Genomic DNA, 134,787 nt, shown 5'->3' with positions numbered 1-134,787 from the left:
AAAATCACCGAAAATTAAAAGTTAGAATACCAAAACCAAATTTTGAAAATTTAATGGACCAAAACAAAAAAAAAGAACAAGTTATTGGATAAAAAATGATTTTCCCTTCTTTTTAATAGAGCTAGCAACTTCTTGGATTCAACTAAAAAATCAATATTGCCAAATGGTAATTATGTCAAGACAGTTGTGAAAAGTAAAAATTTATTGTAAAAACTAAAAACTCTAAAACTCAAAATATATATCAAACCAAACACTTATAAAATATTCTCTCTAAACTTGTGTTATTTCTTCACAAATGTTGAGGTCTATTTATAGATCCTCAATTGAGAAATGTCCAAAAATAAATATGTCATCCATTACATAATCAAAAATTAAAATATCATCACATCACCATCACAATAATTTTCAATCTAATTTTAATATATAATTTCCAATACTTCTACTTGTGATGATGATCGTGATATTACGTGTTTGTATACTGCCTCGTTAAAAACCTTACTAGGAAAAAAACCCAGGGGGATAAAAACCATAGCAAGAAAAAAAGAGTGCAGCCACGTAAACTCCTCCTCATGTTAATACGATCGATTCTTCACATACGCTGTAGATTTCGCATCCCAATATTATATATATGTTTTCTGAATATTGCCGTAGGAAGCGCCTTTGTGAAGAGATCTGATGAGTTCTCACTTGATTGAATGTAACAAATATCAATATCTTTATTCTTCTCAAGCTCTTGAGTGTAGGCAAAGAACTTTGGGGGGATATGTTTGGTTCTGTCACTTTTGATGTATCCTTCTTTCATTTGAGCAATACATGCAGCATTATCTTCATACAACGTCACATGATTCTTGTTTAATGATAATCCATAAGAAGTTTGGATATGTTGTGTCATTGATTTTAGCCAAACACATTCACGACTTGCTTCATGTAGTGCAATAATCTCGGCGTGATTTGATGAAGTTGTTACTAGTGTTTGTTTCTGTGAACGCCAAGAAATTGATGTGCCTCCACGAGTAAATACATATCCGGTTTGGGAACGTGCCTTATGTGGATCAGATAAATATCCAGCATCAACATAACCAATGATACTTTGATTGGTGTCTTTTGAGTACAAAAGTCCCAAATCTGTCGTTCCTCGTAGATAACGAAATATATGTTTAATTCCATTTCAGTGCCTCTTTGTTGGATATGAACTGAATCTTGCTAATAAATTTACAGCAAAAGATATATCAGGTCTAGTGCAATTTGCAAGATACATAAGGGCACCAATGACACTTAGATATGGTACTTCTGGACCAAGAATAACTTCATCATCTTCACATGGACGAAATGGATCCTTTTCTATGTTTAATGATCTTACAACCATTGGAGTACTTAATGGATTTGATTTATCCATATTAAAATGTTTAAGGATATTTTCTGTATAATTTGCCTGGTGAACAAAAATTTCACATTCTTTTTGTTCAATTTGCAAACCCAAGCAATACTTGGTTTTTCCAAGATCCTTCATTTCGAATTCTTCTTTCAAGTACATCATAACTTCTTGAATTTCTTTATTCGTTCCAATGATATTTAAATAATCAACATATACAACAATAATTACACATCCGGATGTTATTTTCTTGATGAAAACACAAGGTCATATTAGATCATTTACTTATCCCTTTTTCATCAAGTGCTCACTTAGCCGATTATACCACATTCGGTCGGATTGCTTCAACCCATATAATGATCTTTGCAATTTTACAGAATAAAATTCTCTGGATTTTGAACTTTATGCTTCAGACATCTTAAATCCTTCAGAGATTTTCATGTATATATCACTATCAAGTGATCCGTATAAGTAAGCTGTAACAACATCCATAAGACACATTTCCAAATTTTCAGACACAACCAAACTAATCAAATATCGAAACGTAATTGCATCCATAACAGGAGAATACATTTCTTCATAATCAATTTCAGGCATTTGAGAAAAACCTTGTGCAACAAGTCTAGCTTTATATCTTGCTATTTCATTTTTCTCATTTCGCTTTCGAATAAAAACTCATCTGTATCCAACAGGTTTTACACCTTTAGGTGTGAGGACTATAGGTCCAAAAATATTACGTTTATTTAGTGAATCCAATTCAATCTGGATGACATCTTTTCATTTGGCCCAATCATGACGAGTTTTACATTCACCAAAAGATTTTGGTTCATGATCCTCATTTTTATTTATGATGTCACATGCCACATTATAAGAAAATATCTCATCAATATCTTCTATATCTTTTCGGTTCCATATTTTTCCGGTATTAATATAATTGATAGAGATTTCAAGATTTTCGTCAGTTTGTGGTTCTGACAGAATATTTTCATCATCAGGTGTTTCTTCTGGAACACCATTTTCTATTTTATGATCACCGTGTTTCTCTATGCCTTTTTTTTCGAGGATTTTTATCCTTGGAACCGACTGGTCTTCCACGCTTCAAGTGTTTTATGACACCATGAGTGTCTTCAATTTGTTTCTTTGGAATTTCAATTCGAGCAGGGGCATTTACAGCATGTATATATGATTTTGTTACCCCTTTTGTGTCTGCAAATGCATCTGACATTTGCTTTGCAATTCTTTGCAAGTGCACAATTTGTTGTACATCTTTCTCACATTGTTTGGTCCTTGGATCCAAATGTAACAATGATGGTACATACCATGTGATTTCCTTTTCGATGTGTTTCTTTTCTCCCCCTAACATTGGGAAGATTTCTTCATTAAAATGACAATCAGCAAAACGTGCTGCAAACACATCGCCTGTCTGAGGCTCAAGATATCGAATGATTGATGGGCTATCATAACCGATATAAATATCGATTTTTCTTTGAGGACCCATTTTTTATCATTGAGGTGATGCAATAAGCACATACACCATACATCCAAAAATTCTCAGATGAGAAATATTTGGTTCTTTACCAAATGCAAGTTGCAATGGGGAGAATTTATGATATGCACTTGGTCTGATGCGAATTAATGCCGCAACATGTAAAATTGCATGTCCTCATATAGAAATTGGGAGTTTTGTTCTCATAATCATTGATCTAGCAATCAGTTGTAGACGTTTAATCAATGATTCAGCTAATCCATTTTGTGTATGAACATGAGAAACATGATGTTCAACAGTAATTCCCATTGACATACAATAGTCATTGAAAGTTTGGGAAGTAAATTCTCCAGCATTATCAAGTCTTATTTTCTTGATTGTATAATCGGAAAATTGATTCCGCAATTTTATTATTTGAGCCATTAATCTTGCAAATTCCACATTTCGAGTTGACAATAAGCATATATGTGACCATCTGCTGGTTATGAAAATAAAACTAGCAAGGTTTCTGCTGTTTTCAAGTCAAATCTTAACCCTAGAACGTATGTTTCAAACATGACACCACCATGGAAAAGAATACAAATTATACATAAATTTTTTAACCTCTATAGGAGTTCTTTTCACTAATCTTGTCGTATTTCTGCTTTTTGGTGCTAGCTTTGAGTCCCTGCCAGGGAAGACTAGAAAACATTTCCTAGTGAGTACAGGATAAAAAGATTTGTGATCATGTCAGAGATATATAAAATTATACATGGCCAAAATCCCACGTGTTCAACCGACCTTCCTCTAAGAAAATACATTAGGACATAACCAAGGGATTCCAAATCATCTATTCGGCTTTGTTCTGCAATAATAATTAAATCAGAAACAGATAAAGGAAAATAAATCGTATCAGCTGCTAAGAAAACCTACTTTCTGGATAGGGAACACTCATATGATGCATCACTTACCAACACCAAGATGTGTATTGACACTAGCATAGCGAGCAATGCCAGTTAGGTTCTTGTTTTCCCTGAAATAAGAGGTAAAGAAATTCATCAATTATTATATCCAAGTTAGCTAAATTGCAAGAAACTCTCAGATGAACATGACCATATTATAAGAGCAAACCATCACCGACTGACATAGTTAACACTCATGAAACTCCATGGGATCTGCAAAATTCATAGACCCACCAAGGAAATAGTCTAATGGCTACAAAGAAGAGTGTTCAACTCATGCTTTTGTCACATCTCGAGTATGATGGAACCATGACATGAAAGTGAATGATGTTAAACTATCCTTGTAAGCCTTAAAACCAAAAACCAAGTGAAATTACCAGACTAGGCACCAATGCACCATTTAGGGCTTAAAAAGTTCAGAATCTACTCTCGGTCAGAGTCGTCGAATAAACAAAAGGTTAATTGACAATCAACAACAATTGATAGCTTGACAAAAAACGACGTAAGATATCACAAATTATGAAAAAGAAAATCGATGAACATTTTCCATATTAAAAATACATTGGAAAAGCACCTGTATGGTATGTGCTTATGGGTCTGTAGATCCCTATATTTTTTGGCAAGACCAAAATCAATGATGTAGATCTGTAACAATTACCTCAAACATCAATAAAAATGATATCAACACCATGCCAAAAGCAATGAGGTGAACACATTAATTGTACTGCATCATTAGTATTTAACATCCACAAAAGCAAAAATCAAGATAACCACTAGTTTGGAATGACAGGAAAGACATTTTCTTGTCAATTATTCAAAGAATAAACTAAACACAAAAATCCTAGCAACGAAACCAAATGCAATAGCTCTTATAGCTTCACACGGAATGTATTGTAGAAATTACACCTCAAATTAAAACTGAAATTGATCCATTGCAGCATTTAAGAGTATATTCAATGTTCTTTATCCATCATTCATTGTTGTGTGTGGAAAATGGTCAATTATATCCATTTTTTAACAATTCTGATGTTTCATATCCAAAGGAAAACAGATGGAGCAGCAGAACTACCTCAAACAACAAAATGAGTGTATGAGAGGACACGGGTTTGTATATTCAAAAAATCACAAAATTCAAAAAAACCAAAAACAAATCACTAAAAGCGTTCACTAATATATGAATCTCACTCTGTATTTGCCGCAACTATCGAAGCAATAACACCTGAAGAACGAATAACAACAACTCGCACAAGTATGGTCTAACAGGGGCGACGACTTCAAAGCTTCAGGTCACGATTTCTTGCTAGATTGGCATCAAAACGAAGCTTAGTGTAAGGCCCGAAAATATTAAGTTCTTAATTACAGGATTTAAGATTTAAATTCTGAATAAAAGAGAAAAGATGAATTTACGAATTTATGGAAATTAGAGATTTCAATTTCAGGTCAGAAATATTTAATTTAAGGATTTTTCGGATTTTAAGATTTTAATATCCGGAATTCTTAAATTAAAAGATTAAAAATATTTGCAATTGATATTTATGGAATTGAAGATGTGAATTCCAAGATTATAAATATCAAGGATTGAATTTGAGGATGAAATCCGAGCAAGGGCCAATTTGTAAATATTGAATAGTTCAAGGACTAAAATGCGATAAGGTCCGAAATGATTTAATTTTAATCCAAGAATATTTAATTTGAGAATATTTAGAGTTTAGAATTAAATTCTATTATTCTTAAATTATTTAGGATTGAAATTGAATTAAAAGATTGGCCGAGGACCAAATTGCAATTATTGAAGAATTCAGGGACTAAATTACAAATAGGCCAATATATATCTAATTTTCACTCTTTTCAGCAGAATTCACGTGGAATTGGCAGTAGCTAAGGCCGAGAGGTCTGAAACAAAATTCCAAGCCATTTTTGTCCCTTTCAGCTCCAATATCTTTTGATCCGTCCGGTAGAATTTCCAATTGAACATATATTTGCGATCACAGCTCCGAGTGCTACATTTTGACGTAAGTTTTATGAAGTTCTACCATGTTTGAATTTTAAGTTGTTGTTAGAATTAAGATTTGATTGTATAAACATGTTCTAGCATATACGACGATAGCATATCCAAGACGGATCGAGAAAAGATCGTCGTTTGGACATGTTTTGGAATATTGAAATATTTCTTGAAAATCTGATTTTTATGGATGATATTCACGTGTATAAGCTGCTGAAATTGTTGATGTTATTATGTTAAGGTGGTAATCATATTGATGTTTAAGCTTTTGGAAAGATCGAAATCGTACCGTTACGCCGCCGGTTCAAGATTTTGAATTGTTATGCATTCTAAATGTCTAGAGCTCATCTTCAAGTTTATTGTGGATGAATTGAATATGAGATTATGTTTAGAATGAAGATATCATGATATTTGAATCGAAAGATTTATCGAACTCGAATAGTTGCGACGTCGATAGAATTCCGATTGTCTTAGCAAGATTTGAACTGAATAAGTTTTAATGAAACATCGATTCAGATTTGAACTTGATGTTTAGATATGTTATAAATCATTTCAGATTTGAATGGAAGATTATCGAAGTTGAATCTTTGAGTTCGAATGACTTAAAGTGTTTGAAGTTGAATCAAAAATACCTTCAAGTAGCATTGATTGAAATGAGCAGAATTGTATGGCTGATTTGCCTAGCTTTGAGATGATCAGCATTGGCAACAGATTCAATATGTTTGAATCGCGATGAAAGGTATGAGTTGACATTATTTCTGCCAGGTAGAACAACTCGAGAACGTGGTGGTTTTCGAGTTATCCTGAAATCACATACTTAGTTGTTTCAGTGCTCTTATGTGATTTACTTGCTTTTGTTGGTATCCTTGATTACTTACATGCATATAAATATATTCTTGATGTGTTCAAGATGTTGCTTTAGCTTATGTATGATTTAATGCATCTAGATTGTGTTGCATTCATCTTGAGCCCTACCTTGAATAGCACAGAGGGCAGAATGGCCTAGAGTGCATATGACGTTTGGAGAACTGTAGTTGAGTGGCATGGAATATAGATTTAATTCCAGATTCAGATGACTCATGGCACGGAATATAGATTTATATCCAGAGCTAGATGACTCACTATAGTTGTACCAAAGTCAGGGGAATTGAGATATTTAACACCACCTCGATTGGGAGAGTCGGTGGTTAGTTAAAGATTTTATTCCCCGGGATCCCAAGAACTAAGCTTATTGGTATCAGATTTTATAGCCTATTCCTTGGCACATGCATTGCATTTATGCATTAACCTAGAGATTGCTATGGTTTAGATTATGCAGTTATAAATGCTAGCATGTTGTGATACACTATTCTAGATATGAATGTGTGTTATTGCTTTAGATGAATCATTATGTGTTAAGAGTTTAAGCGGCGATGATGATTCTATGAATTACATGTTATTACATGTTTTATGATTTTAGAGTTTTATAGCATATAGATTCCATATGCTTTCATGATGTATATGCATGTCTTTCATACTGAGATTTATTCTCACCGGAGTTATCCGGCTGTTGCTTTGTTTGTATGTGTGCATTGCATCAGTTTGGGGCATGATCAAGCTAGAGTTGGCTTGGATAGCTTGAGAAGAGAGATAGCATGTGGTGATTCGGGTTTTAAGCAGATGACATGTATTTATGATTTGGTAAACGTGTTAGAAAGCAAGAACTTTTGTATATATTATTTTGCCAAGTATTGATTTATACTTGAGAGTTCATGTATTCTAGATCACTTAGTATGAGTTTGAATGCATGTAAATTATGTAGAATAATGTTGAGAAATTTATATGAAGTTTGTATGAGATTTGGAATCAATTATACAGCAAAGAAGCATTTTTATTCTCTGGACAGTGTGCCCGCTCGATCGGGTGAACTTCACCGATCGAGCGAGGCCTGTATTTTGCCAAAACAGAGGAGTGAGTTTTTGGGCTCGCTCGATCGGGAGATTTTCACTGATCGGGCGAGGCCAAAATGGATTCAGACCCGAGAGCTGCAATTTTATGCTCGTTCGATCGGTAACATTTACCCGATCGAGCGAGGGGCCTTCTTTAAAAAAAAAATAAAAATTTAGCTCTAGGTTTATTATTCATGTATTGTTTGATTAATTGTTAATTAATCATTTATTGCCCTAAGATGAGATTAGCAACCCGGGTCCCCACAACAGGTGGTATCAGAGCGTAAAGTCTTGGAGCGTAAAGTCTTGGACTAAGATAGAAGTTGAGCGGGGTAGATTGAGTCGCATGCATTTATAGTATTGCATGAGTATGCTTTACTTGCTTTACAGCATTGTATGCGATGATGAGTATTGATTACCACTGCTTGCTTTACTAATAAAATTACATGCTTATATGTTGATATGTATGTCTGAGTTAGTGAATTCATTAGAATAAGTGAATTCGTTTTAAGCATGTTTTATATGAAAAGCATGTATTCTATTCAGAAGCATGAGATTATATGTATGTTATACTGACATTGTATGTTATAATCTCTGCCATATATATTGCTTCTGTTATTGAATAAGACAGATTATGCAGAGAGCATGAGAACTTCAGACAGAACAGAACCGCAGATAGAACAGAACAGTGTTAAGGTATGTTTTTGAGCCGATTCACTGAGGAGTATGTGAGTTGAACAACTCCAAAGCTATGAATCATCAACTCAGAAAGATACAGAATATGCTATGTCTAGAAAGGAGTTGATTTGAAGAGCTGGATCAGTTGTTCAAGAGAAGCATATTCAGATAAACATAGAACCAGCCTGATTTTATATCAACTCCAGGACTTAGCAAGAAGTTGGTGAAGTTTCCAGAAGAAGTACTGAAATTGTTTGGCAGGTAAGTAAACAGAATGTTTCTACCCGTATATGCTAAAGAAGATAGAACAGTAGACTTTGCAGAATAGAAGCATAAGTTGACTTCAAGACAGGAATAGAATAACGAAATCACGAATCGGTAGTACGAGGCAGAGTTGAATTTTTATTCACGCCTCTATAATTGTGAAAACCTATGATCATCACCTCCACTACAACTTTCATAGCAGTATAGCTATGAAGCAAGAGATAGTGACAACAATAACAAAGATTGATTCAGCCTAAACGCCAGCAGATGAAGACATATAAGAATAATTCCCCCAGCTGAAACTTTAGGCAATAAGTAAGTACAGAAAAGAAGGCTCAAGTTGTATCAGATAAGAATATTACAGGTAAGTGAGTTAATTCTAGTTAACTGCTTATATATTGAGTGCATAGCATCCATTGATAGATCAGTGATTTGTTATGCTATAATCTGTATCTGATGAGCCTGTATTCATCGTATTTGCTGAAATTTTGCCTTTGAGTAGATGAAATATATTTGTAAGATTCTATGAAATACAGAATTGAGGAAATAAGATTGAATGTGCTGATATCAGGTTTGAGATATTAGGCTAGAATGCATTATAGATATTAATGCAATAACTGAGTACCAGTTACCAGTTGATTGAATCTGTGCACTGATAAAGAAATAGACATAACTAGCAATTTATGATATGAGTTTCAGAAAGTATATTTTGTTATTTCGGTACTGGTTATATTGCGTTTGACCGTGGAAGAATGTCAGTAGAAGTTTAGTCGATATATTGAACTAGTACAGAATTAACCTAGAATTGACAGCTATGTCAGTGGTTAGAATGTACAGACATAGTTCAATGACATATTTCGACCTTTCTACGACATGAATGTAGTTCTATATAGAGTGGTGTCTAGTACGAAAGTATTATGGCAACTCGTATAGAAGAGCATTACGTGAACTGAAGAACTTCAGAAATAGCTAGCAGATTGAGTAGAAAAGAGTTATGTAGTACCGAAATGATGATTAATTCTATGACAATAAGTTAAGTCGAAAAGATTATATTCGACTATTGTCAGCTAAGAATTAATAAATGAACTCATATCAATAGATAATAAGAAAAATCAGTTACAGTTGAGCTTTTTCTTCAATTTTGCTGAAGCTATTCCATCATAGAAATCTTGATTCTTGAATTTCTTGCTATCGATTCTGAGGTTTTTGTATTCGACCTCGATCGATTTTGATTGACTCTTATTCCTTTTCTAGAGTCTGATTTGATTTACTCGCTTTAAGTTTTGATATGCAAGTGAGTTGTTTTCACTGTGCAGATTTTGTCATTCAGAATGTTTGATTTTGGGTGACCTTGACTTGAGCGAGTTCCTTTGATTTGAAATTTGAGAATTCTGGATTATTTGATGTGAATATTCAGTTTATCTTGAAGAATTTGGCTTGTAACTGATAAAAATTCAGATTCAGACTATTAGCAAGATTTTTGGGTTTTAGCTAATTGCTGGATTTATTGGGTACAGATCTGTACTTGTTGTATGTTTATGCTTGACAAATACTTAAACGATCAGAATTGTTGCGATCCAAGCTAAACTTGAATTAGTTTGGAAAGATAAAAGCAATATTGATCTTAGATCAAGCAATAGAATATTGATTGAGAATGATAGATTAAGATAAGAGATAAGACATCAGAGCAGAATAGATGAATTTTTGCGGTGAATAATCATTTGATTATGCCAGATATTCTAGACATGGAATATCAGATTCTGAAAGAGGCATATGACAATAGATTGAATATTCATTCAATTGTTTAAACATGTATGACTGACATGTATTCATTATGTGGAATCAGGATTGGTGAAAGAAATGAAAGCAGATACGACATAATTAACATTAACAATACTAAAATTTCAGTAAAAGAAGCAGAAAAGAAGAACGCAAGTGGTTTCTATAACAGATTAGTTACATAAGAGTTGAAATCAGATCAACTTTGTGAACGACTTTAGTTCGAATCTGCTCGAATTGTCATGATTTTGCAATTTAGATTGTAGTAGATTTCGATAGATTCATGAATATGTTGTATTAGACATGATACAAACATAAAGAGATACTGGTTATGAATTTAGCAAGATGATCAGATTACAGGAATTATTGAAATCTATTGTCGAGATAGAGACTTTAGATTTGTTTTCTAGATTGTGGCATTGATTGTCAGATGTTCTGAGTGTTTGGTTGTATGAGATTTCATTATACCATCCTCTGATTAGTGGATTATCAGATGTGATTATCCAGATTTCCGAGGATATTCTCAGAACGATAGTACTAGATTCGGTACTAATTGATTGATTATTTGCCACTTTATTACTATGATTCCTATGACAGCTATTTGATAGATATAAAGACAGTATTTTGATTATTGATTGATCAAAAACACAGAATTGTCTTTATATTGAAATAAAATTTCAGATATATCAGCTATCAAACCAGCTATGAGTCACGAAATGATAGCGAATGTGAAGATGGCTTTGAACAAAATAAGAACAGAACAGCATAGACAGAATGAGCAAATGAGTAACAGATAGAAATGTGAAGCCTGAACAGAATGATCAGTTAAGAATTTCTTTTCCGAGCATCATTAGGTTCAGAAAGAGGTTTCAGAATTGATTCCTATGAGTATTTGATCTAGCTTATGGATTAATACTCGAATTGTCAGATAGATGAATTGTTATCCATATGCATTGGCTGAAGCATATCAGCTAGAATATGTATGTGCATTCAATTCAGATAAAACAGAAGCAGATAAGAGTTTAAGAGAAGCTGATTAGATTACGAGAAAGAGCAACTTAGATCTAAGTTGACTCAGTGATTATATGTTTTGCAGAAGCAATCAGAAAGAAGATTAAAATACAATAGAAGAGAAGATATCAGAATAGATATCGAAAGCTCAGATAATTGAAGTCCGTATTACTTCAGTCAGCTATACAGCTTACGAGAATCAGCAGTAAGATCGAATACGATTTCGAGGACGAAATCATTCCTTAGAGGGGAGGAATTGTAAGGCCCGAAAATATTAAGTTCTTAATTACAGGATTTAAGATTTAAATTCTGAATAAAAGAGAAAAGATGAATTTACGAATTTATGGAAATTAGAGATTTCAATTTCAGGTCAGAAATATTTAATTTAAGGATTTTTTGGATTTTAAGATTTTAATATCCGGAATTCTTAAATTAAAAGATTAAAAATATTTGCAATTGATATTTATGGAATTGAAGATGTGAATTCCAAGATTATAAATATCAAGGATTGAATTTGAGGATGAAATCCGAGCAAGGGCCAATTTGTAAATATTGAATAGTTCAAGGACTAAAATGCGATAAGGTCCGAAATGATTTAATTTTAATCCAAGAATATTTAATTTGAGAATATTTAGAGTTTAGAATTAAATTCTATTATTCTTAAATTATTTAGGATTGAAATTGAATTAAAAGATTGGCCGAGGACCAAATTGCAATTATTGAAGAATTCAGGGACTAAATTACAAATAGGCCAATATATATCTAATTTTCACTCTTTTCAGCAGAATTCACGTGGAATTGGCAGTAGCTAAGGCCGAGAGGTCTGAAACAAAATTCCAAGCCATTTTTGTCCCTTTCAGCTCCAATATCTTTTGATCCGTCCGGTAGAATTTCCAATTGAACATATATTTGCGATCACAGCTCCGAGTGCTACGTTTTGACGTAAGTTTTATGAAGTTCTACCATGTTTGAATTTTAAGTTGTTGTTAGAATTAAGATTTGATTGTATAAACATGTTCTAGCATATACGACGATAGCATATCCAAGACGGATCGAGAAAAGATCGTCGTTTGGACATGTTTTGGAATATTGAAATATTTCTTGAAAATCTGATTTTTATGGATGATATTCACGTGTATAAGCTGCTGAAATTGTTGATGTTATTATGTTAAGGTGGTAATCATATTGATGTTTAAGCTTTTGGAAAGATCGAAATCGTACCGTTACGCCGCCGGTTCAAGATTTTGAATTGTTATGCATTCTAAATGTGTAGAGCTCATCTTCAAGTTTATTGTGGATGAATTGAATATGAGATTATGTTTAGAATGAAGATATCATGATATTTGAATCGAAAGATTTATCGAACTCGAATAGTTGCGACGTCGATAGAATTCCGATTGTCTTAGCAAGATTTGAACTGAATAAGTTTTAATGAAACATCGATTCAGATTTGAACTTGATGTTTAGCTATGTTATAAATCATTTCAGATTTGAATGGAAGATTATCGAAGTTGAATCTTTGAGTTCGAATGACTTGAAGTGTTTGAAGTTGAATCAAAAATACCTTCAAGTAGCATTGATTGAAATGAGCAGAATTGTATGGCTGATTTGCCTAGCTTTGAGATGATCAGCATTGGCAACAGATTCAAGATGTTTGAATCGCGATGAAAGGTATGAGTTGACATTATTTCTGCCAGGTAGAACAACTCGAGAACGTGGTGGTTTTCGAGTTATCCTGAAATCACATACTTAGTTGTTTCAGTGCTCTTATGTGATTTACTTGCTTTTGTTGGTATCCTTGATTACTTACATGCATATAAATATATTCTTGATGTGTTCAAGATGTTGCTTTAGCTTATGTATGATTTAATGCATCCAGATTGTGTTGCATTCATCTTGAGCCCTACCTTGAATAGCACAGAGGGCAGAATGGCCTAGAGTGCATATGACGTTTGGAGAACTGTAGTTGAGTGGCATGGAATGTAGATTTAATTCCAGAGTCAGATGACTCATGGCACGGAATATAGATTTATATCCAGAGCTAGATGACTCACTATAGTTGCACCAAAGTCAGGGGAATTGAGATATTTAACACCACCTCGATTGGGAGAGTCGGTGGTTAGTTAAAGATTTTATTCCCCGGGATCCCAAGAACTAAGCTTATTGGTATCAGATTTGATAGCCTATTCCTTGGCACATGCATTGCATTTATGCATTAACCTAGAGATTGCTATGGTTTAGATTATGCAGTTATAAATGCTAGCATGTTGTGATACACTATTCTAGATATGAATGTGTGTTATTGCTTTAGATGAATCATTATGTGTTAAGAGTTTAAGCGGCGATGATGATTCTATGAATTACATGTTATTACATGTTTTATGATTTTAGAGTTTTATAGCATATAGATTCCATATGCTTTCATGATGTATATGCATGTCTTTCATACTGAGATTTATTCTCACCGAAGTTATCCGGCTGTTGCTTTGTTTGTATGTGTGCATTGCATCAGTTTGGGGCATGATCAAGCTAGAGTTGGCTTGGATAGCTTGAGAAGAGAGATAGCATGTGGTGATTCGGGTTTTAAGCAGATGACATGTATTTATGATTTGGTAAACATGTTAGAAAGCAAGAACTTTTGTATATATTATTTTGCCAAGTATTGATTTATACTTGAGAGTTCATGTATTCTAGATCACTTAGTATGAGTTTGAATGCATGTAAATTATGTAGAATAATGTTGAGAAATTTATATGAAGTTTGTATGAGATTTGGAATCAATTATACAGCAAAGAAGCATTTTTATTCTCTGGACAGGGTGCCCGCTCGATCGGGTGACCTTCACCGATCGAGCGAGGCCTGTATTTTGCCAAAACAGAGGAGTGAGTTTTTGGGCTCGCTCGATCGGGAGATTTTCACTGATCGAGCGAGGCCAAAATGGATTCAGACCCGAGAGCTGCAATTTTATGCTCGTTCGATCGGTAACATTTACCCGATCGAGCGAGGGGCCTTCTTTAAAAAAAAAAAAAAAATTTAGCTCTTGGTTTATTATTCATGTATTGTTTGATTAATTGTTAATTAATCATTTATTGCCCTAAGATGAGATTAGCAACCCGGGTCCCCACAACAGGTGGTATCAGAGCGTAAAGTCTTGGAGCGTAAAGTCTTGGACTAAGATAGAAGTTGAGCGGGGTAGATTGAGTCGCATGCATTTATAGTATTGCATGAGTATGCTTTACTTACTTTACAACATTGTATGCGATGATGAGTATTGATTACCACTGCTTGATTTACTAATAAAATTACATGCTTATATGCTGATATGTATGTCTGAGTTAGTGAATTCATTAGAATAAGTGAATTCGTTTTAAGCATGTTTTATATGAAAAGCATGTATTCTATTCAGAAGCATGAGATTATATGTATGTTATACTGACATTGTATGTTATAATCTCTGCCATATATATTGCTTCTGTTATTGAATAAGACAGATTATGCAGAGAGCATGAGAACTTCAGACAGAACAGAACCGCAGATAGAACAGAACAGTGTTAAGGTATGTTTTTGAGCCGATTCACTGAGGAGTATGTGAGTTGAACAACTCCAAAGCTATGAATCATCAACTCAGAAAGATACAGAATATGCTATGTCTAGAAAGGAGTTGATTTGAAGAGCTGGATCAGTTGTTCAAGAGAAGCATATTCAGATAAACATAGAACCAGCCTGATTTTATATCAACTCCAGGACTTAGCAAGAAGTTGGTGAAGTTTCCAGAAGAAGTACTGAAATTGTTTGGCAGGTAAGTAAACAGAATGTTTCTACCCGTATATGCTAAAGAAGATAGAACAGTAGACTTTGCAGAATAGAAGCATAAGTTGACTTCAAGACAGGAATAGAATAACGAAATCACGAATCGGTAGTACGAGGCAGAGTTGAATTTTTATTCACGCCTCTATAATTGTGAAAACCTATGATCATCACCTCCACTACAACTTTCATAGCAGTATAGCTATGAAGCAAGAGATAGTGACAACAATAACAAAGATTGATTCAGCCTAAACGCCAGCAGATGAAGACATATAAGCATAATTCCCCCAGCTGAAACTTTAGGCAATAAGTAAGTACAGAAAAGAAGGCTCAAGTTGTATCAGATAAGAATATTACAGGTAAGTGAGTTAATTCTAGTTAACTGCTTATATATTGAGTGCATAGCATCCATTGATAGATCAGTGATTTGTTATGCTATAATCTGTATCTGATGAGCCTGTATTCATCGTATTTGCTGAAATTTTGCCTTTGAGTAGATGGAATATATTTGTAAGATTCTATGAAATACAGAATTGAGGAAATAAGATTGAATGTGCTGATATCAGGTTTGAGATATTAGGCTAGAATACATTATAGATATTAATGCAATAACTGAGTACCAGTTACCAGTTGATTGAATCTGTGCACTGATAAAGAAATAGACATAACTAGCAATTTATGATATGAGTTTCAGAAAGTATATTTTGTTATTTCGGTACTGGTTATATTGCGTTTGACCGTGGAAGAATGTCAGTAGAAGTTTAGTCGATATATTGAACTAGTACAGAATTAACCTAGAATTGACAGCTATGTCAGTGGTTAGAATGTACAGACATAGTTCAATGACATATTTTGACCTTTCTACGACATGAATGTAGTTCTATATAGAGTGGTATCTAGTACGAAAGTATTATGGCAACTCGTATAGAAGAGCATTACGTGAACTGAAGACCTTCAGAAATAGCTAGCAGATTGAGTAGAAAAGAGTTATGTAGTACCGAAATGATGATTAATTCTATGACAATAAGTTAAGTCGAAAAGATTATATTCGACTATTGTCAGCTAAGAATTAATAAATGAACTCATATCAATAGATAATAAGAAAAATCAGTTACAGTTGAGCTTTTTCTTCAATTTTGCTGAAGCTATTCCATCATAGAAATCTTGATTCTTGAATTTCTTGCTATCGATTTTGAGGTTTTTGTATTCGACCTCGATCGATTTTGATTGACTCTTATTCCTTTTCTAGAGTCTGATTTGATTTACTCGCTTTAAGTTTTGATATGCAAGTGAGTTGTTTTCACTGTGCAGATTTTGTCATTCAGAATGTTTGATTTTGGGTGACCTTGACTTGAGCGAGTTCCTTTGATTTGAAATTTGAGAATTCTGGATTATTTGATGTGAATATTCAGTTTATCTTGAAGAATTTGGCTTGTAACTGATAGAAATTCAGATTCAGACTATTAGCAAGATTTTTGGGTTTTAGCTAATTGCTGGATTTATTGGGTACAGATCTGTACTTGTTGTATGTTTATGCTTGACAAATACTTAAACGATCAGAATTGTTGCGATCCAAGCTAAACTTGAATTAGTTTGGAAAGATAAAAGCAATATTGATCTTAGATCAAGCAATAGAATATTGATTGAGAATGATAGATTAAGATAAGAGATAAGACATCAGAGCAGAACAGATGAATTTTTGCGGTGAATAATCATTTGATTATGCCAGATATTCTAGACATGGAATATCAGATTCTGAAAGAGGCATATGACAATAGATTGAATATTCATTCAATTGTTTAAACATGTATGACTGACATGTATTCATTATGTGGAATCAGGATTGGTGAAAGAAATGAAAGCAGATACGACATAATTAACATTAACAATACTAAAATTTCAGTAAAAGAAGCAGAAAAAAAGAACGCGAGTGGTTTCTATAACAGATTAGTTACATAAGAGTTGAAATCAGATCAACTTTGTGAACGACTTTAGTTCGAATCTGCTCGAATTGTCATGATTTTGCAATTTAGATTGTAGTAGATTTCGATAGATTCATGAATATGTTGTATTAGACATGATACAAACATAAAGAGATACTGGTTATGCATTTAGCAAGATGATCAGATTACAGGAATTATTGAAATCTATTGTCGAGATAGAGACTTTAGATTTGTTTTCTAGATTGTGGCATTGATTGTCAGATGTTCTGAGTGTTTGGTTGTATGAGATTTCATTATACCATCCTCTGATTAGTGGATTATCAGATGTGATTATCCAGATTTCCGAGGATATTCTCAGAACGATAGTACTAGATTCGGTACTAATTGATTGATTATTTGCCACTTTATTACTATGATTCCTATGACAGCTATTTGATAGATATAAAGACAGTATTTTGATTATTGATTGATCAAAAACACAGAATTGTCTTTATATTGAAATAAAATTTCAGATATATCAGCTATCAAACCAGCTATGAGTCACGAAATGATAGCGAATGTGAAGATGGCTTTGAACAAAATAAGAACAGAACAGCATAGACAGAATGAGCAAATGAGTAACAGATAGAAATGTGAAGCCTGAACAGAATGATCAGTTAAGAATTTCTTTTCCGAGCATCATTAGGTTCAGAAAGAGGTTTCAGAATTGATTCCTATGAGTATTTGATCTAGCTTATGGATTAATACTCGAATTGTCAGATAGATGAATTGTTATCCATATGCATTGGCTGAAGCATATCAGCTAGAATATGTATGTGCATTCAATTCAGATAAAACAGAAGCAGATAAGAGTTTAAGAGAAGCTGATTAGATTACGAGAAAGAGCAACTTAGATCTAAGTTGACTCAGTGATTATATGTTTTGCAGAAGCAATCAGAAAGAAGATTAAAATACAATAGAAGAGAAGATATCAGAATAGATATCGAAAGCTCAGATAATTGAAGTCCGTATTACTTCAGTCAGCTATACAGCTTACGAGAATCAGCAGTAAGATCGAATGCGATTTCAAGGACGAAATCATTCCTTAGAGGGGAGGAATTGTAAGGCCCGAAAATATTAAGTTCTTAATTACAGGATTTAAGATTTAAATTCTGAATAAAAGAGAAAAGATGAATTTACGAATTTATGGAAATTAGAGATTTCAATTTCAGGTCAGAAATATTTAATTTAAGGATTTTTCGGATTTTAAGATTTTAATATCCGGAATTCTTAAATTAAAAGATTAAAAATATTTGCAATTGATATTTATGGAATTGAAGATGTGAATTCCAAGATTATAAATATCAAGGATTGAATTTGAGGATGAAATCCGAGCAAGGGCCAATTTGTAAATATTGAATAGTTCAAGGACTAAAATGCGATAAGGTCCGAAATGATTTAATTTTAATCCAAGAATATTTAATTTGAGAATATTTAGAGTTTAGAATTAAATTCTATTATTCTTAAATTATTTAGGATTGAAATTGAATTAAAAGATTGGCCGAGGACCAAATTGCAATTATTGAAGAATTCAGGGACTAAATTACAAATAGGCCAATATATATCTAATTTTCACTCTTTTCAGCAGAATTCACGTGGAATTGGAAGTAGCTAAGGCCGAGAGGTCTGAAACAAAATTCCAAGCCATTTTTGTCCCTTTCAGCTCCAATATCTTTTGATCCGTCCGGTAGAATTTCCAATTGAACATATATTTGCGATCACAGCTCCGAGTGCTACGTTTTGACGTAAGTTTTATGAAGTTCTACCATGTTTGAATTTTAAATTGTTGTTAGAATTAAGATTTGATTGTATAAACATGTTCTAGCATATACGACGATAGCATATCCAAGACGGATCGAGAAAAGATCGTCGTTTGGACATGTTTTGGAATATTGAAATATTTCTTGAAAATCTGATTTTTATGGATGATATTCACGTGTATAAGCTGCTGAAATTGTTGATGTTATTATGTTAAGGTGGTAATCATATTGATGTTTAAGCTTTTGGAAAGATCGAAATCGTACCGTTACGCCGCCGGTTCAAGATTTTGAATTGTTATGCATTCTAAATGTCTAGAGCTCATCTTCAAGTTTATTGTGGATGAATTGAATATGAGATTATGTTTAGAATGAAGATATCATGATATTTGAATCGAAAGATTTATCGAACTCGAATAGTTGCGACGTCGATAGAATTCCGATTGTCTTAGCAAGATTTGAACTGAATAAGTTTTAATGAAACATCGATTCAGATTTGAACTTGATGTTTAGCTATGTTATAAATCATTTCAGATTTGAATGGAAGATTATCGAAGTTGAATCTTTGAGTTCGAATGACTTGAAGTGTTTGAAGTTGAATCAAAAATACCTTCAAGTAGCATTGATTGAAATGAGCAGAATTGTATGGCTGATTTGCCTAGCTTTGAGATGATCAGCATTGGCAACAGATTCAAGATGTTTGAATCGCGATGAAAGGTATGAGTTGACATTATTTCTGCCAGGTAGAACAACTCGAGAACGTGGTGGTTTTCGAGTTATCCTGAAATCACATACTTAGTTGTTTCAGTGCTCTTATGTGATTTACTTGCTTTTGTTGGTATCCTTGATTACTTACATGCATATAAATATATTCTTGATGTGTTCAAGATGTTGCTTTAGCTTATGTATGATTTAATGCATCCAGATTGTGTTGCATTCATCTTGAGCCCTACCTTGAATAGCACAGAGGGCAGAATGGCCTAGAGTGCATATGACGTTTGGAGAACTGTAGTTGAGTGGCATGGAATGTAGATTTAATTCCAGAGTCAGATGACTCATGGCACGGAATATAGATTTATATCCAGAGCTAGATGACTCACTATAGTTGCACCAAAGTCAGGGGAATTGAGATATTTAACACCACCTCGATTGGGAGAGTCGGTGGTTAGTTAAAGATTTTATTCCCCGGGATCCCAAGAACTAAGCTTATTGGTATCAGATTTGATAGCCTATTCCTTGGCACATGCATTGCATTTATGCATTAACCTAGAGATTGCTATGGTTTAGATTATGCAGTTATAAATGCTAGCATGTTGTGATACACTATTCTAGATATGAATGTGTGTTATTGCTTTAGATGAATCATTATGTGTTAAGAGTTTAAGCGGCGATGATGATTCTATGAATTACATGTTATTACATGTTTTATGATTTTAGAGTTTTATAGCATATAGATTCCATATGCTTTCATGATGTATATGCATGTCTTTCATACTGAGATTTATTCTCACCGGAGTTATCCGGCTGTTGCTTTGTTTGTATGTGTGCATTGCATCAGTTTGGGGCATGATCAAGCTAGAGTTGGCTTGGATAGCTTGAGAAGAGAGATAGCATGTGGTGATTCGGGTTTTAAGCAGATGACATGTATTTATGATTTGGTAAACGTGTTAGAAAGCAAGAACTTTTGTATATATTATTTTGCCAAGTATTGATTTATACTTGAGAGTTCATGTATTCTAGATCACTTAGTATGAGTTTGAATGCATGTAAATTATGTAGAATAATGTTGAGAAATTTATATGAAGTTTGTATGAGATTTGGAATCAATTATACAGCAAAGAAGCATTTTTATTCTCTGGACAGGGTGCCCGCTCGATCGGGTGAACTTCACCGATCGAGCGAGGCCTGTATTTTGCCAAAACAGAGGAGTGAGTTTTTGGGCTCGCTCGATCGGGAGATTTTCACTGATCGAGCGAGGCCAAAATGGATTCAGACCCGAGAGCTGCAATTTTATGCTCGTTCGATCGGTAACATTTACCCGATCGAGCGAGGGGCCTTCTTTAAAAAAAAAAAAAATTTAGCTCTTGGTTTATTATTCATGTATTGTTTGATTAATTGTTAATTAATCATTTATTGCCCTAAGATGAGATTAGCAACCCGGGTCCCCACAACAGGTGGTATCAGAGCGTAAAGTCTTGGAGCGTAAAGTCTTGGACTAAGATAGAAGTTGAGCGGGGTAGATTGAGTCGCATGCATTTATAGTATTGCATGAGTATGCTTTACTTGCTTTACAGCATTGTATGCGATGATGAGTATTGATTACCACTGCTTGATTTACTAATAAAATTACATGCTTATATGCTGATATGTATGTCTGAGTTAGTGAATTCATTAGAATAAGTGAATTCGTTTTAAGCATGTTTTATATGAAAAGCATGTATTCTATTCAGAAGCATGAGATTATATGTATGTTATACTGACATTGTATGTTATAATCTCTGCCATATATATTGCTTCTGTTATTGAATAAGACAGATTATGCAGAGAGCATGAGAACTTCAGACAGAACAGAACCGGAGATAGAACAGAACAGTGTTAAGGTATGTTTTTGAGCCGATTCACTGAGGAGTATGTGAGTTGAACAACTCCAAAGCTATGAATCATCAACTCAGAAAGATACAGAATATGCTATGTCTAGAAAGGAGTTGATTTGAAGAGCTGGATCAGTTGTTCAAGAGAAGCATATTCAGATAAACATAGAACCAGCCTGATTTTATATCAACTCCAGGACTTAGCAAGAAGTTGGTGAAGTTTCCAGAAGAAGTACTGAAATTGTTTGGCAGGTAAGTAAACAGAATGTTTCTACCCGTATATGCTAAAGAAGATAGAACAGTAGACTTTGCAGAATAGAAGCATAAGTTGACTTCAAGACAGGAATAGAATAACGAAATCACGAATCGGTAGTACGAGGCAGAGTTGAATTTTTATTCACGCCTCTATAATTGTGAAAACCTATGATCATCACCTCCACTACAACTTTCATAGCAGTATAGCTATGAAGCAAGAGATAGTGACAACAATAACAAAGATTGATTCAGCCTAAACGCCAGCAGATGAAGACATATAAGCATAATTCCCCCAGCTGAAACTTTAGGCAATAAGTAAGTACAGAAAAGAAGGCTCAAGTTGTATCAGATAAGAATATTACAGGTAAGTGAGTTAATTCTAGTTAACTGCTTATATATTGAGTGCATAGCATCCATTGATAGATCAGTGATTTGTTATGCTATAATCTGTATCTGATGAGCCTGTATTCATCGTATTTGCTGAAATTTTGCCTTTGAGTAGATGGAATATATTTGTAAGATTCTATGAAATACAGAATTGAGGAAATAAGATTGAATGTGCTGATATCAGGTTTGAGATATTAGGCTAGAATGCATTATAGATATTAATGCAATAACTGAGTACCAGTTACCAGTTGATTGAATCTGTGCACTGATAAAGAAATAGACATAACTAGCGATTTATGATATGAGTTTCAGAAAGTATATTTTGTTATTTCGGTACTGGTTATATTGCGTTTGACCGTGGAAGAATGTCAGTAGAAGTTTAGTCGATATATTGAACTAGTACAGAATTAACCTAGAATTGACAGCTATGTCAGTGGTTAGAATGTACAGACATAGTTCAATGACATATTTCGACCTTTCTACGACATGAATGTAGTTCTATATAGAGTGGTGTCTAGTACGAAAGTATTATGGCAACTCGTATAGAAGAGCATTACGTGAACTGAAGAACTTCAGAAATAGCTAGCAGATTGAGTAGAAAAGAGTTATGTAGTACCGAAATGATGATTAATTCTATGACAATAAGTTAAGTCGAAAAGATTATATTCGACTTTTGTCAGCTAAGAATTAATAAATGAACTCATATCAATAGATAATAAGAAAAATCAGTTACAGTTGAGTTTTTTCTTCAATTTTGCTGAAGCTATTCCATCATAGAAATCTTGATTCTTGAATTTCTTGCTATCGATTCTGAGGTTTTTGTATTCGACCTCGATCGATTTTGATTGACTCTTATTCCTTTGCTAGAGTCTGATTTGATTTACTCGCTTTAAGTTTTGATATGCAAGTGAGTTGTTTTCACTGTGCAGATTTTGTCATTCAGAATGTTTGATTTTGGGTGACCTTGACTTGAGCGAGTTCCTTTGATTTGAAATTTGAGAATTCTGGATTATTTGATGTGAATATTCAGTTTATCTTGAAGAATTTGGCTTGTAACTGATAGAAATTCAGATTCAGACTATTAGCAAAATTTTTGGGTTTTAGCTAATTGCTGGATTTATTGGGTACAGATCTGTACTTGTTGTATGTTTATGCTTGACAAATACTTAAACGATCAGAATTGTTGCGATCCAAGCTAAACTTGAATTAGTTTGGAAAGATAAAAGCAATATTGATCTTAGATCAAGCAATAGAATATTGATTGAGAATGATAGATTAAGATAAGAGATAAGACATCAGAGCAGAACAGATAAATTTTTGCGGTGAATAATCATTTGATTATGCCAGATATTCTAGACATGGAATATCAGATTCTGAAAGAGGCATATGACAATAGATTGAATATTCATTCAATTGTTTAAACATGTATGACTGACATGTATTCATTATGTGGAATCAGGATTGGTGAAAGAAATGAAAGCAGATACGACATAATTAACATTAACAATACTAAAATTTCAGTAAAAGAAGCAGAAAAGAAGAACGCAAGTGGTTTCTATAACAGATTAGTTACATAAGAGTTGAAATCAGATCAACTTTGTGAACGACAAAGTTAAATGATATATGTCGTCATCTTTGATAATCACATTAAATAAACAATTTAAAACTTTGATACTTACGCGTATTATAATGACAGTGGATATAATAAATTGATATTCTAGGCACATATTGTAGGTATATATCTAATGGACACCAAAAAATATTCAGATCGAACGGTAAAAAAAATGACTAACCATAGAAAGTGAAGTTACTACGAGGAAGTAGCATATCTTCAGCGTTGCATGACATGATCAAGAGTCTGTTTCTTTTAGTATCGATCTTGTAATGTGACAACAATCTCTTCGGACTCATCTTGAACACTCCTGCAACCAAATTTTGGTTTTTTTTTAAAAAAAAAAATTCTTTCTTATTTCGAATATTCAAATAAAAATTTATTAAGATGATATGCACGTAATTATTATTAATTTTTTTTAGAAAGTAATTATTATTAAGATGATTAGCAAATCGATTTTTGTCAACTCATCTATGATTAGGGCTGGGTACGGTACGGTATACCGTACCGAACTATGATACCGTATACCGTATCGTACCATATCGGTATGAAAAAATTCATACCGGTACCATCGAATTTTCGGTATGAAGAATTTTTATACCGGATAACGTGCCGAAAATTAAAAAAATTCGGTATACATACAAATTTCGGCATACCGAAAAAAAAACTCGGTATCCCGAAATTTTTTTCGATATACCGAGTTTTTTTTCGGTATACCATGAAAAATTTAAACAAAAAACATTCGGTATATTCGGTATACCGAAATAAAAAATTAGATACCGATACCGAATATTTCGGTACGGTACCGATTTTTCGGTATATTCGGTAAATTTTTCGGTACGATATGACGATATTTTTGGTATTTGATATTTTTTCCCATCCCTATCTATGATATAGTGACAGAGAAGTGAGAACTCTCCACCTTCAAAAAAAAAAAAAAAAAGAACTCTCCAATAAAATATTTTAATATCTCAACACCGTGGTAATTAATTCAAAAAATAAACACATTACTCTTTATGAAAATAACTATAATAATCCAATAAATGTTGAAATTATTGTTGTAAAATAATATAATAAAATAAAAAATGTTTCTATATGTATATATGACTTATAAAAAAAATAACATAGTTAAAATTATAATATTTATATTAAAATTAATAGAACTTGCCAACTTTTTTTTTTTGACAAACTTACCAACTTGTTATTGTTATTATATAGGTAATTCATTAATAATTAGTAGGGTGATGTTATTTACACGAAAAATTATGCATTGGATTTGAAATTATATGATTATCAGCGAAGTAATCTTTATATAAAATCTCTCAGCACCGATAATACATTCTTGATATTTTTGTTTCTTTTTTGTAGCCACGTTTGTGGCATGACTCTCCCATTTCATGCAAAAAACGGCGTGCTCAAAAAATCGATAGCTCGATTGTCTTTTTCTTGTGAATAAAAATCGATCAATAATGAGATTGAAAATTTCATCATCCAATGATGGTGAAGATATTTGAAAAAGAAGAACTCTTATATGTCATTAGAAACAAATTGCACTTGAAATTTGTTACTTGTTTGAAATAAATTGGTTTGTTTTTAGAATGAAAGTGGTAGAGATTTGATTTTTTGAAGTTATAATGATGTGAATTTATAGGATATTGAATAATATAGTATTTACTATCCGTTGGAGATTTTTATGCAATTTTTTTATTTTTTCCTATTTTTAAATGTTTATAATGATTTTTTTATTTTTTAAAAAAATTAAAAACTAAAATGATCTTGACTATTGATCTACAATGACCAATTCATATCATTCATTCATTTATTTTTTTTAATTAAACAAATGTTTTATTTTTTTATTTTTAAAATTTTTGAAATTATTTTTAATAATTTAAAACGAGCAAATTAATATGGCCGTTGGATTTGATTCTATTTAAAGAAAATATTTTTTTAAAAAAAGAAGAAATGTTGCAGGCAAGGCTTTGCCCCTTGAATTGGCAAGAATTGAAATGGGCGAGGAGGCCCACTGCATCGCATGGGCTTCCTCGCGCACTCATTTTACCTGCTCTGACACATTTACCCTCATTTATTGTTTGGGCATTTGATCGCTCATTGTTTATAAAGACTAATGGCGTAATCAATGTTCCTGATCGTTTGGTTTCAGAGAAGTTGGTTTATGGGGAAAATTTCATGTCATTTTTATGTGAATTTAAGCGTAGAGATTTATCAATATTTGTGTGGTGAACTGAAAAAATAATAGACCCCACATTTATTGATGTTAATTTTTCACATTTTGATGTACTTTGGGGTGGTATCTGTAAAGACATTATTCAGTACTCACTGTTTTTAAGCGATAATTACGTCAAATATTAATACCGTATTTATGTATCAAGGCTCAAAATTCGGACCAAACACAACTTATGACTATCAGTATTTCAGGAACCTCTTTTCTGTGATTTAAACAAATGATAGGAATAATTACAATGTATTCACACATATTCACTTGCTAGCATGTACATCACATGTAGGTACCCTATCTTGATACATGTATTTTTTTCTAGTATCGGTTGCTTCATTTGTCTTATCACTACTGCTGCCATCAATTGGGAGCCCAAAACCCATGAAATCCCAAAGGGAAATTCAGATGCTTAGGAACTTCAAATCTTGCCACAAGTGCGTTGTGTTTTCCGATCAACGTCGAATCCAGGACGACGAGATAACACCTCTGCGTCGACACCGCATACTGCAAAATTTTACAAGGAAATTAACACCATGTTAACATTGATTGTATAGAATTTTCTCAACTTGTCTAGTATAGATTGATGAACTTAAAATTCCTTAAAGAAAATTTGACTTTGTGATTACTTACTTCCACAACTAGGACATATCCACCATCTTCATTTTGATCATCTCCCTTTGCGATAAAAATCGGTTCCCCGATGAATCTCCGCCTTCCGGTGGACCAAGTGCATGAAGATCGATCGACATTGTCTAATTTGACGACGGTATCGAATGGAAAATGTGGCAATGCTCGGCGGCGACCGGAGGAAGTTGCTGCATAGACATACCTATTTTTCTTGCCCGAAAATTCTTGGTTTATCACAGGGAAATCTGAAGGCTTGTCCCAGTCGCTCAGCTCACTTGTGTCACATTTTTGACAATTTCCATTTTTATCCATGCTTATATTCACCTGCAATTATTTTTGCCCAAAAAAAACTAAAATTATATAAAAAAAATTGAAAAATGCAAGACTAAAATTAAAATTTGATAAGTGAGTAAACACGACCAAAAATATAATTTTTTTCACTATAAAATATACGGAAAGAGATGGAAAAAAGGCCAAACCTGGACGAGATGAGGCAGTAACTTTTGTTGACCTTCCGTTGGATTCATCATGGATGGATCTAATTTACCACTCTGCCAATCATATCCTATAAAATAAAATTAAAAAAATATAATCGAAGTGGATGAATTTAGAATCATGGATTTCAACTTTATGGTTTCAAACTTATTTATTTTGTTTTGTATGATTTCAATTCAGCAAGCAGAATTTCATTTTCGCACCGTTAATTTAAATATTTTAATCAGCAAATAGATTTTTCTTACACAAGTAGTTATATTAACTTGATGCGAATATTGCTAACATATATCCGACTGAAATCAAAAATCAATTTATTAGATCACGAGTGTATTTTAGAGAATAGAGGAAAATTACCAAACATTTTCTGGAAATTGAACCATCGGTAAGAGCAACCACTGGCCTGAATTTGAATGTGGAGATTTCCATCTTTGCCCCTCTCCTCAAAGGCATTCCCCACATGGAGCACCCACATTTGTGAAGGGGCCTGGATGGGAATTCTCCAGTCCCTAAGCTTGTTTGGCTGAGCATTTGGAAATCTGGGAAGTAAATAAATTGGAGAAGTGGGCTTGCTTGGGTTGAGTGTGAGTGCGGATATCATAGGAGACAACCCACACACTGCTGCCATTGATCCTGCAATCATGTTCGCGAAAAGTTTTGAATCAGTCATTTTCAATCGCGCCATCCAAACAAGTCCTTGATATGCTGATTTAGAACAAGTGGAAGAAAATATCTAGGCACCAAAAATCGGAAAATTTTATGTTGCATTGGGAGAAATACTCTCATTTCAGTGTATTTTTCAGATGTTTGCGAAAACATCCCAGTGTAAAAAAAAAATGTCGACCCAATCAGTACTTTTGTTTGTTTTTTAACGTGATATCAATTCGCGCGAACAACTGAAAAAATTGGGTGAAAAACACCCGGTGTAGCATAGCATGTGCCCCAAAAGCATTTAAAATATATTGCTACAAAATAAAGTTCATTGATTTCAATTGAGGTAAAATTTAAAAAAATGAAAAAGAAAAAGAAAAACCACTATATGTAATTTAGTGCATGAGAGTAAAAAAAAAAATTTAGGAAAAAAAAACTAAATACACCAAATTTTCATGTAAATAGAAGCTTTATTCAGCAAAAATCTAATTTTTGTAAAGTGGATTTATTTAATAAATATATATATATATAAATTGTACCTGCAACGTCTAGCTTGATGCGATTGCCAAACAAAATGTAATGAGAATCTGTGAAAGCCCAATCATGGATCATCAAGTGGTCGGGGATGCTAAACTCTTGGCTTTGCACCAGTTTGAAGTTCCCATCAAATTCTGCATGCAAATATTATTTATGGACAATTATTTTTTGATATATTTATTATAAGATATGCATGGAATATATATTGTTTTGAAAATACTACCTTAATATATATTTTTTTTAAAAAAAATTTACATATATAATTAAGCCACTGATTGCATGCACCTGCACGCTAATATATATATATATATATATATATATATATATATATATATATATATATATATAATTTACGCAATGAATTAAATGTCTCCTTAATTATTTACTATAGATATGAATATTGATAATCGGCCAAGTAATTAGTTAATACTTAATTATTTTTCAACCATATATAACTAGCTAGAAGATTGATTGTCCTATTTGTTTGTAGTTATAGAGTTCCTTGGGCAAAACGTATATTCAACAAAGTTAAATGATATATGTCGTCATCTTTGATAATCACATTAAATAAACAATTTAAAACTTTGATACTTACGCGTATAATAATGACAGTGGATATAATAAATTGATATTCTAGGCACATATTGTAGTTATATATCTAATGGACACCAAAAAATATTCAGATCGAACGGTAAAAAAAATGACTAACCATAGAAAGTGAAGTTACTACGAGGAAGTAGCATATCTTCAGCGTTGCATGACATGATCAAGAGTCTGTTTCTTTTAGTATCGATCTTGTAATGTGACAACAATCTCTTCGGACTCATCTTGAACACTCCTGCAACCAAAATTTTGGTTTTTTTTGTTAAAATTCTTTCTTATTTCAAATATTCAAAAAAAAATATATATATATGTTTAAAACAATAATAATAATTCTAGTTTCTAAAAATATATTAATTTCTAGAAACAACCAATATATCGTACAATGATATTTATAACAATTATCTCACAGTATTTTGTTATTAGATCGTGAAATTTAATATTATATTTTATATTTAATGTATCATGAGATTTGATGAATTAAATTTTTATATTTAATTTTATACGATGTAAAAATTATCATACAAGTTTTGTTGTAACTGTAGCATTACTCTAATTTCTATGATAAACTTCAACTTTTAAATGATTGCTTACGTAGTAGCGTGAATAGCATAATAAGTATATATATGAAAATAATATATAAGTGGGATCACGTTTATATCAGTTGCAGATGTTATTCAAATAAGATTAAAAAAAATAACTTGGGAGTCAGGGATATGTATACTATGCAATATCAAATAAGATAAAGAAATAACTTGGTAGTCGAGAAGATGTGTACCATGGAATATTTATTAGATAAATAAATAAATAAATAAAATAATTTATTATTGTAAATTAAGTACTTTATTATTGTAAATTTTCGTAGAAGAAAGTTCACTATTTTTTTTGGACTATATGCATGATATGATATGGACGTAATTATTGATGTTATGTACACGAGAAATTATATATTGGATTTAAAATTACATTATTATTTTTAATATATTTTGAAATAGTCTTTTTAATTAAAATAAAAAAATAATTTTATAATTTCAAATGTAACGTGTAACTCCGTGCACACATAACATATTGATTTTCATAACCATTTACTCACCATGTAATACAGGCTTCAAGATTTGAGCTGCGACGTCCAAGAAATCAGCCGTGAATATTCTTTTCCCTCGGTTGTTTTCCGGCGGTGTATTCGGACCGCCAACGACGTTAAATCTCCCGAGAGTATCCAACGTGGGAGCTTGGATCTCGTAGGGGTCGCCTCCTTCCCACAAGCAAAACAGTCTCCCGCCCCACCTCAGCACGCTGGTGTTGGCCACATTCTTCATCACCTTCGTGTTCCCCATCATCCTCCCTCCTTTCAGAACCGAAAACGGCCCACGGTGCGTGAACCGCCACTCCCCCGTCAAGGGGTCCCGCTCCTCCGCCTGCGCCTCCGTCTCGATATACCTCGCCATGAACTCCACCCGTCTCCGTCGCGCGTCGAACGAGAAAGCTCGAAGGTATCCGTGGCCGTCGAGCGGGTGCACGGTGGAGCCATGGTCGTCGGTGAAGAGCCCCGGCCCAGTTAGGTAGTATGTGCCGGAGGGGAAGTCGTGGGGAAAAGCGCCGTCGACCAGGCGGAGGGTGACCGGTTCGGCTGTTTCGGCCCGTTGGGAGACGAAGAGGAACTGGTAGTCCCAGAAGGCGGCGACGGTGTCGTCCTCCGTCTTGTTTTCTTTTACTGTTGTGGTGAGTTCCGGTGGCGGTGCGGTGATCGACAGGGCCCGGGGAAGCTTGTTAGGCGGCTGAGGGTTGTACGTCGGAGGCGCCAGTTTCGGCGGTGATGCGTTGGTTTGGAGCTTTGTAGGGAGGATTTGGCAAGCTCGGGACGCCTGCATTTTGCTTTTGGTGTCGAGGGAAATATTTATGTGCACAAGTGATATATATAATTGACATGTATACATATATATAGTATTGTTTTTTGGGTGATGCAGATGCTACATGTACACGAAAGGTTATATGTTGGGTTACACGTTGCACTTGAAATTAATATATTTCGAAAAGAATTTTTTCAAATAAAGTGAAGGCTAGGGATATGTTTGTAATTTCATGTGTAGTGTGTAACAATGTAACCCAATATATAACTTAACGTGTACATGTAGAATTTCCCCTTGTTTTTAATAGTGCAGTTTCTTGGATTCAACTAAAAAATGAATCTTGCCACATTGTAACTATGTCAAGCCAATAGTTTCAATTTTTTTATTCAAAAAATAGTTTTTATCTCTCATGAATATCATGTAAATAAACATTATGTAAATATTTAATAATACGCAGGATGATCCTAGCTCTAAGCATCATATAATATCTTCTCATAATAGGCTCTTTCATTATATGGATCTTTAGTATTGTATGAATCATTCATCTTAGGTAATATAATGGATATCTAAAAATTCACCCGATATTTCATAACTATACAAAGTTGCAAAAAACAAAGTGGTAAGATCTAGTTATGTGATCAAATGCTAATTATGTAAGCGGTTTTATTATATGTTTGACCAACATTTGGTTATATATATATATATATATATATATATATATATATATATAATATATAATATATAAAGTGTACACCAACATATATAATGCTAATCTCGACTATATGTTTGACCAAAATGCTAAGTTACATGCATGAACTTTTTGAATATTTTAAGAATCCATTGTGGAAGCTTTCATCATAATTGTGAGCCACTTTGTGTAGGCATGGTGGATCTCTGTCACCAATTCATGTCAATTAGATTTTATATTAATCAAAGTGAAGAAATGGGTGGGCCTATAATGCTTCATACTTTACTCCTTGTGGGAGGACAAGCTCAAATTTCATTCCTTGTTGCCTTATTGGAGATTAAATTTGTATATGTCGCTTACAATTAGTCTTTCACCATCGCTGCCCTAACAAAACTGTTTTTGGTCTCGCATGTCAATTCAATTTCAATATATATTTCTTTCATTTCTAGAAAAACTACAACTTATCTAACGAATATTATAGGTTTGTGTACAAATAAATAACTTGGTTTCTTATGCACCTCTTTTTGTCATAGCGCTGAGTCCGCTGACACGATGTTTCTAGTTTGTGAAACGAGTGTGTTTTACAAATATTAGTAGCTATTTTTATGCAAGTATACCAAGGATATACTATATGATTAATTACAATTTCATACATCCCGTGCCAATAATCCCTAGTATGAATTGATTTTTGAGTCGGATCAAAATTTTGCAATGTTAAATAAATCAGTACTATTATTTTCACATAGTCGAGATTGATTAAGGGAAAATTGAGACTCGACATCACGTTGAATGTCATGATCAGGTGTGTACAGTACTTGGTCCCCAAATCATTTATTCCTTTGGCAAATATATGCAATAATGGCTTAGTAGACTTATGGTTTCCGATTGAAATCGAAATGATCTCATTTAATTAACAAAATAAACAAAAACCAATTTTCCAAATAATAATAATAATAATAATAATAATAATAAACATGGAAAAACTTCCCTTTGCATGTCATATAGCGAGGTTTACTAAGTCTCCGTGAAATAAATTTATTTATATAATATATAATGTATGTATTTCTAAAATGAGTTATGTATCTTGCGTAACAGTATGTCAGTATCACGAATGATCTACATCCATCAGAAGGGCCGACTCAACATATATCTACAAAAAATAATTAATAATTTTGGCATAAAAAATATTTTTCATAGGTCGAGAATAAAAATATGTCTCAAATAATTGACCGGTGAGATTGTCTCATATGAGTTTTTTTATCAAAAAATTTAAGCTTTCTGTTTTCCTCTAAAAAATTGTGTAGTTTGTGTTGGAGAACGTTAAATTTTATTTTATTTTTTGGCCTTAAGTAATATCTTATTTTTATATATGTTAATTTTAAAAAAATTAAGTTATTTTAACAAGTAAAAACAAAATCAAGTCAAGAATTAAATTAAAAAATATATAAATTTCCGAATTTCCATTTATTCGAAAATTGAAACGCCTATAACTAACTAGTAGCCAGTTTTGTGTGGAGTGGTCACTTTAATTTGATACCTAAAAGGTCCGATGGAATCCTATCATGAGCAATGGGACAAAACAAATTACAAGGGCTCACGTAATATTATATATTCCTTCACATCGGGCCGTCTAATGAGGAATCTGACGATTTCATTCCCAACTACGAGCATCATATCGAAATTATTAGATTAATTAATTATTAAATATAATACATAGGTCGAGTCGATCGATCTTATATGAAATGAAATTATTCTTGCGCAAATGCATAGTATTATGAACATCGGATATATATTTTTCACGGGTTTCATGTAAATTATTTATATGTGACTTGTGTATATCATTGATATTGTAATCAAATTATACGAAACATATAAATTTATATACTTCGCTCGACGTAGCATAGGTATAAGGATGAGTTTTTGGTATACCGTATCAAAAATATTGGTATTAAAAAAATTCATACCGATACCGATATCAAAATTCTGAAATTTTGGTATAGAAAAAATCCATACTAATGCCGTATAGATAGCGAAAAAAATGCGATATACCAAAAAAATGTATATATATCGAAAAAAATTCGGTACGGTATCCCGAAAAATTGGTATTTTGGTTCGGTATCCCAGCATAGTAAAAGTAGAAGAATCAATGGGGTTTCCAATTAAGGGGTTGGTGTCCGATCACAACATTGCTTTTGTCCAAATGTGAGTATCTTTGAGGTGGGTGGTGGGACTCAAGGTTCATAAACCATGGCCTCAATGGAGACAAAAAGCATTGCTTAGTGACAAGAATTTTGCATATTTGGCTTCTTCCATTTAATCATAATGGGATAAATAGAAGAACAAAATAAATAATAAACAAGAAAAATGATTGTTTGAGTAAGATAATTTTGTTTTAGAAATTCGAATTTTATTCAAATTTTCTTAAAATTTTAGGTGTTGTGGAACTAGCAAGGAGGCATATATTTGGATTTGAGAGAATAGTTCGAAGGATAGATTTCAAATAACTTTATTTTATGAGAACTTAAATCATTTATATTGATAAACAAGTTCACATAAACATAAAAATAAATAAACAAGCAATCCCGAGTTCATTGGATTCAAAAATATAACTAAATGTATTTAATAAAAGTTTAGAAAAAAATTGCATTTTTTGTGTTTTATGTTTGCCTCTTTGCAATTTTGTTTATCTATTTGCAAAATTTTATAGTCTGCTATTTTTCTGACAGTTTTAATCATTTTTTCGACGTTTTACTGATATGACATCAATAAAGGGCTGACATATGTAGTAACCATATCAGTATTCCCGATGAAAAATAACAAAAATTACCCAAAAAATTAAAAAATACAAGACTAAACTTAAACTTATTACATCCATATACAGATAATAACCAAAATCACAAAGAAGATTACGTACATAACAAAACTGCTACTTCTTTTGAAATACTATTACAAAAGTTTGAAAAACAGCTTTTTCAAAAAAAAAAATATACATAACACAAGCGTATGCCTATCACTCGTTAATTTAATAAATACAACGAATAAGTTAAATTCGACTACATTGGAATCGAAGGATACATAGATTCACTAGTGCATATATAGGTAGTGTTTGGAAGAGCTTCTAAGAAACACTTTTCAGTTTTTCGTTAACAAAATTTCAAAAAAATTCAAAATTTTGTTAATGAAAAGCTGAGAAGTGCTTCTTAGAAGCTCTCTTAAACACTGTCATAACATCATTCTCTACCAAGTTGTGACTTGTTCGTTTTATTTTTTGATAAGTGGTTTAATATCTATACCGTTGATTTTTATTAATGGTGTAAACATCATGTAATCACTTAATATTCTGACGTTATAATAATCAAACTTCTACATGCCGAGAAGGGAAGATAACAATCTTCATCTTTTAAATCGACATAAATTGGATTTTGGTACTCTAATTGGTCACATATAGATCTTAATATAATAAATTGGTTTTATTTTGAAGTTTTAGTCATTTTTGTATGTCGTCGTATTAATTAACATGATGTCGAACTATCAGCAATAACTAACTTATGTAATGTTATCTTGACGTCAAGTTAGCATTCAAAGAGGAAAAAAAAATTATGCTTAGATCTATTTTTGCCTAACCCAAAAATCAAAATCCAAATGAAATCAACTTACGTGATCAATTTCTTTGTGAGACTATCTAGCCAATATTGGAAAAAAAATTTGTTCATATATATATATATATATATATATGTTTTATAAATTCAATTCATAAAATATATAAATTTAAAATAAATAGCTAGAGCCAGGTTAAGGTTACTAGCTAGATGCTTCGTGGGCATATTGCCAACGTTTGACGATATTCCCTTTTGTTGTGGAGAGACAACAAAAGCAATATTGAAGCCTACTATGTATGTTGTCATTTTCACGATTTCTCCACTAAAAATTTTCCTACTTTCATAGTAATTCTTTATATTATTTGAAAGATATATGCTCGTATTTCGGTATTTCATTATAAATTATTATTCTAGATTACTCAATTTGCGTCAACTGTGAGTTAGAAAAATAGACGAAGAGCAAAAAAAAAAAAAAAAAAAAGGCGTAAATCATTTCTTTTATATTTTAATTTACACTTGAGCACCGATTTATACATAAATCTTCAAGATACAAGATTAGGGGTGAGTTTTCGGCATATCGTATAAAAAATATTGGTATGAAAAAAATTCATACCGATATCGATATCGAAATTTTGAAATTTTGGTATGGAAAAAATCCATATTGGTACCGTATAGATACTGAAAAAAATTCAATATACCAAAAAATGTTTCTATTTCGAAAAAAGTCCGGTACGGTATCCCGAAAAATCGGTATTTTAGCTCGGTATCCCAACCCTATACAAGATGTCGACACCTACCTGGAATCTATTTTGTTTTTATGGGGAAAAATTCACCTGTGACGATTCATGTAACATTTTCTGTTACATTGGCAGTTAATTCCACTTGTTACGTTTTAATTGGTGTGACAGTTTTTTAAACATGTAAATTCTCACACGTGCCAATCAATGATTGGTGTAACATAGAATGTTACACCAATTTGTCACAGAAGATTCTATGTTACACCAGTTTATCACAGAAGATTTTTTTCTTGTTTAACTAATTCAACAATAAATACATCTAGATTCTTTCTAATGTTTACTGGACCAAAAACATGGGCTTCTCATTTATCATATTGGCTGAGCTTCTTCAAGTTTATGAGCTTTAACTCTTTGGGCCTTCCCTTGGAACATTTCCAATCATGTATCTCCATTCTAGCCACTATATCTATATGGTTCCGTTTGGTACCACAAGTTATTAAAATCTATGTATAATTTATCTTATTCAATGTCGCGTTTTTTTTGTCGTATTATCTATTCATCTATTAATTATTAATTTTATATCAATCAAATCATTAATTATTTATCTTACATATATCAATCAAATCATTCAATTTAAATTACTATATTATCCCTTATAAATAATATTATTCATATTTTATTTATTGTGAAAATGACAAAATGATAATTTATCATTTTTCTATAAAATTTAATCAGTCAAATCAAATAAACTATAATCTATCAATCAAATCAAATAAACTATAATAAACTATAATCTATCAATCAAATCAAATACTAATTTAATCATGTGTCGAGTCCATTAGAATCTGATACAATGCCCACAAATTCGTCTCGATCCGTGAAAACTTAAGCTTATGCATAGGACGTGTCTTCATGAAGGGCTAGTGTGGGTTTTAGTTTAGGCTAGTCTAGGCCCGAGTTTAATGTGTATATAATATATATAGTTATGAATTTTAAGAATACTAGTCATTGAGCTTAATTTATATATATTGATATCTGTGAGCTTAATTTAGTTTATTAAAGATATATATATATATATATATATATATATATATATATTGAATAAATTAAAAATTTACAAATGTTAAATAATCAACAAATTAAGCAAGAGGTTATTGAACTTACTCTTCCGTGTATTTATTGCACAAATTTATTAGTCTGAATACATTAAATTCTTACAAATAATTTTCTCAAATAAAAGTGTATTGATTTTAAAATTTATCTTGTTCATATTATAAAAATTATAACATAAATTTTATTTTTTTTAAAAAAAAACATTTGAATAACATTTAAATTTTTAATGTCTAATCCTCATTGTTTAGAAATTCTGACTACGTCCTTGCTTATGTCCGACCCAATCAATATACACCGTTTGGTTTGAGTGATGAGATAAGTAATACATAGATAAGAAATATAACGTAATTAAAAATAAATAAAAAATAATATTTAATATATTATTTGATTTGATGGATAGATTATAGTTTATTTGATTTGATTGATGTAAAATTAATAATTATTATATGGATAAATAATATGAAGAAAATAACACGAAATTAGATGAGATAAGTTATACATAGATTAATAATACATCAAACCAAACAATTTCATGATATGTTGAACCCATCAAACCCATCAAATAATTATATTTATATTATATTATATTTTGATACCACTAGTTTTTAATTAATATAATCATGACAAAAATAATCAAATTAGGCACCGTTTGGTTTGATGTATGGAATAAGTAATATATAGATAAGTAGTATAATGTAATAAAAAATAAATAAGAAATGATAATTAAAATAGTGTTGGATTTGATTGATAGATTATAGTTTATTTGATTTGATTGATTAAATTTTATATAAAAATGTTAAACGATTATTTTGTCCTTTTAATAATAAATAAAATTATATTATATTATTTATAAGGGGTAATATAGTAATTTAAATTCAATGATTTGATTGATGTGAGATAAATAATTAATGATTTGATTGATGTAAAATAAATAGTTAATATATGGATAAATAATATGATGAAAAGAATGTGAGATATGATGAGATAAATTATACATATATTAGTAATAATGAGAACAGAACGGTGTCGTAAAAGTACATTGTCTAAATATATTCTACGGCAGGTTTTGGACTTCAATATCAAAGATGGAATAAACTGCTTCATTCTAGCCATCCATACCATATTTTTTCAAACATTTCTACCCCACAACAAATGAAATAAATTAACATAAAAATTCAAATGCAAGAGCTAGCTGTGTTCAAATTTTCAATTTTATTATTTTATGTTCCGATGTCATACTTTGATTTTTGCCCAATGAATTGTACTTAGGCTTTCTTTATATTTGGATTACATGTACGGACATCAGCATGATAAGAAAACAAATTTCAGAATACTGAATTTAAAATTTAACTATGTATTTGGTTTGTTGAATATTTGGAAGAAAATGCACTGGATTTCATAATTTTCCAAGTTTAAATTTTGTGTTATGTAGATTTATCAGGGTTCATGGTGATCCCATAATCAATGCTCTCAATAGGCTCATGCAAGCAAAATTGAATGAAAAACAATGTACTTTTGAGCATAATAGGAATGAACATTTACGTGCTAAAATGAGAAGCAATTATACGTGCTCCTTATTTTGTGTTTACATAATTGAATTGAGAATTTGTACTTTAAGTTTTAAACAACCGTTATTTACTTGATATTAAAGTTGTATTGGAGTAAATTAGTTATAATTTAACCGGATTTATTCCAAACTCATTCAAAATCAACCAGACCCACCAACCCTCCTAATTTATATGTTGATCTTGTGGTTATTATTTTATACACGTAACGCATGTGCATCGTCTACTAAAACAAAAGTTCTATATAAATAAGAATGAAGTTGAATCAATACAATTTGGTTTTACAATTTGATTTGAAATTAATCTGAACACTCCTAATGAAGTAATGAGAACAAAAAATTAAAAAAAAGGGGAAATATTTTAATAATTTAAACGATTTCAAAAAATATAATAATTATAGATAAACTATAACTTTAACAAAATAGCTTTTTGTGTTTTTTTTTTTTTTTGGTTGAATGAAAATGTGAGTTAAAAAGAGGTGTCGTCGAGAAATCCAAATTGGTGACGATCTTGGAAAAATAAAAATAAATGGACGATGGGCGGAAGCCTATTGGTCAATTCAATTAGTCACCAAAACGACACCGTTCTCTCTCTCTGAAGAATCCCACGTGAGACCATGGAAGGCAGCACAAAACCACCTCTGCTGTTTCAAAATGTGGTGGTTATGCGCCATGGCAACAGGCTCGACAACTCCGACCCGGCCTGGATCACCACGGCGGAGCGGCCTTGGGACCCGCCGCTGAATGACTCCGGCAGGGATCGGGCCTTTGCCACGGGTCGCAGTATCCCAAGTCAACTTGGGTTCCCGGTTCATAGAGTATTCGTCTCCCCATTTCTCCGATGCCTGGAAACCGCGAGCGGAGTCGTCGCTGGACTGTTGGCCGTCACCGATAAGCGCAGCGACTCCGTTGACGATGTAAATGTTCCCTCCAAAATCAAGGTTAGAAGCTGATCGAATTGATTTCCTTTTGTTGTGAAACCGTCGGAGCTTGGTCTCTGCTTGAATTTTTGTCTATTGCCGTGGAGGTTTAGTTGCAAGTTCTATAGAATTTCACGGAAAATCTATGTTATATTACCATAGGATCGATTCTCCCATTGATCATCAGCCTTGATTTTTTCCCAAAAAAAAAAAAAAGATCAGAGTAACCAATCGAGTCGCCGCATTTGATCAAATTTTTTGGGTCCTCGGTGATGTAGTAAATTTATGATCAATAGACTAGTTTCCATTTGTTCATGTAGTGTAATTCTTAGGTGGATTGTTTTTCCTTCAGAAGAGTCTTGATTCTGAATGAGAGAATCTTCTTGTTGGATTCTTGAAAAGCGAACAAAATAATATTTTGATGGGGAGGGCATTTCCAGTTTAGGATTGTTCATCAAAATTGTGAAAAAGGGAATTGCAATTTGTTTTAGCATATGTAGTTTCTTGTAAACAAATGTTGAGTTGAGTGTTTTGCAAATCTATTCGGACTACTCGAAAACACTTGGCATGATTTCCTTCACCAGCCCTCTATGGCTCGTAGCATTCTGTTCTCGATCATGGCCTGATTCTTTTCTGAATATATTTTCCAGGTCTCTATAGAATACGGGCTGTGCGAGATGTTGAATCACATAGCCATCCGACGAAATGTCGCTCCCACTGATGGAATGTTTAGTTTCGACATCTCAAAGTGTGAATCAACTCTACCCACTGGCACGGTTGATCATAGCGTCGAACGAGTCTATGAGGAGGTAGTGATTTTAAGCGCGTTTTTGGAATGCCTTGTGCTCAAAATGATTTCATTTTTTAAGTGCAGCTACCAAAATGGGAAGAGCCTGTAGGAGGTGCGAGGACGCGATATCTTCATGTCATCAGGTCTCTTGCTGATAAATATCCTTCACAGAACTTATTGCTTGTGACTCATGGTAAACATTGCAAATTGTTATGTACCCTTGTTTGCTCTCTCCCAACTCTGCAAATTTTATCTTTCACCGCATTTGCTCTCAGGGGAAGCGGTAGGATGTGCGGTCGGCAAATTCGTGGAAGACGTGGATATGGTATGCGAAGTTGATTATTGCGCGTATTCGCACTTGCGTAGACCCATCTTTTTAGATGAAAACGAGTCAATCAAAGCTGGAGACTTTGTTGGTTTACCTGAAGGTCAAGTTGGCTTGAAGTACATCATTTTGAACAAAGAATATGATGATGATGAGGATAACTATGGATAAGCATTCACATTTTGGATACAAGGTTTTGAATTTGAAAATGTTTCTTGTAATTTATACTTCGGTTGATTTTGTTTTAGGAGAATCTGTTATTCATTTTGTTGACAAGAACATAGGTGTGAAATGTGAAGCGATGAATTCTTGGTCAGGGACTGCAAGTTAATATGCATTTAATGATGAGTGATGAGTGGTCGTTATTTTTTGATGTGCATTAAAAAAATATCCGTAATTACTAGCAGTGGTAGGCGTAGCACCATAACAGTATCCAGTGACCCAATTATGCCTATTGATGCAACCGAAGCCCATCAGAGAAGGATCAAACAATTTGATCAAACAGTATCCAGTGACCCAATAACGCCTAAAAATGCATATTCTAATATTTAGATGGAATATTATATTACCGTAAACTTTTCAGTTGAAAATTTCGGAAAAATCTCAACATTATGGGTTAAATTTCAATTGCAATAAATTATTCCGAAAAAAAAAAGAAAAAAAAACAGATAACTACTAGTACAAAATAATTACCATTAATGAGAGAATGTCAACAAGCTTTATATAAAGTTTCTTCAATAGCTTTGGAGTTGTTAATTTTCTTATTTGATCAATTTCATTAACAAACTCCAAATTCAGATCTATATTGTTAGTATTCTTCTGCATTGTCGAGGAAAACAAAAGGAGATCAAAGAAATTAAAAAACCTTGAAACTGTCTAAATAAAATCACTCAAATGAATCAATGGAATGGAAATTACGGAATGACAAGTTGGATTGGGTAATACCCTATCCGGTCAGGTCGGATCGGTACCAATTAGCCGAACCCGAATGCCCACCTCTAATCACAATTTTCCAAGAAGTATCCAAACATGTAAAAAGCAGGAAGTTTAAAAGGAAACAACAATATGTTAACTGTGGCATTTACAAACAATGGTCGATACAATGGGTAGAAATCTACTGAACAGGCAAAAGATCCAACTTTTTGTGTGGGGAGAGGTGGCAAGAGGAGTAAAATATACTGTACCCGTTTATCGTTTTTAACATAATCAACACATATCACAAGCTCGGAAGTGCGGAGCTATCATAAATTTCTAGGAAGCGAAATCTAACAGACGTACCCTAACCTATTTACATTTCAACCTCTATAGTTGAGAGTGCACCAAACCTCCAGCATCATGGCTGCAGGTGCCTGCTGCCAAAGAAAATGCAGACAAATGGTTCAGGCATATTACATAACTCAAACATCGTATCCAGGAACGTATCTCGGGACGTTCGGGAAACTCCAGATCTACGAACCAAATCGACGAAAACGTTTTTCTACTAACTTGACATCACTTTGATGTCAGTGGTTAGCCATACTCCAAGCAATATGAACAAAATCGTGTCTCTGGCAGCAATATGTTAATAAGACGGTGGCTTTATGGGACTGAATTCCCGAGGCAGATTGCTTGCAATCTCTGATTAATGAGCTCTTGAGAAACTTTCGCTGCAGATACGAGAAATTCGAGCATTAAATGTTTTCTCACTCGTGGCTACTATTGTTGAGATGGAGTATTCCTTTTCGCAAAAGCCCTCTTCCACAAGCCACTTATGGAATTCATATCTCGGTCTGATTCTTTTCTCTAAGTGGTAACACAGATATCTCGAGAAAACATCGAGATACTGAAAAGAGGATCCCATATTTCTGCACAGGAAATCAAGCTTTTGTTTAAGAGCTGTTTCCTGCTGGTTAAGAATATTCGCACGTTTCACCATTGCACAAAGGTTAGAATATTCGATTCCACAGTTAAGAAGATAATCAAACCGTTGTTGAAGTTGGCTGCCGCTGCTGTTTAGTTGAACTAAGGCTTTTACCGCAAACTTATTCTCTCCAAATCCTATGCTATGAAGAAAATTCAGCTTACCCATTGAGTGGGAGTGTGTTCTTTTAGCTTGTATTTCTATCAAGTTGTTTTCATAGATCTCGTCCAAGCCCTCCTCCGAATGGCAAAAAGCGTAGGTACTAAACAAAGAGTGATCCCCATTTTTCATTTTCTCAAAGAACCACTCCCCGAGATCTAATGATCTCATGACGTTGGGCAGATTCTCAATTTTATTCCTACCAAAAACGTGAGGGTACTTCGGCTCAAGAGATATCAAGTCCTTACCTCTGAATCCAAAGTGCTCCAAAAATCCCTTCACCGAAATCACCCGCTTCTCCATATCAAAACCGAAAATTTCACTTCTAGAGAGAAGGAACAACCCAATTTCATCCTTCCTAACATTCAGTTTACAAAAATATTCTATCTTTCTTACCAAAGCCTCTTCTGAGTAATCAACAAGAACCCTTTTACTCTTCCCTATCAACTCACCAACTTTTCCAAACTCACAACCCAAGTCATAAATGACCCGAAGTTTATTGCAAACCTCGAGCATAGCATCCACGGTATCCTCCACAGAACCAGCTAGACCGTAATTGACAATTTTCATATCCTTCAACAAATCATCCATCTCACCACACAAAACTCGAGGCCACACCAAGCAAATACCAATCACATTAACACTACTAAGCCCATAACCATCTTTAATCTCATAAAACCTCCTTTTCAAAATACATTGATCGAAATCCAAAATCAAGCATTCCTCTCTACACAACAAACCAAGTTTACACCAAGGAAAACCAATCCCCGCTAGAGCACAGGCAGAATCAAATTGCAGACCAAAACTTAATTATGTGTCCATAGTTGTAGTCAAACGAAGGACACTTTCATAATCCCTCCCTAATCAAGTCTACCACACAGGGCCTTAATATATGGTTGAAATTGTTACAAGTAACAAATATACAAAGCTTGAGCATTTGTAGAATGAGTTGAGACTTGAGATGCATTCTAACCTAATCGGTGGTCTGCAAAAACCTCAAAATAACTTTGTCAGTATGATGCCACAACAGAGTTAACATGAGTCACAAACATAAAGCGAAGATTATAACATGAGTGAAAATGATGAACCTTAAACTCCAACACAAACTCGTGACAAAAGAAGATTTGAATTCAAACTTTATTTCAAAAATAACAGTGCTTTGTGCATTTAACAAAAAACTTACAACCAGCATCAGAGTATTTGGCATCTAAACAATATTTACATTGTCAGCAAGAGATCGCAAAATACATCCCAAACCAGCTCTCTCCGTCAGTTTTCGTGAATTCTTAAGCATTGATAGCAGGTGGGTCAATCTCCAGTAGACAAACCTCGATATAAGTATCTATCAAAAATATTGCAGGCTTCTGTCATATCCGGACCAAAAAATAATGGCATATAGCAACTAAAAACAACGGCAACAATTGCACATTATGGAGATGTAATATCAAGAATTTATCAATATCATCTGCAACGAAGTCAAGACCGCCGATCACGCGTATATTGATTGGAAGAAGGGGAAAACTAGCACAACCATGATTTGATATTACAACATACACCTGCCCTTCGATGGCGTTCTGGACCTCTACTTACATCCTGTAAATGTACTGGCAATAAAATCGTAGTTCCTCAGTAGTAAAAATCAAATGTACGTATCAGTTCCACGACTTCAATGAGTAACAGTGAATTTCAGCCTTTCAATTATCAACTCTCAAAGGAGTATTGACTTTTCCAAGAATATTTTTCATTCTGATCTATCTATATATTAGCAGTGGTTTTCAGGCACGTAACAAACGAATAAGTGTTGTTTATACCAATCAAATACAAAAGATTTGGAGAGAGAAAACCTCGAAAGTCTTTACACGATAAATCATGTTAGCGCTTTAGCATGGATATAATTAAAACTTTATTCATCAGTTTCATTAATTTATCAGACCAAACAAAGGTAGAAGACAATATAAAATCATCAAGATATAAGGAGTTAACAATATAAAGTCATCCAGCATTTTGACGTGGCGTTTTAGTTTTACAAAAAATTTATAGATTTTTAGGCGTTTTGATTTTTGTGATGCAATTCCGACCCTAGGTGATGCCAAAGTTCAACATATCTGTAGACTGTAATCGACGTAGACCAGATTACAGTCATTAAAATTTTCCATTGAGAAAATTTCAGATGTAAAGAACATATCCACTTCACCCTAAAAATTTGCCTGACTGTCCCTAGATATTTAAAATGATTACATACATACACATTTGTGATTTAATTTGGGTCATCTACTTTCTTACACAATTACTAAAAAGGCAAATGACACATGGCCACAAAACTTGTTACAGCAACTGCTAGCATGAATTCGTCGTCTGTTCACCACAAAAGTTAGGAGTCCTGGCTCACTGTCGCATTGTCTCTCTGGTACAAATTAAATGTTTTTTAATTGTCATGGCAACTACCACAAATTTATTCAAGTATCCTCCCAGTTAAGTTTGCTATAGAGATCAAGAAATTCTAATTCAAAAAAGTACCATGATTTTTAGCTAAGAGAGTTACTTTTTTCCAATAAGACAATTGCTAAGTGATACCAATGCTGCAGTATCAAATTTTTACAATTCCAAAGTACAACAAAATCATACATCATTGCATACTCTCCAATTAGGACTTCTGTTTCAGTATGAACCAAACAGCCCACAAATCCTTAAGATAAACTATTCCCAGGCACATCTACGCAGTAAATCAGAACATTTTCAGAAACCGTCCATTTCAAAGAGAAATGGAATAGTTCCTACCATAGCAACCCAGAAATTTAAAACGAAAATGTTACCAATTCATCATATCATCCGTCATCAATAAAATCACCAGAGAAAAAAAAATTTATACGGTCACAAAGCAAAAGTGTCTGTTAAAAACAATGTACAGAAAAGGGAGGGTGACTTACTTCATTAGAATGTCATAGCACTCGAGATCAAGAGAAGAGAACAAGCTATCCACATCTTTTATTGCCATTATCGCCCTATGCACGACTATCCAATTTGCGGACTAGAAAAATTAACACGAAAAAAAAAATCAATATCACTTGCCCCCCAAACTACACAAGATCAAGTGATCAACAACTAATATCCAATAAATCAAATGTGATAATTTCAGCTAATCTATAGCTATCTTCGATTATTAAATGAAACCATATATGCACTAATTGAAATCTGAGTCGAATATATTCGATCAAGGCCCAAACTTGGATTCGCAAAACCATCAAAATCAGCAGTATTCAAATAAATTTACATCTACATAAGAATATCAAATCAAATCATATAAAATCACTTATGCCAAAAAAAATCACATACTCTATAAATTCACATCTACTGCATAAGAATCTTAAATCACATAAGATGAACAACAGCAAAACCAATTTGTAACAAAATCAAATCTACACGAGAATATAAAAGGAATTCATTGAAGTATATAACCTTACAACGCTCGTCCTTAGTCTTGGGAGGAGACCCTTCAAGAGCTGTCTTTAGAGCTTCCACTGGTTTGTACCTATAATCCCAGCAAAAATAAAATGAAACTGAAAAATCGAAGAATCTGTAAGAAAGTAGGTAATACCTTGAAACTATTTAAATACATTCACTCAAATGAATCAATGGAATGGAAATTTTGGAATAACAAGTTGGATTGGGTAATACGCTATCCGGTCAGGTCGGATCGGTACCAATTAGCCGAACCCAAATGCTCACCCCTGATCACAATTTTCCAAGAATTATCCAAACATGTACGTAAAAAGCAGGAAGTTTAAAAAGAATCAACAATACTTTAACTGTGGCATTTACAAACAATGGTCGATACGTTGGGTAGAAATCTACTGAACAGGCAAAAGATCCAACTTTTGTGTGGGGAGAGGTGGCAAGAGGAGTTGAATATACTGTACATGTATATCATTTTTAACATAATCAACACATATCACAAGCTCGGAAGTACGGAGATATCATACATTTCTAGGAAGCGAAATCTAACAGACGTACCCGTTACTATTTACAGTTCAAACTCTAAAGTTGAGAGTGCACCAAACCTCCAGCATCATGGCTGCAAGTGTCTGCCCTGCTGCCAAAGAAAATACAGACAGATGGTTCACGCATATTACATAGCTCAAACATCTTATCCAGGAACGTAGCTCGAGACAATAGGGAAAACCACATCGACGAACCAAATTGACCAAAACATTTACTAACTTGACGTCACTTGGACGTCAGTGGTTAGCCATACTCCAAGCAATATGAACAAAATTGTCTCTGGCTGCAATATGTCATCACGACGGTGGCTTTATGGGACTGAATTCCCGAGGCAGATTGCTTGCAATCTCTGATTAATGAGCTCTTGAGAAACTTTGTCGCTGCAGATACGAGAAATTCGAGCATTAAATGTTTTCTCACTCGTGGCTACTATTGTTGAGATGGAGTATTCCTTTTCGCAAAAGCCCTCTTCCACAAGCCACTTATGTAATTCATACCTCGGTCTGATTCTTTTCTCTAAGTCGTAACACAGATATCCCGGGAAAACATCGAGATACTGAAAAGAGGATCCCATATCTCTGCACAGGAAATCAAGCTTTTGTTTAAGAACTGTTTCCTGCTGGTTAAGAATATTAGCATGTTTCACCATTGCACAAAGGCTAGAATATTCGATTCCACAGTTAAGAAGATAATCAAACCGTTGTTGAAGTTGGCTGCCGCTGCTGTTTAATTGAACTAAGGCTTTTACCGCAAACTTATTCTCTCCAAATCCTATGCTATGAAGGAAATTCAGCTTACCCATTGAGTGGGAGTGTGTTCTTCTAGCTTGTATTTCTATCAAGTTGTTTTCATAGATCTCGTCCAAGCCCTCCTCCGAATGGCAAAGAGCGTAGGTACTAAACAAAGAGTGATCCCCATTTTTCATTTTCTCAAAGAACCACTCCCCGAGATCTAATGACCTCATGACGTTGGGAAGATTCTCAATTTTATTCCTACCAAAAACGTGAGGGTACTTCTGCTCAAGAGATATCAAGTCCTTACCTCTGAATCCAAAGTGCTCCAAAAATCCCTTCACCGAAATCACCCGCTTCTCCGTATCAAAATCAAAAATTTCACTTCTAGAGAGAAGAAACAACCCAATTTCATCCTTCCTAACATTCAGTTTACAAAAATATTCTATCTTTCTTACCAAAGCCTCTTCCGAGTAATCAACAAGAACCCTTTTACTCTTCCCTATCAACTCACCAACTTTTCCAAATTCACAACCCAAGTCATAAATCACCCGAAGTTTATTGCAAACCTCGAGCATAGCATCCACTGTATCCTCCACAGAACCAGCTAGACCGTAATTGACAAACACAATTTTCATATCCTTCAACAGATTATCCATCTCACCACACAAAACTCGAGGCCACACCAAGCAAATACCGATCACATTAACACTACTAAGCCCATAACCATCTTTAATCTCATAAAATCTCTTTTTCAAAACACATTGATCGAAATCCAAAATCGAGCATTCCTCTCTACACAACAAACCAAGTTTACACCAAGGAAAACCAATCCCCGCTAGAGCACAGGCAGAATCAAATTGCTTACAATCAGAAAGAAAGAAGTTCTTAGCAAGCATACAACACAGTGGATTTCCATTTTCATCAACATTTAAGCCAATACTTTCCAAGAAAAGATCAAGCTCATTAACGGGATGGTACCTGAGGAAACGCTGAAATGTCTTGGAGAAAGTAGAAGTTGAAAAGGGAATTTTGGAGACTATTTTCCAGAGAGAAGTAGGGGAACTGGTGGCGATATTCTCCGCGTAAACGAAGGGCATGGAGCGAGTAGTGTGTAGGTAGTCGATGAGGGCTGTTTGTGCTTCTTGAATGGCTTTAGACCTGTGCCTCCATGGTATATTTGAGAAGGGTTTCGGCAGTGCCGAGGCGGCAGAGAAGTGGCGAGACACTGTGGTGGTGAAGGCGGAGAATCCGGTGGTTGTGGCAGCGATGGTGGCGGTGGTGAGCCGGAGAAAGAGTTCGCTCATAGCTGCCAACAAAATTTGTTTAGAGGCAAAATACTTTTGTTCCACACCAAAAATGTTTAAATGTTAACTAAAATAAAATAAATAAAATTGTTTAAATGTTCCAAAAAAACAAAAATGTTTCACATTTGTTCTCATAAAAAAACAGTAAACATTTTATTATTAATTTATTTAATTGATATAGACTTTATAGTTACTCTTTTATTAATTCTTTTTTTATTCATTAATTAATTTAAAAAATTTACAGTACATTATTTTGCATATTAACTACAAATTAAAAATTAATTTGATTATAGAAAACTTAACATATTAAAAAAAATTAAAATAACATGATTCTAAAAAACAGATTATTAATACTATGTGAGCTTGCATTGCAATATTCCATCTAGGGCTGTTCATTTTGGCCATACCGCCCGAACTGAACCCGAAATCACCGAATTTTCGGTTCCCGAACTCCCGAACCGAAAACCAAACCGTTTTAACTGAAATTATTTTGGTTTTTTGGTTAACCAGTTTTTTTAAAATATATATATTTTTTGGTTCGATTTTTCAGAAATTTTGAAAGATGGTAACTGGTAACTTGAATTTAAAAAAAGAAGAAGAAGAAGGTGGTCACGTAGATAAAGATGCCAAATTGCAAATGAGAATGTAATGATTAGTTGAACATTAGGGAGAAATTATTCAAAATTCCCATGTTGTCTGGTGCTTCTAAATTCTAATTGCTAAATTCGGAAATTCCCATCTCACAGTGACAATTCACAAAAACCCCAAAATATACAAGTTGAGTACTTGAGAGTTGAGTCAATCAAATTAATCAATAATTAAGAGATGAGAAATCGCACAATATCTTCGAAAATTTCTCTTCATTCCGTTCCAACTTCCGACAGCGGCAGCAGCGGCGGCGGCGTTTCGACGTATAAGAGAGGCCAAGAACGGAAGAAGGAGGCGAGCGACGGGGCCAAGAATAGATAGGGATTTGGAGTCTGAAGATCTGCCCTTCTACAGTTCTACGCCAAAATGCGATTGAGTGAAATGAATCGTGATTCAGAATTTGAGATACGTGAGAATCGAGAAAAAATATAAACTGAGGGAGATCGTGTTTAATTTTAAGTGCAACTGTCCAAATTCACGTTTGGTCTTTTGGCCTTTGGAATTACAAAGGGAATAATTCTAATAATGACCAAAAAAAGGTAAAAATTGATTAATGGTTTTTCAGTTCGGTTAATAGCACAAAAAAACCAAACCAAAAACCGAAAATTTTAAAAATAAAAATAAAAAAACTGAACCAAAATTATTGTTCGGTTTTCTATTCAAACCAAAATTTCGTTTAGGATCGGACGGTTAACCAAATCGTTAACACCTTGTTTCCATCCATCTTGAAAAAAAATTTCTAACAGGATATCAATCTCTAAAGAATAGTTCTTTTGTGAAAAAAGCTTACGGATCTATCCATGGAATAGATCTGGTCACTTTATAACTACAATGAAAATAATCCTTTTATATATAAATTAATATTGTTCCTCACTTAATATATGGTCGAAATTGTTTTAAGTAACAAATATACAAAGCTTGACACAACAGTGTTAACTTTGTCAGTAAGATGCCACAACAGAGTTAACAAGATTATAACATGAGCGAAAATGATGAAACCTTGAACTCCAACACAAACTCGTGACAAAAGAAGATTTGAATTCAAACTTTATTTCAAAAATAACTGTGCTTTGTGCATTTAAATACATGTCAACCAGCATCAGAGTATTTGGCATCTAAACAGTGTTTACTTTGTCAGCAAGAGATCGCAAAATGCAACCCAAACCAGCTCTCTTCGCCAGTTTTTCGTGAATTCTTAAGCAGTGATCGCAGGTGGATCGATCTCCAGTAGACAAACCTCGATATAAGTATCTGTCAAAAATATTGCAGGCTTCTGTCATATCCCAACCAAAAAATAATGGTATATAGCAACTAAAAACAACGGCAACAATTGCACATTATGGAGATGTAATATCAAAAGAATTTATCAACATCATCGGCAACAATTGCACATTATGGAGATGTAATATCAAGAATTTATCAACATCATCTGCCACGAAGTCAAGACCACCGATCACGTGTATATTACAACATACACCTGCCCTTCGATGGCGTTCTGGACCTCTACTTACATCCTGTATATGTACTGGCAATAAAATCGTAGTTCCTCAGTTGTAAAAAGCAATTGTACGTATCAGTTCCACGGTTTCAATGAGTAACAGTGAATTTCAGCCTTTCAATTATCAACTCTTAAAGGAGTATTGACTCTTTCCAAAAATATTTTTCATTCTGATCTACTTATAAATTAGCAGTGGTTTTCAGGCACGTAACAAACGAGCAAGTATTGTTTATGCTAATCAAATACAAAAGATTTAAAGAGAGAAAACCTCGAAACTCTTTACAGTTTACACGATGAATCCTGATAGCGCTTCAGCATGGATATAATTAAAACTTTATTCATCAGTTTCATTAATTTATCAGACCTAAGAAAGGTAGAAGACAATATAAAATCATCAAGATATAAGGAGTTAACAATATAAAGTCATCCAGCATTTTTTAGTTTTTGTGATGCAATTCCGACCCTAGGTGATGCCAAAACTCAGCCAAAGTTCAACATATCTGTAATCGACACAGACCAGATTACAGTCATTAAAATTTTCCATTGGGAAAATTTCAGATGTAAAGAGCATATCCCCTTCACCCTAAAAATTTGTCTGACTGTCTAGCCTAGATATTTAAAATGATCACATGCATACACATTTGTGATTTAATTTGGGTCATCTACTTTCTTACACAATTACTAAAAGGGCAAATGACATATGGCCACAAAACTTTTTGCAGCAGCAGCTAGCATGAATTCATCATCTGTTCACCACAAAAGTTAGGAGTCCTGGCTCACTGTCGCATTGTCTCTCTGCTACAAATTAAATGTTTTGTAATTGTCATGGCAACTACCACAAATTTATTCAAGTATACTTCCAGTTAAGTTTGCTATCGAGATCAAGAAATTCTAATTCAAAAAAGTACCATGATTTTTAGCTAAAGAGAGTTACTTTTTTCCAATAAGACAATTGCAGATTGATACCAATGCTGCAGTATCAAATTTTAACAATTCCAAAGAACAACAAAATACATCATTGCATACTCTCCAATTAGGTCTTCTTCTGTTTCAGTATGAACCAAACATCCCACAAATCCTTAAGATAAAGTATTCCCAGGCACATCTACGCTTGCAATAAATCAGAACATTTTCAGAAACTGTCCTTTTCAAAGAGAAATGGAATAGTTCCTATCACAGCAACCCAGAAAATTTAAAGCGAAAATGTTACCAATTCATCATATCATCCGTCATCAATAAAATCACCAGAGAAAAAGAATTTATACGGTCACAAAGCAAAAAAGCCTGTCAAAAACAATGTACAGAAAAGGGAGGGTGACTTACTTCATTAGAATGTCGTAGTACTCAGGATCAAGAGAAGAGAACAAGCTATCCACATCTTTTATTGCCATTATCGCCCTATGCACGACTATCCAATTCGTGGACTAGAAAAATTAAAGCGGAAAAAAAAATAAAGAATCAATATCACTTACCCCCGAACTACACAAGAACAACTACAATCCAATAAATCAAATGTGATAATTTCAGCTAATCTATAGCTATCTTCGATTATTAAATGAAACCATATATGAACTAATTGAAATCGGAGTCGAATATATTCGACCAAGACCCAAACTTGCATTCGCAAAATCATCAAAATCAGCAGTATTCAAATAAATTTACATAAGAATATCAAATCAAATCATATAAAATCACTTATGCCACAAAAAAATCATAGACTCTATAAATTCACATCTACTGCATAAGAATCTTATATCACATAAGATGAACAACAGCAAAACCAATTTGTAACAAAATCACATCTACACGAGAATATAAAAGGAATTCATTGAAGTATATAACCTTACAACGCTCGTCCTTAGTTTTGGGAGGAGACCCTTCGAGAGATGTCTTTAGAGCTTCCACTGGTTTGTACCTATAATCCCAGCAAAAACAAAATAAAATGGAACTGAAAAATCGAATAAAAATCCAAGAATCTGTAAGACAGTAGGTAGAATCAGAAACTACTGTTTGAGTAAGCTCTCGATTTTGCGAGACTTGTGCTCGATTCTGGTGATGATGGCTTCCGCATTATCTGCTTCCACAAATTCCACCATTTCTCTTTTCGTGATCAACAAAACAGAGCGAATGAAGAGCAAAACATATTTCTCAACTGTTAATTAATTAAAATTAAACAAGAGAGTAATCAATTTCCTATTTCAATGAAATCTTTATTGGCAAAATAAAATATGTAACAAATTTAATTTAAATTACACCATTTTTTTAATATAGTTTTCTAGTCAAAGTAAATTACCACGCCTCTTTGTAATTTCTGATCCAAATAAAAATATAGATTGACTCTGGTATGTAATTCGTATTTGTCAATTTTTTTATGGCAATCACATTAGATAAACCTCGTAATTAAGTTTGTAAATCATGATTGTAAAGTAAAATACAGTATATAAAGTTTGTATAACTGGTTCGTAAAAAAAATATCGGTAAGGTTGTGTGTTTTAAGAGACAAGCAAGAAATGTTGACATGAGAATCAATTTAAAGCTCGATATTAGAATCCGAGTTCTAATTTGAGCTCGACTCCAAATATTTGAGCATATTTGTAAACTATTACGGTATTACCGTAAAACAAATTGCTTGAAAGATTTTAAACATATTCATTTAATATATAATATATTGAATTATTGATTAATAATATAATAAGGCATAATTTGGTACACATGATAAGGGAGTGATTAATAAATTATCCTCCTCCATCCCATGCTTGGCACATTTTTAAAAAGCCTATGATAAGTCAATGAACCCTTGATAAATGCTTTGACAAAGGGACTATGTATCCCTTTGATTTGGTGTGATAAATTTAATACAACTAAAAAAATACTACAAAAAAACATGATTACCCTCCACATATAAAAACATCTAAACTCTAAACACGCATCATTGTCCTCCACATTGTGGTAGGGTTAATTTTGTCATTAAAATCGAATATATAAATTTAATCACTCTTATTAAAATCATACCAAACATTCACTATAGTATACTATCATTTTATTTATCCTTAATTTATCCTTATATTATATATCATATACTTATCATATCCTATGTACCAAACTATGCCTAAATATTGTGAGGAGCTCACAAACTCCCAAATAAAATACCTTGTGTTTGAATTTGACTTGAAAAGAAAAGTTAGAAAATATTCGAATCGCATCCAATTCGATAATTTCAAATACAAATACAATGTTCCACAAACTAACTCAATTCATTTTGCAGCTGAAGGAAATGCATTGACAATAAAGTAATTTTTTTTATCCAGAGTTAAAATTTGAATTTTTTAAAATTATTTTTTTGTTTTTGAAAAAACTAATATTAACAAGGGGAAACAATATATGGGCAACAAAATTGATAAGCAAAAGAAATTCATAATAATAAAGCCATAAAAAAATGGACTAGGCTGACATCTCACTTCCAGCAAAATAGATGAGTTGGATTGATAATTTCTCTTACCCTACTTATTCAAACACACGCTCAGATTAATGTCTGATTTGGTCCCTGTGTTTTAATATTTGTCTTTGAATATGAAGTTTTCTCCTCTCCTCTCCTCTCCGTATTCGAAGAAACCCACCCCCTCATTTTTGTAATTTGCCGCAATAAAATTCTGGATTTTTTGTATTTTATCTATATCTTCTGAGGATTCTGGGCAAGGTCTAGCTTCTAAACCTGACGATAATTTGAGTTTGTGATGCTTGAGTTAGGGCATAATATATCGTGTTCTTTTTTTTTATAGTGGCCAAATCTTAAAGAGTCCCTAGATTCAATTTTGAATTACCAATTTTAGATTTGAAATATAAACATTTATCAGTTGATAAAACATTTCAAGGTTTAGGGTCTTCAAATTACTTTCATATTTTTGAATTACTACATGCTTAGGGCCCGTTTGGTAGGTGTGATAGGATAAGTAAAGGACATGATATGTGGTGGATTATGAAGCCAAGTTGTATAGATAATTATATATGATGATAAAAATTAAATATGTTTGATAGGTTTTTTATTTGATGGATAAAAAAGTGTGTATGTTATGAAATGACAAAAATACCCCTGCCTTCAATTAAAAAATATAACGTGAAATACCTTCTTCCTACTTTCAGATCTCTATCCTCATTCGTATGCTGTAGCTTCTTCCTTGTGCTGGTCTAGGTGAAATCGTTGATCCGAGAGAGGTAATACGTTTCTTGTAAGTAATTATTTTCTTTGCCAGATCTGATATGGGTTCCCTCCTTCACTTTTTGTTAATTTGCTGGAACCAATTACAGTATTTTGGTAATGTAATCTTCAAATTCTTGAATTGATTTTTCGTTTACTCTTCAGCCCTTCAACTTCAGAATACAAGTGCCGTTCAAATTTCGTTGTCCGACGCGAAGTGAAATTTCCATTTCGAAGGCGCACGATAGGTTTCACACTCCGTTATGGTGAAGTATTCCCATTTTTTTTATGCCTTGAAAATATGATATTTGGTTTTTCGGAATTTGACTATGCATTTGGTATAATTTGATATAATTTAGATCAAAAAACATGTGAATTAAAATAATTGCTCGTATGAAAATATTCATTTAGGCAGTCAATTATAAATGGAAAAAGGGTTCTCTTCAATCATGTTATTCATTATTCTGTTGATCACAAAGTAATATATTTGGAAATGTAGCCTAAAGCATATGTTGTTTTCGCGGGACTGAAACCGGGAGTGTACGAAAAATGGTCCGATGAAAGTGCACAAGTTACTGGCGTCCCGTGCTCTTGTCACAAAGGACACGACAGTAATAGAGAGACGGAGGCTGCGTTTGCCTCTTTTCGCAAGCTTCAGGTTGATGATCCTCCTCCTCAACAACATCAAAGTTTCACGTCGACTACATCTGCAGTTTCTACTCATGAAGTGCTCAGAAGTAGGAAATTAGCTCAATTACTTCCGGAGCAATCTGATCTAGCTCGAGTAATTGCAAGTAACTCATTCAAAATGGAGAAGTTATGCGCCGAGATAAGAGCAATATTGCAAGAAATGCAGGAAACTTATACGAATTATATTCCTGCAGTGCTTGGCTCTTGTTATATTGTATTTTTCACTTTCTAAGTATTAGTTTCGTATGTCATGTATCATGTCAAGCACAATGTAAGACTATCATCTTTTATATATTTATTCCGCGTGTTATTACCAAATTAAGTATCAACTCTTTTATAATGGTCATTTTAGTGAGCTTAAGTTTGCAGGTTGCGATTCGTGCTTCCGTCTTAGTATACTGAAAATTGTTTCCTCGAGCAAGTTCATGTCCGATGTTATGACGAGGGGTATTACTGGAGAAGGTGAAGTTTACAGGTTAAGGTAATTCAAAATTATATCCCATTTTTTATGTTCACAATATTTTCACGGTGACAATGAATGTTTATTTGTTTGTTATTATTATAATTTAGATTCATTCAATTCCTTACAACCACCACCTTTAGTACGTGTCTGAGTCAAAGTAGATTTACATATCTTATTTACCTGCTCATCCTGCTCAATTTATTTTTGGACACTGTTTGAAAGACTTGTATTAAATGTTAGTAGTTGGGCTGTAAAAAATTATTATTTAATCGTCTATAAAAACTCTGTGCTTCTAGCCAACCGTGTGCTTCTAATTATTCTTCAGGTTTCAATAACATGTCTGTGAGTTTGAAGATGGGTTCGGAAGAAACTGTCACAAGCCAATATCATGTACCAGTAGTTGATCTTTGCTCCGATGATGAAGTCGAGGTGCTTGAAGTTGCTGGGAACTCCAGCAAACAAGTCTTCTCTGTAAGCATGTTGAAATCTCCATCAAGCGAACAAAAATGTGTTAAGAAACTTAAACTTGCTCATCCTAACAAGCCTGCGTCTGACGAAGTGAAGAAAGGGATTATCAGTTGCAAACGCAGACTTGAATGTGATGGAATGGAGAAACCAGTGAAGCAGGAGAGTGGTGAAGATTCATCATTGACTGTGATTTTGCTTGACAGTAGCAAAGAAAATAGTGGCTAACTGTTATTATTGTTATGCATGAAATACTCTTGCCCCACCCTTTTGCACTTGTTAGTATACTAGTCATGACACAAACTATTTGGATATATTAGGTGGGGAGGAGTTGTGTGTTCGTACTTACGTCCTGAAAATGTGTACGAATCTGTTATGTGTCTGTATGTACAAGTTATGTGTGAGTGTGTAAAAAATGATGTGTTATGAAAATGGTGATGTTATAAAAAGTTATGAGTTTGTTTTACTAAATGTGCAAGGCAAAGTATGTGTTATTAATATATCATCTAGTATTTTCAAATATGTGTGCATGTAGAAGCTGTTATAGCATTTACTACCAAAGAAATTTGTGGCAAAAGAAAAATATATCAATCCACATAGCTCTTTGATCAGAAGAAGTATCAGATTTTGTATATAATTGAATACCACTCAAACCACTGATGATGTATGAGAAGTAAAAACACGTTAATGAAAGAGGAATAAAACTCCATGATTGGTATTTCAAGTATGAAATACAGTGCTTGAGGTCGCAAAATGTTCGACTCACTTGCAACTCTAGCATCAATATTATGGTGTGCCACATGTTTCTCATCAACATGAAGGTACGCACACTTGCGTCACTGTCCATCATTATTATTGTGTGGTTCTCATCACATTGAAAAAAACTCGATTGTACATGACCTTCACTCACACCTTCGTGAGTACCCATACATCTCAACTTAAAACACAAACATACAAGGCTTGAAGTGTACTAACATGAATAAGACAACAATAATAGTGCTACAGCTAGCTTCATTATATTAACAAGCATTCATTTAACATTGCATTGTCATGCAATTACAGACCATTTGTAAATACAAGTCGCAAAAGTACTTACAAGATATTTGCACCAATATCATTGCAAAATAGGACAAAATACAATGGGTGCAACTCCTATATGCATCAAGTAACCTGGAGCCAACAAAGTAGAGTTGACATATGCCTTTCAAAAAACACCTCCTGACACTTGCTTGTACACGAGCAGGCAGTACAAAAAAACATCACGTGTAACCATTATTCCAAACGCCTACTCGCCCCCTAGCAAGCGTTTCAGTAAACATATCCTACCTTTCTCTCCTAGACGCTTGAATAGCGCCAAGTCGTCGTGACTGTGGAACAAAAGTTGTGCAGCCCGCACTTGCTCGTCATCCGACAATTCTGAAATTTGTTGAATACTTTCCAATACCACGTCTTGTGCATCCGATATCTTGTCCTCGGCTGCCATTTGCTTCACCAAGTCTGCCATTGTGATCTTCGTAACATGAGCCAAGTTGTTGATTGCTCCAACAATAGAGTCGTCAAGTTCTTCTACTTTCTTTCTTTTTTTGGTCTTAGTGGATGCACCTGGAAATGTTTTAGATGATGGAGTATGAGTATCAGAGATCGATTCCGATGCAGCTTCTACTCCTGGAAATGTGGGAGTGTGGACTTCGTAATTGAACGAATCCAAAGGTGAGCTGTTGTCAAGGTTGAGGACATCTTGCAGCACGTCTCTGAAATTATTTGTCTTCACCCCGGCTGCCCGATCGTTGCCAAATATCTCACACCAGTCGTTGTAATGCGTCCATTGTTTGTGTCTCATGGACCGTACACTTGCATCACCCTACAATTATAAGTACATGTCCCCATTTAGTTTCTGGTTCAAGATCTCTAAAGCTGTTATTCACAAAAAAAACGGCTGCCTAAAACAATTAAACAAGAAACAGTAGCCATCTTTTATCATTTTATTTGAATCAAAATCACGACCATGGTAATACCTTAATGAGTGCATCCCATGTCTCATCTGTTGCCTCGATCGTCTTAGTAATATCATTCCAACCAGTACCACTTTTGCTCAAAATAGTGACCAAACAGCTATAAGTTTTCTTCCACACATGTACTTTCGAGTTAATATGGGGATTCCCGCGTAAATCACAACCTGGAAGTGCTTCCTTCATTGAAGATTCCAACAAATTCAAATACCCAGATTTGAATCCATTTTCACTTCTCCATCCCTTAGTAATCACGTCTTTAAGCGAGTGGATTAGAACTTCCTCCTCACGTGCGGTCCAACTTCTTCTACTTTTATCTGCCTTTTTTGACTTACCAATAAAACTCCCAGAAGTTGCGCCACTTTCCATGTTATGCAACACCTGCACTCATTATCAAGAAAACAGGTGAATAATGACAGAATAATGTACTATCATTAATAGGATATGAAATTATAATATGATTTACGTGGAATGAAGTACTTAAAAAGAACATTCGCATAAACATGCACATAAATAATATTAAAGGTTCAAAATACAGACAGTAAACGACAAATACGAATCAAAGTGTCAAACAAAGAAAGCCCTAAAACAAGTGCCACCGTACAAGATTGAAAACTGAAATACAAAGAAATAATATTCATCCATTTGTGTTCCACATGTTCAAGGCAAACTCGTCTCTCCAAGCATCCCACACGTCGGACGACTCAAAACTACTTATGAAATCAATTTCCTGGTTCTCCCCTGGGCTGACCACATCTTGTTCTATGTCTTCAACTGGATCGTCTGGCATTTGCGAGCGAATAAAATTATGAAGTAGTATACAACCTAGTATGATCCTGTTCTGGACTTCTATCGGGTAAAACGAGGAACTTCGAAGGATTGCCCATCTCTTTTTTAGCAATCCAAAGGCTCGTTCGATGACGTTTCGAGCTTGAGAGTGCCTCCAATTGAATAGCTCCTTGTAATTTTCAGGACGTGTAGCACGGTTTCCCCAGGCATCCCTGTGGTACCTTACTCTGCGATAAGGAGTCAAGAAACCTTCTATATTTGCATATCCATTGTCGCATATGTAATAACATCCTGAAAAATATCTAGAAATTGTTATTATCAAACAATCTGGTGATGCAATTGTGAGATAAATACATTGAAAATAAACGACTGAGCGAAAAGCTAACCTCTAGGAACCCTGAAAGAGTCATCTCGGGTCAATGCATCTCTTAACACGCGTGCATCTGCTGCTGATCCCTCCCACCCAGTTAGAGCATATATGAAGTTCATTTCTCGGTCACATACAGCCAGTACGTTAACTGCAATAGTTCCCTTTCTAGTTCGGTATCTCGCCCTGTCTCGAGCAGGGACGTGTACTGATATATGTGTTCCATCTAACGCCCCCAGACAACCCTGATATGCTCATACAAAATATGTCAGTTATGATGAAGAAATAGTAAAATTTGAACATACTACGCAAAGAAAAAATTCAATTATGCTAATGTCCAAATAAAATTACAGTACCTTGAACGATTTCCAATTCTCATTTGTGCAACTCTCATCAACAGGGGAAGGTTTAACTAGTAGTAACGGATGTAACTTCAAAAGTGCTCGCATAACTTCATGGAAATGTGCGCTAATGGTCTGCCCACTACGAATGTAGTCATGTCCAGCGACACGGTTCTTTTTATGATGAGCCAAAATTGACAAGAACATTGCCACTTTCTCTTCTACCCGTACATATCTCGAATCAACTAGCCCTCCTACGTTAACTAGAAGATAACACAATCGTCCAAATGCATTGCGGTTCATTCGTAAGTTAACCACACATTGAATATCTCCTGCGTCAATTATCCTATGCAGGTGGTTGAGTTGGGCATTTAATCTCCCGGTCATAGTGTACGCTGAAGCTGCTCGACGAGGGAAACGTCGCGGCTTCTCGAGTAATCTCATACGTTGTCGTATTAAAAGACTTACCATAACGAAATTTCGCAACAACATTTGGTACACCATGAGAACGAGAATAATTTTTTTATGTTTTTTGTCCATCTTTCTAAAAAAAAATATATGAAATGAATTAAAGTATGCTCTTAGACTAAGAATTAGGCCAGATTGCAAAATAAACTTTGCCTAGTTACTACTGTGATTGCATTTCATTAAACACATTCTAAAAGATTCAAAATTTTCAGAACACCATTCCATAAAAATCCAATCTTTGAGTAACTTTCATTAAAGTAAGAAAAACCCACGCCATAGCAACAATGAATTAAAAGATTTGACATACAAATACGAAAACAAACATGCTTAAAATGCAAACAAAGATCCATAAACATATAAATTGAAAGAGGACTTGGCATAAATTACCCAGAAAACTACAACAAAATCAAATAATTCATCTTGGTATTGAATTGCACCTTTTTTAAATTAGTGTAGACAAGAAAACCACGCCGCTGTAAGGTACTAGACTCCATTAGAATGACACTATTTTCAACCTTCATAAAGGTGTCTAATATATTGAAAACTCAATGAAATACATAGATGGGTGTAGAACACTACATTGTATCATATCCATCTTCATTATTACTTTGGAAAGTAGTCATAAATGTTACCCACGAGAAGACAATAAAATGTGAAATAATGAAGAATCGAGTGCTCGATCATGAATCGTGTACATACTCAAGGAAAGAACGAACGACAGTAAATCCAGAAAGCTTTTCATGTTTCATTCCAGAAAAAATCGATTGCTCGAGATCATTGATTGTATAGAAATTAGGGATGAAGCAAAAATCACCGAATCTGTAAATAATTTGTGAAGTTGCAACAGTGTTGTCGAACTTAGAACAATCGTCGTAAATCAGCCTGTTTAACACTCGATTTACCTTACAAGAGATGAAAATATCAGGCCAGATTTGAAGTAGGAGATCACGTACTACGTTCTTCGTTCGTCGCCGCACATATTCTTCTTGTATTTTGGCGGTGAGAATCGAGAACCTCATGCATTAGGGCAAGGGACAAATCGGTAAAAACTCTTTCTTTTCCCATCTACTGTAGCATTTGGGCTTCACAATACCTGCTCTCACTTGGGTTACTTTATCCAACTTTTTCCAGCGATTTCTCCAAAATATTCCCGGGCCCGTTGTTATCCTCCCATTTGCTAAAAACCAGACAAACAAAAGATTGAATGCCTAATGCTTAGGATATCCGGCACACCAAACACAGCCTTATGGTATACAATGCTACTACTGTCACTCTTTAACTTACCCAATGGCGCTACTATGGATCTAAAAATAAGAGCAAGGAATGAAAGTCAAGATAGTTAGAAAAGACTTCGAACAAGGATGATTCAACTCAACTGCGTGCTCTGGAAAATATTGAGGGAGGAGTTGAAGGTGAGAAATATATGTTAAAGGTCATCAATACTTAATTTCATGATAATTTTGTAAAGACTGTAGAAACATTTTAATCTCTATTTTATAACCTTGAATTTGATAGCTTCTAGAGCTTGTTATTTTTCCCCAAATTCTTTAGATTGTATCTATATAATGTCTTCCTTGTTTTGATGGCAGGAATCGAGAGGCTAAAATTAAAGAAAAAATTTGGAGGGTCACCAAGTTCATGGTGTCAACACTGGTATGATGGAGGGTTGAATTTATAGTTCGATTACGGAAGATATATAACCTGGTTTCAGATGGCCATGGAAGCTTATCCGTGTACTGCATTCCCAAAAGACCAGCATTGAAGGGATCCCATTCACAATCAATTTATTAGATCATTTACAGGATGTTCCTTGAACTTATCAGTTGAAATTTTCATTAGCATGCTTCTGCCTATTTGTATGAATGTGTATGTGGTTTAAAATACCCGACAGATTTTCACACAATGCCTATTAATTAAAATTGGTGCCCTTATGAATCATTGGACGAGATTTAAATATATATGTTTTCAATCACTGTATGTTTCAAAAAAATGGTAGCCTAAATAAAAAGTAGCCTAAAAAATTATGCATTAGGGCATCCACAATGCATGTTAAATGGGTGTTATTAACACCCATTTAACATGCTCTCTCCATTATTCCCCATTGTTCGAGGGGAATTAATAATGGAGAGAGAGGGTGGACGTTCAATGTTATGAACGTCCCCCTTTCGATTTTTTTTTAATTTTTTATGTTAGTGGGTGGGTCCCACGTGTTGTTCCATTTATTTTTCCTTTTTTTTAATTGTCTTATTTTTTGAAATATATTGATGGGTTTTTTATGTATTCATTTTGTATTTTTATTATATATTTAATTGCAATTTAATTTATTACTAAAAACATTGAAATTTAATTTTTATATTTGAATTAAATAATATATTAAAATAATAATATTATTATTTAAATAAAATATTAAAAACGGTAAATAAATAATTAATAAAATTTTAATAATTTTTAATTATTATTTATTTAAATTCATAAAATAAAACTAAAAAAAATAAGATTATTATTTCGAAAATAATTATTATTTTAAACATATTTAAAATGTAGTTATTTAATATAAAATATTTTTATATTATTGAGTGGAATGCGGGACCCATAAATAATGAGTGTTAATGTTAATAGGATTGTGGGTGGAAAGAATGATGTGTTATTAACAATGGGGCCCATAACTTTTGATGATGTGGATGATGTTATTTGTGTTATTAATGAGATGGGTTGTGAATGCTCTTATAATTCAAAGACACACACACAATATATATCAAGTTGATATAAAGTAAACAACAATTTAGCAAACACCAACAAATTCAGGAACCAAACAACCTTCTCCATCTCACTCTTTTCTTTTTTATTTTTCAAACAATTTATTGTTAAAGTTTGTACACATCTCTAGTGTGTACAAAGGTAAGGTCAAACAAATTGCTCAAAAATCCGAATTCCAAACAAATGGATACTAGTGTTGAAAAATATTATTATTATTAATATTATGTTGAATATTGAATGTTGAATATTGAGTTGTAAAATGTGGAAAATTAGTGTGTGATGATGTAGATGATGATGTATTTAATTTTTGGACTAATCTCAAATGTGGATCTATAAATAGGTCTTCATTTGTGATGAAAAATACAATTGAGTTGAGAGAAAAATATTATAAAGTGTAGAGTTTGATAAATTTTGAGTTTTGGAGTATTTATTTTTTACCGTAAATTTTTACTTTTTCACAACACGTTATCAGCACGATCGCTCGAAGGTTCTCTATATTTTCCGACGCTCCAAAATACAAGAAGAAGTCAAAAATATTCAACAAGTAAGAATATTTATTTTACTGTTTATATATTTTTATTGTGTATATATTAATATATAATATCATGTTATGAAAAAAAATAAGTTTTTTTTCAAAACTTGTTATAAATCCTGGGAGGATGTTAAGACGACATCCCACACTCCCGGTAAGGGATACGACAAGTATAAAACCTCTAAGGTTTTTAAACAATAACGTGATATATATTTATTATGTATATATATTAACTATATTAATATATAATTTCATGTTATTATATAAAAGGTTGTCTATGACACTGACCTTATAATAACGTGATATGATATATATTATTGTGTATTTATATACTAACCATATATGTATAATCTCATGTTATTATATAAAAGGTTGTCTACGGCACCGATCTTATAATAATGTGATATGATATACTATACCTGACTTTATACTAACTATATTAGTATAATTTCACAATATTATATAAAAGGTTGTCTACGACACCGACCTTATAATAATGTGATATGATATACATAATTATTTAATTATGATTATCATTATATGCATTGCATCATTATCACGAATTTTTATTCAACACATACTCTATTTTTTCTTACCCCCAACGGTCACAAACGGTCACAAACGGCTAATTTTTGGCCTATAAATATGTTCACTCAAACTCATTTTCAATCACACCAAAATTCACTCTTTCTCTCAAAATATTTTCTCCTCGGTTTTTTTCGAAGATGAAGATGATGACATTTCTAAGGCTATTTTTCATAACGATTATGATCATCATGCTCACGAGTCTTGTACTCACCAGCGATTTTCCACCACATACTTTTTTTCTATTTGTACACGTATTTGTACTCATCGTTTATCCATTATTTTGAATTGTCATATTAATGGAAATTAACTTATAAAATGCATTGTTATTTTTCTAGTACCACCATGTCAAATTTGGCAAAGTTTAAATTCGTTGCTCTCGATATCACTAGAAAAGAGTAAAGAAATGTTAATGAGAAATCATCAATCCCGACTCAATGTATCTACGGCATTTCCAGAAGCAAATGTCGTAAGTAAAAAAAATGAAAACCAAAATCAAAGGCATAAACTAGATTTTGGTTGAGGTCGAGGATGTGGTCATGAACGTGGACGTAGAAATGATCGTGGTCATGGTTATGGCCGTGAATATGAAAATAATCGAGATAGTTACTTCAATAACTAATCTCAAAAGAACGTCACGAACCACCCAAAAAGGCAGCATGAAAATATGAGTGAAAATAAAAATAACTCAAAAAGATATGAGAGTGTTTGTTATAAATGTGGCACTCCAAGACATTGGTCATGTACCCCTGAGCACTTATGTAAGCTCTTTAAAATATCGATAAAGGGGAAAGAAAAAGAGACCAATTTTGTTGAAAACAGTAACCATTTAAGTGGTTCAACTTATTTCAATGCTGCCGATTTTTTCAAATGATTTCGAGAACATTGATTAATATATTGGTAGGACTGAAATGTAACATGCTATATTTTTCATGCATTCTTATGAAACATGCTATATTTTGCATATATATATTATCCTTGATTTTCTTTATTGCATTTTTTTGAGATATGAAAATGCTATGAGCAAACATGGAAATAATATAATGGAAATTTGAATGCCAGATAGTGGTACAACGCACACTATTCTGCGAGATAAAAGATATTTCTTGAAAATAAAACCAACAAAAGCAATGGTGAATACCATATCAGGTCCTGTAGATTTGATTGAAGGTTGTGGTAAAGCACAATTTTTGTTACCAAATGGTACAAAATTTCTGATAAATGATGCTTTATATTCACCACAATCGAAAAGAAATTTGTTGAGTTTTAATGACATATATTCTCATGGATATGATACTGAGACGATAACTGATGGAAATCAGAAATATATGTGTCTTACCACATATAAATCAGGAAAAGAATATGTGATTGAAAAATTATCAATGCTCCCTGCTGGATTGCATTATACACATATAAGGCCAATCGAATCAAATATGATGGTTAATAGTTCTTCAATATTAACAAATTGGCATGATCGATTGGGACATCCTGGTTCAATAATGATGCGAATAATTATTGAAAATACGCATGGTCATCCATTGAAAGACCAGAAGATCTTTCAGAATAATAAGTTTCAATGTAAAACATGTTCTCTTGGAAAACTTATTATAAGACCATCGCTAGCTAAAATCCAAACTGAATCACCCATATTTCTTGAACGTATTCAGGGTGATATTTGTGGGCCAATTCATCCACCATGTGGACCATTTCGATATTTTATGGTATTGATCGATGCCTCCAGCAGATGGTCACATGTATGCTTATTGTCAACTCGGAATATGACATTTGCAAAATTGATGGCTCAAATAATAAAATTGCGGAATCAATTTCCCGAATATACGATCAAGAAAATAAGACTTGATAATGCTGGAGAATTTACTTCCCAGACTTTTAACGACTATTGTATGTCGATGGGAATTACTGTTGAACATCCTGTAGCTCATGTTCATACACAAAATGGATTAGCTGAATCATTGATTAAACGTCTGCAGTTGATTGCTAGACCAATGATTATGAGAACGAAACTCCCTATTTCTATATGGGGACATGCAATTTTACATGCTGCTGCATTGATTCGCATCAGGCCAAGTGCATATCATAAACACTCCCCATTGCAGCTTGTATTTGGCAAAGAACCAGATATTTCTCATTTGAGAATTTTTGGATGTATGGTGTATGTGCCTATTGCACCACCTCAAAGAACAAAAATGGGACCTCAAAGAAAGAATGGTATTTATATCGGCTATGATAGTCCATCAATCATTAGATATCTTGAGGCTCAGACAGGCGATGTGTTTACAGCACGGTTTGCTGATTGTCATTTTGATGAAAATAACTTCCCAATGTTAGGGGGAGAAAAGAAACACATCGAAAAAGAAATCACATGGTATGTACCATCATTGTTACATTTGGATCCAAGGACCAAACAATGTGAGAAAGATGTACAGCAAATTGTGCACATGCAAAGAATTGCAAATCAAATGCCAGATGCATTTGCAGACACAAAAGGGGTAACAAAATCATATACATGCTGTAAATGCCCCTGCTCGAATTGAAATTCCAAAGAAACAAATTGAAGACACTCATGATGTCATAAAACGCTTGAAGCGTGGAAGACCAGTCGGTTCCAAGGATAAAAATCCTCGGAAAAGAAAAGGTATAGAGAAACACGACGATCATAAAATAGAAAATGGTGTTCCAGAAGAATCACCTGATGATGAAAATATTCTGTCAGAACCACAAACTGACGAGAATCGTGAAATCTCTATCAATTATATTAATACTGGAAAAATATGGAACCGAAAAGACATAGAAGATATTGATGAGATATTTTCTTATAATGTGGCTTGTGACATCGTAAATGAAAATGAGGATCATGAACCAAAATCTTTTGGTGAATGTAAAACTCGTCATGATTGGATCAAATGGAAAGATGTCATCCAGGTTGAATTGGATTCTCTGAATAAACGCAATGTTTTTGGACTATAGTCCTCACACCTGAAGGTGTAAAACCTGTTGGATACAAATGGGTTTTTATTCGAAAGCGAAATGAGAAAAATGAAATAGTCAGATATAAAGCTAGACTTGTTGCACAAGATTTTTCTCAAAGGTCTGGAATTGATTATGAAAAAACGTATTCTCCTGTTATGGATGCAATTACGTTTCGATATTTGATTAGTTTGGCAGTGTCTGAAAATTTGGAAATGTGTCTTATGGATGTTGTTACAGCTTACTTATATGGATCACTTGATAGTGATATATACATGAAAATCCCTGAAGGATTTAAGATGCCTGAAGCACAAAGTTCAAAACCCAGAGAATTTTATTCTGTAAAATTGCAAAGATCATTATATGGGTTAAAGCAATCCGGCCGAATGTGGTATAATCGGCTAAGTGAGCACTTGATGAAAAAGGGATATGTAAATGATCCAATATGCCCTTGTATTTTCATCAAGAAAACAACATCCGGATGTGTAATTATTGCTGTATATGTTGATGATTTAAACATCATTGGAACGAATAAAGAAATTCAAGAAGTTATGATGTACTTGAAGGAAGAATTCGAAATGAAGGATCTTGGAAAAACCAAGTATTGTCTGGGTTTGCAAATCGAACAAAAAGAATGTGGAATTTTTGTTCACCAGAAAAATTATACAGAAAAGATCCTTAAACATTTTAATATGGATAAATCAAATCCATTAAGTACTTCAATGGTTGTAAGATCATTAAACATAGAAAAGGATCCATTCCGTCCATGTGGAGATGATGAAGTTATTCTTGGTCCAGAAGTATCATATCTAAGTGCCATTGGTGCCCTTATGTATCTTGCAAATTGCACTAGACCTGATATATCTTTTGCTGTAAATTTATTGGCAAGATTCAGTTCATATCCAACAAAGAGGCACTGGAACGGAATTAAACATATATTTCGTTATCTACGAGAAACAACAGATTTGAGACTTTTGTACTCAAAAGACACCAATCAAAGTATCATTAGTTATGCTGATGCTGGATATTTATCTGATCCACATAAGGCACGTTCTCAAAACCGGATATGTATTTACTCGTGGAGGCACCGCAATTTCTTGGCGTTCACAGAAACAAACACTCGTAAAAACTTCATCAAATCACGCTGAGATTATTGCGCTACATGAAGCAAGTCGTGAATGTGTTTGGCTAAAATCAATGACACAACATATCCAAACTTCTTGTGGATTATCAGTAGACAAGAAGCCTGTGACGTTGTATGAAGACAATGCTGCATGTATTGCTCAAATGAAAGAAGGATACATCAAAAGTGACAGAACAAAACATATACCCCCAAAGTTCTTTGTCTACACTCAAGAGCTTGAGAAGAATAAAGATATTGATATCTGTTATATTCAATCAAGTGAGAACTCATCAGATCTCTTCACAAAGGCACTTCCCACGACGATATTCAGAAAGCATATATACAACATTGGGATGCGCAATCTGCGGAATATGTGAAGAATCACTCATGTTAACATGAGGGGGAGTTTACGTGGCTGCACTCTTTTTCCCTTACTATGGTTTTTATCCCACTGGGTTTTTCCTAGTAAGGTTTTTAACGAGGCAGTATAAAACACGTAATGAAGACAATCATCATATCACGATCATCATCACAAGGGGGAGTGTTGAAAAATATTATTATTATTAATATTATGTTGAATATTGAATGTTGAATGTTGAATATTGAGTTGTAAAATGTGGAAAATTAGTGTGTGATGATGTAGATGATGATGTATTTAATTTTTGGACTAATCTCAAATGTGGATCTATAAATAGGTCTTCATTTGTGATGAAAAATACAATTGAGTTGAGAGAAAAATATTATAAAGTGTAGAGTTTGATAAATTTTGAGTTTTGGAATATTTATTTTTTACCGTAAATTTTTACTTTTTCACAACAACTAGAACACATATTCATAGGCCTCTTGGGATTCAATTCCACACAAGTGGGTAGTTTACCACAATTGTTGCAAAATAATCCAACGGGCACACACAGATCAATTCGTATAAGTACAAAGTATACTACACCTTTTACAGCATAGTCACAAAACAAAAATCCAGAAACAAACGCCCAGAAACCTTGGAATATATAGAGAAACGAAAAAAAATCCAGAAATGCGTGGTGGCGCAAACTTCATTACAAAAAGGAGTTCTTTGAACAGCGAGATGAGGTAAGAAAAATCAACATTCAAGCACAAATAATAAAACAACACGGACCAAATCAGGCATTAATCCGAATCATCATGAAAGAAAAATCAACATTGAACACAAATAAATAAAAATATGGGATGGTGGTTCTCTATTATAGCTCCAAAGCATTCAATAAATTTTATTTTTTTTTATAATTTCTTTTTTTTTTTTTGCATTTTCACCAACAAAATACACAGGAAAAGTTTTCGCTAGGTTAAGATGAGTACCAAAATGTAGGATTTTTTAAATGGAAGCTCCGGCAGTAGTGACAAGAGTGATGCAGGCAGCAACGGTGACAACAACGATAGGTGGTGAGAATGGAGCAACGAAAATGATAAGTTTTCAAAATAGAGCGATGAAAATGAATAAGGTTTGAAAATTTGGGTGCTGAAAAATGAAAATTAACCAGGGTTGAGGGTGGGTGAAAATTGAGGATGATTCGAAGGGGGAAAAGGAAATAAAAAAATGGGGAAATAAATTAAATATATAAACACGTGCCAGTGCCCTTTGGCTAGCGTCGAACAAACCCGAACATAGAGTGTAAAGCCCCTACAACTTCATTGCTACGTTGCCAATAAAGTGTAATCTTCGTGCGATCGAAGGGAAATGGATGCACTTCTTCCAATTGTTGGATTCTCGGCGGTCATCGGAGCACTGATCGCATTTTTAATCTTTGGTAATTATTTTCGGAAGAGAACATCCGAAATTCAGTCAATCGCGAGACCCGAAACGTTGAATCCGGATTCGAAGACGAAGCCGACGGTGCCCAGAAAGTTGCATCATAAATCCCACGCGCATTCCCATGTCGCAGATAAGGTAAAGATCAATTTTTTTCCCCCTCTGTTCTGGTTAAGTCTTGTGATTTTGTGCAAAGGGTTTATGTAATTTGATTGGTGTGAACTGGGAACTACAGGATGCAAATAAGAAGCATCATCCGCTGGATTTGAATACATTGAAAGGGCATGGGGATGCAGTCACGGGGCTTTGCTTTTCACCCGATGCACGAAGTTTAGCGACTGGTGAATGGCTGTTTATACTTGATTTTGCTTTTTACTGCTCTTTGTTATAGTCGTTTGCTGCGCCTGCCTTTTTGTTCAAAGATTATGTTTTTTTATGGTTTGGTTATTTGGGCAATGTTGTTAGATTTCCTCCGTGGGTTGCAATTTTTCTGGGAGGCTTCTTTGGTTTCAGCTAAGTAAAGAAAAGGATTAGCAGTGGAGTTTTTCCTTTTTCCTTGGTCTCTGCTACCAAATTGATAAATTGGTTGAATGAGGTTCATAACTTCATATATCTGAAGGCGGTATATTACACAAAGTATCCATAACCTATTCTAGGAAAGTCAACAAGAAGATCAATCTGAATTAATCGGTTAACTATTTTCTTGATTCTAATACATTAGTCTAAAAAGGAGATGAATAATGCAGTATATTATTTACATGCTAATAATTTAATAAAAAATTATTTTACATGATATTGTTTCAAAACCCCCTGATCTTTTTGTGTATCCGATGGAGATTTGGTCAATTTCCGTTTTTTTGTTTTAATTTTTTTTAATGTATTTTACAAGTTTATGTGTGTGTGTTTTGTATGGCATCCACTTGTTTGGGCTGTTGTTCAAGCATCAATTCGAGAAAGGAAAAAGCTCCGGTGATGTGATTAATATCCCAGGAGCACCTTACTTAAACCGGATAGTTAATTCGTGTATCTGTCTTTCACTTCACCATGCTATTGGATCTTGCCAAGTGGTTTTAATTATAGGAAAAGTTTTCATCGGTGTTGTTTGGAATTGAGGACTATTGTTTTCCAGTCTTTTAACTCGTCTAGAGTTCTGTCATTTCTGACTTAGAATCTAGGGTCTGATTGAAGTCATCAAGTTACTGAATAGTACCTTATAAATTGTTTGCCAGCTTGTGGAGATGGTGTCGTCAGGGTGTTCAGATTGGATGATGCCTCAAGCAAAAGTTTCAAGTATGAATTTTGCTACCATTCTCATCCACTGTTCCATAGTAGAAGCCTCGTGATTCAGTATGATCTAAGCATTCATATTATATAATGTTAGGTTTCTGAGAATAAACTTACCTGCTGGTGGTCATCCAACCTCAGTTGCATTTGCTGGTGATGCATCCTCTGTGGTAGTGGCTTCCCAAGCACTTTCCGGATCATCTTTGTATGTGTATGGAGAAGAAAAGGCAAAAACAACTGGTGAGCAGAAGCAACAAGCAAAGCTCCCGCTCCCAGAAATCAAATGGGAACACCATAAAGCTCATGAAAATAGGGCCATTCTCACTCTAATTGGAACTAAATCGACTTATGGAAGTGCTGATGGAAGTGCACTTATTGCATCGTGTTCTGAAGGTGTCTTTTTGTTTATGTATTTTTAATAAATTGCCGCTCAAATTTTTATTATTACTCTGATAAACTTTCGCTGCCATGGCATGCATCCAATGTTAATAACTTGTTTTTTTTTTTCATTTGCAATATATCTATGTTGCTTCATAAAATGGTCATTGACCTGCTGTGACATAGATAGAACTAGCGCATTTGCACACACCCATCGTGTGTGACAAATTTTTTATTTTTATTTTAATAAAATAAATTCGAAAAAAAAAATCTAATAAATTTATGGGAACAAAAAATGAATGTTTGCTAGCTTTCTCTATTACCATATATTTTTTCCACAGGCAACTTTGAATTTGTGGTTGGCTAGTGCAGGATCACGTAACTGTTTTTCTAGATATACGTCCACTCTGATGTTAATTAAGAAACTCCTGCTCTCAAAATGATGTTTCTGTGCATATATAATTTACTTTATTCCCCCTTCAGGCACTGACATAAAACTCTGGCATGGAAAAACCGGGAAACTATTGGGAACTGTTGATACAAATCAGCTCAAAAATACAATGGCCACTATATCTCCAAATGGGCGGTTTATCGCGGCAGCTGCTTTTACAGCAGATGTGAAGGTAAAAGTTATTTTCGGAAACTTGGGGCCCGTTTGGACACGTATTTTTAAAATGTTTTCAGTGTTTTATAAGTGAAAAAAAATTTGGACAAGATTTTTGTAGAACGCATTTGAAAGATATTTTAAAAATGTGTTCTCCGAGTATAGCTTTAAAAATAATTGAGATGTGTTATTTGGTGTTTTTAGCTCTATACATATTACTTTTTAACTCTAAAAACGTTTCTTATAGAATAGTTCTATAAACACATTTTTTAGAAAAAACTTTTAAAAAATTTATAAATTGTTTTTAAAAAAAACGTTTTATAAGTATTTGTCCAAACGGAGCCTTGAGGATTAGTGTTGTGAGCAGTGATTTTTGTTTGTATTAAGTCAGCTTCTTAACCATTCAAGTTTTTATTATAAAACGTCTCCAGAGGAATGTTTGTAATTTGTATTCATGTTTTCACCGCGCTTTACATTTATTTCCATCCCACAGTAAATAATTGTATATATCATTATTTTAGAGTGCCACTGTTTCTTTTATTATCAGTGAAAGTGTCACGTAATGGTAGGACATCTGAATTTTTGTGGTTTACATTAGCTTTATCTTACAGGTTTGGGAAATAGTGTACTCAAAAGATGGTTCAGTCAAAGAGGTTGTAAAAGTTATGCAGCTCAAAGGGCACAAGGTTGTATACCGATCTTCATGTGTACTTTATGTTATGCTTTTGTGCTTATTGTTTTTTGCATGTTGGCTCATAGTATATTAAAGTGTCCTTTCAACTGTATTAAATGCATGCATTCATTCTCCATTTATATTTTTTTATGTTAAATTCATTTTTGTTTCAGTTCAGCTTGTAAGCTGGTTTCCATAATAAACTTTATTGACCAAATTTACTTGGCTTTGATGGATTTAACTATTTCTGGTGATTTTTCAGAGTGCAGTTACTTGGCTTTGCTTCGATCCAAATTCAGAAAAAATCCTAACAGCGTCCAAGGATGGCACAATAAGAATATGGAATATCAATGGTAATATTAGTTTCGCAGTCTACGCCTGTTTTGATACATCTTTGTTAATTAACCAACAAACTGTAGAATTTAGGTATTTAAGATTAAGAATATTCTGTACTTCTCTAGGTCTGTATTTTTGCCTTTTATTTGTTGAGATTTATAGATTCGTTTCTTTCACTGCAAAAAAGATAGATAGCTGCACCCGTGCCAGTTGTAAAAATAAACAAAATTTTGTATATTTTACAATGAGTTGTTTTGAAGCCAAGCCTACTTGTTCTTTGACCATATATTGTGACCTTAAGTTCTTTGACCATATATGTTGACTTATGTTACATCATTTTTACTTCTGGAAATTTGGAAAATGATGTGCGCTGACTAATGGCTGTTACTTGAAGTTCGGTACCATCTAGATGAGGATCCAAAAACTCTAAAGGTGCTTCCAATTCCTCTTCATGATGCAAATGGCGCGTCTATGCACTATGATCGCCTCAGTCTTTCCCCTGACGGAAAAATATTGGCAGCAACTCATGGTTCAACATTGCAATGGCTATGCGCCGAGACTGGGCAGATTTTAGACACAGCTGAAAAAGCCCATGATGGTAAACCTTTTTTCTACGGTTCTAACTCATATTTTTAGTTTTATTATGCATTGCTTTGTTGTATCTTAGGTTTTCCTATTTGCAACTTCTTGAAATAGCAGTACCATCGTATATTTCCCAAGTTCTATTTCACGCACACTTTTTAAACAGTGAAAAGGTGATCGGTATGCCGCGTTATGCTATTTATGAATATGCACGACGGAAGTTAGTTTTCTGTTGCGTATCAGTCTGACTTCCAAAATAGAATCATGCAAATGCCTTGCTAATGTTTTTTTTCCATCAAATATTTGATTCGCATCATGTTTTAACGCAGGTGATATTTCAGACATGTCGTGGGCGCCCACATCTATTCCAACAGGTTGGTGCTTTAGGGATGTTCTTTTTTGTTGTTACTATCATTCGCTTTTCTCAAAAATAAAAGGTGGATTTCCTAGAATCTTAAACGAAAAGCCTCCCTTTAAGTGGGCTTTTGGGAGAAACCACAATGAGTGTTGTTTAGAATCTGTATTATAGTTCCCACGCACAAAGGAAGCTTTACTTCTTCTTTTTTTGGCACTTGCAATGTATACATCTGTAAATAGAATTTTTACCTTGTTTTTCTTGTGCTATGCTTGTAGAAAATAACAAGCAACAGCTGGTTCTAGCTACGGCTGGAATCGACAAGAAAGTGAAGCTGTGGGCAGCCCCTCCTCCCTCTTGAGAGAAACGTACCGGTTGTACTGATATCATGGAAACGCAGGCAGAAGCCGAGCATATTTATACATACTCGTGTCAAAAGTTTTATTTTTCACGGAATATCATCACGGGCTTTAAATCTTCAGCCATCGCCTTCAGAAGAAGGCCGAAGTGTTCGAGAGCAGATACAGACTTCTAGAAAACTTTGAGCTACTAGTTTGACACAATCCACTTGTTTACACACAGAAAGATAGCGAGCTTATGACTTCTTATCTCAGGAGATCGTTTTTGGTGCCTTGGCGTAGCCTATGTTTGAATGGACTAAATCATCAAAAATGTTGCTGTGGAAGCAATTCTAAAACTTTGAATTTCTCTTTTAGAAATGCTGGTATTTTGAAGTAAATTATATATCTCATAATTAAATCTTGTACAATTGTGTAGCAGGAAATAGAACTCTACGAAGGTAATACATGAAACGCTGAAACAAAGGATTTCATTCCCATCACCTTCTCCCTCCTTTTTGCCCGTAGCCGCGGCCACGCCACAAAAAATTACCATTTACCACGAATTTCATCGATTCTGCATGTATCATCGACCCTCGTAACGCCAATTTAAATCATCCAAAAGATGAGGGTTAAATAAACATTCAGGATAAAGGTCCATTTTTCGTTTAATATTTCGTGATAAATTTAGTAAAATTAAATATCTTACTCTAATATATGGTTTGGCACTAGGGATGTAAATGAACTGAATAGAGCCGGCTCGGCTCAACTCGTTTGATATATATATAAGGGCTCTGGTTCGGCTCGAGCTCGGTCCGAGCTTTTATCATAAGGCTCGGGTTTGGCTCGTTTAGTATATTAAGGCTCGGGCTCGGCTCGAGCACGGCTTGTTTATCATATTAAATGAGGCTCGTTATCAGGCTCATTAAGCGAGCTCGTTAAGTAGGCTCATTAGCGAGCTTGTTTTCAGGCTCAGTAAGCAAGCTCGTTAGCGAGTTTGTTTCTATGCTAGTTAAGCGAGCTCGTTTTCAGGCTCATAAAGGAGCTCGTTAGCGAGCTCGTTTTCAAGCTCATAAGCAAGCTCGTTAAGCAGGCTCGTTAGTGAGCTTGTTTTCGGGCTCGTTAAACAATCTTGTTTTCTTGCTCGTCAGGCATACATCGGAGCTCAAGTTTGTTTTTTTCGATTATAATTTCTCGATAAAATTGACTATAACTTGATTTACAATCTTACCAATCTAAAACTTCACCCTCCAACCCAACCCAATTTCGAAAAAATCCATCAATTTCATTCATCAAAGTTTTCAATCTTTATGAATTTACAACATCATTACTAACTGCTTAAGTCATAATATGTCTCGAAATTTCCGAATTTATTACAGATCAAATTGTAGATGAAAATTTCAGCCACAAACCTTCGACTGCTTCCGAGTTGTACAAGTTCAATGTGCAATCTTCTCTGCTGTATAGTACACAGTAGTATTCATCATTCCAAATATTTCATCACACGATCAAATAATTAATAACTCAAAATGCAAGCTTCGGTTTTTTTATACCTTTCAAATAAAATTTGAAGCTCCCAACTAAAAATGTTAAACCCAAGTTTCGAACACTTACCCTTGAAAAAAATCAGCAATGTCTATTCTTAGATCATAAGTATATAAAAATTTATTGTGTGACTTAATTATTATAATATATTTCTTTTAAATTTAAAAAAATTACATTTATATTAAAATATTTTTAAAAACCACTACACTCTTATTTTTTTAACGAGATATAAGCACTACTTATGACACGATCCCCAGTATATGAAATATTTTATTTAATGATGTTCTATAATTTAATTAAAATGATGTGCACATACATTTATTGAGTTAACAAGTTTTAACTCAACAAATTTAATTTAAATAATTTCATAACTCCTTTTAACTAAAATTTTAAATATCATTCATCTATTATCATATATAGTTCTAATTCTTGTAAGACATTTTAAATAAAATTTTTATTTCAGTTCGTTAGAAATTTATTGATTGAATAGTCATTCATTAGTAATATTGCACATATAAATATTTTATTTATTGTGTTTTTAAGAGCACTTTAATACAATGATTTTCAAGTTAAAATAAAAAATGCAAATTGTTGTTACATCCTATGTTTGTAATTTCATCTTTCTTTCAACAAATTATTGTGTTCCAATCATATCATTTTCATTAGTATTGATATTTTTTATTTGTCCACTCAATATATGAGCCGAGCATGAGCTTTCTCACAAGCCATATAGCATATTCAGAATATATATAAGAATCAAACTCAAACTAAATAAAGAAACCGAATTCGGACTTGCGAGCCAAGTATGAACATATTTGAGAGCCTCTTAAACGAGCTGAGCCCGAACCCGAGCTCGCGAGCCTCCTAAATGAGCCGAGCCCGAGCCCGAGCCCCCTAAACGAGCCGAGCTAGAGCTCGAGCTTGCGAGCCTCCTAAACGAGCCAAGCTCGAGCTCGGAAACCCGAGCCTATTAACAAACATGTTCGCGAGTTCACGAGCTGAATATCCTTAAGCTCAAGCTCGGCTCGTGAAAATTGTCGAGTTCGAAATCAAGCTCGGGCTCGGCTCGATAAGCTTAACGAATAAGCTCGAACGAGCTTTTTACCGAGCCGAACTCCGAATAGCTCGCAAACCGTTCGGTTCGTTTACATCCCTATTTGGCACCTTATATAAATCATCCGTAACCTATACTTTCTATCACTAGAACAAAATATCCATAGCATGCTTTGAAATGATAGATATAGTTTAGAAAAGTGATTTAAAAAGTGGACACTAAATTATTTTAAAAAGAGAAACAAATGCTAGCCAAAACTCCCGTTGAAATATGAAATGAATCGCTACGTGTACTCAAGATTATGATTCAATAAGCAAGATACAAATAAATCTATTGCAGATATTTGGAAAGAAACCAATGGAACATAAAAGATCCGCAAAATGATGCATACTGCAAAGATACAGAACGAGACATGCCTTTTGCCCATACAAATTCAACTGGCCTCCTGAAGCAGTAACGTAAGGGTTTAATCTTTTCTAAGCTCCATGTACTCAAGACGTAGTCCGCTAGAATTCAAAATGGTAATCTCCAGTTTGTCTCCCTGGAAACCGACAAAGACCAAGAATGGGGAACCATGTGAATATTAAGCCCATAAATTTCAACCATCTAAATGTTGAAACTACTTATAATCCCAATCGCGGCAATAATTTTCCTTGATTATGAGATTATATTCTCTTGAAATTGACTATTAAATGATCCTCCAGCCCCATGAAGGTTTTCATCTCTACCCTCAAGGACCTCCACAGCAATTAACTTGTAAGAGCAGATATATTCCTCACAAGACCAAGGTGAAAGCGAACAAATGCATAATCTCCTACTAATATTATTCAAAGGGAAAACAAACAACGTGCATAATGTTCTCACACGACTAGAATCGATTGACAAGAGTTTGGATTAGTAAAACAATCTAATTTGGCCTCCATTTTACATCTTATAACGAACACATCAAATAACTGTTGAGAGAGAGCTCCCAGTCAAACAACAAATAAAGCAACAAGAGATTGCATGGGATAAATACATGCAGGGAACAAAGAAGATAACAGACATACCGTGTATATGTCCCTTTCTGCTGCTGATGCAAAACAAGTTTTCACCAAATCAATGGCCTCTGACTCTGAGAGTGGAGTAACTGCATCCTGCAGTATTCCCCGCATACTTTTAGATACTAAAAGTAAATCGTATTGTCAAAAAGAACAATGGTAAGGATCAAACCTTTGCAGGTAACAAGAGAGGGCTTGGAGACTTCAGTTGGTTGTCCAAAAAGGGAGTGATCAGAGTAGCACCAGAACCTTGGGAGCTGTATCCGACTCTTTCATAAGATCCAACAGCATCATACGTGAAGACACAGCCCTTTCCTTCAGAATTTGGGTAAATCAAAGAGAATAAAAAATTAATCAGTGGAAGATTTTGGCCGAAGACCTAACTGAGAGTAGTCAAGAATCAAGATCTTACCTTCACTATCAAGGCCGCCCAAAACATTGAAAGAGTAGTATGGGAAAAAACGTTTGTAGTACAGGGTATTAGATAGCAGCTGAGCCATTGCAGGACAGCTCATTTGCTTGTTGTGTTGGTGTTGATAGATCTACAAGTTAAAAGGTATAAACTCTACACAGCATGAGTTCAGACATTGCATACCACCTAAGACCACATTAATTGTGTCTGCTTCTACCTTGACGCACACAAATACTTGAAAGGAGCATATAAAAAAACTCAAACCGCAGCCTCAAATTAAAATGATTCAACCACTCACCAGGTGCCTAGCAGCCAAAACTTTTTGCAGAGCTCTTACATCGGCCTGGAAACCTGAAGAGGCCATCACTGATTTGTCCGCTCTATGTTATTAGATAAACGCAGGTACAAGTTACTAAAAACAATACTGAATGAATACAAGTTGGATGGCAATACTGGAAAAGTTGAAAAAAAGGAATGCATTATGTGAAAGCCCTGTATCGATGAAATATACTAATGCTTGAAAAGAGGTTTTATGAATTCCCAGAATGGATAACACAACAGGTCCTCGAAGGAAATTATTGAATTCTCCCAATGGCAATTCCATGATTCAATACCTTCAATAAAAAAGAGAAATTCTAATTGAGGTAGAGATCAGGCATACCATCTTAAACAATTTTAAGCAAATGACCTGAAGACGGAACCATGAAACTCATTTAGTTTTTACAAGAGAAGCTAAAAACCAATACATTTGGATTTGGATTTGGATTTGGATTTGGATTTGGAACCAGGTAACTTCTAAGATCTCCCAATTCTGTTTCATAAATCCCATGTTTATATGAACTCCGATAACAAAACTAGAACTGACACCAAGAGCCAAATAAGGACGAAATTGTACTCAACTGAAGTTCAAACAAGATAGAATTAACGTTCTTGTATACGCATTTAAGCAATGGTGCTATATGGAATCTCTATAGTATGTGGGTTGTACAGAAGCTTTAGTGGGGGTGTATCCATAGATTTATAATTTATAGATTTAAAAGTGTAGAGATATTCAATTTAAACTTTTATATACTCTGTACAGGTCTAGTTTGATACAAACTATACTTTTTCTAGAATTTTAAAAGGTGGTGATATTCAAACTTGACTTTTTAAAAATCTATGAAGATATAAGGTTGTATTTGGTTTGAATCATTTAAAATTGATTATTGAGCAATAATATAACATGACAAAAAGTACTACAAAAGTTTCTTCCAACTGGTTACATTATAATATTCTAATTTTTTTTTAATTGCAATAATTTATTGAAGGTAAGTTGTGAGAAAAATGAAACTTCGAAAACAAATATAATGTTGGATATATATGGGTTAACTGAGTATTCCAATTAAAAGTCTATCCAAATCTTTAGGGTGAATGGAAGATCATTTTTTATTGTTTGTAGTTGTGCTCTAGACTTCAGGGTTTGTACTAAAATAATACCACTAAGAGTTATTGAAAATCTATTGAAATTTTAGTTACTAGTAGATTTTTCAGATGGTTTTAAGAAGTTGAATTTAAATACCACCCAACTTTTTAAATCTCAAGAAAAGTCTGTTTTGGAGATAGGTAGGCGACTTTTATTGAGTATATAAAAGGCTGGGTTGAATATCTCTAGTCTCTAGACTTTTAAACTCTGCAAATCATCTATCTAGAATGAATGGTAATTCTCTGGGTGAATGAATACACTCTCCTGAGTAAACTTCTAAAATTCAAGAAACATTATATCAAGAATCAAGTGACTTTCTGCAGCTGAAAAAGACAAAAGCATGAAATATTAGGATTTAGGGCTTATTCCTCTCCCACTTCCTTATCTACATTTCCATCCAAGCATGTTATTACTAGGGGCGAATCCAGCAACGCGACGCGCAGATGGGTAATACTTGTATTTCAGAAATTTTACAAATAAACATTTGAAACTCGTGAAATCTACAAAAAAAAACAAAAACAAAAATAACAAAACAAAAAATCTCGACTAAATGGAAACGAGTGCAAAATGAGAAAGGCTTTACAGCTGAATAATTTTGGAGTAATCGCGAGTAAGAATGTTGTAACCAGTGGACATCCGAGTGTCGGCCGCAACCACACAGTAATCAGCTCCGGCTATGGCAACGCATGTCCTGCGCATTAAAACAAACAGTTAGCGTTCAGAACCAAGCCGCGGATATGGAGTAGGGCTCCGGCGTCCGTACCCGCCATTGTTGTCGTAAGGAGACCAATTTGCTTGATGTTTGGTCATTTTACTTCTGACTGATAATCGCAGAACAGGTAGATTTTCTATCGATGAATTTCACTTTCAGTTTTGAGCCCAAGCTGTCTTTCCTCTCAAGAAAAATCACCAACGCAAAATATTTTATTTGAGGTAAAAAATAATTATAAATTCATGATTTCATTTTCGATATACTATAACTATTTCAATGAGCATCAAGTATTCACATTGGTTGAACCTCCGTGTTGATGAAACCATCTATAAATTAAATTAAACCAATCAAGTAAATCACCGAAAAATACGTGGGTAGAATTCGTCCAAATAAGTGTTGATAATAGATTGAATTATTTGTCAATCGTTACATACTCGTCAACTTGAACAGCTTATCAAGAGCATACTCATATTTTTCTTATACTTCAATGTAAATTATAATATTCACGTTATCTCTCAACAAACATTTTATCATGTGGAATTTTTTTAAAAATAGTTGAATATGTGAAATATTTGAGGTTCAATTATGATGATTTTAAAAGATGCCTAATTTTTAATGTCATGTAGGCAAAGTAGCAAACTCATATACCAAATAATCAATTTCTTGTGACCTAAATACTTAGAAGTTTCTTTGTAATTTATTATTTGAGATAAGCAAATCTCAAGTTTAGTCTTAAGTCTCGTCGACAGTTACTTTATATCTTTATAATCTGAATCAAGATTGTATTTGCACTCTAAAAAAATCAAACTGAAATTATAAAATTTTGAAAAATCGTAGACGAAAAGACAAACGTAGTAACTCAACGGGCTAAAATCCCATTACCCGAAACCCGCCTTCCAAAAATTAGTACATATGACTATTACCCTTAGGCAATGTTTTGTTCATCATATTACTAATATATGTATAGCTCATCTCATCACATCATACGTTCTTCGCATCATATTATTTATCCATATATTAACTATTTATTTTATATCAATCAAATCATTAATTGTTTATCTTACATCAATCAAATCATTGAATTTAAATTACTATATTACCCCTTATAAATAATATAATTTTCATTTTATTTATTGTTAAAAGGACAAAATAATCATTTAACATTTTTATATAAAATTTAATCAATCAAATCAAATAAACTATAATCTATCAATCAAATCCAATACTATTTTAACTATAATTTCTTATTTATTTTTTATTACATTATATTACTTACATATATATTACTTATATCATACCTCAAACCAAACGGTGTCTTAAAAAATAAGATGTCTTTATATTACTTTTCACTAAAATATTGGATCGGATCATCCATTTTGCAATTATAAGTCATAAAATCGTCTCACAAATACTTATACATAATCGCAAAATCACTGTTCACTTGGGACAGGATCATGGAATACACGAACATCTCTCTACTACTTCATGATTTAGTCAAAACTCTTTATCAATTAATCCTCATTAAACTGTATAACACTTTTGCAAGGAATCCTGAGTGAAAACTGGTCAATGGTTACAAAGCATCAAACACTTCACAAAACATAATGAATGCATGAATGCAATATGCCAAATATCCTAAAAATGCACATGCATAAAAAGGTGTTGTCACAGGGTGTTGGCAACACTCCTGACAACATCCAGTTCTGTCTATAATGCACACATAATGGGATACTTCCTTAGACTGGAGAATCTCTCGAAATCCAAAGCTTTTGTGAATATATCATCTAATTGGTTATTTGTTCCAACAAACTCAATTAAGATCATGTTTTTCTCGACCAAATCTCTAATGAAGTGATGTCGAATGTCTATGTGTTTGGTTCGAGAGTGTTGTACTGGATTTTTGCTTATATCAATAGCGCTTGAATTATCACAGTACACAAACATACATCTAAGCATGATATCAGGCCCAATAGCACAAGAACAAAACAAGAGACTTTCAAGCATGATTCTGTAGAGGGTGTTGTCAACACCTTCGGCAACATCTTCCCTCGACAGTTTCTCACTAGACCCCATAGGTGTACGCATGTGTTTACAATTTTCATTCAAATACTTTTTCACAAGATTTCTAACATACTTGTTTTGACACAAACAGATGTCATCATGCATTTGTTTCATTTGCAATCCCAAGAAATAACTCAACTCACCAACCATACTCATCTCAAAAATAGAAAACACACGCTTCACAAATTCATCAACAAGTTTTCACAAGAAGCACAAAAAATAATGTCATCTACATAAACTTGACAAATAATAATATTACCTTGAGACTTTTACACAAACAATGTCTTATCAACCTCACCTCTTTTGATTTCAATATTGAGCAAGTGTTCGGTTAATCTTCTATATCATGCACGGGGTGCTTTTTTCAATCCATACAATGTCTTTTTCAACCTTTTGGGGTCACTGTTTGACACAAAGCACGAAAATAATACTGAGAATACGTAGAGCTCTTGCAAATTAGTCCAACCATCTTCCGATGATCCACATTTTCTTTTTTTCGGATTTGTATATCTCCATGTATATCTCCAATGACCTGTGAGGTTGGATGGTTCTTCTGAATTTTGCTAGGAATATTCTTACCAACTTCATGTACCTCACTGTACTCATCCTCATTCTCATCAGTAGACTGTTCAATTTTTGTTTTTGGAGATTCTGTAGGAGGTGTTTTCACAGGTGTTGTAACACCTTGGACAACATCTAAATTTCCATAATTTTCAAGCAGATCATAAACTTCATCCTCAGTAGATTTCTTCTTTAGATCTGCAACATCATCAAAAACAACATTAATATACTCAAAAAAATTTCAAGTTCTTAAGTTAAACATCATATAATCTTGAATATCCAAAGAATAACCTAAGAACAAACACTTGTCACTTTTATCATCAAACTTTGCAAAATGATCAATATCATTCAAAACGTAACATACACAGCCAAAAACATGAAAGTACTTAAGGTTCGGCCTCTTTCCCATGAGAATTTCATAGGAAGTCATAATATAACCATTCCTCAAGTATACTCAATTTGAAGTGTGACATGTTGTGTTTAAGGCTTCTGCCAAAAAAAAAAACATTTTGAAATGTTTTTAGAATCCAACATCACCCTAGCCATTTCTTGAAAAGTTCTATTCTCTCTTTCAGCAATTTCATTCTGTAGCGGATTTTTAGGAGCAGAGAATTTATGATAAATACCTTTATTACCACATAAATTCTCAAAAAAATAGTTTTAGAACTCCTTTCCATAATCAGTGCGAATTCTGGTCTCCTTCAAGTTGTGAAGATTCACAATCCTTATGAGCAAATTCTTAAAAACATCAAATATATATGATTTTTCTCTCACAAATCTTACCCAAGTATATAGTGAAAAATCATATACACAAACAAAAGAATAGTTCTTACCTCCACAGTTTTTCACATCCATTGGACCCATCGAGTCCATATGTGCAAGCTGAAGACAGAGTGTTGTCTCAGATATTGGCAACATCTGGTGTGACACTCTGGTCTGCTTTTTTTTGACATGCCTCACAAACAAATGGAATTTCAGATTTTAAATTAGACACAGCTCTAACAACATCAAGCTTACTTCAGTTCTTCAAAGTCTTGAAGTTTGCATGTCCCAATTTTTGATGCCAAATGTTGAATTCATTCGCCTTTGTATGCCTACAAGTCATCTCTTCTCAAAGTTGGTAGCAATTATCAGATGACCTCGTACCTATCATCACACATATGTTAGAACTATCAAAAACTTTGCATGATTTCTTATCAAACTGCACAAGCAAATTTTCATCACAAAGTTGGTTAATGCTTATTAAATTTGCAGTTAATCCTTCAACATATAGCACATTGCGAAGTTTAGGCAAACCAGAAACATCCAGTGTGCCTTTTCCTACTATATTTCCCTTTGAACTTCCTTCATAAGTCACTTTCACACTCTTATGTTCAACATAATCAGAGAGAAATCGCTTGGAACCTGTCATATGGCGTGAGCTACCGCTATCAAAGTACCATGCACCTGAAACATTAGTTTGCAAAGCAGTATAAATCATATAACAGTGAATATCAGCTTTTGGTACCCAAACCTTTCTTACAGTAGATCTGTTATTAGAGATGTTGTGTGGGGTGTTGGGCAACACCTTAGATTCGGATCTTTGTCTGTAATCTTCCTGCAACTTAAAACAATATGGTTTGGAGGATCGGTTGTTGTGACCTTTTCTGTTAAGCTTCCTAGACAGCTACTTTCTTTAACAAACACAGGATCTTTTGAACATTCACCAACTTCAAATTTACTATTCTCAAAACTCAAACCTGCCTTACCATCTCTTCCAATCAAGAGCAAAGATTCAAACTTGGATGTGCTTGGATTGAACTTGGAAAACGCCCCCTTAACTTTCACAAGTTCTTCCTTTACCTGACACAATTTCAGGTCCTTCTTACTCAACACAACTTCAAGTCTTGACACAGCAGTTTTCAAGTCAGTATTTTCTTTTGAAAGAATAATATTCGTCTTATTTCTATCAGTTTAGTCAGCATATAACTCTTCATATTGCATTCGCACATCTTCTAGAGACATTCTTTCATCACCTGCATCAGAATTACTCACATTATCAGCAGCAAAGAGAATTTAAACATACTGACCTTTGGGAGATGTTGCGGCTAGGTGTGGCAACACCTGCGGCAACACCTAAAGGATTGACTTGAAACAACTTTTTTCTTTCCATCAATATTGTCAGGGATGTGTGACTTTCTTCTTCATTATGTTCTTCATCACTCAAAGATGCATTCATCCCTTTCCGAAGCGTATTTTCACATTCATCGGCATAATGACCATAGACTTGACATTCATAACATTGCACAGTGTCAATCTTCTTTGCAATAGGAATTTTCTTTACTTCCAGCATAAGTAGAGGCTTTTAAGGATCAGAAAACTTCCTTGATGATTGATCAGGCCCGTCAATTTTTAGAGGTTTATTAGAAACCGAAAAAATTGGAGCTTTGAGTTTCTGATCGGTCTTCTTTGTCTCCCTCATCTTCTTCAGATAATCACCAAATTTCTTTGTGATGAGTGAGATCGAGTCATCTCCCAAATCCGATTCAAAGTGTAACGACCCACGCGTCCTTCCACCGCATCCCTCCCCAGCCTATAGCATGGGCTCGGACCGCATGGTTCGACGAGCATCGCACTCATGACCTCCCTACTAGCTCAATGGTACCAGGAATCATAAAACTTTGTACTTAAGCCTGGAGGTACAAGGTTCGATTCCTGGGGAGGGCAAAAACCCACTGCCAGGAGTGGGGAGGTCATGAGTGCGATGCCCGTCGAATCATACGGTCCGAGCCCATGCTATAGGCTGGGGAGGGATGCGGTGGAAGGACGTGGGTCGTTACACAAAGACTTCTTGAGGTTTGAAGAATGAGTTTGATGTTGTTGAATCCATAATATTCCTGAAAAAATAATCCAGAATTAGCTCTTAGTGTATCACGAGTAGACTCTGATACCACTTGTAAGGAATATCAGGATACATAAAAATTATCAGAATCAGATGTTGTCACTAGATGTTGACAACATCCTACACAACATGCAGCGGAAATATTAAAACGTGAATAGTAACAGCAAACCAACGGTAAAACTACTCAAGAGTAAATATGCACAAGTACTAAAGTAATAAAAGATTGCACATACAAACAGATTCAAATGTTGTCACTAGGTGTTGACAACATCTTCAATAACACTTTGAGTAACATGCATCAGAATTTATGAAAGCATGAATAAAATAGATAAGCAACCAAATAAATAAGACTCAAATATTTAAGCAAGAGTATACAATACTCTTGCAACGCCTCATGGCAAAAATTTCACTAGAAAATAAATCAAAGAGTTTTACAAATCCTAAAACTAGTGAATCATTGTAAAAATCAATTTTCTCAAAACATGTGAGAAAATAAACAATAAATCAAATAAACCAACTCCTAAAAATCTACTGAAGGTAGACAAGAAAATCAAAAGAATAGAGTTGGCCCTTAAATGCCAAAATATGAGAGCAACATCCTTCAATCTTCAATGCTCTCAAACTCTTCACAGAAAGTTGAGTTCCTTGTCTTCAACACTTAAGCTCTCTCTCGTCTCTCTTTTATTTTGTACGCTCAAATCATCATCTACGGCTTGATCTCTCTTTTCTGCGCTCTCTCTCGTTTTTCTCCAAGACTCTTGAATCTCTACACTCTTCTTCTATTTAAGCGTGTCAACTTATCTCCAAAAAGAGGCTTGATCTTGTTTTCTTAATTCAAATTTGAATCTATAATGATAAGGAAACAATGATAAGTTAGAAGATAGAGATATATTATGATAAGTTCATAATATCTCCTATAAAATAATCAGTAAATATAGAAATATTTAAGTTCTTTAAAATATAGGAATATATCATTCTATAATTCAATATAAAACAATTCCTATTTAAAATATTTAAACCAATTAAATAAGATATTTAAAAAGATCTAAACTTCAAGTTTAAGAAATTACAAGTCTAAAAAAGTCAAAAGACTTAAATAAATCTTTTAAAACATGAAAAGATATCAAGAATTAATTAATTCATTTGATAGTTTATCGACTAATTATTTAGTCCTATGATAAATTTTACTGATTTATTATTTTATTAAAAAAAATAAATACATTATGATTAGTCTTTGCTTAAAATCGTGTTACTTGCGGTCCCTTTAAATCGTTGTTCGTTACTCAGCAAAGAACAATATAGTTTGTATCGAACAAACGAGAAAGGAGCTAACAGGAGTTGGGAGTGTATGCAATGGCGGATCTGTTTGCATGGCTATTTGCCTTTTTCTTGCTCATAATTATTCTAGCCCTTGTTCTCTACCAGGTATTTTTCATCACATAACCTAATATTCGTCTCTAATTCCAGCAATATGCCTGTTTTCATGTAATTTTTACTCCACCGTCTGATTTCGTTCCCGATTAATTGATGTTTCGTTTATTTGTTATTAATTTTGATTAATAAAAAATTGATGGGTTTTCTTAGTTAGTGCTCGTACATCACGAGTTCAATGAAATAGAGTGATTTTCTGTTGATGGGAATAAGGATTATATATCCGTTCTTTTTTTTTTGTTCTGGGTGTTGGAAGATGACTTGCTGAGATGGTTGGCTGAGGACTTTGAAGCTTGTAACTTTTTTTTTGATACATGGTGAAATTGGGAGATGACTTAATTTGAAGCTTGCAATTTTTTCAAGATTTTATTTGGATGTCTTGTTTGTTTTGTGGAGTAAATGCTGAAGAATGTTCTTGTAGCATGACATCCCTAATCTGTCTTTCTTTCTTTTGCATTCTCGCCAATGGCGATGCCTCCCCCTCTTCTTTTATGCTACACGAAATCTGAAACTGAATTATTTTTTATATTGCAGCTAATGTGTTTGACTGATTTAGAGTTTGATTACATCAACCCATATGACTCAACATCAAGAATCAATTGGGTTGTATGGCCCGAGTTCGTCGCTGAAGGAGTTCTATGCTTAGTCCATCTCACCGCCGGACATTGGGTCATGTTCTTGCTGTGTCTTCCATTTTTATATTACAATGTCAAAGTGTAAGTTCTTCTTTTGAGTATATTGCACACAAGAATTGACAGCCTGCTTCTGTTTTGTAGATAACTAATGCCCATAGAAAGATGTAATTATCACTTTCTCACTATGATATTTTCTTTTGTCGGAACTTGGTGAATGTTTCATATAAATTTGATAAGTGTTGATTAACGAAATGGCCGAAAGATTTATCCCTAAAACAATTAGATTCAGTGAGGTTTCTAGAATCTCGAGTATGAGAACTACTGAGTGCTTAAGCTATGTGCTGCAATTTGAGCATAAGATGTAATTTCATGAGTTTGACGAAAAGGAGAGAATCATGATGCATACACCCCCATGTGAAACATATAAGCAAAGAAAGATTTGAGAAAAATGTGAGAATTGATGTCTATGATGTGTATATCATAAATAGATCTCCGGTCCCTGTTAGCGAACAATGGTACCATCACAGTGCGACTTATAAAGCATATTGATCAATGATCTACCTGAGAAACTATCCAATAAAACAGCTACTTCAACAATGAATTCCTGGTTACAGAAAGATCTGCAAGGATGCATTGATTAGTATTTTAAGTTATGTTACGTTTCGGGTAATACATTGAAATATGTATCTAACTGGCACTCTGATTCGTTGAACAGTCTTGTGCTGGAAGATACAAAAGGCTTTGAAAAAAATATTAGAGATATTTTATTTGATTTTAAAATGAGGCATTGATTTACTCAGAAGTGAGAGCGTTCACCTTATAAAAAATAATACCCATTCCTAGCCCAATGTTGAACGAGCTTACAGAAGCCATTAGCTGATGGCTTGTCATGTGTTTGGCATAATGGATTTGAATGCCAGGTTGTAAAGTTTTCCTTGTTCTTGGAATCATAATTCCCGTCCTTTCTTTATCAATGACCAGATATTCTCAGCAGCGGCACTTGTTAGATGTGACTGAGATCTTCAACCAACTTCGCTGGGCGAAGAAGATAAGATTGTACAAGCTCATATATCTGGCCATCCTTCTTGCTCTATCGATATTCTGGTATGATAAAATTTTGGTTTCCATTGTCGATTTTTTTCTGAAATCTTCTGGTCTGCTCCTTGATTTGCTGATAACTATCATTTTACACCTCTCAGGATGATCTGGAGCATTGTGGAAGAATGAGCAACCGGGGTTAAAGTGCCCGGACCAACGTTACATTTTTGTAGGTGATATATACATGGTTATTCTTTTGTAACGTTTTTTTTCTAATAAAATGTTTGCCTTTTATAATCTCCTCAGCCATTTTAATTTCTTTGTTTGATTACTTATTCCATTGTCTGTAGTAGATGGCATCGAGACTTCTTGTAACATGGTTTCACGAATTCATATACGTAAGACGGCTCGACCCGACACATATGTACAATGAAAACTAAATATTTTTGGCATAAAAAATAATATTTTTTTTCATTGATATAGGAGCCGTGTCACGGGAGTTTTTGTGTAAGAATAGATTTGCAGAAACTTCGTCATCGCAGCGTGTGTTTGGTTCACCTGATTGCTGAAGAACAGGGTGTAGTTTCAAATTTACATGCAATACTTCGCTATTATGATAAATATTTTAAAAATTGAATGATAAAATAATTTTTAACAAAAACGAATGGGATTTGAAATGTGGCAAATTACTAGTGTAGTTGGTAAAGTCCTAAGATTTTTAAAACTTGTGTATTATATAATTTATAGTGCTCTGATGGAGAAGCTCTTTGAAAAAGTGCTTGAAATAGTTACAATTGCAATAATATATGGCTTTTTTGCTTTAACTTTCGCTTCAAATACATAACATTCCTTTTTCAGTTGCTAATTTATCTTTATGAAAAACTTTTAAAATCAAGTTTAATATAAAGTACATGTTTAATGTATATTTTTCAATTGTATCAATGTTGGTAAAATATAATATTACTCTTGAAAATGTATAAGTTTGACTATTTTTTCTTAAAATGTTATTGTCTCGTCTTGATGCATATGATTATTAAGAGCTTTTAAAAAAAAACTTATTTTGACTTAAATAAATACTTTTAAAAGCACTGCAGATATATTCAAACATATATGGAGCAATAAAAGCACTTTTTTTATTAATTTTTTTTTTTTCTGTTTTAGCTTCGTAATCCAAAAGTACACATAGATTGAGCAAAATAAAATCGGTTTCTTGATCAAATTTATTCTACGGCATTATCTCTGTTTAAACAAAGATAATTTCGAAAATTACGCATAAAATTTCTCCAATTTTTTTTATTAGCCTAACATAAAATAACCAATACGCTTGCTAGCCGATTCTAGCTCATAGGCTCAAGTTCAAGTGACATGTCCCCGTCACCTGAGAGCAGGGTCGGACTTGAGCACAATCTGACGAAATCATTCGTTTCGGGGCCCAAGATTGGAGGGTCCCAAAAAAATCAGTTTTATTATTATATATAGATATATAAAGGTACTGTTAGGTTAAAATCACGTTAATATTTTGAATGTTCTAATTTTTTTGAGTACTATATACAAATAATGGTTCCTAAAATTTGTATGTTTTGTTTTATATTTGTAGTTTTAATTGATAAAATTCATAGTTCATTTTACGAGGGCCTATGTTCAAAAAATTCGATTCAGGCCAAAAAAAATTCAAATACGGCACTGTCCTGAGAGAAAGTCAACTGGCAACCGTGATCGGAGTCGTGGTTTGAAGATTCATTCGACAGAGAAGGGCGTGTTGGTTGCCGATACCGAGGTTGAATGAATCATTCCACCTGGAAAAAATAGCATCTGAGAGCAATCTCTCCCTTTTCTTCTAATTCCACTTTAGAGTTAGAATTTAGGGAGTTTTCTGTCGTGCTTTAGCCGGGGCCGTGCACCTGGAACCAACTCAATTTGGTGATCAATAGTCCTTCGGGGAGGAAGAGCTCTCGGTAGTTGCGGTGGCTTGACATCCGAGAACTCAGTCAAAAAATCTGTTATTGCTTTCGGAACCGGGAACTGTCTGGTCCTCTCTTATGACAGCAGCGTAGCTCAGGAGCAAGGCTGTAGATAAGATAGAAGAAGGGGCCAGGCTCCCGGTGGAGGAGAGGAGACGGTTAGGATAACGAACTTGAAACGCGGAGCCCGAGCGGCCGGCGAGCGAGTGGTTAGTGGTCAATAGCGCCCTAGTTGATGGCATTACTCTCTGCGGCTGGCATTCGAGGAACCACGGGACACTCCATACAGAGCAAGCAAGTCTTAGGGATGAGATGCCCGCGCAAGGACCTCAAGTTACACCGACTATCGACTTTCAAACAGTGACATTACAAATTTTAAAACACACAAACTTTGAAATTTTTGGAATGATATCAATTTGGATTCTAAGCTTTAAAGTTAAAAATCCAAATTCAAGAGTTTATTTCTCGCAAAATTTGGATCAAATCATATTGCTTAAAAAATTCGAAACAACTATCGAATTTAATTATGAAATTCGAATATAAACGCAAAAAAAACTTCAAAAATTCGAATCAAAATTTTATGTATTGCAGTTTAGATTTAAACGCAAAAAACTAAAAAATTTGCAATATAGAATTAAAGAATATATAGAAGAAGAAAATGAGGTGAAAAATACAAATGAGTGGACTCTTATTCGTGATGTATAAAAAGCGTTGTGGAAAGATCAAATATGTATCATCTGACCTCACATCATCAAGGAAGCCCAACTTCCTCAGCCCAACTTCCTCACTCGCCCCTCCAAGGGGCAAGGATCTCGCACGATGTTATTCGCGTCGAGGAAGTGGTGGGCCCCGCACGGAGACCTCCGCACGGTGAATCCCACCAATATTTTTTTAATTTTAAAAATAAAAATAAACAAAAAGCTTGATATGATATGACAGTTTGAAATCAACGGTCAGTCAGATCATCTTAACCATTATTTTACTTTGATTTTTATTTTTAATTAAATAAATTGTAACAAAAAATTTAATAAATAATATAAAATTATGTGTGTTTTTATGTGTCTTTTTTCATTAATGTGTATTATTTTATAAAATATAACATGATTTTTATGTGTCTTTTTTATTTATGTTTTTTTGGATAATTATGTTATGTTTTTAAAATTATGTGTAATTTTTAAAATCAATTATGTGTACTTTTTATTGTTATTATAGTTATGTGCATTTTTATTATGTTTTTAAAAAATTATTTAATGGAATAAAATAATAATATTTTAACATCAACACATCACTGTAGGAACATACAATGAAATCCTCAACGTTGACATTATCATGCGATCAAGTTATCAACTTCACAACACCAACTTTCTCATATTGTTGAACACGCTCTGAGATCGAATGGTATGATTGAAAGAGTGTGGTGCTTCAAATGTGATACATTTTTCTATATGCATGTGTGTGTATTTATGTTATATATTATATCATTATATATGTATATGCATACATGTTTTCAATCTAACCTTATAAAATTCGAACTATTATCAATTAATTTATCATTCACTTTATTTGGTAATCGATAAATAATTTTATTACAAAATTCTATTTGCGAAATAAATTTTGTTCTACAACTTATTCAAATTATTTATCAATTTTAAATAGATATGCAACCATTTTTTTCCAACCATCAGCATTTTAGTACTAAAATTTTTTTAAATAAAAATCAATGAGGTTTGAAATGTGTCAAATGAGTTAGAACAATAAACTATATTTTTTAATGTAATTTTTTATATCCAAATTTGTTTATGAAAAAGGGGTTGATTCCGAAAGGGATCCCATCAGGGACGTAACTAGGATTTTTCTTCAAGGGGGACTAAATTTTAGGTACAAAAAAATTATAGACATTGAATATTCTAATCTATTATATATATATATATATATATATATATATATATATATATATATATATATATGTTTATATAATCTAATTAACTCTCTAAATTTATATATCATTTAGTTTTTCATAAGTGTTTAATTTTATTAAATATCAATATCATAATCATAATAATGATATAAAAATCTAACTTTTATTATATTAGGTCCCCTAAACTTAATAGAGAATATTATATTATATCATTACACAATTTTTTTTAAAAAAAATAAAGCATTTTCCATTTGAAATCTAATATACGGATGATACTTGTCTAATTTTTTTAATTAATTATCTTTATAATATAATTTATTATTAGTATAATATAATTAAAATTTCTCAAACTCCATTTGCAAATTTAGTTAGTCCAAATCAAAGTTAAAATAGCCCAAAACAGGAAAAATATGTTTGATAGAACCCAAAACAAAAAATATTATTAGTCTATATCAAACATTAAAAGAGCCCAAAATAAAAAATTTTGAAAGAGCCCAAAAAGAAAAAAAATACATTATATTGGACCTTAAAAATATACACATAATATACTATATATTAACAAATGGGCTAAGGGTGGGGGCTAGACTGGGCTGAAGCCCAGTCCAGCCCCCACTGTTGGTCCGTCCTTGGATCCCATTTCACATGTGTTAAACGTTCATTGACTCATGCAGAGGTTAAATCAATGGATGTGCACGAGCGGTAGGGATCTGAAGGAGGAAGCAACATGACTCAATCCCCAGAGCATACTCCAACAATATTTCAGCAGAAAATATGCTCCACACGAGGATCGAATCCGCAACACTGAGAAATCTTTTCTCACGTTACCTCAAGCCTTACCAACTCGTTTATGTCTCTATGGACAATTTTTTTTTTTAAATCCAAATTTGGCATACACGTATAGTGCATTATTTTTGTGTAGATATTATTATAATAACAACATGGTGCCAGTTGAAAGAGAAACACATGGAGGCACGTGGTGTGTCCTAAATTTGGGATTGGTGGGATTTGCTTGCATATTGCATTGCCTTGTAAAGATAGAGTAGAATTTAAGGTTCTGTCATTTATTACAATATATCTGAAGCAACTGTTGTACGGACATACATATATTTATTTTATTTTATAAAAAAAAAACCCACAAAAAATGGCTATCATTGCAAGCAATAAATAAATAAAGATATGTAAGGAGGACAATCATGTCCATCTTACAAACCCGGGTCAATACTCGAGTTAAAGCACCTATATGTTCTCAAAGGCCTATGTTTTAGTAAGTCGAGTTGTTGATACAAGGTTGGGTTTAAATTTAAATAATTATGCAATGTAAATGGTCGAATGAGATTAAAATATCTTGAAAGGTGTATATTAAGATTTTTTTTTTGGATTTTAATCTATTTCATAGGTCATGAGTATTTGATGTGTGACAACGAAGGCGTAGCTTCTATTTACTATAATAAAAATATATATAAGAGGATAAAACAATCATAATCAAACGTGAATTTTTAGAAATGACATTTAATGGACCAAATATATGCGAACCTTTTTGGGGTGAGACTATGCTACACCTAGTGGAGCTAAGCCCTTGGATCAAAGGAGGACCCACATGATAACATGTGAGTCCCACATGTTTTATGTGGGCCCTATTGATCCAAGGTCTCACCCATTATTAGGACATGACAGTTGAGAAAAAAAATGTGGTCATCTATTCTTTTAAAGGAGTAGGTTTTTGTCAGACAGTCTCATAGAAAATAGATAATACAAAAAAAATAGATATAATTGAATTAATATATATATATATAAATATATATCTATTCTATCTATTATATTAAGTGTGTGGTCACACCATATTGGTACTTTGGTGTGATTTTTTGTTTTTTTTAAAAAAAATTATAAATTTTAATTTTTTCCACAATTATTTAATAAAAAAACAAATTCTACAAACACGCAATGTGTATTTAAAAATTGATTATACAAGCATGCAACTCGTGCAATTCGATACTAGTTTTTATAAGTAGTATACAAAATGTCATAATGTTCCTCTCTATAATTCAGATGACGATTTTCAAAAATCAATTTAAATCGGACATTAATGGGTCAAAGCATTAATAACGACATCAACTTCCTAATATATACGTGAATAACGTGGCTGATGAGCCAAGATGATAGCAAGAATCACAATAAATGACAATATTAAATATAATATTGAATATGCGTTTGCTAATTAATACCAAATCACAAGAATAATGACATTATTCATGAGAAAAATAGCAACAATATATTAATATTTATTTTGTCCTTATAAATAAACATGTATACTATAGATTAGAAAATTGTATTTATGTCACTCCGCTGCTGATACAAACTGTGCATATATCTATTTCAAGAGTGGCCGATTCGATCCATTTGATAGCGAGACACAAAATTCTTGAAAGGTCGTTTTACAAATTTAATTTCATGTGACAAATATTATATTCGATTTAATATTTTATATTAAAATATTATTTTTCAATCGATATATATATATAAAGATCGGTTCTAATCTATAACTATTTATTAAGTTTAAGCATTATATAAAAACTGAATGGTGCATTGGTCTGATTCTTTTTAATCCAAAAATGCACTTCCACTCACTAATGTTTTTTCTATCATTTCCAATTTACACTCTTTTTATTTTATTTAATCCCATTTTTCAATTCACTTCATTTCCTTCCAAAAAATTATGTTAAGAAGGCTGCTTTCATACCTATACATAAATATTCATGTATCAAACCGCATACATCGGCTATACTCAATTACTTGTATTTGACAATTGATACAGTGTTTGGTATATTTAATTGGTGGCGTGGATCTCACGTGGAAGTCGCTTCAGATTTCCCTCCCATTTTTGTTCGGTTTTCTTAGTGCCCTGTTTGGCCCCATTCTCTGCATATAATAATATTCAGCCATCGAGCCACCATTTCCAATAAAGCAGCCCTCTCCACCAATTCTCGTCAACCATGGCGGCAGACGACTCTCTCTCCACTCCCTTCCTCGCCGCCCGGCCGTCCGATCATCATCCCCACGTCGTGCTCGACGTGAACGGGTGCGATGGATCAGCAGGGACCCAATCCGTGTGTCAAAACCCGTTTGAATTAATCGGAGCCCATGAAGGATTCGAGGTGCCCGGATCCAGCACCGTCGACCCTTTTCGGAACGGCACTCCTGGAGTGGAGGGCGTGTACGAATGGTTGAAGATTGTGATCTGCCTGCCTGTTGCGGCCGTGAGGCTTGTGCTGTTTGGTTTTTGTTTGATGGTGGGGTATGTGGCTACTGTTTTGGCGCTGCATGGCTGGAAGGATAAGCAGAATCCTCTTCCGAGGTGGCGGTGCCGGGTTATGTGGGTCACCCGTTTGTGTGCCCGTGCGATCCTTTTCACGTTTGGGTATGCGTTTTCTCATTGATCTTTTACTCTATCTTTTAATTTTTCTTTTATTTGATGAATTTGTGACTGCTGTATTTTTGGAATTTTATTTTAGCGTTTCTTGTTTGCTTCTTTCTTCTCGACTTCTTGAAATGAAGCACTTTTCTTATTGTTGAGAGAGCTATAATCTACGGTGAATGGAAACAGATACATTGTACACGAATTGTGTACGTCGTACGTGTATACGGGTGTCAAGCAATTTACAACATATTAGCGTAATATAATTCATCAGTTGAGAGGAAATGATACGATCCAAATTGTTGAAAGTAAAAATTGTGAGAACGTATAGCTTATTACTCTTCGGGCTAGTGGGTACGACAAGAACCGACGAAGATATGAGGCGAAGACTGGAGGAGGGAGCTGAGTTCCAAGAGCATTTTAGTGGATAGGAGAAGCCGAGAAGGGACTTGAATGGGGAAATGAATTTTCGTTATTATTCTGTGTATTCTTAAATTTGGTACTGAGCATCTATTACATGTTCTCAGTGACTGACAAAACTAATGAAGTGACTAAAGCTCTTACAACTGCTAATGGATCAAACTGGTTAAAAATACGTAAAATATTTAATTTTTTGACGATCATATCATTCCCTCCCCATTTGGAACCACCTAGTCCTCCAGGTAGCGCATGTGGTAGAGGGGTCAAGACTCAAGAGTGTTGAAACACTCCCAATTTATGGTCTCCGGTGGATTCCCGGCCAACAAGTCAAGCTCTTCAATAAGTAAAGCATGTCCCTCTCATAACATATAAGTGAAGAAACTAAATGGGGTCAGACATAATTTCGATCTTATTATGTAGCATTACAGGCTTCTACTCACACATTAATTGAATCCACATGGCTGCTGTAGCATACGAAACTCCTTGGAGGAGTTTCATAGTGGTCTTGGTGAACTCGAGAGTTGCGAGGGGAAATGATGACCAAACCAAGTTTCTCAGCTGGAGAAAGGCTAGGATACATGCAACCATCCTCGTCATCTCTGCCTCTGTTTTTGTATCACACTGTATTTGCCAAGTATTCACATAAATCGCAGTTCTCTGTTCTTGAATGTGCATTGGGGTGCCACGCAAACTTATAGCATTTGGAATGCCCACTGACAGCTGCTATTCAGAAGTTGCTGGAGGTATAACAAGTGAATTACACCCATGGGATATGACAGTGTTAGAGGCATGTTTAGCCACTGGATGTTGTGCTTCTACCGCATGAAATGTGTTCACAGCTGAGCGTGGTGGAAGCAATGGAGTTCAGAAATCGATTGTCGAGTTATTTTCCTCCATATGAGACTCAATCTTGAGCTTGGGAAAAGTTTCTATCAAGGCGAGGTCGAGAGAATAGGAGTCTCCATTTATACTCAAATTCAATCTTGAAATGAAAATGCTAATCAATAATTGTTCCAAAATCAACCATAGCCTCGGTCAGGAAATCGTGGAACACTTTCTTCTGAAATATCATGTTACGTTCTCGTGCTTGAAGTTGTTTGACTTTTCTCATACCTTAGATTCAATAAACTATATTGTGCACTTGTGGCATGCATCGTGGACAAATTTGACTCAAATATGATGTTTTTTTGAACATTGAGTGATAACTGATATAAATAATTGAGCAAGTTGAACATGTTTTAGGTCGATTATTGTTTTTCAAAGTTGGTATTGGAATTAGTATGTTACCAATCTATGTATAATGTATAATGTAATATAGAAATGCATCAGTACTTCAGTCTACTTTGAATTATTATATTAGATATTTTTTAACAAACCAAGACTCCATGTGAGGTCGTAAAAGTTCCTTTTTTCTTTTTCGCTTTGTTTTAGTCTTCTTTGAGTGGTTATCATATATATTTAACTTTTATGTAAGTAATGTTAAAAGCCAAAGAAAATTTGAATTGCCGGATGTTGGCAATAACAAGTATATACAAGAAATTGAATAAATATATATCCATACATATATAAAATATAAATATAAATATAAATATAAATATACATATACATATATTTATAGATACATATACATATACATACACACACACGCACACACACGTATACACAGATATATAGATATATAAAACATTACGTATGATTAGGAAATTTTTTTTGATGAAAACCCATTTTCTAAGTTTTATTAATCTTTTAATCAACGAACCCATTATACCCTACTATATATATTTAAACTAGAAGTCAAAGTAACAGAAACCAAATGAAAATATAAGTGTTACATCTGAATTTTTTAAATGCTCTCAGCGTGACACTTTGAGATAAGATCATAAGAAGTTAGTTTGTTCGACCAAATATTAGTAACTTGTCAAAAAGATTCCTAGGTTGCTGTGTGTTTTATTTGTTTGATTTTTTTGTCAAGTATGTGTTTGATTAGCAGATGATCAAAAGTTGAGCATTTATGAAAGAAGCTCTTATCTGACTAGCATGATTATCAACTGTGGATGATCCTATAACAGAATAAAAATTATCACTTCAGGATTATAGGACTATAATTCATAATTGTTTATCTAGATTTCCTTAAGGTGTTGACGTGTTGTTATTTTTCTTTTTTGGCATATTAGTCCTATTTTGAGTGGGAAAACTCATTACCATCACTTTGGATTGTTATACTGCAGGTACCATTGGATAAAAAGACGAGGGAAGCCTGCATCGAGGGAGATTGCTCCTATTGTTGTATCAAATCATGTATCATATATTGAACCTATTTTCTTTTTCTTTGATTTGTTTCCGACGATAGTTTCCTCTGAATCGCATGATTCCATGCCTTTTGTTGGAACCATCATCAGGGCAATGCAGGTAATATAGATTCTTGCTATAATGTCTTTTCATTTTCAGTTTGTAATATCTGCAAGTCTTTTTAAAGAGTGGTGGTTAGGAGTAATTTCTCGTAGATTCATAGGAAACTTTTAACCGCTTGATTTGTACATTTGTTCTTATTGCTGTTGAACAACGAATCTCTCCAAAAGTTTAATCGAAAGATCTTGATTCCTTCTGTAGGTTATATATGTTGATAGATTTTCAAAATCATCCCGGAAGCATGCTGTAAATGAAATAAAGGTAGAAGGCATCTGCGTGCAATTTTTTTTATATGTTTGAACCAAATGTAGGATGCCAAATAAGGACTGAATGTCTGTGTTTTTTATTATTTCAAGTCCCAAGTTTGGAGTAGAATTTAAATTTATAAATTTTATTCAAGAATCTGAATACAGAGAAAGGCTTCTTCCAATCGATTTCCTCGAGTGCTTTTATTTCCCGAGGGAACAACAAGCAACGGCAGAGTTCTTATGTCCTTTCAACTTGGTGCATTCATCCCTGGTCGTCCCGTTCAGCCAGTCATTGTCCGTTATCCCCACATACACTTTGACCAATCATGGTATTGCCCTCTGATTTTTTTCACCGACGTTCTGTCAACATGTATTTCCTTATAATCTCAGATGGCTGTTATCTCGTTCAGGGGGAATATACCACTTGGAAAATTGATGTTCAGAATGTTTACACAGTTTCACAATTTCATGGAGGTATGCATTAATCTCTCATTGTCTCTGGAGATAAGAAAGGAGAAGGAATTTAATAACTTACTGTTATGATTGATTCTGCTATAACCTAAATGAAGAACCCTTTAACTTGTTGCGGTCAGGTTCAGATTTTGTATTACTTGTCTTGCTTTGGAGATGATTCTTTGGGCACTCAGCTAGCATTGTCATTTTGAGGCTCTCTTAAACTTGACATTTTTTGTGTTGACGGTTTAGCATGGTCATATCATTCTTATGTTGCACAGGTTGAATATCTTCCTGTTGTGACACCCAACGAAAATCGGAAGGAAAATGCCATCTGTTTTGCTCAGAGAGTGAGTCTTGTCTTACTGGTTGACATGGATTTGATTCTCTGTTATATGTTCTGATCCCTTTCAACTCGTGCTCATGTAATTTTCGGTGTTAACATCACAATTCTAAGTATGATATGCATTCTCAGCAAGCCATAAATGTCATGTTTCCTTTGAATGAATTTCGACATCTGAAATTCGTGTTTGTGGAGTTTATTTATGGTTTGGGCTATGGTTTACTGGGAATAATAATTTGATATAGAAATTTTTGAACTCTCATTAGCTGAGTAGAGAAATAAGCTAGCAGCCCTGTTTAGAAATGGCGTTTTGTGATTGTAATTTCTATTTTAATGTTACAAAGCAAACATTAGACTAGTAGACATGGGATCCTAGGACAAATTGTCAAATTCCCTTCGAAGTCATAAGCTGATCTTTAGATCCCTCTTGTTTGGCTTTTGAACATTGAGTCTAGTATATTGCAATGTTTTATTTTTTTTTCGACATTATTTTACTGAATAGTTATTTCCATTGATGAAATTGTTTATGCGATTCAATGCAGACAAGTCATGTCATTGCCAGTGCTCTCAATGTATCACAAACATCACATACTTATGGAGACTTCATGCTTTTTGCAAAGGCAGCTGAGTTCAAGCAGGTCAGTGATTAGCTTTTGTACCTGAGAATTCACTCAGTAATTAATGTTCACCAGTGTGTACATGCTTTAAACAATCAAAAGTGTGTCGCTGTCTTGAATTTATTCTTTTTGTTTGTTGATTTTGTTTTTTAGTACTTGGATAAGTTTGATGGAATAAATAGCGATATCTGGGCATCATATCGGTTCACAAGCTTATTTTGCATGCGAGATTAGTTTACATTGTTCTTCTGTTGATAATTATGCAGTTTGTACACCTTATGGAGTAGAGAACATCTGTCATAAGTACTACAACAATCAACTATTTTGCAAATTATACATTAAAACTTCTGTCACCATCATGTTACACTACCCTTTTTTTTTCTTAATCCTACATCTTAATTGGTGCTATTGTATACAATATTTCAGCTATAATAAGTCAAATTGTATATCAAGCAGGTTGCAGTGGTCAGTCGGGCTGAAAAGCCACTGGTAGCCTAGTATACTAAATTCATTCAAAGATACTATTTTTGTTGGGCACTTTTCCTAGAAAATGCCTCTCTCATCAAAATTTTTCTTTCTTATTTCCATTTTACTTGGTTACTTTTGTGCTCTATAATAGCACAAATAATTGTCAAACGAAGATTATTACTTGAGGAACATAATAATATGTTCATATGCTTATCAAAATGTTGGATTATTTGCTGATACAATGTCAAAATTTTGGCAGGAAAATCCCTCAGATTATATGGTAGAAATGGCTTGGGTGCAATCAGTAAGTTGGATTGAATTCATATACTTTGAAAAGTTATTTAAACTACTTTGAAGCTATCCACTGAGGTCAATATGCTTTGACATTTTCGTTGCCCAACTTAAAATGCTTCTGGTATACGGTCCCGTTTTACCATGGGTACTTTAAAAGATTAATATTTTCAACCCATAATCTAACTTAATGTTTGTTATAGCGAAATTTGGGTGCGAATAATCATGGGAGTCATTACTTCAATTTTATGTTCCTGAATTTTGATACTCATTTTCAACTTTCCACGAGATGGGCCAATTCTGGTGCTTTAAGGGCCCAGCATTTATGGAAATCACCTTGATTGACTAGGGTCTTAACTCTTACCTTTGCATATGATACTTGTCTGATGATACTCTTTTAATGCAATTATGCTCACTATGTGCGTGAGTTTGATGTGCAGGGTGGAATAAGTGTGTGGGCATACATAAATATTGCTTTAGTACCATGTTTTATCTACTGTTTTGGGTCCATGGCTCGTTAAGCACATGCTCAGTGAAAAACCTGTGGCAATTGTATATCACATGAGGTCATCCTCAATGTATTTTAAGCCTGAATTCCCGGAAGAAAAAATATTGCTGCACTTGCAGTTGAATAGAATTAAGTTTCAATGCATCTTTTTAGCTGTCGTAGATAGAAGTTCTCCTTTTAGGCATGTGGGTAGATTTTATTTGAGTGTACAACTATCATTTTAATCCTATAAGCATTGTAGTTGGGCGCTGATATTATTATGGAAAAGAATTTCTCACGACTAAAATGCCAAAATCATCAGAATGCTATACTTATGTTCTATTGGATTTTTTTTTTTCGTAAAATGAATTGGAACTTCTTCTGGATGTTGCATCTTTCCTTGTTTGTATCAATTAACTGCTGCGAGTAATATTCATAATTGCCATTGGTTTCTTCAGTCTTTGCATCTAAGGGTTTTGGAGGCTGTGGAATTTTTGGAGATATATCTTTCAATGAACCCAAATGCCAGGTATTTTGGAAATCATTTGAGTTTTCCAAATGTATTATATGTGCTTTAAGTACATTGTATAGGCTTACTGCTTGTTCTATTTTACTTAAAACATATTTAAAAATTAAAGTTACTGTATAACTGTATGAAGTCAATTTGTGGTCCTTGGATAACTTCTAGACGCTAGAGCAATTAACATCTCAAAATCAGACCATTAAAACAATTCTGATTGCCTCCATTCCTTTTCATTTGGGTGACTTTTTCATCTCGGTTAATAAATGGTACTAGTTTTAGCGTGAATGTGCAATTAGTGCGAGGTTTTCTAGCCTTGCTTCAAGGCTAACCATGAGAGTTGGGGAGTGTAATGTACAATAACAAATTGAAAATTATTCCATCAGTTTAATTGGTAGACACCATAGTGAATGGTGAATAGAAAATGTGTCACTGTTCAGTACAATTCGCCTATGTTCTGCAGTTCTTTTTCTCCGCTACTTAGGATTCTCACATTGTGATTGCTGGGTCAAGGGTTACAAGTTTCCATTCACTAGTTGATAAACATAGAGAATTTAAATGGGGATTTTTTTATCAAGTTCTTGCATTGCATTTATTTATATATTTTGAAGATCTAATTTGTAAATGCGAAGAATGGTTCTGATAGAGTTTCGTACTCTTTCCAGTGGATATGTTGAGTTCCACAACTTCATCAAGGTTTTAAGACTGAAAACTTCCATGCTGTCTGAAAAGGTTAGCTGGCAACCAACTCTTTTTAGCTTTTCATTGGCTTGTATAGTTTTTGCTCTTGTGTGTATGGCTGAAGAGTGTATGTCATGATACTTTTGAGAATAAGGGTGATAAATAACAGTAATTCCCCAATCAAGGTTTATAGAAAGTTAGCATTGACCTCACCTCTGTTGAAATTTTCTCATCATTCCTCAGTTTTCTGCATATATTTACTGAAAACATGCTTTTCTTCCTGTATGCACTGTCCGTTAGTCCAAATTTTATCTTTAATATGTCTGGAGGTAATCTTATACAGTCAGTAATCAATTACTACTTATTTTGTTACATACATAAGAACAGCCTGTTGGTGTCTACATTGAAGTATCAAACAGAGAAAGGAATTAGGTGCTAGACTTTGTCTTTATAGGTTCTATACTTCTTGGCTGGCCTCGGCTTTAGTCTTCATAATGGAATCTAATTTGGGTTGTAGTTTTTTGTTATTTACTTGATGCTTATGTTTTATTCTTGATTTCACAGATTTTTGGGTTTATCGACACACAAAAAATTGGTAAAATAACATTCAAACAGGTAAGCTAATACTTTTGTATTCATACTAGTGTGCATGTGTGAATCATGCATAAGCAGAAATACTGCAAACATAATGATCTATGCCTACCAAGGATCTTCACTATTAGCAGCACTTGTTATGTCAGTTTCTGCTTGGATCTGCCCATGTCTTGAAGCAGCCACTATTTCGGAATGCCTGTGAACTAGCATTTAGTGAATGTGTCGCAGATGGAAAGAATCACATTTCAAAACCGAAGGTATGTTTTCATCAATTAGTTGTGTTAGTTACTGGTTATTTCCTTATTTGTTAGGCTTCTATGTTTAGCATCATGATCTTTGAGTTGTCTCATGACAGTTACATGATGCAATCTCTGTCGGTGTTCCGAATTTGCACCTTGATGAGGTGAGTTTGTGAAGTAACTGGACTTTCTCTGTCAATGACACTTGATTGTTCTTAATGGGAGTCAGATCATGAAAATTGATGCTAATCTTCTCAACAATCTGCTATTAAGAATGGTCACTTTTTGGGCTTTGCAGATTGAGGGGCTATTTAGTTTGTTCGATGTTGATAGTGATGGAAAAATCAGCAAAAACGATTTTGTGACGTGTTTAAGGAGACATCCATTGCTGATAGGCCTTTTCACACCTCTGCTACTGCATATAGGTTCGTCTATATTGGATCCTACTTTAATAGAGGTGTTGTAGCTAGTGACGGATGTATGGCATGCAAATGATAGCGATTTTTTGTGTTGATTTGTGCTGGATTAGGAGCTTTAAGTCATGAGTGTCGTTTCTTATGTGTGCATCCAAGTTTTAGCTCTGAAAATGTTGTGCTTGGTGTCGTGTGGTTGGCTTCAATTTGCCATGTAAATGTATTCAAACTTTTTGCCTTGTGTTGTTTTTGGGTTAGCATGATGCGTGCCCTCAATTTGTTATGATAACTTACTATTCTTACAAGATCAGATTTTAATGCATCAAAATATAGAGTTTGAAGTATTTTATGGAAATGAATTACATAATTTGGAGATATTTAGGAAGTGTTTGCAATCACTAAAAAAAATGATTGTTAGCTTTTGTTTTTAAAAAAACTTTTTTTGTGTGTTTCTTAAATCTAAATTATGTGTTAGCTTATGCTTAACTTAATTGAAATCCAAAAGCTAGTCATGTGGTGATTATGATTTTCCAAAAGTGATTCTAATAAGAAGGTCATTGTTAAAATCAATATTTCACGTATGTTTCCAAACACTATCAACTTTTGATTTTTCATAACTTTTTTATAATCTATAAATTAATCACTTCTACAAAAGCACAATCTAATGCAAACACTCCCTTAATCTAAATTTGTACATGTTCTAAAAGAATATAGTATGATTTATTGGGTTGAATTCAATCGAATTAACAATGCCAATATAAAGAGTGGCCGACAGGTAGGATTCCACGTCATCCCTTTGGATCACCTTGAGGCTTGAAGTGAGGCAATACATATATATGTATACAATAGATTCTTCATTTTCTTTTTCATTTTTTTTAAACAATAAATTTGATAAAGATAAGAAGCCAAAATTAGGCAATCTACTCCACTTTTTTCATTTTGACATATTGTGTACGAGCCACTTGAGGGAAATATTCACGCTTTTACACAATTCACCATATTTAAGTATGCACTTATTGATTCCATTATTGTTACTAACTAAAGAAGGAAACATAACTTTTTTCCAATCTACATCGACTTTAATTTGGTAACCATGTTCAAAATAATAATAACAAATTTCTAAACTTTCTGTTACGTGTCAACATAAACGCCTTTGAATCAAAATATCGAATCCTTTTTCATTTAAAAAAAATAGTAATTATTCACATTAATATGAATGGATCACTTTTAAAGTAGTCAAAAACCTAGCTAATGTAGTATTCCACAAAAAAAAAAAAAAAAAAAGTTAATGTGATATAAACATCATCACTTTAGATTGATATAAACGGGAGTTTAACTAAAATATTTCAAATAACGTGTACATTCTTGTATCTTGTTTTAGGAGTTAATAAGTCATATTTTTTTTTAAAAAAAATGGTTTAAATATTTAAATAAAATAAGATAATGAAACTTAAAGCGGGTGATATTTTAGGTGTATTATCATTATTTTTACAACAAAATAATGATATGAGATACGCAGGGCCGGGTGCTATATATTTTTCTTTTATTTAAAATTTTAGATATGTCATGAGCTTCTAATTATTTGTTTAAAAAATATTAAACATTATCAATTTTTGTGTTGTTGCTCCTCCTTTTTTTGTGTACAAAAGAAAAGAACATTTTTTTCTTGGATACAAAGTTTTTTTTTGTTAAATTGCTTCATTCAGGTGAGTTATATTGCACAAATTATATCAATTACCATGCCGTTTTTTTATTGAATTTGTTTTTTCTTGTATGTTTGTGTATTACGGTTGGTGCATGCTTTAAATCTCATATCAACAATCAATCTTTGTTAATATTTAAATTTTTTTATTTGTTTTTTTAAATTCGCATTGTGAGTTATGACGGGGAAAAGAAAATTTGAATCTGAAATATTATTTAAATTTGAATCTTTGTGAGTTATGACGAGGATAGCTTATATAATATTATTAATCATACCGATTATGGTAGCTTCTGCTAAAAGAAGTTTTTTCAAGCTCAAGTTGATAAAGAACTACCTCCAATCAATTATGTCACATGATAGATTGAATGGTTTGACATATTGTCAATTGAAAAAAAGATGGTTGCTACTCTTGATTACGATGATTTAGTTGATAATTTTGTACAACAGAAAGCGCGAGGAGTTTGAGCATTTTGTTTAGATTTAGTTTATATATGTCTTTTTTGATATTTAATAATTTAACATGGTATATTGGTATATGAAATTAGATATATGTTGGTGATCATTATGTTTATTTTATTATCATTATATACGTAAATATTTTTATATTTTACAAAAAAAAAAATTATATTGACCTTAAGTTAGCCTAAAACCTCCAATTTTCTGGAGACGGCCCTAGAGATACGTGAATTGAGTTTTGGCGGAGTACTATATATATGTGAGATATTATAATAAAATTTTTGGAGATATTTTACTCTTTTAAAATATTAACATAAAATCTTAAAAACAAAGTTTGGATTACTCAATTAATTTTTCCTCAAATTTGGAAGAGTTACTTACAATTAGGCCTTAAGTTACACACCTCATCGTAGGAACTTTGGTGTCCAATCATCTATAAGTCATCGACATGATTACTCAACTTATCCAGAACCGTTTATAAGAAATCGGACAATTTTTTATTTATATTTAAAAAAACTCAGAAGTTCTCCACAAATCACCTTTAATTAGTAAACTGCTTCAAAGAGTTTATAAGTTGAACATATTAGTTGGATATCATCTTTTCTCTAGCTTTATCGTATGAAATCAGATCACCGATTGATCATGATTCATGATTATGACACAACTCCATTTAAAGTGGCAACTATGATTAGTTTATTTGTATTCCTCGCACTATCAATGAAGACGTGACTCACGTGATTATCTTAAATACGAGTCACTCATCGTTCAGATATTATTTTATAAAAAAGTCGACACATACCATCGACACAACTTCATTTATGTATATATATTCATAAAAAAAATTTCACATAAATCATAGTCACTATCTTTTAATGTTCATCGATAATTTTTTATTTTTTATTTAAGCATCGATAGATAGTGATTATGAGTTCTATCTGAGAAAAAAAATTATATGCATATATACATATATATCTTTCAAATGGGTCTAATTACACACACGTATATATTTGTGTCGATGCGTATTTAATAGATCTCCAACTCAAAGCGACAACCATCAAATTCATACGCATATCTGTGTGTGTAAATTGGACCCATTTGAAAGCTAATGCTTTGTGTCCTCTCCATGCCTTTAGTGATTGATTCGGAAATCATTATATAATTCCAATGTGTTTTCGAATCGTCATTGGTTGCTTTGTGTGTAGTACCACTGATGTTGACGCCTTCTTTGTCGGTTTTGTTTTTAATGAAATCAAGCAACAATTTACTAGCATTGATTATTTCTTTTAGAATGAATATAATTTGATATCCTAAAATCTATTTGAAGGAAATTATTGTTGTGAAAAAGTAAAAATTTATGGTAAAAAGTAAAAACTTCAAAATTCAAAATATATCAAACTCTATACTTCACAATATTTTTCTCTCAATTCAATTGTATTTTTCATCACAAATGAAGACCTATATATTTATAGATCCACATTTGAGATTAGTCCAAAAATAAATACATCATCATCTACATCATCACACACTAATTTTCCACATTTTACAACTCAATATTCAACATTCAACATTTAATATTCAACATAATATTAATAATAATAATATTTTTCAACACTCCCCCTTGTGATGATGATCGTGATATGATGACTGTCTTCATTACGTGTTTTATACTGCCTCGTTAAAAACCTTACTAGGAAAAACCCAGTGGGATAAAAACCATAGTAAGGGAAAAAGAGTGCAGCCACGTAAACTCCCCCTCATGTTAACATGAGTGATTCTTCACATATTCCGCAGATTGCGCATCCCAATGTTGTATATATGCTTTCTGAATATCATCGTGGGAAGTGCCTTTGTGAAGAGATCTGATGAGTTCTCACTTGATTGAATATAACAGATATCAATATCTTTATTCTTCTCAAGCTCTTGAGTGTAGGCAAAGAACTTTGGGGGTATATGTTTTGTTCTGTCACTTTTGATGTATCCTTCTTTCATTTGAGCAATACATGCAGCATTGTCTTCATACAACGTCACAGGCTTCTTATCTACTGATAATCCACAAGAAGTTTGGATATGTTGTGTCATTGATTTTAGCCAAACACATTCACGGCTTGCTTCATGTAGTGTAATAATCTCAGCGTGATTTGATGAAGTTGTTACGAGTGTTTGTTTCTGTGAACGCCAAGAAATTGCGGTGCCTCCACGAGTAAATACATATCCGGTTTGGGAACGTGCCTTATGTGGATCAGATAAATATCCAGCATCAGCATAACCAATGATACTTTGATTGGTGTCTTTTGAGTACAAAAGTCTCAAATCTGTTGTTCCTCGTAGATAACGAAATATATGTTTAATTCCGTTCCAGTGCCTCTTTGTTGGATATGAACTGAATCTTGCCAATAAATTTACAGCAAAAGATATATCAGGTCTAGTGCAATTTGCAAGATACATAAGGGCACCAATGGCACTTAGATATGATACTTTTGGACCAAGAATAACTTCATCATCTCCACATGGACGGAATGGATCCTTTTCTATGTTTAATGATCTTACAACCATTGGAGTACTTAATGGATTTGATTTATCCATATTAAAACGTTTAAGGATCTTTTCTGTATAATTTTCCTGGTGAACAAAAATTCCACATTCTTTTTGTTCGATTTGCAAACCCAGACAATACTTGGTTTTTCCAAGATCCTTCATTTCGAATTCTTCCTTCAAGTACATCATAACTTCTTGAATTTCTTTATTCGTTCCAATGATGTTTAAATCATCAACATAAACAACAATAATTACACATCCGGATGTTGTTTTTTTGATGAAAACACAAGGGCATATTAGATCATTTACATATCCCTTTTTCATCAAGTGCTCACTTAGCCGATTATACCACATTCGGCCGGATTGCTTTAACCCATATAATGATCTTTGCAATTTTACAGAATAAAATTCTCTGGGTTTTGAACTTTGTGCTTCAGGTATCTTAAATCCTTCAGAGATTTTTATGTATATATCACTATCAAGTGATCCGTATAAGTAAGCTGTAACAACATCCATAAGACACATTTTCAAATTTTCAGACACTGCCAAACTAATCAAATATCGAAACGTAATTGCATCCATAACAGGAGAATACGTTTCTTTATAATCAATTCCAGGCCTTTGAGAAAAACCTTGTGCAACAAGTCTAGCTTTATATCTGACTATTTCATTTTTCTCATTTCGCTTTCGAATAAAAACTCATTTGTATCCAACAGGTTTTACACCTTCAGGTGTGAGGACTATAGGTCCAAAAATATTGCGTTTATTCAGCGAATCCAATTCAACCTGGATGGCATCTTTCCATTTGACCCAATCTTGACGAGTTTTACATTCACCAAAAGATTTTGTTTCATGATCCGCATTTTCATTTACGATGTCACAAGCCACATTATAAGAAAATATCTCATCAATATCTTCTATGTCTTTTCGGTTCCATATTTCTCCAGTATTAATATAATTGATAGAGATTTCACGATTCTCGTCAGTTTGTGGTTCTGACAGAATATTTTCATCATCAGGTGATTCTTCTGGAACACCATTTTCTATTTTATGATCGTCGTGTTTCTCTATGCCTTTTCTTTTTCGAGGATTTTTATCCTTGAACCGACTGGTCTTCCACGCTTCAAGCGTTTTATGACATCATGAGTGTCTTCAATTTGTTTCTTTGGAATTTCAATTCGAGCAGGGGCATTTACAGCATGTATATATGATTTTGTTACCCCTTTTGTGTCTGCAAATGCATCTGGCATTTGATTTGCAATTTTTTGCATGTGCACAATTTGCTGTACATCTTTCTCACATTGTTTGGTCCTTGGATCCAAATGTAACAATGATGGTGCATACCATGTGATTTCTTTTTCGATGTGTTTCTTTCTCCCCCTAACACTGGGAAGATTTCTTCATTAAAATGACAATCAGCAAAGCGTGCTGTAAACACATCGCCTGTCTGAGGCTCAAGATATCGAATGATTGATGGACTATCATAACCGATATAAATACCAATTTTTCTTTGTGGACCCATTTTTGATCGTTGAGGTGGTGCAATAGGCACATACACCATACATCCAAAAATTCTCAGATGAGAGATATTTGGTTCTTTACCAAATGCAAGTTGCAATGGGGAGAATTTATGATATGCACTTGGTCTGATGCGAATTAATGCCGCAGCATGTAAAATTTCATGTCCCCATATAGAAATAGGGAGTTTTGTTTTCATAATCATTGGTCTAGCAATCAGTTGTAGACGTTTAATCAATTATTCAGCTAATCCATTTTGCGTATGAACATGAGCTACATGATGTTCAACAGTGATTCCCATTGACATACAATAATCATTGAAAGTCTGGGATGTAAATTCTCCAGCATTATCAAGTCTTATTTTCTTGATTGTATAATCGGGAAATTGATTTCGCAATTTTATTATTTGAGCCACCAATCTTGCAAATGCCACATTCCGAGTTGACAATAAGCATACATGTGACCATCTGCTAGAGGCATCAATCAATACCATAAAGTATCGAAATGGTCCACATGGTGGATGAATTGGCCCACAAATATCACCTTGAATACGTTCAAGAAATATGGGTGATTCAGTTTGGATTTTAGCTGGCGATGGTCTTATAATAAGTTTTCCAAGAAAACATGCTTTACATTGAAACTTATTATTCTGAAAGATCTTCTGGTCTTTCAATGGATGACCATGCGTATTTTCAATAATTCTTCGCATCATTATTGAACCAGGATGTCCCAATCGATCATGCCAATTTGTTAATATTGAAGAACTATTAACCACCATATTTGATTCGATTGGCCTTATATGTGTATAATCCAATCCAGTAGGAAGCATTGATAATTTTTCAACCACATATTTCTTTCCTGATTTATATGTGGTAAGACACATATATTTCTGATTTCCATCAGTTATCGTCTCAGTATCATATCCATGAGAGTATATGTCATTAAAACTCAACAAATTTCTTTTCGATTGTGGTGAATATAAAGCATCATTTATCAGAAATTTTGTACCATTAGGTAACAAAAAATGTGCTTTTTCACAACCTTCAATCAAGTCTACAGGACCTGATATGGTATTCAACATTGTTTTTGTTGGTTTTATTTCCAAGAAATATCTTTCATCTCGCAGAATAGTGTCTGTTGTACCACTATCTGGTATGCAAATTTTCATGATATTATTTTCATGTTTGCTCATAGCATTTTCCATATCAAACTTCACAAAAATAAAAAAAAATTAAGTACAATACAAATGCAAAATATAACATGCTTTATAATACAAGAATGCATGAAAAATACAAATTTGTTACAATGTAGTCCCACCAATATTTTAATCAATGTCTTCGAAATCATTCAAAAAATCTGCAGCATTGAAACTAGTTGAACCAATTAAACGGTCACTATCTTCAACAAAATTTGTCTCTTTTCCTTTTCCCTTTGTCGATTCTTTATAGAGCTTACATAGGTGCTCAGGGGTTCGACAAATATGTGACCAATGTCCTGGAGTGCCACATCTATAACAAACACTCTCAGATCTTTTTGAGTGATTTTCATTTTCACTCGTATTTTCATGCTGCCTTTTTGGTGGGTGATTCGTGACGTTCTTTTGAGATGAGTTATTGAAATAACTACCTCGATTATTTTCATATCCACGGTCATGACCACGACCGCGATAATTTTTACGTCCACGTCCACGTCCACGTCCACGCTCATTTTCTCGACCTCGTCCACGACCAAAATCTGGTCTATGCCTTTGATTTTGGTTTTTATTTTTCATTACGACATTTGCTTCAGGAAATGCCGTTGATCCAGTGGGCCGGGATTGATGATTTCTTACTAACAATTCGTTGTTCTTTTCCGCCACAAGAAGACTTGCGATTAGTTTGGAATATCTCGAAAATCCACGCACTCTATACTGTTGTTGTAGAGTTATATTCGATGCGTGAAAAGTGGAAAATGTTTTCTCAAGCATTTCCATATCTGTGACTTCAAGTCCACATAATTTCAATTGTGAGACTATTCGATACATCGCTGTATTATAATCACTGACATTTTTAAAGTTTTGGAATCTTAACATATTCCATTCATCACGGGCGGTCGGGAGTATAACTTCCCTTATATGCTCAAATCTTTCTTTCAGCCCTTTTCATAAAATCATTGGGCCTTTTTCTGTGAGATACTCACATTTCAATCCTTCATCAAGATGTCTACGTAAAAAAATCATAGACTTTGCCTTTTCTTGTGAGGATGATATATTATTTTCTTTTATGGTATCACTTAGATCCAATGACTCAAGATGCATTTTTACATCGAGAGTCCATGGCATGTAATTCTTTCCGGTGATATCGAGCGCAACGAATTCAATCTTTGTCAAGTTTGACATGGTGGTACTAAAAAAATAACAATGCATTTTATTAGTTAATTTTTATTAATATGACAATACAAAATAATGGAAAAATAAAAATTACAAGTGCGTATATAAATAGATAAAAAATCTGTGGTGGAAAATCGCCGGTGAATACAAAACTCGTGAGCATGATGATCATAGTCGTTATGAAAAATATCCTTATAAATGCCATCATCTCCATCTTCGAAAAATCGAGTAAAAATATTTTGAGAGAAATAGTGAATTTTGGTGTGATTGAAAATAAGTTTGAGTGGACATGTTTATAGGCCAAAAACTAGCCGTTTGTGACCGTTGGGGGTAAAGAAAAAAATCGAGTATGTGTTGAATAAAAATTTGTGATAATGATGCAATGCATATAATGATAATCATAATTAAATAATTATGTATATCATATCACATTATTATAAGGTCAGTGTCGTGGACAACCTTTTATATAATGTTGTGAAATTATACCAATATAGTTAGTATAAAGTCAGGTATAGTATATCATATCACATTATTATAAGATCGGTGTCGTAGACAACCTTTTATATAATAACATGAGATTATACAAATATGGTTAGTATATAAATACACAATAATATATATCATATCACGTTATTATAAGGTCAGTGTCATAGACAACCTTTTATATAATAACATGAAATTATATATTAATATAGTTAATATATATACATAATAAATATATATCACGTTATTGTTTAAAAACCTTAGAGGCTTTTATACTTGTCGTATCTCTTACCGGAAGTGTGGGATGTCGTCTTAACATCCTCCCAGGATTTATAACAAGTTTTGAAAAAAACTTATTTTTTCATAACATGATATTATATATTAATATATACACAATAAAAATATATAAACAGTAAAATAAAAATTCTTACTTGTTGAATATTTTTGACTTTTTCTTGTATTTTGGAGCGTCGGAAAATATAGAGAACCTTCGAGCGATCGTGCTGATAACGTGTTGTGAAAAAGTAAAAATTTATGGTAAAAAGTAAAAACTCCAAAACTCAAAATATATCAAACTCTACACTTCACAATATTTTTCTCTCAATTCAATTGTATTTTTCATCACAAATGAAGACCTATTTATAGATCCACATTTGAGATTAGTTCAAAAATAAATACATCATCATCTACATCATCACACACTAATTTTCCACATTTTACAACTCAATATTCAACATTCAACATTCAATATTCAACATAATATTATTAATAATAATATTTTTCAACAATTATTACAATTTACTAGCATTCATAATAATAACTATTTTTACGGCTGATGTTACTATAGTATAAAATGCTAGTACATTATATTATATTATAGGAAAGATGGTAAAGATAACAATATTTAATTATTAATCTTGTAAATTTTTGGCTAAGTATGAGAATATACTTTAAAGCTTAATTAGAATATATTAGTAAAAGTCACGTGCGATGCACGTGGGAACATCTTTTGTTGTCAATAAATATTGTTAAATAAATTAATTGAGATGAAAATATATTAACACGCCGTTAATAAATAGTTTTCATGGTAATAATATATATACTTTTTGAAAAAAAAAACCTATTACATGTCTTAGTGATGTAATCAATATAATCTTCGACATTGCAACTAATAAAAATATTTGCAACATTTTCGAACAATGTAACACTTGCAGTTTCAATGTTTGTATTATTTACGGTCATGATTATTTTACATCCACATTAACAATTTAGAATAATACATTATCAATAAATCATGTAAGCTTTTAAATATAAGTGTTATGTTTATTGTAATTTTACATTAACACAATATTGATATTAAAACTTATGTAATTATTACAGCTCAATCGAGTTTTCTATTTTTTTTATTAATCTTGAGAAATTATGACATGCTTCGTATCATGAATTCGTCTTATTTTTTTTATCTCATGTATGTATGATTTATTTTTTTTTTGTTAATAAGTTAGATATGTTAATCAAATTATATTAAATATGATTTTGTAATGTTCTATGTTATATGTTGATCACTATTGCATACGGAAAAAAAATATTTGGTATAGATAATGCATTTTAAATCTTAATTTAAATTATTGCGTCAAATATTTTTTATTTTATATTTGAGATTTTTCTCTCTTTAACGATTTTTCATATTATGTGTTATTCTCCATGAAAAAATCGTTATTATCATCATCTTTAATAACAATTCTTGTGATACTATCTTCATCAATCATTTGCATTTTTATCGTTATTATTTAATCAAACGATTTCTTTTTTATGCTAAAAATATTTGAGTTATTTGCACAAATCACCCCTGTAAAATATTAAAAATTCACGCTTATCCTCTGTGAAATTTTAATAGGCAACCTTTTAAAAATTAGCGCACTCGCCTCTTTAGATTAGTGATTGTTGCACACGCGCCCCTCATGCGACTGAGCAAATATTTTGATAATTTTTTTGCACCAAATACCCCTGTAAAATATTAAAAATGCATATTTGACCCCTGTGAAAATAGTTTTTAAATATATTCAACCCATAATACACAATTTTTATTATAATCTAATTATAAAATATTTAGCAAACGTTTTTCGTTTAATTAATTTTATTTTTAATTTTAATTTTATTATGATTATATAATTGTTTTCTAAAAAATATTATTATTTTATCTTGTTATCATTATTTTATTAAAATTTTTTCTTGTTTTCAAATTTTTCAAAAAATGCATTTATAAACGAGATTTAAATATCTAAAAGTACCAAAATATTAAATCAAAGTGATAAGTGAATGATAAGTACCAAACATTTTTAATTTTATTTTTTTTATTTTTTTATTTTTAATTATAATTTTTAAAAAAATTATTACTTTATCTCGTTATCATTATTTTATCAAATCACTTCGTGTTTTCAACTTCTCCATTAAACATGATTAATAAATAAGGATTTAAATATCTAAAAATAGCAAAATATTGAACCAAATGATAAGTTCATAAATGTTATTTTTTAGATTTAAAAGTATATAAGCATGTTATTTTTGTATTATTTATTACAAATTATGCAATGCATATTCTCAAAAAATTTAAATTTTGGTTCAATAATATATAGTATTAAATCAAAAAAACAATATGTTTGAACTTATCAGTTTAGTTCAATAATTTGGTACTTGAAATTATTTAAATACTTGTTTATGAATGCATGTTTAATTGAAAAGTTGGAAATACGAAGTGAATTTAATAAAATAATGATAACATGATAAAGTAATAATATTTTTTAGAAAATAATTAATTAATGATAATACAGTTAAAATAAAAAATAAAAATTAATAAAACAAAAAATCATTTTTAAATATTTATAATTGGATTTTATTAAAAATTGTGTATTATGGGTTGAATAGATTTAAAAATTATTTTCACAGGGGTCAAATATGAATTTTTAATATTTTACATGGGTATTTGGAAAAAAAATATCAAAATCTTTGCCCAGTCGCATGAGGGGTGCGTGCGCAACAATCACTCATCTGAAGGGGCGAGTGTGCTAATTTTTAAATTGCCAGGGTTGAATACCTATTAAAATTTCACATGGAATAAGTGTGAATTTTTAATATTTCACAAGGTGGTTGGTGCAAATAACTCAAAAATATTTACTTGCAAAAAATTACAATAATTTCATCATTCTCATCTGCATTCTGGTATGTTATCGTCTTCTGTTACTTGTATGTTTGTATCGTCAACGATCAATGTATTTGTTGTACATCCTCTTTTCTTTTTGATTTCTCGTTTTTCGAAATCTACTGATTTTTTTTTTGCTTACAATGCTCTCATTGCTGAAATTTTTGATTGAATTTTGAATGTCTTTAATCACAAATGTTAACATTCCTTATTTTATCTGCATTCTGGTATGTTATCGTCTTTTGTTACTTGTATGTCAGTATTGTTAATGGTCAATGTATTTGTTAAACATCTTTTTTTTTATTTCTCGTTTTTCAAAATCTACTGATGTCTTTTTGCTTACAATGCTCTCATTGCTGAAATTTTTGATTAAATTTTGAATGTCATTAATTACAAATGTTAACATTCCATATTTTATTTCAACTATTTTGTTGCATATTTTTTTTTATTTATATATTTTGGATTAAAACTTCACTCCACATGAATTGATTTATTTCAACACCGATGTGTAATTTAATTTACATATATATATATATATATTAATAACATTTAAAATCTGATATTTTGTTATATTTATGAACTCATGATATAATTATTTAGTTCAAAAGGTCCTTATGCAAATTAAAATACATAAGATTTTTTGTTGAAAAAATATGTCATTCCATCTACAAACAAATAAAATTTAAAGTATTTTGGTGTTTCAATCTTTTAGAAAAAAAAAATTTTGTAGAAAAAATATGTTCACTTTATCTACAAGAAAATAAAAACTAAAGTATTTTGATATTTCAATCTTTTTGAAAACTGGAACCTTATCTAATATGCACACATTGTCAAGTTTGACCTTATCATAATAATTGATTTTACAAAAGTAACATCATATAATTTATCAAGTGTATGCTAACCAATGACAAAGTTGAAAATACACAATGACAAACTTTGACATTGGTTCACACTTATAATTGGTATAGATAGATATAGATAAGTAATATAATATATTACTTTTATGTCTTAGCCAATATTTAAATTTTACATTTATATCCTTATAAGTTATATGTATTTATTTTTACATAAATTTGTGTAGAGTAAAAGGATAAAGTTATAGATTCACAATTGTAAAATTTTACCTTTTTATTCACACTTTTAGATAAGTATAATAGATATAAATATAAATATAAATATAAATATAAATATAAATATAAATATAAATATAAACATAAATAAATAATATAATATGATATAATATAATATAATAGATAGATTATATTTTGAATAGTATGATTCTGATTTATCAGTGTCTTATTTCTCGCTTTTTAATTACAATAATAATACTTTTAGAACAAAATTTCAAAAAAAAACTTTTAGAACATTTGGTATGCATGGAGAAAAAAAATATTAATTGATTATATCTTTATTTAATTTCATAAATATTTGACTCAAATTTCATAAAGTATCTATATTATACACATTATCTTATCCAAACATATATATTTATTTATTATAGTTGTATTATACATCAATCAGTCACTTATTTAACAACTTTTGATAACAATAAGTTTAACTACTCAATAAGCCTTCAAATTTTAATATATTCTTATTAATTCCCAAAAAATACACACCATTTTTTAGTTTCGTGCCAAAACTCTTTTTTTTTTTGGTTTTCAAAATAAAGTTAACATGTTTTCGTATTTAATTAATGTGCTTCTTCTATACCGTACATGTTAAAATTGATTGATGAAATCAAACTGTCCATTAATTATTCATAAAGATATTTTCAGAAAACGTACACCAAAAATAAAACCAATCGCTACCTATAATTAATTAATTACATTAACCTTTTCATTTCCCAATATGACTATTCATTCATTCAATTCAACTTTTAAAAACAATATATGCTTATATAATGAACTAATAAAAAAAATACTATATTTAACATTTTTAAATACCCGATTCTAATCATTCGAACAAAATCAATTCTAACATAATGTAGTAGTTCAAAAAACATAATTCTAAATAACTTATAAAAATTTAACAAAAAATAAAGTAATCTTACTTTTTTTTGTCTCTCAAGATTACATTTCAAAATCTTCACGCAACATAAAATACAATATCAAATTCAATTTCGCTTAACATACAACTACTTTTTTAAAATCAAATTTTCATCTCCTGAAAAACGAAACAATGAAACTCAATAAATTTTTATGCATGCAAAAAAAAAAATTTATTCATATTAGGAAAAAAAATTACATTTTTGTCATGTGATTTATTAACCTAACACGATAACAACTTATTTTAATTCTTGATTCATAACTTTTGCTTCAATCCATGGATGATGTTTCCAACTCTCCCAATCATCATTCGAACCAAATTTTTTTTTTAAAAAAACACTGAACCTCACATTACAAATAAGTGTTTGTTGGGACCAAAAAAATAAAATAAAAATAAGTGTTTGTTAACCGATCATAAGAAAGTTGGTGTATTACAAATGAAGAAATAATAGATTTTATTTTATTTTATTTTTATGTTCAAACAAAGACAAGATTTTTTAGGTGCACCCATTGGGGAAAAGGGAAAGAAGAAACTAGAAAGCACTAATTTAGACACAAAACCTTTAAAATATATGGAAACATGGGACCCATATTTTATTTATATATACTAAATAGATATATATTATATGTGTCCCCTCAATCCCCTCAACCATATAGGTCAAAAAATCATTACATCCAAATGTGTTTTCGATCTCTCATTGGCTGCTTTTCAATGTTTCTAACATAGTACTCAGATGCTGATGTACGGACACAACTATTTATATCGAAAAACCCATTTTAACTACGATTATCGAGTCCTCTAGATTTAATGTTTTTTTTAAAAAAATAATAATTTATGACTTTGTTTTTTGTTTTCTTTCTTTCTTTTTTTTAAAAAATCATTTTATTAGTACTTGCTAAGTTTGTTTGTTTTTTTAAATAAAGTACTTGCTAAGTTTTGAATTGAGTGTGAAAGTGGTGAAAATAAAATGGTTATAAAAATATATCCTCCTTAATTTTTGGTAAGAGGGTATTAATTAAAATGATAAAATGCGAGAAATTATTCAAAGAACAAGTGAACGGAAAAATTTGATGGATTCAAAAATAAGAATGGATGTTTAGTAATAATAAAATAATAAGGATAGGCTTACGTTCGATTCGCTATGTTATTTTAAACCACAAATTTTGTCATTGGTTTTCTCGTTATTGGTTTTCTCAAAACATAAAAAAATTAGTATATAGTATTTATAACTATTATTATATATGTCAATATGTGTTATTTTGTTCCCTATTTTCTCTCGTTTGGATTAAAATAATGATGTCTTTGTAAACCAAAGTCTTTCTTTAATGATTTCCATTTACATCTAATCTTCTATTTTGAGCTGGGTTTGTGGGGCTTACCAAAACTAGCAAAGGAACATGCTTTTTTTTTTTTTTAAAAATAAATTGTAAAATAACATATATATAATAATAAAATAATCATACATATGAAATTTTACCATTATATGTATATTATACATACATATTCTTTTTTGTTGCTTCTGCTTGTTGGGGTTAGAAGAGGAAAAATGAAGTGGTAAAAAATAGTATGAATAAGGAAACAAGTCCATATATATACTGATGATGAAAAAATGTCTAAAAATAATATATTTCAAGAAACGAAAAAATAGAAAAATTGGGCATCAATCAATCACTCACCTCTGTAAAATCTTTCCAAGTTTAGCCTACAGTTTTCCCATTTATTTTCCTTTTTTTTTATCCTTTCTTTGCATCTATTTATCCCAGATTGCTTTTCTTGCCTTTTCCAGTCCTATTTCATTATCCCAAAACCAAAAGTGAATTCCTCTGAGTCTTCTTTTTCTTTTCTATTTTTTACCAAATTTGTAAGTCACCCTGCCCTTTTCAGATTTCACCCCACGCACCCATTAATTTTTTTTTATTTCCCTCCCTTGAATTTCTTGAATCGCATGCTGATCAGTGAACCATGATTCTTGAATTTGTTTTTTTCGAATAAAAAGTCTCTAATTTATAATATTACAATAGATTAATCGTGAATCTGGGTTGTTTTTTTTCTTGATTACAGGTGGTTAATTGCTAAAAACATTATTATTTCCAATTAAGAAATTGAAAATGGTGAGAGGGAAGACTCAGATGAAGCGAATAGAAAACGCGACGAGCAGGCAAGTCACCTTCTCCAAGAGAAGAAATGGTCTTCTCAAGAAAGCTTTCGAACTCTCTGTGCTGTGTGATGCTGAGGTTGCTCTTATCATCTTTTCTCCCAGAGGAAAACTCTACGAATTCGCCAGTACTTCAAGGTATCTATCTATCTATCTATCTATATACACACACATACACACACATATGTGTGTAAATGTGAGTTCTTGAAATGAAATATTTGTCATCATTTCTCCCCCAATAAGATCTATTCGGGTGATTGATATTAGAATTAAGTGATGAATATTATGGATAACTCTAATAAGTCTTAGTTTGAATATATAGTACTAATTATATCTTTATACTAATTTGGTATGTTGTGACTTGGTGATGAATAAAGTTGATTTCATGTAATGTTTTTTGGGAAATCAAGATTTGGGTTTTTGAGATATTTGAAGGTGAAATAAATGCTCAACAAACATTGGTGCACTCGTTGACAATAGTCGACGTATATGAACATTTACGGGGCCGGGGTGAGCCATGGTGCACGACCGGCGTAGATCAATGTGAGGGAGCAATGTTGATATTGATCTCTAGCTCCCACATGATGGACCGATCATCTCTTGGATTCGATCGAGTTCATTAAATCATTTTGTATCAAACAAAATTACAAATAACTAAAAAAATTACACATGATTAAAATTTAAAAGGCAGTTAAAAATTTAATTTAAGGTGCATGCATGTAAGGGATGAGTGATGGAAATCACTCGACAATTGGAAGCCATTGCATTAAGGACTAAGCAGATCAGTCTTGGTTATTGTACAACATGGGAAGAAATAACATAATTAAAGAACTTTGAAATGTATATATATTTCTGCAATTTGAATCCAATCATTCGGTGGGAAAATCGTGATTTTATTCATGTATTTTTTTATATTTTTTTTGTTATTTTGGATTTACATGTTAAATTTCAGATTCACTCAGTTATTTTATTATTATTATTTTAGTCATTTTTTTTATATGTCAATGATGTAGATCAGTTGGATTCTTAAAAAAGAAAAAGAAAAATTAAGAAAAAGAAAGAATAAAATAATCAAAACATTGATACATGACTGAAATTATAAGATTAGAATCGCAAAAGAGGTCAACATCTCAATTTTGATTCCCCGATCAAGAGTTATTATTCCTTGCCCTTGGATAAGAGTTGTACAATTACCAACTACCCCAGAGATTTTTCACTTTCTTTCATGGTGCAAATTAAGGTTACTGCTCATGATGAGTATGACGTATAGCTCATCTCACACGAAAATCTTAAATATATAGGACGAGATCTCGAGTTCGAGATTCAATTATAACAAAAATCTTCTCTCCTAACTCAAAAAAAATATAAAAAATAAGGTTACTTGTCCTATAAATATATAGTGCTTGATTTAATTTTTTTGTTTCTAGTACGTACTGTCATGGGCTTCACAATTTAGTCCATAATCAGACAACAAATAACATTATCCATAAATTAAAAATGTATTGTCGGAAAAAGAAGCCAATTATGAGAAATTTCATGGCTCTAGAGTTGATTGAGGGATTTTTTTTAAATGGCTTTCTACAAATATCTATAATCAAATTTGGCCTCAAATTAAGGTAACATGATACTATAATTGTCGAAGTGCTACATATCATTTTATTATATAATTTTTTTATTGCACTTATGTTTTTATTTCTTGCATTTGTTTTTATCTTCAAATTTATTATTTATTTATTTATTTATTTTATATTAATAATATAAATTATAAAATTTTAGTATGAATTATTAGTAATAATTGTTGTTATTATTATCTATTCCATCAGTACAAATTTATAGCTGAAAAATCACAAAGTAAATACGTTAATATTTATCTGTCGTTATTAACACTGTTATTGTCAATAATAATATTTTTAGCTTATTTGTTATTTTTCAGATTATGTATTTTATTTTTGTTAATATTTTTTTTATTTTTTATTATTATTATTATTATTATTATTATTATTATTATTATTATTATTATTATTATTATTATTATTATCATCATCAAGTCATTTCATCTCATTTCTTATTATACCCATTACCATTATTATCAATATCAACATGATTTTTATGTTTATCATTAATATAATTAACTTAATTAATTCTAATTTTATTATATTATTTATTATTATTATTATTCGTATTAATGTAATATTTTTATTGTTACTATCACGATCATCAATTAATTATTCATTAAAAAAATGCATAATGAAATGATTTTATTTCAATTATTTTGGGAAGTGATTATTTTTTGCTCTAAGTTGTAATATTTTATTGAGAGGATGAAAATGAACAAATTAAGAAAGGGTATTTTAGGTAGCATTTGCAACTTCTAAAAATAAACAAATTCTCTTGATTGTTGATTGGATATGATTTTTCGGTAGTATTTGCAACTTCTAAAAATAAATAAATTGTTAAGAAAAAATCCATAATTACTTATTTTTAGAGTTGTTGCAAACACTCCCTTAGTTTACGGACTATATGGATTTAGATTATGCTACATGTACAATGCGAGTTACACATCGCATTTGAAATTAAAAAATTATCCTAAATATACATTTGAAAGGGTTTTTCCAAATAAAATGCAAGGATAATTTTGAAATTATTTCAAAGCTAATAATGTGTAACCAAATGTGTAATCTTCATAGTACATATAACATTTTAATTCCTATGGATTTTCGAGAATCATTAATATAGGACATTTATCATAAAAATCAGGCGCGAACTTTCCAAATCAATTAGGGGTGAGCAAAATATCGGTCAAACCGAGAAAACCGATAAACCAAAAAAAATTAGAAATTCGGTTCGATTTGTTCGGTTGATCGGTTAATTTTTTTTAAAATATCGGTTAAATCGGTTTGGTTTGGTTTTTATAAAAAAATATCGATTAAACCGAAAATCATTTATATAATTAAAAAAATATTGGGCTTGTCAAAAAATAATATTGGGCCTTAAATTTTAACTATAATTATTTATTTATTTTTGAGTTTTAACTACATATATCTAACTATGTTTTAAGTCTAACCCACCCAACAAAAAAACATCTCATATCTCATACTTTCAAAATATAGAACCTAAAATTTATTTATTTTTTTAAAAGATATAAGAAAACTCAAAAATTAAAAAAAAACAAATAAAAATCGGTTTGTTCGATCGAAAATCGAAATAACCGATTTTTTTATCGGTTCGGTTTATTCGGTTTTATATACAAATTTGGTCGGTTTGGTTTGTTAGAAAATAAATTCGGTCAGTTCGGCCAACACCCAATATTTTTTCATAATTTTTACGAAGAGTAATTTGATACTCAAAGAGATCAATATATAATATTTTGTTTTATTTCTTAATATCATGTGATCGAGTTGTTTTAAAAATCATCCCTATTTTTAAAGTGTTTAATTAATTTGTATGAAGTGAAGATATTTGGTTTTATGTTATCAAACTCTCAGCATGCAGGAGTCGATCGCACGATATCGAATGCACACTGAAGATGCTCAAGCTAAGATCCCTGTGGACGAACAAAATGTTCAGGTTGTTTTTTATATTGAATTCTCAATCTTATATAAATTTTTTTTTTAATACGAGTATATATATAATTTGCTCATATATAGTAGTACATTTTTAAAATTTTGCAGCAGTTGAAGCATGAAGCATCAGCTATGATGAAGAAGATTGAGGTGCTTGAAGCTTCGAAACGGTGTGCATAATTATCTTATATTAAAAAATATATAGATATATATGCTATATATATTAAACATGATTCTTGTTTCTGTGTGACGGATCGATCGAATTAATTAATCAGGAAGCTACTCGGTGAAAATCTGGGAACATGCACCATTGAAGAACTGCAACAGCTGGAACGACAGTTGGAGCATAGCGTAACCAACATCCGAACAAAGAAGGTAAAGATTGCGAGTCGGTCTTGGCCTAGTTCCCCTCTCATGCATGCTGTATGCATACACGCACGTGTTTATCTTAGTAATCGCAGTCAGGACGGAACCAGGATTATATATAGAACGAAAGAAATTGGTCTTGCTGCAGAAATATAAGTTTAAAAGCTATGTGAAGTAAAAAAAAAAAGAAAAGAGGGGGACGAATATGGTTTACATTATCAAACGTATGATATCGATTGATTTAGTCCATCCCGGGCTAATGGTTCAAAGATTTCGATGGATTTTGTTTTGTTTTGTTACTATGTGAAAGGCGGCAGGCGTCGCGTACGTAAACTTTTTCTCGTGCATGTTACTTGCAGCTAGCTCGAGCTAGTATTTTCTTGGTGAATCAAGTAGTAGATGAGTGGCGACATATAAAATATATCGAACGATTCGAGTAATATCGTGTGTTTTCTTTCCAGATGCAAGTGTACAAGCGACAGATGGATCAATTGAAAGAAAAGGTACTTGTTTTTTTGTTGAGGTTATCATAGAGAAGTGTCAATAATATTTCTGGAAAAATGGATGCCCTTAAAAAAATATTTGTGTTTATGAAATATATATATATATATGTAGGGAAAAGCCCTAGCTGCTGAAAATGCGACTCTTACTGAGAAGGTACGTGATCAATTCAGTTTTATTTATTATTGAAAAATCTTAAATTTTCATGAGAAATGAACTATAAATTATGAAATAAAAGAAAACCAGACGATTCGTTTGACATTTTTTCCGTTTGCTAGTCGAAGTCTTCGAAGTTGTGTTCATGCAGAAGTATTGACATGACCCTCAAAAATCACTGTAGTGTAATTTGGAACCCGAACGAGGGCCGAACGAGGATAGAGCTAACGCGCGGTTCGCGGATATTAGAGAAGTTTATGATCATGTGGAGACTGATTTGTTCATCGGGTTGCCTCATGAGGCAAGAATCAGGTGCCTCCTGTTCAAGAATTGACATGATGTGTATGTATAGTTACTTCAATATTCAGTATGAGTTGTAATTATTAATTATGTATTGTCATCAAGTTTATCAGCGCAGTTGCAGTTGGAAATATCCAATGAGTTCTGTAGGTTTTGCTTCAAATATTGCTGATAAAGTAATGTTATGTGGTCAATTGGGCAATTTTCCTTTCATTTCTTTAAAAATGATTATGGGCTTTTATTATTTTTTTTCAAGATTATTGTTCAGTTTTTGGATTTGTCTAGCAATCATATAACTATAATTCAATACTATATTAAAATCGATTCTTAGGTTTGATTTTTTTAATACAAACGAGAATGAATTCTGTCAGCGGGTGGGTGTGCATGGGTCTATCAGTTCGAGGCCTACGGCCTAAGTGCTACATGAATTTCAATTTGGCAATAAATTCAAATATTATTCAATAAAAATTTTTTTGCATTCGTCCGAATTCAAGTATTGTTGAATCCGATATTTTGGTGATAACAAACAACAACTCAGTGTATAGGAATGTGCTGCCAACCATTGTATTTCAGGAATCTACTACAACTTCTACCGGAAGCTTGTCAACCGCCTTTGCTCTCGACCGGCTGAAGTCACAAGCCTATCGACTGGCTATCAAAACCAGCAGAGGATAAATCTATCTACCGGAAGCTTGTCAACCGCCTTTATCTCTCGACCGGTTGAAGTCACAAGCTTATCGACTGGTTATTCAAACCAGCAGAGGACAAATATCTCTACCGGTAGAATGCCAACTGCCTATCTAGATATCTCGAGACAAGTACCTGTGACAAGATGTTCTTTGCAGGATCTTTTATTAAAAGCAGAACCGGCGTTTCAGAAGATTTGTTGACTCCTGCAAATCAAGACAACAGGTTGTACCAAAATGGCAAAAACACAGAATGACTGCAGATAAAGCATTCGACCGTTTATTCCAGTTTTGGACCCTGGAAGTTGTCTGCAGTGTACGATCCTCATGCAGAATCATCAATGCATTTATGAGCATTAAATGTGCATTCAATGCAGCATCAGAACGTTCAAAATAAAGACGTTGATGATTGACCTATAAAAAGGGAAGATTGCTCAAAAAGAAAAAGAGAACAACAACAAGTGATACGAGACAACGAAGAGAGACAAGCAACTCAGAAAAATTTCAATCACTTGACTAATATCAGAAGTCCTCATCTGATATACTTGAGCACACTTACAAGATCATTCATCTGCTGCTCAAATAAACCCTCGCCTACAGTTCACATATCTGATCGTCAAGGATCATCCTAGGGTTTTCAAGCCTCTCGACCGGTCTGCAGTCTGAGAAGCTCAACTCAACTATACTCAGTATTGAAGAAACTTGAAGCTGCTCTGAAAGCTTCCACCAGTCTGATAAGAACTGAGAATCTTATCTGTGTAAATCTAGGAGTTTCGGATTAGGCATTGGATAAGTCCTAAGTCTGAAGTGGGTGTATTACAAGACGTTGTAATAACCAAAGTCTTCTAGTGAATTCCTTCCTAAGTGGAAGAAGGGGAGACGTAGAAGGATTAAGCCTTCGAACTTCCATAAAATCGTGCTTTAGCATTTACTGCCATTTATCTTACATCCTGCTCATACATTGCATTATAAACTTTGCATCACTAAAACCTCTGAACTATTTCCGCACTATTTAAGTTGTTCAAAACGTTTTAGAAGTTGAGAAAACTGATTAAGTGAACTAAACCTCACTTGATCATTTTAATAAAGAAGAAGAAAAGTTTCAGAGTGTATTCACCCCCCCTCTACCCTCTGAACCGATCCCAACAAGTGGTATCAAAGCGGGTTCCTTTCTCAACTGCTGATCTGAAGTTTTCAAATCATGACTTCTTTCAACAGAATTCCTATGTTTTCTAAAGAAGAGTATGATGATTGGAAAATTCGCATGCAGGCACATCTTGCAGCACAGGATGATGACATGCTATATGTCATAACAGACGGTCCTATCAAAATTATGAAGGTCAACCCAGCTCTAGCCGATGGTGCAGGACAAATGATTGAGAAACCAAGAGCTGAGTGGACCACTGAGGACAAAAAGAAGGCCAATCTTGACAATGTGGCCCGGGACATCCTATACAAAACACTGGACAAGAATATGTTCAGCAAAATCAAGTCATGTTCCACAGCAAAGGAGATTTGGGAGAAGCTCACTCAGCTGTGTGAAGGGAATGACCAGACAAAGGAAAACAAGCTCACTCTGGCCATTCAAAAATATGACAACGCCAAAATGAAGCCAGGGGAAACCATGGCTGAATTTGATGAACGGTTCAGTAGTATCATCTGTGATCTTATTGCTTTAGGTAAAACTTATACTAACCGTGAAATTGCTGTGAAGGTTATGAGAGCTCTGCCCAAAGAATGGGAGATCAAGACAGTGGCCATGAGAGAGTCAAAAGACTTGAGCAAGGTTGAACTGCATGATCTCTTTGCAGATCTCAAAGCCTATGAGTTCGAGCTCAACATGAGAACAGAAGATGAACCATCTACTTCTCAACCAACCAAGGCCTTAACCTCAACCGTGATATGTCCACCGGTCGAGGAAGCTCCAAAGAGATCAGCTGAGCAAATCAGCAATGAAGCCATGACACTCTTTGTCAAGAAATTTGGTAAATTTATGCGTAAAAACAATTCTAAATTTAAAAATTATCATAAATCGGACCATACAAACGATGGTCCTACTTGTTTTAACTGTGGAAAGCCAGGCCACTTCATTGCAGACTGCACCAAGCCTAAGAACAATGATCAAAAGCAATTCTCCGAAAGAAGAAGGGGTAAGGAGGATAAAAGGACGTTTAGAAAAGGAAGAGACCAAAGGGTTCTAGTAGCAGACGAAAGCAAAAACAAGTGGGCTGAGTCTGACTCTGACAACTCCAATACCGGAAGCTCTTCAGATGACAGCGATGATGAAAAAGTGGAATGCCTTATGGCCGACATCGAAGAAGAAGCTGAGGAGGTATTTGACTTTGGCTCACCTGAATTTACTCACAGTGATTTAGTTACTGCTTTACACGAAATGGCTAATGAATACAAAGCATTATCCAAGGAGTTCGAGGAAGTAAAGGCAGAAAGAGCTGACCTAAAAGATAAGTCAAGCAAATCAAGCTGCATGCAGCAAAAAGAGCTTGATGGTCTTAAGGTCAAGCTAAGTCTGCTGGCTACTGAGAACGACACCTTGAAAAGAGTATTCCAAGCTACCTTGATTGAGAATAAAAAACTACTTGAAACCATTAAGGCTTGGAATAAATCTTCGGTAACCATTGACAAGATTCAAGAAATCCAAAGACCGGTACATGATAAAACCGGTCTAGGGTTTGGAACAAATGAACAGTCTATGGAATCCTGTATTCAGTCAAGCCTGGACAAAGGCAATCTTAACAAAATAAGATTTGTCAGGTCCAGCACGATATATGAACACGATAAGTGCAGCTTTGACAAAAATCAGAAAGTATCGAACGAACGAAGCTCTAAGCATAGAGGGCTGGGATATGTGGATCCCCAGACCTCTAATCAAAGAGGAACTTGGATCAAACCAAAACCTAATGAAAGAAGAAAGGGAAACCAATCTAATTTCAAAAGGCCATGGAATGAGTCTAACTACTCTAAGAAAAGATGGTCAAAGGAGAAGCCTTACCAGTACTTTAATTGCAGGCCAGTTCAAAAGAGGTACAGGCTAACTGATGAAAATAAAAAAGGCAAGCAGCACACAGCAACCTCACAAGCACACACATTTACTGCCTATCGACCGCACAGATTTCTGGACACACACACGGGCAAACCTGTAAGGGTGTTCCAGGTGTGGGTCCCGAAAGGGCTAATCCGACCTGGACCCTACTAGATATGGGTACCAAAAGTTCTTCACTCTTTGCAGGTACTAAAAGTCCAAACGGGCGAGAAAACCACTTCTATCAAGGACACTACCTGGTATTTAGATAGCGGTTGCTCACGACACATGACAGGGAATCCAGAACTTCTAACAGAAGTGGTGTTGTGCAAAGGACCAAAGATCAGCTTTGGAGACAACTCCAAAGGTAAAACCGTGGGTAAGGGTAAGATCATCCATGGTAACATCATTATTAAAGATGTGTTACTTGTTGACAAACTATGCTATAATTTGATAAGTATTAGTCAACTATGTGACAATGATCATTCGGTCGAGTTTCACAAACACACTTGCCTCATAAAAAATGACAAAGGTGAGACTCTTATGACCGGTGTACGAGACCTAAACACCTACAAGGTAAACTGGTCTTGCTCACATATTTCTTCACCTACTTGTCTTACTGCTCATCATGATAAACATTGGTTGTGGCATAAGCGATTAAATCATCTAAATTTTAAGTCCATTTTTAACCTGAGGAAGCATGATTTGGTTTCTGGTCTGCCCGAAGGAGATTTTATAAAAGACAAAGTTTGTCCTGCTTGTCAACTAGGAAAGCAGGTGAGAGCAACTTTTAAAAATAAAGGGTGTATGTCTTCTTCCAAATGTTTAGACTTACTTCACATGGACCTATTTGGTCCTATACCAGTAAGAAGCATAGGGGGAATGAGATATGCTCTTGTTGTTATAGATGACTTTTCTCGATTTACTTGGGTCATCTTTCTCTCTTCAAAAGATCAAACTGCACCTCACCTGATTAAGCTTTTTAAATGCTTGCAAAATGAACAATCTACTGTGATAGATAGAATCAGGAGTGATAGAGGGACTGAATTTTTAAACACCACTCTTATGACTTATCTAGATGATCAGGGAATCAAGCATGAGTTGTCAGCTGCTAGATCCCCACAGCAAAATGGGGTGGCTGAAAGAAGGAACCGTACTTTAAAAGAAGCAGCCAGAACTATGATTGCTGATTCAAATGTTTCTCAAAGACTTTGGGCAGAAGCAGTTAACACAGCTTGCTATACTCAAAACAGATCTATGATTAATAAACGATTTAACAAAACTCCATATGAGATCTGGAATGGCACAAAACCTGATATTTCTTATTTCAAAATTTTTGGGTGCAAATGCTTTATCCACAACAATGGCAAAAACCATTTGACAGCCTTCGATGCCAAAGCAGACGAAGGAACTTTTATTGGTTACTCAGCCGTTAGCAGAGCTTATCGAGTGTTCAATCAAAGATCACTAACGGTCGAGGAAACCATTCATGTTGTTTTTGATGAATCTACTCTATGTACAGAACAAACTCAAGGGAGCATAAATGATCTGAGTCACAGACTGGAAAACACAAATCTACAGGAAGAGAGTGACAGTGATCTATATCCTCCAAAGAAGGATGATCCAGTTCCCTCTACCGGGTGTGATCAAACAAGGCCAGAAGTGGATCCACCGGTTGATAACAATCCTCCAGCCAATGATGATCCAGTAAACGAGGACGTTCATCAACCAATTGATGACAACCCTTTAGGGAATTATTTTAGGTGGAACAAAGATCATCCACCTGGGTTGGTCATAGGTGACCCTTCTGCTCCTCGAAAAACACGTGGTCAAATGATTAATGAATTCTTGCATGCCGCTTTCATATCTCAGGTAGAGCCCAAGAAAATAGATGAAGCTCTATCAGATGCCAGCTGGATTGAAGCTATGCAAGAAGAGTTGAATCAATTCACCCGCAACAATGTTTGGCATCTAGTTCCTCGACCGAAAAATCAAAATGTGATTGGAACTAGATGGGTGTTTCGTAACAAGCTCGATGAACATGGCACTGTTGTGCGTAACAAAGCTCGACTTGTTGCTCAAGGATTCAGACAAGAAGAAGGCATAGACTTTGAGGAATCTTTCGCGCCAGTTGCAAGACTAGAAGCAATCCGCATCTTTCTTGCTTATGCAGCCTTCAAGAATTTTAAAGTTTATCAAATGGATGTGAAGTCTGCATTCCTCAATGGTCTACTTCAAGAAGAGGTGTACGTTGAACAACCACCAGGTTTTGTCAATCCTACTCATCCTCAATATATCTATAAACTTGACAAAGCTCTCTATGGATTAAAACAAGCACCGCGTGCTTGGTATGACACTTTGCTAAAATTTTTACTGGAACATGATTTCCAAATTGGAACGGTCGATAAGACCCTGTTTAAATTTGTAAAAGGTGATCATGTGTTACTAGTACAAATTTATGTTGATGACATTATATTTGGGTCAACTAACCCCAAGTTGTGCTCAAAGTTCTCTAAACTGATGAAGGAGAAGTTTGAAATGAGCATGATGGGCGAGCTAAACTTCTTTCTTGGACTTCAAGTAAAGCAACTTGAAACTGGAATATTCATCAATCAGTCCAAGTATGCCAAGGAATTGGTAAAGAAGTTTGGAATGGAACAATGCTCAACTGTATCTACCCCCATGAGTACATCAATTAAGCTTGATAAAGATGAAGGGGGAATTCCGGTCGAGGTAACCATGTATCGAGGCCTTATTGGTTCACTGCTCTATTTGACTGCCAGTCGACCGGATATCATGTATTCAGTTTGTTTATGTGCTAGATTTCAAGCCGCACCTAAGCAATCTCATTTCATTGCTACCAAACGAATACTTAAATATATTAAAGGAACTACTAATGTGGGTCTTTGGTATCCCAAAGATTCAAATCTTAATCTTATTGGCTATTCAGATGCAGATTATGCAGGTTGTAGAATTGATCGCAAAAGTACAAGTGGCACATGTCAATTCCTTGGAGATAGACTAATTTCATGGTCAAGTAAGAAGCAGACATCAATTGCTACCTCGACCGCCGAAGCAGAATACCTTGCTGCTGGCAGCTGTTGTGCTCAAATACTCTGGATTCAACAGCAGCTTAATGATTATGGGATTCGGTCGAGTGAAGCTCCAATCTACTGTGACAATACAAGTGCCATAGCCATCACTCACAATCCAGTGATGCACTCTCGGACAAAGCACATTGATGTCAGGCATCACTTTATCCGAGATCATGTCTTAAAGAAGGAAATCAGGCTGGAATACATCTCTACCGATCAGCAAGCAGCAGACATATTCACCAAGCCTCTACCGGACGCTAAGTTTTCATATTTTCGAAATATTCTTGGCTTAGTAGATTTAAGTTAGTATGCATGTGTTTAGGGGGAATGATTGTCAATATGACATTAATAGATTAGCTGTTACGTTGCCATTAATATTGGCATATCATCCGCCTTTAACTAGTCTCTGACAGGCTTCGTACTAGCAGCTTGGTGCTTTGAACCAAATGACATTAATTGGGCGCCGTGATTATGCTCTTCAAAACTTTTTGAATTTCAAAAATACTTTTCATGACATCACCCTATGGCCCATAGGTTCCTATATACTTCTTTACACTCGTATATCAATCTTTCACCTTTGCTAAAAACTTTCATATTGTATTAAACGCTCCATCGAATTACTCTCAAGCTTTTGCTTACTCTTTGCTCGAGTTCTTATCTACAGATATCATGTCGATCCAGAAGTCTTGCCTCGCCATCAACTTTGATTCCGTTGTTAAGGCAAACAACGCAGGAATAACTGAGGTCTTCACCATGCTTGAAGCCTCTGGACTGAAGAAATTTCTGGAATGCAGCGCCATCTGCGATTTGCCTGTTTTGAAGGAGTTCTTCGCAACCGCTCAAATCGAGCATGGGACTATCAAATGCTTGATCAAGACAGAGGTCTACTCCTTCAATCAGAAGTTCTTCGCCAGCACATTTGATCTGCCCTCCAGGGGTTTGACAAAATGCACGGATCTTCCAGATGGTAACTGCTCTTATTGGTTGAAGGAGTTCTCAACTACTGATGCTCCGATCAAACTGCCGGCCCAGAAGACATCTCTCAAAGCTCCATTCAGGCTACTGACTAATATCGTGGCCAAGAATCTTCTGGCCAAGGCTGGATCTTACGACAAGGTGACGCTGGAGAAATTTCAATACATGGCTTGTATTGCCTCCAAGATCAACATAAACTGGTCAGACATTCTGTTCAATATTCTATGTGAAATGATCAGGGGCAAAGGGCAATCCGAGGGATTTGCTTTGCAAATCTGCCACATCTTGGGCGTCCTTGGAGTGGACTTTTCCAAGACTGAGCCTCTGCATCCCACCAAATGGCTCAACAAGTCTACGATTCTCAAATTCCTGAACAAGAAAGAGACTGCGGTCGACACCTTGCCCT

General features: G+C 33.3%; 9 protein-coding genes, 1 long non-coding RNA gene and 1 pseudogene across 14 annotated transcripts; 6 read left to right on the top strand and 5 right to left on the bottom strand.

The window, feature by feature from the left end:
* Positions 1 to 26,367: 26,367 nt before the first annotated feature.
* On the bottom strand, positions 26,368 to 30,866 carry LOC140882415 (carotenoid cleavage dioxygenase 7, chloroplastic-like). Its single transcript, XM_073288406.1, has 7 exons — positions 30,089 to 30,866; positions 29,105 to 29,233; positions 28,398 to 28,529; positions 27,565 to 27,840; positions 27,195 to 27,280; positions 26,719 to 27,039; positions 26,368 to 26,592 (listed from the first exon to the last, which is right to left on the bottom strand). The coding sequence occupies exons 1-7, from the start codon at positions 30,864 to 30,866 to the stop codon at positions 26,449 to 26,451; spliced, it is 1,866 nt and encodes a 621-aa protein (XP_073144507.1). The 3' UTR covers positions 26,368 to 26,448.
* Positions 30,867 to 39,088: 8,222 nt separating this feature from the next.
* LOC140884242 (uncharacterized) lies at positions 39,089 to 40,897 on the top strand. Its single transcript, XM_073290933.1, has 4 exons — positions 39,089 to 39,487; positions 40,117 to 40,275; positions 40,341 to 40,449; positions 40,532 to 40,897. The coding sequence occupies exons 1-4, from the start codon at positions 39,164 to 39,166 to the stop codon at positions 40,750 to 40,752; spliced, it is 813 nt and encodes a 270-aa protein (XP_073147034.1). The 5' UTR covers positions 39,089 to 39,163; the 3' UTR covers positions 40,753 to 40,897.
* Positions 40,898 to 41,638: 741 nt separating this feature from the next.
* LOC140877226 (transcription termination factor MTEF18, mitochondrial-like) lies at positions 41,639 to 43,447 on the bottom strand (the record flags this gene model as incomplete). Its single annotated transcript, XM_073280756.1, has 1 exon — positions 41,639 to 43,447. A coding segment is annotated over one exon (1,245 nt), but the record flags the coding sequence as incomplete, so codon positions are not given.
* Positions 43,448 to 43,695: 248 nt separating this feature from the next.
* On the bottom strand, positions 43,696 to 49,757 carry LOC140881142 (transcription termination factor MTEF18, mitochondrial-like; annotated as a pseudogene).
* Positions 49,758 to 50,318: 561 nt separating this feature from the next.
* Positions 50,319 to 70,132, bottom strand: LOC140879891 (actin-related protein 2/3 complex subunit 5A-like). Of its 2 annotated transcripts, none has more exons than XM_073283851.1 (5): positions 69,931 to 70,132; positions 52,831 to 52,923; positions 52,666 to 52,738; positions 52,147 to 52,247; positions 50,319 to 50,576 (listed from the first exon to the last, which is right to left on the bottom strand). In XM_073283851.1, exons 2-5 carry the CDS (start codon positions 52,917 to 52,919, stop codon positions 50,441 to 50,443), a joined length of 399 nt encoding a protein of 132 aa, XP_073139952.1. In that variant the 5' UTR covers positions 52,920 to 52,923; positions 69,931 to 70,132; the 3' UTR covers positions 50,319 to 50,440. The 2 variants fall into 2 exon arrangements, with proteins under 2 accessions (XP_073139952.1, XP_073139951.1); XM_073283850.1 differs by having other exon boundaries at positions 50,322 to 50,576; positions 52,831 to 52,975.
* Positions 54,780 to 57,101, top strand: LOC140881747 (uncharacterized). Of its 3 annotated transcripts, XR_012150033.1 has the most exons (4): positions 54,808 to 55,035; positions 55,184 to 55,284; positions 55,518 to 56,189; positions 56,497 to 57,101. It is a non-coding gene; the product is annotated as an uncharacterized lncRNA (long non-coding RNA). The 3 variants fall into 3 exon arrangements; XR_012150034.1 differs by having other exon boundaries at positions 54,780 to 55,049; positions 55,184 to 56,189; XR_012150032.1 differs by having other exon boundaries at positions 54,786 to 55,035; positions 55,184 to 56,189.
* Positions 70,133 to 70,235: 103 nt separating the features above from the next.
* On the top strand, positions 70,236 to 75,362 carry LOC140879890 (uncharacterized). Its single transcript, XM_073283849.1, has 10 exons — positions 70,236 to 70,519; positions 70,617 to 70,722; positions 71,611 to 71,671; positions 71,763 to 72,058; positions 72,527 to 72,666; positions 73,259 to 73,333; positions 73,583 to 73,673; positions 74,051 to 74,254; positions 74,568 to 74,612; positions 74,872 to 75,362. The coding sequence occupies exons 1-10, from the start codon at positions 70,310 to 70,312 to the stop codon at positions 74,952 to 74,954; spliced, it is 1,311 nt and encodes a 436-aa protein (XP_073139950.1). The 5' UTR covers positions 70,236 to 70,309; the 3' UTR covers positions 74,955 to 75,362.
* Positions 75,363 to 77,717: 2,355 nt separating this feature from the next.
* Positions 77,718 to 81,522, bottom strand: LOC140881793 (proteasome subunit beta type-1-like). The gene is made up of 7 exons (XM_073287380.1): positions 81,208 to 81,522; positions 81,028 to 81,135; positions 79,281 to 79,362; positions 78,983 to 79,112; positions 78,743 to 78,885; positions 78,580 to 78,666; positions 77,718 to 78,071 (listed from the first exon to the last, which is right to left on the bottom strand). Exons 1-7 carry the CDS (start codon positions 81,252 to 81,254, stop codon positions 77,997 to 77,999), a joined length of 672 nt encoding a protein of 223 aa, XP_073143481.1. The 5' UTR covers positions 81,255 to 81,522; the 3' UTR covers positions 77,718 to 77,996.
* A 6,423-nt stretch (positions 81,523 to 87,945) lies between these two features.
* On the top strand, positions 87,946 to 90,243 carry LOC140884689 (protein cornichon homolog 4-like). Its single transcript, XM_073291518.1, has 4 exons — positions 87,946 to 88,084; positions 88,625 to 88,806; positions 89,707 to 89,829; positions 89,925 to 90,243. Exons 1-4 carry the CDS (start codon positions 88,013 to 88,015, stop codon positions 89,950 to 89,952), a joined length of 405 nt encoding a protein of 134 aa, XP_073147619.1. The 5' UTR covers positions 87,946 to 88,012; the 3' UTR covers positions 89,953 to 90,243.
* A 6,271-nt stretch (positions 90,244 to 96,514) lies between these two features.
* LOC140880980 (lysophospholipid acyltransferase LPEAT2-like) lies at positions 96,515 to 105,549 on the top strand. The gene is made up of 14 exons (XM_073285907.1): positions 96,515 to 97,057; positions 99,703 to 99,883; positions 100,085 to 100,144; positions 100,297 to 100,460; positions 100,542 to 100,605; positions 100,866 to 100,934; positions 101,470 to 101,565; positions 102,272 to 102,316; positions 103,249 to 103,319; positions 103,976 to 104,042; positions 104,556 to 104,606; positions 104,732 to 104,842; positions 104,941 to 104,988; positions 105,123 to 105,549. The coding sequence occupies exons 1-14, from the start codon at positions 96,633 to 96,635 to the stop codon at positions 105,288 to 105,290; spliced, it is 1,620 nt and encodes a 539-aa protein (XP_073142008.1). The 5' UTR covers positions 96,515 to 96,632; the 3' UTR covers positions 105,291 to 105,549.
* A 15,754-nt stretch (positions 105,550 to 121,303) lies between these two features.
* Positions 121,304 to 126,798, top strand: LOC140881579 (MADS-box protein SOC1-like). Of its 2 annotated transcripts, XM_073287001.1 has the most exons (8): positions 121,304 to 121,405; positions 121,606 to 121,837; positions 125,185 to 125,266; positions 125,371 to 125,432; positions 125,538 to 125,637; positions 126,090 to 126,131; positions 126,244 to 126,285; positions 126,470 to 126,798. In XM_073287001.1, the coding sequence occupies exons 2-8, from the start codon at positions 121,653 to 121,655 to the stop codon at positions 126,617 to 126,619; spliced, it is 663 nt and encodes a 220-aa protein (XP_073143102.1). In that variant the 5' UTR covers positions 121,304 to 121,405; positions 121,606 to 121,652; the 3' UTR covers positions 126,620 to 126,798. The 2 variants fall into 2 exon arrangements, with proteins under 2 accessions (XP_073143102.1, XP_073143103.1); XM_073287002.1 differs by lacking the exon at positions 121,304 to 121,405 and having other exon boundaries at positions 121,459 to 121,837.
* Positions 126,799 to 134,787: the final 7,989 nt, after the last annotated feature.

This window comes from Henckelia pumila, chromosome 2 (genome assembly GCF_033568475.1).
Source record: "Henckelia pumila isolate YLH828 chromosome 2, ASM3356847v2, whole genome shotgun sequence".
Classification (NCBI taxonomy): Eukaryota; Viridiplantae; Streptophyta; class Magnoliopsida; order Lamiales; family Gesneriaceae; genus Henckelia; species Henckelia pumila.
This window is presented reverse-complemented; position numbering and strand designations above follow the sequence as displayed.

What these genes read in the sequence shown, in the direction of transcription:
- LOC140879891 (XM_073283851.1), bottom strand. Translation starts at nt 52,919, where the DNA reads ATGGTGGAATTTGTGGAAGCAGATAATGCGGAAGCCATCATCACCAGA. An exon ending in ATCGAGAGCTTACTCAAACA is followed by an intron (nt 52,739 to 52,830) that starts GTAGTTTCTGAT and finishes CTGGGATTATAG; the next exon opens with GTACAAACCAGTGGAAGCTC. An exon ending in CTAAGGACGAGCGTTGTAAG is followed by an intron (nt 52,248 to 52,665) that starts GTTATATACTTC and finishes TAATTTTTCTAG; the next exon opens with TCCACGAATTGGATAGTCGT.
- LOC140882415 (XM_073288406.1), bottom strand. Translation starts at nt 30,866, where the DNA reads ATGCAGGCGTCCCGAGCTTGCCAAATCCTCCCTACAAAGCTCCAAACC. An exon ending in CTTGAAGCCTGTATTACATG is followed by an intron (nt 29,234 to 30,088) that starts GTGAGTAAATGG and finishes TTTTGGTTGCAG; the next exon opens with GAGTGTTCAAGATGAGTCCG. An exon ending in TAGTAACTTCACTTTCTATG is followed by an intron (nt 28,530 to 29,104) that starts GTTAGTCATTTT and finishes ATTTGCATGCAG; the next exon opens with AATTTGATGGGAACTTCAAA.
- LOC140884242 (XM_073290933.1), top strand. Translation starts at nt 39,164, where the DNA reads ATGGAAGGCAGCACAAAACCACCTCTGCTGTTTCAAAATGTGGTGGTT. An exon ending in ATGTTCCCTCCAAAATCAAG is followed by an intron (nt 39,488 to 40,116) that starts GTTAGAAGCTGA and finishes TATATTTTCCAG; the next exon opens with GTCTCTATAGAATACGGGCT. An exon ending in TCGAACGAGTCTATGAGGAG is followed by an intron (nt 40,276 to 40,340) that starts GTAGTGATTTTA and finishes TTTTAAGTGCAG; the next exon opens with CTACCAAAATGGGAAGAGCC.
- LOC140880980 (XM_073285907.1), top strand. Translation starts at nt 96,633, where the DNA reads ATGGCGGCAGACGACTCTCTCTCCACTCCCTTCCTCGCCGCCCGGCCG. An exon ending in CCATCTGTTTTGCTCAGAGA is followed by an intron (nt 100,935 to 101,469) that starts GTGAGTCTTGTC and finishes GATTCAATGCAG; the next exon opens with ACAAGTCATGTCATTGCCAG. An exon ending in TCAATGAACCCAAATGCCAG is followed by an intron (nt 103,320 to 103,975) that starts GTATTTTGGAAA and finishes TACTCTTTCCAG; the next exon opens with TGGATATGTTGAGTTCCACA.
- LOC140884689 (XM_073291518.1), top strand. Translation starts at nt 88,013, where the DNA reads ATGGCGGATCTGTTTGCATGGCTATTTGCCTTTTTCTTGCTCATAATT. An exon ending in TAGCCCTTGTTCTCTACCAG is followed by an intron (nt 88,085 to 88,624) that starts GTATTTTTCATC and finishes TTTATATTGCAG; the next exon opens with CTAATGTGTTTGACTGATTT. An exon ending in TTATATTACAATGTCAAAGT is followed by an intron (nt 88,807 to 89,706) that starts GTAAGTTCTTCT and finishes ATCAATGACCAG; the next exon opens with ATATTCTCAGCAGCGGCACT.
- LOC140881579 (XM_073287001.1), top strand. Translation starts at nt 121,653, where the DNA reads ATGGTGAGAGGGAAGACTCAGATGAAGCGAATAGAAAACGCGACGAGC. An exon ending in TGGATCAATTGAAAGAAAAG is followed by an intron (nt 126,132 to 126,243) that starts GTACTTGTTTTT and finishes ATATATATGTAG; the next exon opens with GGAAAAGCCCTAGCTGCTGA. An exon ending in ATGCGACTCTTACTGAGAAG is followed by an intron (nt 126,286 to 126,469) that starts GTACGTGATCAA and finishes AAATCACTGTAG; the next exon opens with TGTAATTTGGAACCCGAACG.
- LOC140879890 (XM_073283849.1), top strand. Translation starts at nt 70,310, where the DNA reads ATGGATGCACTTCTTCCAATTGTTGGATTCTCGGCGGTCATCGGAGCA. An exon ending in GCCTCAAGCAAAAGTTTCAA is followed by an intron (nt 71,672 to 71,762) that starts GTATGAATTTTG and finishes ATATAATGTTAG; the next exon opens with GTTTCTGAGAATAAACTTAC. An exon ending in TGCAGCTCAAAGGGCACAAG is followed by an intron (nt 73,334 to 73,582) that starts GTTGTATACCGA and finishes GTGATTTTTCAG; the next exon opens with AGTGCAGTTACTTGGCTTTG.
- LOC140881793 (XM_073287380.1), bottom strand. Translation starts at nt 81,254, where the DNA reads ATGACCAAACATCAAGCAAATTGGTCTCCTTACGACAACAATGGCGG. An exon ending in CCTTACGACAACAATGGCGG is followed by an intron (nt 81,136 to 81,207) that starts GTACGGACGCCG and finishes TTTAATGCGCAG; the next exon opens with GACATGCGTTGCCATAGCCG. An exon ending in CAGAAAGGGACATATACACG is followed by an intron (nt 78,072 to 78,579) that starts GTATGTCTGTTA and finishes GTCGGTTTCCAG; the next exon opens with GGAGACAAACTGGAGATTAC.